The sequence below is a fragment of the Artemia franciscana genome, chromosome 12 (genome assembly GCF_032884065.1).
Source record: "Artemia franciscana chromosome 12, ASM3288406v1, whole genome shotgun sequence".
Taxonomy (NCBI): domain Eukaryota; kingdom Metazoa; phylum Arthropoda; class Branchiopoda; order Anostraca; family Artemiidae; genus Artemia; species Artemia franciscana.
This window is the reverse complement of record NC_088874.1, coordinates 5,893,893-6,038,071: the sequence shown is the minus strand read 5'-3', so window position 1 is coordinate 6,038,071 and position 144,179 is coordinate 5,893,893. Positions and strand designations below refer to the sequence as shown.

At 35.4% G+C, this 144,179-nt stretch overlaps 1 protein-coding gene and 1 long non-coding RNA gene across 2 annotated transcripts; both read left to right on the top strand.

The window, feature by feature from the left end:
• The first annotated feature begins 34,140 nt into the window (after positions 1–34,140).
• Positions 34,141–65,862, top strand: LOC136033611 (uncharacterized). The gene is made up of 3 exons (XR_010618972.1): positions 34,141–34,213; positions 43,370–43,615; positions 65,657–65,862. It is a non-coding gene; the product is annotated as an uncharacterized LOC136033611 (long non-coding RNA).
• Positions 65,863–67,916: 2,054 nt separating this feature from the next.
• On the top strand, positions 67,917–97,662 carry LOC136033610 (transcription factor Sox-11-like). The gene is made up of 2 exons (XM_065714399.1): positions 67,917–68,076; positions 96,331–97,662. Exons 1-2 carry the CDS (start codon positions 67,987–67,989, stop codon positions 97,372–97,374), a joined length of 1,134 nt encoding a protein of 377 aa, XP_065570471.1. The 5' UTR covers positions 67,917–67,986; the 3' UTR covers positions 97,375–97,662.
• The last annotated feature ends 46,517 nt before the right edge of the window (positions 97,663–144,179 follow it).

Sequence of the window (144,179 nt, the reverse complement as noted above, 5' to 3'; positions counted from 1 at the left end):
TCAAATAAGTCTGCCAAGAAGAACAACAACACATATCTCAATTTAAACAATTTAGGATTCTTCTATACCATTTCACTTTTTTTCTTTACCAGTCATAACACAAACAATTCTTAAGAGGGTGGTAGACTAGTAAAAAACGTATATTTATCCCACTTTTAACTAATTAGAATTATAGCCCTGGGACACGGCTTCAGTATTCTTAGTATGTCAAAGCCTCAGGAACTTCCAAAGACGTAAATAAGACTTCAGAGGAACACTATCATCCCAATTTCAGCTGATTAGAATTCCGATTTCAGCTAATTAGTTTTTTTCATAGGATAGAGTCGAGTTTTCTAAAGAGGGGGCTAAAACTTGAAGAAAACACATATTTATCCCAGTTTAAACTAATTCATCCGTTCATTCATTTTATTTATAATCCATCACTCAAAAAGATTGGGCATGGTCAAAGAAGACGGAGCAAAAAAAAAAAAACAACAACAACAGAAAGAAAATTAGAACCCTGAAATTAGGAATTAAAACCCCTTATCGTCGTTACAGTTTTCCTTTGTAGGTCAAAATTCGAGAATCTTCCAGAGAGACAACTAATACTGCTAAGAAACACATATTGTTTCAAACTCAATTAATGAGAACCCTGGCTCTAATTTGGCCATTTTTTTTTTGTCAAGATGGTGTTATTCGGCATTTGAAACCAGCTGATAAGAAGAAATAATTACAAAGATAATAAATCTTTTCACGCAAAATCAAACTTTTTATATATCCTTGTGCTACATCACGGCATTAGGGGAAGGGGGGCACAAAGTAGAAGCAACTCTAATAATCAATAAATGCATACTCTAAATGTAATAAAGCAAGATTTTTGTTATCATAGTGTTTATATCAGAAGAGGGCATCAACAAGACATTACCACTGCCGAGGGGACGCTCATTTTCAGGAATTAGGTACACCAGGTGCCGCGTGCCAAGCATGGCGGAAACTGTGCCAAGCATGGTGGTACTGGTGACACACGTGGAGTTTTGACGAATAACACCGGGTGAGGGAAAGTGGGTGCCTACTCGACCGTTGCTTGATAGTTTTTCTTTGTTTACATTAGTGAGTCATAAAAAACAAATTTGGCCTAAAATCGTACACTTTCCTCCTGTAAGGTGTGCAAGCACTTAAATCACTAATTCGAATTCAGAAAACGGGAGTCAGGTTGGCCTCTTGAATTTTATATTAAGCGGAAATTTTAAAAGCACTTAAAAAAGTTTACGCCCTTTTTTAAGACTAAGAAATAGCACTAAATCTACCCGAAGCTGTTTTAAAATAATAGTAATCTTTCTTTAGTTACCAAAAGCTCAAATCGTAAAACCTGATTCACGACCAGTAACCCTCTCTAAAATTAAATATAGGATAAAAAACGAAACCATAGCATTAATATTCCATGTTGTAACAATAAAGCAACACTAATGCTATGCTAAAATACCCAGAAGAAAAACCTATATTATTATACAAGTCAGGATTGCCATTTTTTCAAACAGAGAGTCCTTTCAGCCCTAAATTAAACAGTTAAACTCTTCACAGCATTGCCAACGGCCAAAAAAGTCGCGAGCAAAACGAAAATTGGTCTGAAATATTGTTATCTGAAGCGCCTCTTCGTCATAAGTGTTAATCGGATTTTTAGCTTTCCAAATGCTTTCTGAAACCTAAATACATAAAGACCAGCTGTAGTGACATTGATGATTTTTTGCACTTGACAAAGCCATTGTACAGAGCCCCTTTAACAAACAAAAAGCCCAACTTTCTTCAAAAAGCCCAACTCAAGTCATTTGGATCTAACGGATAAAACTGAAATTAACCAAACAGTTCGTGGCAACAAAGTGTATTAAGGAGCGACCCGGCTCAATAGTAAACGAAACTAAAAAGTGGAATTTTGATACCAATAGTTACATTAAAAGAATCGCATTTTAATGCTGATTTGAAATATATAAGTTTCATAAACTTTGGAAAATAGGGGGAAACGCCCCCTAAAAGTCATGGAATCTTAACGAATCACACTATCAGATTCAGAGTATCAGAGAACCCTACTGTAGAAGTTTCAATCTCCTATCTACAAAAATGTGGAATTTTGTATTTTTTTGCCAGAAGACAGATCGAGGATGCAATTTTGTTTGTTTTTGTTTTTTTTCCCAAGGGTGCGACCCAGTGGTCCTAGAATGTCGCGAGAAGGCTCATTCTAAGGGAAATTAAAAGTTCTAGTGTCCTTTTCAAGTGACTTAAAATTTGAAGGGCACCTAGGCCCCCTCCCACGCTCATTCTTTTCCCAAAGTCACCGGATCAAAATTCTGAGATAGCTATTCTATTCAACATAGTCGAAAAACCTAATAACTATGTATTTGGGGACCACTTACTCCCCCACAATCCCTGTGGAAGGGGCTGCAAGTTACAAACTTTGATCTGTGTTTACATATATTCTTTTGATTGGGGGAAGAGGGGTTGAGGGGAGGGGGTTACGTGGGGGATCATGGAGGAATTTTTCATGGGGAAAGAGAATTTCCATGAAGGGGGCGCAGTATTTTCTAGCATTTAAAAAAAAAAAAAAATGACAAAATAAATATGAAAAAGTTTTTTCAACTGAAAGTAAGGAGCAGCATTAAAGCTTAAACAAACAGAAATTATTGTGCATATAGGGTTCACCTCCTTTTAATACTTCGCTCTTTACGCTAAAGTATTTTTAGTAATTTCAACTATTTATTCTACGGCCGTTGTGACTCAGGGGTCATTATTCAGGAATTGAGACAAAATTTAAGCTTTAGTGGAAAGAGCGAGGTATTGACAAGGGGGCTAACCCCCTCATATACGTAATAAAAACATACGAATAAAGAAGTTCGTTACGTTTGTTAATTAGTGAGTTATGTATATTTTTTACTAAAAAAAATGTTCTTAAAAAATCAAAAGTTCTAGCTGCCTTTTTAAGTAACCAAAAAATTGCAGGGCACCTAGGCCTCCTCCTCTGCTCCTTTTTTCTCAAAATCGTCCGATCTGTACTATGAGAAAGCCATTTAGCTAAAAAAAAAAATAATATGCAAATTTTGTTTTAATTGTTCATGTGCGGAGAGTCAAAATCAAAACATGCATTAATTCAAAAACGTTCAGAAATTAAAAAAAAGCTTTTTTTAACTGAAAGTAAGGAATGACATTAAAACTTAAAATGCACAGAAGTTACTCCGTATATGAAAGAGGCTGTTCCCTCCTCAACCCCCCGCTCTTTACGATAAAGTTTTTTTTACTGTTTTAAAAAGTGGAGTTGAGAGAAAGAGTCAAGCTTTAGCGTGAAGAGTGGGGCGTTGAGGAGGGAACAGCCCCTTTCATATACGGAGTAATTTCTGTTCGTTTTAAGTTTTAATATTGCATCTTTTGAACATAATTAATTTATGCAAAAAAAATTATTAGTGACAGAAAAGTTCTAATCAGAGGCACCAATTTATAAAATGTATGGAGGTAGAAGGATTTTTCATTTTCTATCTAATAGAAAAGCACAAAAGTATTGACAAAAATCTACGGGATGGGTAAAAATCAAGGTGGGTAAATCCCCTTCTTCCTGCTCTCTCCGAGAGGCATCATACTAAGATCAAGAGATCTCATATTCTAGTATTTAATTATGTTTTACAACATTGTGGCGCGTATTCGAACACTCACACATTTGACGCTCCCAATATGTAGCACCAAATCACGTAACAAAATCACCTTTATTAAACAAAAAACACCTTTATTATTCTAGGGTAGAAATTTAATAGAAATTCGGCTAGGCACATGAAAAAAAGAAAACAGCAAAAATTACCGAATCTCTTGAAAGCAAAAGTTACTAGGGGAAGAATTAATCATTATAATCAGTGATTATCGTTAGGTGTAACAACTTTATATTTGTTTATCCTAGAAACAAAAATGATTGTGCTTTTTAGGTATTTTAAATCTTCTGACAGCCCTCCAGATTGCCATTAGACCCAAAGATGCCAAAAATCACTAAATTTTCGTAAATGGCAACCCTGATATTAATGTGATCATGCACTTTAAGTTAGGATAATTTTAGTATCTAATGTGTTATAATGAGGCTTGTCCAATTCCTCTCTCGTACAAGCTACAACGCTCTACTGGTTTCAAATATAACTTAGCCTGACATCACTTTGGGAATATTAATGTTTTTAAAAGTATGATGTCATTTGGGATGTAATAAAATATCCCTCTATTTCCTCATGAGTAACTCTGAATGCTCTATTAAGTTGATTTGGACGAAAATTCCCCTATGAATGGTTCTTTTGTCTTGTGGTAAGTTTCTACTGTCCAATTTGTTGTTAAACATTGTCATAAACCATTTTCGGTGTTGTTTGGAAAGTAGAAACACAAATCTTGATTACAATATATTTGTTAGTGAAAATTCATTAACAGCAAATATAAAACTGAGCATATAAACAATGAGCCTGTACTTATTTTTACTTGTTGCACGTTCAAGGCGCATCCAAGTGCATCGTAGCGCCCAGCAAACTACGACATATCTCACCGGTGTCCCTTGGGGATAATTTAAACCACAGGGTCCCTCGTCTTGTGGTCACCCGAAGCGCGTTGGCCATCATCTTGCTCGGTGTAGAGCTTCGATATGTTTAGCCCACTTCACCGCTTTTAGGCAAGCTAACAGGATTCCTTTACTGCCCCATTATCTGAGCCCCATCATCTGGAGCCCCAATTATCAGCCCCATTATCTACTGGCCTAAGGACTGAGCCCCATTATCTGGAGCTTAGCCTGACCCAGTGCTACAACAATATCCTGAATTTCTGGGATTTTTGCCGAATTTCTTCTAAAGAAAATTGGATTTTCCAGATTTTAGCCAAAAATGACAGTGTAAAAAATAAACCATACATAGAAAACATAATCAAAGATAACATAACCACAAAACATAAAAAATAATTAAAATATAACCCGTATAATTACTTAGAAAAAAGTCTTTCTAGCCCAATTAGGCGGTGTATCGAAATTATACTTGACGTTTGTTCTTTATCTATTTTCTTATTTGGGCAGTGCAATATCAAATGAAAATATTGGCATAATTCATTTCAAATAAACAATTATTAAAAGAAATCTAAAGCCATTAAAGATGTGGAAGGCAATACTTAGTTATGCCAAGCACGCGATACCAATGATGTATTAACATTCAATTAAGAAAACACCACCGTGTTTCTATTCTGTCCTTATGTGCTTCTTGCCACCTGCCTTAGAATTGAATCTAGCCAACCATCTGCTTCAGTGTCTAACACCCGGCCTTCTGCAATTCGGGGTGATAAGATAAGGACCGGTTTTTGAGCTTTAACTTGAAAAACGATTTTTAGATAATTTCCGAAACTGACAAAATGCTTATTTGTTCGAAAAAGCTACGTAGTTTTCCTTGGAAGCAGTTTTATCTGTTTTGGTATGGATTTTAGTACAATTAATTACTATATTGTCAAATTTTAAATGATAAGTTGCAACTCATGGTAGTGTGGAAGGGGGGGGGGTCGGTCAAGGGCAAGCGGAAAGTCAAAATTTTCTAAATTTCCTGACAATTCTTATTCAAACTATCAAATAAAATTTATTTTTTATTATTGGGCCCCTGGAAGAATTTATTGTCCCCCCCCCAATAACATTCATGGGTGTTTTTATGGATACAACTACGTCCAGTTTTAGAAGTGAAATTATGATAGCAAAGTATCCAATTTACCTAATACAAATTTTCAGAATCGATTGCCACAAGTCTAAAGACAAAAGTAAATTATCTTAAATAGAAGTAAATATTATCGATGATATTAGGATGTTACATGTCAAAATAGCTACAAGTCTACAGACAAAAGTAAATTATTTTTAATAGAAGTAAATATTATCGATGATATTAGGATATTACAAGTCAAAATAGCTAATTTAATAGAATATAAATAACAGCTAATAAAAAAAAAAACTTATATAGAGATGAGTTCGTTCATCTGACTTTCTAAATTGAGCTCTTAAAAGCTATATTTGCTCATTTCTAAGAGCCATAGGCCTAGTTTTCTATATTCACAAATACAAAGAGAGCAGTATATAAAATAGAAAAATAGAAATGTAATATATAACAAATATAACAAAACCGACTACCACCCGAAATTATAACTATAAAAAATTGGTCAAAAATGACTGAAGATATTATGTCTCAGCATGTTAGATTTTTTCAGGAGCACGTCTTGAGTACAAGTAAGTAAGGGCTCTCGCTAGGGAGGCATAATCCATGGAGTCAAAGCCTTAAAGGGGATCATGATAATGTTTTTAGTGCCGAAATAAAAGCTATATTTGAAGTTTGGCATTTTTAGTTAACTTTAAGTGGAAATTCTGTTGCTTCATAATTCTTTATGAATTTTTATTTACACTAAAAATTTGAAAACCAAAAGGATCCGGTTTCAAAACGTGTTTTATTATAACGAGGGGACTCATCAATGCGAGTCACGTCTCAGGCTATACAGATCCATTCCCGTCCAAGGTGTCAAAAAGTTTTAGATGATTTACGTTACTGTATATACCTCAAAAACATCATCATAGTCAGCACAATGACATTGATCTAGTAAATAGCAGTATGTCTTCCTTATATTTCCTCCAAGGGCTAATTTTGCAGAACGAATGGTTGAAGCAAGTTGGGGAAGGGTTCATTTAATAGAAATTTCTGCTCGAGTGAACTCGTAACCGAAAATGATTTCAGATAGAAATTACAAAATACACACTTTACAAAGAATGGTTAAGAATTCCAAAAAGTCCTATCCAGTTATGTAATGACAGGTGCAGCCCTGAGGCGAGGGTTGTAAACATTGAAACTATCCCCTTCTTATAGATAAATCTATGACTCAAACGCAATTACACTGGCCCTCTAAGGTAACGATATTTTTTCTTTTTTTTTTCTCCAGCCTCCTCAAATAGAACGGATGAATGTAAAAAATTAGGAAAGAGCTCATTCGGTCACGAATTGAGAGCTTTAGTGTCCATTTTGGAGTCTAAAACTGACAAAGAGGGAACTGATGCCCCTTAATATCTCCTTGTACCTAAAAGCACCTTAACAGCCTTATACAGCATTTACCTAAAATTTCAAAATACAAATTTTCGCTTCAATGATGGAAGGATCCAAAATTATAGCTCTGGGTGGGGTGTTATAAGCGTAGTCAAGCCACACACTATTCAACTAGCCTATATAAAACATAGGCTTCATAAACTCATAGTAAACGGAGTGTGACATGTTTTTTTTGGAAAAAATACTTGTGACTATTTTATAGAAATATGTTTTTTTCACTTTTGAACAGTTAATATTTTTTTTCGATTTCTAACAATCATATTGGAATACTAGGCTTTTCGATCTATATGATTGAAAAACCACAAGTATAACCCCATTTTGTGTACTCCCTTTTAGACCCTCTTTGATTAATAATGCGTACGCTCAAACTCTAAGCCCCTTTGGTCGATGGTGCGCACAGTCATCTTCAAGCCTTATGTTGTCATCGGCCCATCTTCCACCACAATCGGTAGAAATTATGTTGGATCAATTGACCCAATTGATTTGACCCAGTTTGTTCAACAGTGCGTTTGCTCTGTAACTAACCGCCTTTGGTAATCAGTGCGTTACGAGCCAAGTTCATATTTTACAAATGTTAGTTGATTTGAGGCATAGATCTATAGAGTTGGGGGAGTGTGGATCTATCCCAAAAAAGAGAAGTCTGTAGCCTTACCTTACGAATGGTTTTAAATTGGTTGTTTCATATATGATTAACCAGGCCATAATGACGTTATTTGTCCAAAGAATAGTTAGGTACGTAAAAAATGTAAACTTTTCCTTTAAAGCACCATCTGCTTCTCCAAATAGCCTTGGCTCTAAATTTATCCCTATTAAATTTCCTTTTAATTTGATATTTCATATTTTTGTCATGTTGATTACAAATCTGAGACTAATATCGTAACTTAGACGGCCAATATAGAACGCATCAAGGATACATTTAATAAACGGTGAATGCTTGATGTTACATTGTTGAAGCCAATTTCTCGCAAATATTTTTGCTAAGCCTATGGGCTAGCCACAATTCCGCCAAACACCTATTTCTAGTTTTTTGTTATATTTTTGATTTAATTATAATATTCTATATTTTAATATTTTGATTTATTATAGTTAAATAATTTATTTAATTGATTTAATTAATTTAATAACTTAATTTAATTAATTTAATTATATTTATTAATTTATTTAATATTTTATATATATATATTTAATATTTTAATTTACATTAAATATTTTAATTTATTTTGTTATATTTTTGATTTGATTTAATTATATAATTTGATTATTTCAGCAAAGAGTTTTTTTTATCTTCACCGTCTGGATTTCTTAAGAGGCTCACTTTATAGATTATTCTACTAAAACTACACTTTATTGGAGATTTCAGTTGCTCACTTAAATTTCGTTTAAAATTTAAATTCTTATCCAATAGTTTTGGCTCGTAAGCAAACGAGCCATGAAACTAAGAACAAAATTTATGAATATTCCATGTGTCAACAAATACAGAAGTTATTATGATCCAAATGGAACAGAATTTAATCAAAAGAAAAAATATAATAGCCTAGAATATTTCAATAGAAAATATTGAATTAAAAAAAGAAAGGGATGACATTAAAACGTTAAGCAAACAGAAATACAGACATAATGAAATAAAACAAGCAGAGGCCAATAAATAAAGCCCTAAACGATCAGAAACTCCCTGTACAAAGTGCCATAAGTTTGCTATGTCAATTGCACTTTACTGAAAAAGATATATTTTTTGGACAGGGTCCTTTTCATAAGAAAACACAATCAAAATACAAGTCAAGTTACCATGAACAGGAAAGTGTTTTTAAAATAAACAGATTTATAACAATCAATTTAAGTTTTAATTTTTAAATGTACGCCTATTGTCAGTGTCATCTTTTTTTTTCTTCAATTTTACTCAGAAGCATAGAAAACTAAGATCAATTTTTTTTTCGTTTTTAAAGTTTGTCATTTTGTCAATTTAAATTATCATTTGACAGTCTTCAAAGAAATCTATCACGTTTTCAATGAAGTGCCAACGATTCTGTTAGCCTTGGAGGTGTTTCAAGAGAGTAGCCATCTCAGTCTCTTTCATTGTGACTTCTAATCATTCCAAGTAGAAATTTATTATCAACATTATGATACACTATTAGATGAGCAATTTAATGAGCTGAAATTAAAATGAACCATGAAGCTGAACTTAATACGAACATAGAGTACCATAAATACCGATTGTAATGTCGCTCTCAAATCCTCCATCCTTTCCAAGGATTCTTTTCCATCCTTTCTCTACTTCCTCATCTTTTCCAAGGCAAGAGCGGCATTTGCACTTAAGTGAAACAGTTCTTGATAACAAACCGTGAGTAAGGTGTGACTCGGCCCAATACTAAACGAAACTCTAAAAAAAAGAAAGTTTAATAATGTTAGATACTCAAAAAGAATAGGTTTTTCATGTTAATTCCAAATATATAAGAATAATTAAGCTTAATGGTACCCATTAAAATCTATCAGCCTGATAATGTTTACATTATTTTTGAGCCAGAAGAAAGATCACAAATAGGTGTGTATTTGTTTTTTTATTTATTTTTCCCCAGGATTTATCGTTCCGAGCCAACGGTCCTAGAAGATCGGGAGAGGGCTCAGTTAAAAGTGAATTATAAGTTCTAGAGCTGTTTTTTGAGTGACCAAAAAGATTGGAGGGCAACTAGCCCTCTTCCCATGCGTCTTTTTTCTTCAAAGTTGGCCAGAAATACTTTTTGGATTTTGTTCAGCATAGTTGAAAAGTTCAATAGGCGTGCCCTTGGGAATGACATAACCCTCCACACCCCCCAAGGAAAGTGCTGCAAATTATAAAATTTGACTGTTGTTTAGATATAGTATTTGTTATTGGGAAGTATACAGACATTTGTAGGGGTGATTTTTTAGCCGGGGGATTTTCTACGGGTATGCGTTTTCGTTTGGAGGGAAGTTTTTTGAAGTGAGCTTTCAAGGGGAAATTTTACACTGGAAATTAGCCAGAATTCCTAGTTTTTAATTTATTCAATTGTTGGCTGAGAAAAAAAACAATTTGTTTTCAAAATTTAATGGGGAGGAGGAGAGGAATGCTACACTCATTGCTCTATTCTCCAAGTTTCCAATACTGCGTTGCCAAATCAGTACGGGTGGGGTGCATAAAAACTTGCATCCTGGGTGCCTTATATCAACTCTCGACGACCCGTTGTACTGATTTCAAATAATGCCTTCAGCAGCAGTTATAATTTAAAGAGAAAGATACCATTTGTCACCAAGAGGAATTAACCAAAAGCGATGTCCTAACAATCAACTGAACGCGCAGAATCATAACTAGTTTATTATACCATTTATCAAGGAGGCACACTCGTGCCTCTTTAAAGAGGCGAACCACGACAATGTTAAGCGATCTTCGGTTCCAGTGGTTGCAGAGGGATGGGGAGGGATGTATTTCGTAGCCCTAGCTCCAACTAAAAAACCTGCCAAATTTCATCCCCCTCCGACTTATCCTTCATGGGGAAAATCTGACCGAAATTTTCGACCACCCAACCCCACCCCACCCCCCTTTAACGTTGTCCGATCGGGCTGAAATTCACAAGTTAAGATCCCCTGGGGCCCAGGAGCTTATCCGCGAAATTTCAGCTCGATCCGATAACTCCTTCCCTGTTTTCCAGAAACCACGCATAGCCACTTAATGTTCATATTCTCCTTTTGTTTTTTTTCTGCCACGCCTACAGGTCACAGCCGACATCGGATCTGGGTGTACGAAGACTCATTCGACGCGGAATTCTCCGAGTACTTTTCCTGAAAAGTTTCGTCGCAAAATCTTCGTTGAAAAGTTTCGTCGGAAATTTTTTTTATATTTATACACATGCAGGTATTTCGACTTCAAACATGCCCGGTTAGCTCAGTCGGTAGAGCGTGGGACTTTTAACCCTAAGGTCAAGGGTTCAAGTCCCTTATCGGGCGGTTTTTTGTCACAAAATATGAAAAAAACTTCGTTTTCTTAAAGAGTTAAAGAGGCTGCGTCCCAAAGTCGAACCTTAAAACGTACAGGAATTGGGAGAGGCAGTTGGGGGGCTGCCGCCCCCCAAACCCCCGCTTTTAAAGACTCTTTTGTACAGGTTTTTTGTTGTGGGGGGACTTCATCGTTACTAATTACTAGTTTCGGCGCAATGGTTCTCCTGTCCTCTTGTGTTTAACATGTTTTGTTGTGGGGGGACTTCATTGTTACTAATTACTAGTTTCGGCGCAATGGTTCTGCTGTCCTCTTGTGTTTAACATTTTTCGAAGTTATTCCATTATTCATTCATTTCAATTTTTTTTAATTAAAAGAGGGCCTTTCCGAAGCCAAGAGCGGGGGGTTAGGGGGGCGGCAGCCCTCTACAACAAAAAACCTGTACAAAAGAGTCTTTAAAAGCGGGGGGTTTGGGGGGCGGCAGCCCTCCAACTGCCTCTCCTAATTCCTGTACGTTTTAAGGTTCGACTTTGGGACGCAGCCTCTTTAACTCTTTAAGAAAACGAAGTTTTTTTTTCATATTATACAGCATTTAAGCAGACTTTGATGGCTTTGAAATATATTTGACATCTGTTGCAAGAAGGCTTACATATGATTCTCCTCTTTTATAGTCTAACAGAATGGAAGAAAAGATTTGGATCAAAAGGATCAAAACTAGGTCTATTTACCGACTTTGTGCTACTTAAAGGTTGAACTAGCGAGAACAAGGGCTGGGTCCAATGAAAATATTGTCTTGGAACGTATATTAGATTACTCTTTTTTTAAGATTGCTGCAGTTACTTACTGAAGACTGCTGCCGACTGCCTTAGTGTTCCTCCCTACTAAATTGATGAAATTTAAGTTGATAAACTGAGCAATATTAAAACTTAAAACGAACAAAAGCTATCCAGTATATGTGGGGGCTTGGCCCTTCTTCAATACCTCCTTCTCCACGCTTAAGTTTTTTAGTACCTTAAAAACGCTTTGTATACTAATTATATGTTCCTTGTCTTCTAAGAGTTGTTCTTAGAGAGCTGGCATATGAAGTCAAACTTTAGCGTAAGGAGTGAGGTATTGAGGAGGGCCCAGACCCTCTAATATAGGGAATAATTTATGTTCGTTTAAAGTTTTCATCCCTGGAAGAAAACAAGTAAACGCGCATCCGTGAATTTTCTTCTAGCAAAAAACACAAAATTCCCCATTTTGCAAATGAGAGCTTAGAACCTCTACAGCACGGTTCTCTTATATGCTGAATCTAAAGGTACTATTTTCATTAAGAATCCTTGACATTTTTGGGGTTTTTCCCTTATTTTCAAAAATCTGGAAATTTTCTCATGCTCGTAACTTTTGATAGGTAACATTAAGTTTTATGAATTTACATATTTGGAATCATTATAAACTTCAATTCTTGTCACTCTGTGGGATTCCACATTTGGGTGGCTCGTGTCCCTTCTTCATTCTAGTTTTTATCAAACAGTTCATGGTAGGGAACTGTAAGTAAGGAGCGACGGAGCTCAATAGTAACCAAAACTAAAAAAACGGAATTTTGATACCAATAGATACATCAAAAGAATTATATTTTTATGCTGATTTCAAATATATAAGTTTAATCAAGTTTAGCCTTACCCATCAAAAGTTAAGAGCCAGTGAAAATCTGAAACAAATATGAAAAAATGAGGGACATCCCCTAAAAGTTATAAAGTCTTTATAAAATCATACCACCAGATTCACCGTATCAGAAAACCCTATTGTAGAGGTTTCAAGCTCCTACCTGCAAAAATGTGGAATTTTGTATTTTTTGCCAGACGAAATATCACGAATTCGTTTTTATTTTTTTTTTCTTTTCCCAGGGATGATCGTTTGGACCCAGCAGTCCTAGAATATCGGGAGAGGGCTCATTCAAACGTAACTTAAAGTTTTAGTGCCTTTTCTAGGTGACCAAAAATTGGAGGGCAACTGGGCCCCCTCTCACACTCATTTTCTTCCCAAAGTCACCGGATCAAAGTTTTGAGATAACTATTTTGTTCAGCATAGTCGAAAAATTTAATAACTATGTATTTGAGGATGATTTAATCCCCCACGGTCCCCAGGGGAAGGACTGCAAGTTAGTACTGGTTTTGGGAAGTATACAAACGTTTACTGGGGGATTTTTTCTAGCGGGGGAGGGTCGGGGGAGGCAGTTACGCGGGAGGATCTTTCCCTGGAGGAACTTTTCATGGGAGGAGACAAATTTGTCGTGAAGGGGCCATACTTTCGGCCCCCTTATTTAAAATGGATCAAAAACTAAATTAAAAAAGTAAGGTTTTTTAACTGAAAGAAAGGAGCAACATTAAAACTTAAAACGAATAGAAATCATTGCGTATACAAGGGGGTTGGCCCCCTCCTCAACACCTCGCTCTTTGCGCTGAAGTTCTTAGTATTTTCAAAAGAGCTATTTATTGTAATTAAATGGCCTTTGTGATTGAGGCGTCATTCTTAAAGAATCGGAAAAAAGTTCAAACTTTAGCGTAAAGAGCGAGGTATTGACGTGGGAGCGAACCCCCTCGTATACATAATAATTTCTGTTCGTATTAAGTTTTAAAGTTGGTCCTTACTTTCAGTTGAAAAAAAACTTGTTTTCTTATTGAATAAAATAGAGAATGTATAAAGTGTTTATCTGAATATACTAGAATAAAGTACGTATCTAGGTCAGAGTCGGATTCAGGGGTTCCCAAAATTTGTTCTAGGCTTGCCAGTATCATTTTCTGTCTTTTATATTGGTGCCTTTAGTTTTATTTCTTTCTATTCATACAATAAGCCCGTTGAGCCCTTAGGTTTAAAGTCCACAAAACCATAACAAGTAGCACAGCAAAAGTATGTTTTACATTTCGTTTTTAGCCATGTGTGTTATGCATAACACGTTTTATGCAACACCTTTGGTCTTAATATCCAATTTTTGGTGTGATCATCTAGTGAAGTCTATATGTGCACCCAGATTGTCTAATTAAACATATTTACTACTGACTAGGCATCGATTTCTTATATGTTGTACTTTATTTTTAAATGTTTCCTTTACTTTCTTCAGAAAGCTGAAACCTTTTATTCTTCATTAAAAAAAAAAAAAAAAAAAAAAAAAAAAAAAAAAAAAAAATCAAGTTAGTGAATTCAAATACTTCATGCTGAAGAAATACTAATAATTAAAAGCTTGATGCTTTCGATATGCAGTTCACATCATACTGGAAGCGTACTATTCTGTGTTTTTTTTTCTGATATTGCAAACCTGCCACCCCTTTTTTCAAAATTTTTACATTCATCCAAGCACACCTTAAAGATAAGCCCTTTAGTAATTCCTTGTACATTGTCTATGATCACAGGAACGTCAATTTGAGGGGATAGCCTCTTTTAGATTTTTAAAATGCTTCTTTTGACATTTTTATTTTTTAAAAAGTATTTGAAAAACAAACCAAAATCCCCTCTGCTTACTTTTAAAAAACCGGTGCTTGTGTCTTAAAGCCACCACACTCGGAGGGTTTGCATTACGAACATACCCTTTTTCATCTTCATTAATAAACTTGAAACAGATCCTTTCCCCCACTGTATTTTTTTGTGAATTGGCTCCCCTTGATGGAAAGCTGGCTTTTTCTTTTGGATTAGGTCTACTATTCACAGGACGATAATTTTACAGTACCCAATTTATTTTATTATTTCATTTCTCTCATTTTCTCTTTTCTTTTTCTTTAGAGTTCGAGCTTTCAATATATCAAAAAGGGTCTAAGAAAAGATACATGGGCTAGGTCGTCATAAGTGACGTCATTAGTGATGTCACAATGTTTTAAGTTTTATTGATAAATTGTGAAGTAAACAATTTGTTAATTTTGCTTAAATTATACAAAATATTTACAAAAACCAATTTGTTGGTAGCTTCTAGGTGCAAGGAAGTTTTTCAATTAATAGATATAGGTAGTTTAATTAAGCTTCTTAAGATCTCAAGCCATCTAGAGTAAAAATGGGCCCATAGTGAAGCATGGGACATTTTTAAAGGTCCTGTGACGATCACAAAACTAAAAAGAAAATCCGTCATTTTAAGGCTCCTCGCAAAATTTTATTTAGTTGCACTTTAATTACGAAACACAATATATAAATCACTGCCGTGGTTTGATTTAAAATCCAGCGCTAAGTATAGTCCTATGCTGGAGGGAAATTTTGAGAAAAAGAGTCTATACTCTGAAGGTTAAAAATCTGGAACATACATCATGAAATAATTTATCCAAAAACAAGAAAAATGGTCAAAATGACACCTCTTTATAATAAACTGTGTTTTGTTTACTCCTCCCCCCCCAAAAAAAAATAATTACCAAGCCCATATACCGATGTCTCTCTACCGAGAGCTTATCATACGAAAGACCAAATGATTGAACGACCTACAAGTTTTCTATAAAAGCTTGTATCTGCAGAGTTAATGGTCCTATAAAGTGATTTTAATTATATATAAACCCTGTTGTAAAATAATAGTGCAGAGAAATGGGGAGCTTAGCATGAGAACTGAAGCTTCCATTAATTTCTATATTATGGGGCAACTAAGAGATAAAAACATTTACTCCTGAGACATTTAGTCTCCCATATTTCCTGCTTGGATGAAATGTAAACTTTCTTAAACTTGTCTTATTAGTCTATCGCGTGATCCAAAGCCGACACTACGGAGCCTTGAAAATAGCTGTTTTCTTTGTCATCTGCAAACATTGGAGAAATGTAACTCTTAGCCAGGGAACCAAATTTTACTATTTTCTTTTAAACATGACGTAAAACTAATACAATAAAATTTGGAATAAATTACCACTGCTCCATTAAATGAAATGGCCCTTGTATTGGTAATATTTTTGCGAAAAATTTGTCGGCTAAGTAAACGCACTAACGGCGGTAAACGCACAGTCTGGTGGAAACAGAATTCTCCAAAGAGTCAAAAATTCTCATAAAAATGAATCAACTTTATTTTTTGTAGGGGGAAGAAATTTTGGTACTTGTGCATTATAAACCGCTAACTGAAGTTTGCGGTGTGTAAAACTCAAGAAAAAACTGTTTTTTTTTTCCTTAGTTTCTTTCAGCTTAGCACTAGATAAGACAAAGACGAGTGACAGAATACATGGGAAATATATAATTTGGACTATACATTTGTTCATAAGGGGATGGGAGGAAGCCTTTTGGAAAATTTGGAAAGCCTCATTTCCTTGTTTTCGAGGGGGGGGGTATTTTCCACGGGGGCTATTTTCCAACTTGGTATCTTCCAAGGGGAATTTTTGGGTATGCATTTTCCAAGGGTGATATTCTGAAGAAGTATATTCTGTGTGGGGGTGGGGGGCATTTTCGAGGGGGTATTTTCTGTAGGGTGTTTCCCGGGGGAGGGGGGTTAATTTACACGGGGAGTATTATCTAGGGCTGGGAGTAAATTCCAGGGGGTAAAAGGCTAAAACCTTTCAGGGGGTATTTTCCGCGGGAGGTATTCCCGGGGTATTTTTAGGGTATTTCCAAGGGGGGAATCTTGAGGGGGGTTTCTGGGGCTAAACACAGGGGTGGTGGGTTCCGGCCATCGTATCAAATAACCCTACTGCAGAGGTTTCAAGGTCCAATCTGCAAAAATGTGGAATTTTTGCCAGAAGAAAGATCACGGTTGCGTGTTTATTGGTTTTTGTTGTTTTTTTTCTAGAAGTGATTGTATCGACCCATTGGTCCTAACATAACACGAGAGGGCATATTCAAAAAGAAATTAAGGTTCTAGTGCCCTTTTTAAGTGACCAAATAATCGGAGGGCAACTATGCACCCTCCCATGCTCATTTTTCCCTAAAGTCACCCGACACAAATTTTGAGATATTAATATTGTTCAACATGGTCGAAAAATCTAACAACTATGTCTTTGAGGATGACTCAATCACCCAGATTCCTCTAGGAAAAGGCTACAAGTTATGAACTTTGTCCATTGCTTAAATATAGTATTGGTTATTGGGAAGTATACAGACATTTTCAGGGGAGATTTTTTCTGGGGTCAGGGGGTTAAGGGAACGGGTTTTTTAAGAATTTTTCGGCGAGGAATGGAATTTTTCAGGAAGGGGGCACCTTATTCGCAGCATTATTTATAAATAAAAGTTCTTAAGCCGAACTGGCCAGACATGACAATAAACAATCAAGAGAGATAAAACTCTAAAAAATTAAACTTCAAACGAGACGACGGCCAGTAAAATTAAAAGACTAAAACAACGCGGATATTTCGCCTGTATAAAACAAGGCGTCTTCAGCACAAGATAGAAAATTAAAAGAAAACTAATCTAAAAACAAATAAAAACCACCACCAAATATAATAAATACAATTATCGCTACTTATCCACGTAGGGAAAAGCAGCTATGCGAGTTACTTCAATGAGAATTGTATTTATTATATTTGGTGGTGGTTTAAAGCTTAACTCCAGTTTTATTCTACTTTTTTAATTTTTGAATGGTTTGTACGATGATAGTAAGGATTTTAGACGGTAATACTGTTTTGAAGATTTTTGAGTCAGCTAAATGTAAAGGACGTGTTAAAGTATGAAAAGTCATAGGTATAATTAATACTACGGTATAACTAATCCCTTAAGATAGAAAATTACGCACTTTGCGCTTAAGAAATAGAATAAGTAAATGGTATAGTTGTTTTTAACAGTATATTAACTGGTTTAATTGGTTTTAAATATAATTTCGATGACAGGATATAAAGAATATTTCAACTGGGATCAAAAAACAGAAGCGAACCAAATTTTTTCGTATATGAACTCATACTCATACTCAGGGAAAGTGAAATCTAATCATCAAAATGAAATTTGACTCCTGTCAAAGCCCAGCTTGACCGAGGAAATTAAACTGACCAAACATCTTGACTGAATATCCTATTATTGGATGTTTAGCTTGCAACTGGTAATTGTCAAATCAAGAATTCTCTGCTTTTTAAGCAAGTCACCAGATGTCGTGTTATAAGTGGAGCTAGTATTTTGTTAACAAATATCCTCCCAAGCAAGTTCGTATCTAGAGAGGCTTAGGTGTTTTGAACCCCCTAAAATTTTTGTCCGACTCGTAAAAACGTAAAATTCATATAAACTATTTTTGATGCTTTTTTAATTTATTTTTTTGTCCGATCCCCCTCCAAAAATCCATTCTGAAAAAAAAATCCTGGCTATGGCCTTACTCCCAATCGAAGATCTAACTTTTATAGGTTTCCCATACTCTTTGAGTCATACATTGAAGGTAAAGAAACTTTTGGCCATTCGCAAGGACTGTTTGGAAAGGGTCAAAGTTTTATTATTTGACAGATCATATTCATGAATCACCTTAATCACCATATAGAACTAATAACCCTAATGAGTGGCAGTACATCTTCTTAATACTTTTAATGCCCCCTAGTTTACGTTTCAAATAGTACCTAAGGCAAAAGAAAAATAAATAAGCAACTATTTCCAGTCAGTGCAAGGTAATAATAAAGAATGCACAAAAAAGCCAAATACATAAACTACTGTGCAAATCAATCAAGATTATAATTAGACTTTGGAATTCATACTGAATCGGCAAATTATATCATTTATCGGTACTAAATGTTATGCATAGGACGACAAAGGTTGAAAAGTTACCTAAGACCTCAACTCAGCTGTACTCAGTGCAAAAGTTCAAAACATAAAATATAATAAAAAACGCAAAAATAGATAGATGACTCCCCCTCTCAAAACAAGATCCACCCAGTAACACCAAGAGCAAAAAGGTGAAGTTAAATTAACTCTGGAGGTAGAATGTATTTACCCATATGCCTAAAATTATGTATATTCCACATCCCTAAGAAGTACAATAAAAACGAGGGCCTAGAATGATTGTTTGGAAATTGTGTTCCTGTGTGACACACTTCTGAAAACGTGGCGGTCAATTGCTTAAAGATTTGTCAAAAACTAAATAAACGATATTTCTCAACTTTTTTAATATATATTGACGAATTACGAATCTTTTGTGGTTGTGCTTAGCCTATCATCATTTATATATAATACGGTTAAAAGAACAGACGGAAAAGAAAATTACAGAGTAAAAAAAAAATAAAAAATCCCAGTTCACTATTACTCGTAAATTATTGGCTATAATAATAAGAACATTTAAGTTCTTTAATAGCCCCCTATTTATAGTTTTTGAAGTCAGCTTAAAACTAGCCATAAAAGATGAAATGTGCTGTCTGTCGACTCAAATTTGGCGGCAACATAGCAATAGACTACATGCTATAATAAAAACTTTTGGCTCTTAAATATTTTGAAATCAGTAAAAACAAATTAGCCCCGTCTGTGTCTATCAATTGAACTCTAGCGAAGCCAGAATGTCACTGTGACGTCAAAAGTCAATGCACATTGATGTTTTCCCTATTCGAAGTTAGTCATGTCTACAGATTAAAATTTTTTATATTATAGAAAGTCTATTTGGGGTAAATAGAAATCGTATAGAAAGTAAATTAAGAAATTATCTCTTACCACACTCGATTGACACTCTGACTGGCAAATCAAAGCCCAGAGTTCGGTGTTAGCTCCCACAAAGTAAGATGACAGGAGTAGTAACCCCAAGGTGGTTTTAATAAGGGCCCTATCCCTGGATTTTGCAAGTGCCCTCTCCCGTCATTCTAAAAGTGCCCTATCGTGTCATTCCATGACAGCCAGCACGTGCATGTTACGTCATAGGTAATTTTTTTCTATAGTTGTTATACCTGAAAAACCTAAGGGTGTGGAGAAACCTTCTGGACCCCCGCCAAATCAGGATTTCTAGGATTGGTACGTCATAGAGAGTGTCAGAATCCGTTAGTCAAGCGGGGGAGTCCCGCTTTAAAAAAATTTATCATGGTCCGATATTAACAGGCGAGGGTGACGCAATCTTGCGTGATTTTGCTTCAGTATTGAAAAAGAATTCTGCGTGTCTACATCGAGGATATTATTCTTGGAAATGGATATTATACTCTATTGGATATTGAAGCCACTACCAATAGCGAAATGAAATCTAGAGTGCCTAATGTTGCAGCGGAAATTACAACGGGTTGCCAGTTAACGCTAGAATGGGACGAGATGTTTTCGCGATATATAATATCATTAAGCAAATCCAAGTCGGAAGAAGAGTCATGCTTTGCAGCAAAAGTAAATATAATGCATACACAAAGATTAAAAGATGGATTAAATGCATTAGTCAAATATATTGAAGACAACAATCTAAATCTATCAATAAAAAAGGAGTGGGTTTGTTACTAGTGAGATCCATTGATTGTCTGTAAACAGGAGTGAGAGTGTCAGGATTAAAAATGATTGGATTTGAAAACCAAAATTATATGAAATCTAGTGAAAAATGTTTGATTCTAGAGGATTATTTTCTAGAGTTATCTCTTCAAAGGAAAATAAAAATATTTTCTCAAAGAATGCTTAACAATATAATGAGATATGATTCACTGCCTTTCGACTATTTCATGGAACTTTTACGTCGTGGTTCTTGCACATTCTAAAGACATATAAATTGAAACAAAACTCATATTAAAAAAAACACTAAAAAAGAGGCTACTACAAAAAAAAGAAAAAACTAAATACTAAAAAAGAAAAAAACTAAAAAAAGTAAAACCAAGAAAAAAACTAAAAACTAAAGAAAAAAAAATAAAAGAGGAAAAAAATAAAAAAATTTAAAAGGTAAAAAACAAAAAAAAACGAAAAAGAAAAAAAGGATAAAAACTAAGAAAACTAAAAAAATGAAAAAATCAAAAAAAGAAGAAAAAACTAAAAAAGAATACAAAAAAATAAAAAATAAAAACTAAAATAACAGAAAAACTGAAAAATATTAAAAATCTAAAAAAAATAAAAAACAAAAAAGAAAAAAACTAAAAAAGAAAAACTAAAAAAAACTAAAAAATCAAAAAACTTAAAAAAGAAAAAAAACAAAAAAGAAAAAAAATTAAAAATAAAAAAAGAATAAAAAAATAAAAAAGACAAAAACTAAAGAAAAGAAAAAAAAACCAATAACAAGAAAAATTAAAAAAGAAAAAACTAAAAAAATGAAAAAACTAAAAAAGAAAAAACTAAAAAAAGAAAAACTAAAAAAAGAAAAAAACTGAGAAAAGGAAAAAATAAAAGGAAAAAAACTAAGCACAATGCCAATCATTAAAAAAACACTAAAAAAAGAGGTTTCAGTTCTTTCTCACTTTCTCTACCACTCTATCTTAATCAAGTATTCAATAATACTGTTTTTGAATAATAAGTATTCAAAGAATTGAGGCTCTTCCAATTTCATTAAATTGTTTAAAATGAAAAAAACTGGTAATTGCACAAATTTTTCAATATATTTTGACAATGGATTAAAGTAATTCGTAAACCTTAAAACAGAAACCCAAAAGTTTGAGGTTTATTAGAAATTGTTGAGCTTTAGAATGAATTTACGTCAACGAAGGCGTGTCGAGGAACCACGAGAGCAACGCGAAAGTATGCCAAGGAATCACAAGAACAACGTGAAAACAGGATTGAGGCTCAAAGAGAAATTGCCGAAAAAATCATGCCGAGGAATCACAAGAACAACGTGAAAACAGGCTTGCGGCTCAAAGAAATAATGCCAAAAGAAAGTGTGCCGAGGAATCACAAGAGCAACGTCAAAATTAATGCCTGGCATTCAGGTATAGCCCAGTCGATGATTATAGCTTGAGTAGATGTGTTCAAATCCGGACTATGTCTAAAATTTGTCCCTATTGCAAGGCCTTGAAATTTAATGGAGAAACAATGGGAAGGTGTTGCGCCTCAGGAAAAGTTAAACTGCCTAAACTAGCTGCACCACCAGAGCCATTGAAGACTTTATGACGTTACAGACTGGGACACCGGGACACAAATGATGACCGGGACACAGAGACACAACTACAACAGGGACGCCGGAAGGGCAAAGAGGGGGGTATATAAATGACGGTGGGGACACAGGGAACATTTGATTAGCAATCACCATCAACAAAGCTCAAGGGCAATCATTAGAAAAATGCGGTTTAGATCTGAATACGGATCGTTTTCCCATGGACAATTATATGTTGCATGTTCAAGAGTCGGTAAACCTGACAATCTATTTATATGCACAGACAATGGGACAGCAAAGAATGTTGTATATTCGCAAGTTTTACGTAGTTAAAAATGTATATATATCTATCTATATTCACAGGTGGAACACAGTGACACAACTAGAATGGCGTGTAACGAATTACGCGCGTGGGGGGGCTTGGGAGCGCGAAGCGCCCCCACCAACTAGGTGTTAGTGTGGCGCGAACAGCTAGTATATATATATAAAAATAAGTTGTATGCATGTTTGTTTTTTTGTATTTTTTGTAAAAAGAGGGTTTGCATATGACGTCATTATAAGTATATAAGGGTTTGTATATGACTTCATTATAAGATGACGTTACAGCCCGGGACACCGGGACAAATATGACGACCAGGACACCGAGACACTCAAAAAGAATGAGAATGAGATGAGGGGAAGAGATTTTCCACGGGGAGCATTTTCCGTGGAGAGGAAAGTTTTTTAGAATTGCCCTGCGGAACTTTTCGGCTAGGAGGAAAGTGTCTAGGGTGATTTTTCTGTGGGAAGGGGATTTTCTGCCTAAGAAAATTCTCGTAGGCGAAATTTTTGTCGGGGGAATTTTCCATCTGCGCTTTTTCTAAAGCATGACTTTTTCCCAATTGTTTATAAACACCTCCTGAAACACAAGTTCCGTTAGTTGTAATAACAATTTTTTCAAAATACAAAATAACTTTAGCATACCGATTGAGGGGGAGGAGGGGGAATCCCCCTCTTATATGGAATTATTTCCATGCGTTTTAAGTCTAGTGCTACTCCTTGCCTTTAGTCTAAAAAACTGTTTGTTTGTTTATTTTTCTTTAATCTTTGTGTAAAGCTTGCCCACGACGACTGAAAATCTTTATCATCCTTTGGGTTGATTTGGTCTGCATTGACTATGTCTTGTCTATAAAACCGTTGGGTGAAAGTTCTTAAGCCGAACTGGCCAGACATGACAATAAACAATCAAGAGCGATAAAACTCTACAAAAAGAAAACTTAAAACGAGACGACGGCCAGTAGAATTAAAAGACTAAAACAACGCGGATATTTCGCCTGTATAAAACAAGGCGTCTTCAGCACAAGATAGAAAATTAAAAGAAAACTAGTCTAAAAACAAATAAAAACCACCACCAAATATAATAAATACAATTGTCGCTACTTATCCACGTAGGGAAAAGCAGCTATGCGAGTTACTTCAATGAGAATCAAAGAGCAACTGAGGAAAAATTTATGAAAATTGAAACTTAGTTAATTATTCTGTTGCGGAATAATCCTCTTGTAAGCTAACATTGAACTCTTTTTGGTCTAGTGGGTAATCTTGTCCCCTGGTGATTGTGTAAAATTTTAATTCCCCTATCGACTATTGGTTCATTTTTTAAAAGAATATCATAAATTGGGTCAATATTTAAATTCCCTGTGTCTCTATTTATTGAAATTAAATTAAAAAAAACTAGTTTTTTTAACTGAAAGTAAGGAGCGACATTAAAACTTAAAACGAACAGAAATTACTCCGTATATGAAATGGGTTGTCCCCTCCGCGTCCCACGCTCTTTACGCTAAAGTTTGACCCTTTGCAACAATTCTACTTTTTAAAACAATTAAAAACTTTAGCGTAAAGAGCGTGGGACGCGGAGGGGACAACCCATTTCATATACGGAGTAATTTCTGTTCGTTTTAAGTTTTAATGTCGCTCCTTACTTTCAGTTAAAAAAACTAGTTTTTTTTATTTAATTTCTGAACGTTTTTGAATTAATGCATGTTTGATTTTGGCTCTCCGCACATAAATTATTGAAATGAAATTAGTATATTAATTTTTTTTTTTTGGCTAAATGGCTTTCTCTTAGTTTTGATCAGACGATTTTGAGAAATAAGGGGTGGGGAAGGAGGCCTAGCTGCCCTCCAATTTTTTGGTTACTTAAAAAGGCTACTAGAACTTTTAATATTCAACGAACGTTTTTATTAGTAAAAAATATACGTAACTTAAGAATTAACTTACGTAACCAACTTTTATATTCTTATATTTTTATTATGTGTACGAGGGGGTTTGTACCCTCGTTAATACCTCGCTCTTTACACTAAATCGTAAGTTTTGTCCCAACTCTTTAAGAATGACCCCTGAATCAAAAAGGCCGTAGAATAAATAGTTGAAATCACTAAAAATATTTTAGCATAAAGAGCGAGGTATTTATCTCCTCCTAAATACCTCGCTCTTTATGCTAAAGTATTTTTAGAACCCCTCATATGCGTAATAATCTCTGTTCGTTTTAAATTTCAATGCTATTCCTTACTTTCATTTGAAAAAACGTTTTCATGTTTATTTTTTCATTGTTTTTTTATAGTAATGCTAGAAAATCCTGCGCCCTTTTCATTGAATTTTTCTTCCCCCATGACATATTCCTCAAAGGAAAGATCCTCCCACAAAGCCCTCTCCCATCAACCCCACCCCCCAAACCAAAAAATCCCCATGAAAACGTCTGTACACTTCCCGATAACCATTACTATATGTAAACATTGGTCAAAGTTTGTAACTTACAGCCCCTCCCTCAGGGATTGTGGGGGAGTAAGTCATTCCCAAAGACATAGTTATTATGGTTTTCGACTATGCTGAACAAATTGGCTATCTTAAAATTTTAATCTGTTGACTTTTGGAAAAAAATGAGCATTGGAGGGGGCCTATTTGCCCTCCAAGTTTTTTGGTCACTTAAAAAGGACACTAGAACTTTTCATTTCCGTTAGAATGAGCCCTCTCGCGACATTCTAGGACCACTTGGTCGATAAGATGACCCCTGGGAAAAAAAACAAAAAAAAAAACAAATAAACACGCACCCGTGATTTGTCTTCTGGCAAGAAATACAAAATTCCACATTTTTTAGATAGGAGCTTGAAATTTTTGCAATAGAGTTCTCTGATATACCGAATGCGATAGTGTGATTTTCGTTAAGATTCTATGACTTTTAGGGGATGTTTCCCCCTTTTTTCCAAAATAGGACAAATTTTCTCAGGCTCGTAACTTTTGATGACAAAGACTAAATTAATTGAAACTTATATATTTAGAATCAGCGTAAAAATTCGATTCTTTTGATGTATCTTTTAGCATCAAAATTCCGTTATTTAGAATTTCGTTTACTATTGAGCCGGGTCGCCCCTTACTACAGTTCCTTACCACGAACTGTTTGAAAAGAAAATAATTCGGTATTTCGGGGCTTCTGACATTATTACTCCTTTGCGGAAGTTAGGTTCAAAATTGAAAAAGGATTATATTTTTTCTCTGGGCCCCTTCCACCTCTTAGTTCGTTTATTTTCCCGTTAGTTTTCACCTGTTTTCGCTTGATAGTTGTGTTATCTCTTAGCAGTTCTTTCGTTAGTTGAGTTATGGTTGTGGTATATATGTTTTATCGCTCGTATAGTTGTGTTATTTTCAAATTATACTCCATCATAGAGAGGCTCCGAACACCCAGCATTGTATGTTAAGCTCTTAATTTGACGTTTTTTTCTAACGTGACCACATTCGTCCTGCGCCCTTTTCATTGAATTTTTTCCCCCATGGCATATTTCTCCAAGGAAAGATCTTCCCATATAGCCCCCTCCCTCAACCCTGAAACCCTGAAAAAAAATCCCCCTGAAAACGTCTGTACACTTCCCAATAACCATTATTATATGTAAACACTGGTTGAAGTTTGTAACTTGCAACCCCTCCCCCAGGGACTGTGGGGGAGTAAGTCATCCCCAAAAACATAGTTATTATGATTTTCGACTATGCTAAACAAAATGGCTATCTCAAAATTTTGATCCGTTGACTTTGGGAAAAAAATGAGCGTGGGAGGGGGCCTAGATGCCCTCCAATTTTTTTGGTCACTTAAAAAGGGCACTAGAACTTTTCATTTCCGTTAGAATGAGCCCTCTTGCGACATTCTAGGACCACTTGGTCGATACGATGACCCCTGGGAAAAAAAAAAAAAAAAAAAAAAAAAAAACAAATAAACACGCACCCGTGATTTGTCTTCTGGCAAAAAATGCAAAATTCCACATTTTTGTAGATAGGAGCTTGAAACTTCTACAGTAGGGTTCTCTGATACGCTGAATCTGATGGTGTCATTTTCGTTAAGATCCTACGACGTTTAGGGGGTGTTTCCCCCTATTTTCCTAAATAAGGCAAATTTTCTCAGGCTCGTAACTTTTGATGGCTAAGACTAAACTTGATGAAACTTATATATTTAAAATCAGCATTAAAATGCGATTCTTTTGATGTAGCTATTGATATCAAAATTCAATTTTGTAGAGTTTTGGTTCCTATTGAGCCGGATCGCTCCTTACTACAGTTCGTTACCACGAACTGTTTGATATTAGCAAATATAAAACTCACGAGCTATGGCTAGAAGTTTGATGATATGCAACAGTTTAACAGCGACAGGCGATAAGGGAACGCTTACATAAATATACGAATGAATAATGCAAGTTTCATGGAGCTAAATACCAGTAATGATAACCACATTACCAGTATCATGTTAAGAAATTTGGTTCCATAATAAAGCAAATTCAATTTTCTTAAAAATATCCCGTAATTTGTGTAATTGCAAAACGAAAAATTAATACGGTTTCAGAGGAGAGTGACGAAATTCCTCAAAGGCGTAGCTGGAAGACATCTACGCTAGGATACAGCGGCTTCGAAAACCTTTAAACGTGGCTATTAGGCCCTTTCAATTATTAAATAAAGAAAAAACTTCATTTATTTAAAATAATATCCTATTTTTGTTTTCCAGTTTGTCCAGCCTGATTCAAATAAGTTTTTAATGTTTGTGCGAGGGCTGTTTTTTGAATCCTTTTCGTCCAACATCTTTTTGGTTTAAAAGAGATAGAAGTCTGTTTTTGTGCATATATGAAAAAAAGAGAAGAGTCTAGCCGGTTTTTCCTATATTTCAAGCTATCGGAGATCCAAAATATTCACCCCTACCAGGGCTATATCCAGGATTTGTTGGGGGAGGAGAGGGGTTACAAAAAGTTTATTGTTACAAAAAAAACGCAAAAAAAAGTCTGATATCCATTTTTGTTAGCTTTTACGAGTAAGACAAACATTTCGCGCGGGAGAGGGTCCAAATCTCCTTACCCCCTGGATAAAGTCTTGCCCTCTTCTACATAAAATAAAAGACTGCTACAAGATTGCACGAGTTTTCTCTTAAATTATACTGAAAATAAATCAAATTTAAAGGATTGCTTAAGTTGAGCAGAGAAATGTTACAGAAAGTCTGCAGTGTAATTTATTCACCTAACTTCAGGTTTTCGAAGCTTACAAGAAATAAGCTAATTATAAAGAATAGTTATTAACTACTATATACGAACGGGTTATGAGGCTACCCTCTAAATACTGCAACAGGGGCCAAAGAATATAGATTTTAAAACTTGTTTTGAAACAGGAATGCAAACCAGCGGAAATCCTATGCTGGTTCAATTACGCTCCTTCCTGATGCGGTTGAAAACTGAGCACTTTTTTGATAAGCGGTTTCCGCTGAAGCCTTACTAATTTTTTCTTGGGTTTAAGAATATAGAAAAAAATTTGGGGGCCATGGGCTGTGATATTGTATATCAAGCTTTGGGTTATACCCACAAGTTTATTTTCAGGATTTTAATTTGCGAAGTTAGTTAAAATCTATAGCAAATGTACAAGACCAATGTTCTTTTCATCCTTAAAAATTTCAAACTGTTATAGTCGGACCAGTGTACACAGAATTGGGATAAGAAAAGCTGTGAAGATGGGTGTACAAGTTACAATAAAGTAGTATGGTAATTTTCTTAGAGATTGAGCCCCTAACCCCTTGAAAGCTTATATTCCCCTTAAAATATTTGGTTGTTTCGTCTTTTGGCGGCAATAAACAACAATATAAGGTCTCAGAATGGACATGGAATCAATTTCTTGTCAATTGAATATGTCCTTTCCTTTAATGCTACCAGCCATACTTTCTAACTCTCAATTGGTTAATTTACAATATATTTAATATACACCACTGCGTCTTGTGTACCCGTCTTAACTCCCATTGGAACATAATCTGTTGCATAACATGTTGCTTAAGGTGTTTTTTTTTTCTATGAGGGGAACATAATCTACAATCTTTTATACCACAAATCTGTTCCAGGGGCGGGGGAGGGGTGAAATACCCCATCAAATTTTTCAATGGTAGTTACTGGTTTGATTGTATATGCATAGGCGTTGAAACTTATTATGCAGGAGGGAGGGTAAGAAGGAGGGGACTCCCCAGAAAACTACATGACTATCGGAGGAAGGAGATCCATTGAAATGGTCGTCAGGGATATGCAAACAGGGAGGAAGGGCCACCGGGCCCAATCTGACCCAAATCTGAAATTGCTTGGTACTTCCTAACTTATCAAATATTTTATTATTCCCGTACCCCCCCCCCCCCCCGCTCCTGAACGAATTTTATCCATCTGTATGTGGCCTAACCAGCCGTATTGGGCTAGTCAGGAGAATAAAATTATACTATAAAATTTTCAGGTAATATTCTGGCCAATACATCCACTTACCACTTCATGAAGAGTAACTCCCACCGGATGTAAACGAAGAAATTTACTTCTTCTGGGCCCCAAAATTTCAGAGACAAAGCAACATTTCAGAAAACTACGAAATATAGACACATTATAAGTACACCAACACATCCACAGGAATTTTTTTCGTGTGTGGAACATTGAGGAGGAGAAACTTTGAAAAGCTTCCAAGAATAGATGAATTACATGAAGAATTTATAAAATTGATTAAAAATAAGAAACTTAAGATTTTGGGCAGCACAGTCTTGGGCCCTTCTTCAACTTATTTGTGTAGGTGTTGGTATAGAAAGTTTAAAAGACAGTGAGGAATGGTGGAACGGTTGTAAAAATTATTACTTGATTTTCTTAAAAATAAGTTAGTTTAAATTGGGCTTATGGAAATATCGCCAGTACCTCTATTTAGAGTAAGATATCTATTTATGTATTTTTTTTTTAATTTCAATTGATTCTCTAAAAGACTGCGGTAAATCGTTTATAGTGGAAAAAAATTGCCTCGTCAAAAAAAAAAAAAAAAAAATGTTCTGGATGTTCAAAAACATGGAGGGCTAAGGCAAAATCAGTCATCATTTTTATTTCCGCATCTTAGAAATTTATCTATTGTAAGCTGTTGTTCATGTAGATATATTTATGTTTAATTTACTTTTTATGCTGATTTCAGAAATAAAAAATCATTCAGTTTAATGTTGCCCATCAAAAGCCGCGATCCTAAGAAAATTTGTCTGAGTACTGATAAAGGAGGAAAACCCCCTAAAAGTCAAGGGACCTTAATGGAAATTGCATCGTCAGATCCAATATATCAGAGAATTGTGCTGTAGAGGTTTCAAGATCCTATTTGCAAAATGTAGGTTTTTGTGAATTTTATCAAGAAAGATCACGGATACGGGTTTATTTAATTTTTTTCAGGGTGATTGTATCAAAACGAAGGCCATAGAAGATCAAGGGAGACCTCATTTGAGTTTAAATAAGAAGTTCTAGTGCCCTTTCTAAGAGAGTGAAAAGATTGGAGGGCAACTAGCCCCCCACCTCCCTACGCCATTTTTCTCTAAAGACCTCCGGTCATAACTTTGAGATAGTCATTTGATTCAGCATAGTTGAAAGGTCAAATAACTATGCCTCTAAAGGTGACAAGACCCCCCACAGCCACTGGGGAAATGGGCGTAAGTTTGCAATCTACTCATCTTTCACATATAGTATTTTTTGGGGGGATTTTTCTGTGGGTGGTTTTCCAGGGGAGAATTTTCTACGAGAAGGAAAATTTCTTAGGACAATTTTCGGTGAAAACAAACATAAATAAAATACATAAAAGTTTCCTCAGCTGCAAATAAGGAGCAACGTTAAAAAATAAAACAAACAGAAATTATTCTGTGCAAGAAGGGGCTGTCCCTTCCTCAATATCCGCCCTCTGTGCATACGTTTGACTTTTGGTCACAAATTCTTTAAGAAAGACTGGTCAAACGCAAGGGCCGTTAAACTTGAATGAAAAGTATTTTCAATGAGCTCTAAGACTTTAGCGTAAATTTTGAGAGTTAACAAAGGAGGCATTTCCCTTTTATACGTAACTATTTCCGTTTGTTTTAATGTTGCTTCTTACTTCTAGATTTTTTTAATATTATTAAAGATTACACCAAAAATCACTTCAATATTCATAAGCATGCATTTATGCAGGGAAGGGGAAAACCTGCACAAATTTATACAGGGGAGACTGGGAAAGTCGGTGTTTTGCCAAAAAAGCTTTTTTTTTGGGAATTTGAGCAAAGTCCGCCATTCTAAAACAATTTTTGTCTTTTAAAAAGGGAAATTGAATGGTGTGACCCCCCTCCCACCAACGATAAGCTGTGTACAATAATCGAACGTAAAGACTAAGCTGTCTGTTTTAACAATGGAAGACAGATATATATATATATATATATATATACTAGCTGTTGGGGTGGCGCTTCGCGCCACCCCAACACCTAGTTGGTGGGGGCGCTTCGCGCCCCCCCCAAGCCCCCCCGCGCGCGTAAGTCGTTACGCGCCATAATAGTTACGCGCCATTGTAGTTGTGTCCCTATGTCCCACCTGTGAATATAGATAGATATATATATATATGGTTTTAACTACGTAAAACTTGCGAATATACAACATTCTTTGCTGTCCCATTGTCTTTGCATATAAATAGATTGTCAGGTTTACCGACTCTTGAACATGCAACATATAATGGTCCATGGGAAAACAATCTGTATTCAGATCTATACCTCATGATTCTAATGATTGCCCTTGAGCTTTGTTGATGGTGATTGCTAATCGACCATTCCCTGTCCCGGTGTCCCGGTCGTCATTTACATCCCCCTGTTTCCTCCGGTGTCCCCGTTGTAGTTGTGTCCCTGTGTCCCGGTCGTCATTTATATTCCCTGTGTCCCGGTCGTCATTTGTATCCCGGTGTCCCGGTCTGTATATACATTCGTTTTTTAGTTTTGTTTTTCTCCTTTATTTTTTTCCTTTTTTTTTCTTTTTTAGCTTATTTAGATTTTTAGATTTTTTAGTTTTTTTATTAGTTTTTAGTTTTTTTTTCTTTTTAGTTTTTTTGTCCCGGTCGTCATTTATATCCCCCTGTTTCCCCCGGTGTCCCCGTTGTAGTTGTGTCCCTGTGTCCCGGTCGTCATTTATATTCCCTGTGTCCCGGTCGTCATTTGTATCCCGGTGTACCGGTCTGTATATACATTCGTTTTTTAGTTTTGTTTTTCTCCTTTATTTTTTTCCTTTTTTTTTCTTTTTTAGTTTATTTAGATTTTTAGATTTTTTAGTTTTTTTATTAGTTTTTAGTTTTTTTTCTTTTTAGTTTTTTTGTAGTTTTTACCTTCTTTTTAGTTTTGTTAATTTTTTTTTTACTTATGTCCTGGTCGTCATTTATACTCCCTATGTCCCGGTGCTTTGTTGATTGCTAATCGAACATTCCTTTTGTCCTGGTCGCTTTCTCTTTGAGTGTCGTCATTTATTTTTTTCTTTTTTAGTTCTTTTAGTTTTTACCTTTTTTAGTTTTTTTTAGTTTTTTAGATGAAAATTTTTTTTAGTTTTTTCCTTTTTTTCTTTTTAGTTTTTATTGGTTTTTACCTTTATGTTAGCTTATTTTTCAGTTTTTTCCTTTTTTTTTAGTTTTTTTTTATTTTTTATTTTTTTTAGTTTTTTACCTTTTTTTAGTTTTTTTAGTTTTTTTAGTTTTTTTAGTTTTTTAGCTTTTTTACTTTTTTTATTAGTTTTTAGTTTTTTTGTAGTTTTTGCCTTTTTTTAGTTTTTTCAGTTTTTTTTTAGTTTTTTATTGGTTTTTACCTTTATTTTAGCTTATTTTTCAGTTTTTTCCTTTTTTTTAGTTTTTTTTTGTTTTTAGTTTTTTTAGTTTTTTACCTTTTTTTACTTTTTTTAGTTTTTTTAGATTTTTAGCTTTTTTATTTTTTTATTAGTTTTTAGTTTTTTTTGTAGTTTTTGCCTTTTTTTTAGTTTTTTTAGTTTTTTAGCTTTTTTATTAGTTTTTAGTTTTTTTGTAGTTTTTGCCTTTTTTTAGTTTGACAACTTATTTTTATATATATAGATAGTTTTTTTTTTACTTATGTCCTGGTCGTCATTTATACTCCCTGTGTCCCGGTGCTTTGTTGATTGCTAATCGAACATTCCTTTTGTCCTGGTCGCTTTCTCTTTGAGTGTCGTCATTTATTAGTTTTTTCCTTTTTTTCTTTTTAGTTTTTTATTGGTTTTTACCTTTATTTTAGCTTATTTTTCAGTTTTTTCCTTTTTTTTAGTTTTTTTTTATTTTTTATTTTTTTTAGTTTTTTACCTTTTTTTAGTTTTTTTAGTTTTTTTAGTTTTTTAGCTTTTTTACTTTTTTTATTAGTTTTTAGTTTTTTTTTGTAGTTTTTGCCTTTTTTTAGTTTTTTCAGTTTTTTTTTTAGTTTTTTATTGGTTTTTACCTTTATAGTTTTTTTAGTTTTTTAGCTTTTTTATTTTTTTTATTAGTTTTTAGTTTTTTTTGTAGTTTTTGCCTTTTTTTAGTTTTTTCAGTTTTGACGTCACCTGATCCAGTTTTTTCAGGTGACGTCCCCTGACCCATCCACACATCCACAGACAGACAACTTATTTTTATATATATAGAAGATATATATATATATATATATATATATATATATATATATATATATATATATATATATATATATATATATATATGTACTAGCTATTGACATTAAAATGATGATTGAAATTTGTGACTAAATTTAAATTAAACATTTATTTGGCCTCGAGATATTCTCTATATTCATTAATATGCTATGTATTGAGTAAATTAACCATTTTAGTTTCAACTTCAGCCACAAGCTGTTGAGCAGACATAATTATAGAAAATTAGAACCTTTTATGAAACTTTTTTTTCACTTACTTAACTTAAACACTGAGCCAAAAAAATTATAAAATTACCAGTCTATTAAAAAAAAACAATCAAATTTAATTAAATGGGAAAATGTGATAACAACGGAAAACACGGAAACCAGTTCGAGTCTGTAAGAACAATAAATCTGAGACCCCATTTCCCACTTTAGGAAATACTCAGTCTAATAAAGCCAATAATTTATCTCTTATGTCGCAGTCCCGCAGTCCTTAGCCAGCCTGTCAATTCAAGGACCATTTAAAATATCGGGTTTCTTCTGTCTGACACCGCAAGGAGCCCCTGAGTCAAGAAACAAGTCCCCAGTGGCTTGCTCTTTCATCTTCCCCCTTTTCTGAAGAAGAGGTACACCCCACTGTGAACCCTGAAAGATAATAGGAGCCCAAGAAGAAAGATCATTCTTTTGAATAGCTATAGAGGCCTTTAAATTTTTAATGCGGGTTTCGAATCTTATTCAAATCCTATTGTATAGGGGTTTCAAACTCTACCCTAGACATATAGTTCAGAGAGATTGACATTAGTTGCCACCCAAACGAGACAAATTATAAATTATAAAGATTGCCATGTTTATTTTCAAAAGAATAATTTTGAAATTTTCCAATTTACTTTCCAGCTTCCATAGAGGTTAAATTAATATGTTTTTTCCTTCTTTTTGATTTTAAAACAATTTTGTCCTTTGTTAGCAATCTGTAATGTGGTTTATTATTAAGGTATTTTTCGGTATTTCATGTTACAACTATTTGGTGCCTGTTGCTATTTTTTAGATGGAAAGAAATCCTATCTGAAATACTATTTTTCATTTCAGGCCCCTTCCCTCTTTTTCTGTAGTATGTAGCTAAATCATTGGTACAGTTATGAGCTATACATATGTTCAATTCTGTACCATTTAAAGAGCTATGCTTTAATGACTAAAACAAAAAGATGTATCCGATTCTTCCCAAACTGGCTATTTCACTTTTTTAATTTTTCTTTTTAGGTCGATGCAAAATTAAGAAATTCAAGCAAGAAAGCATGATCATAATACTGCAGATACTTCATTAAAATCATCTCTTGGAAATCCGTCTGTATGCCTGGAGACCCTTGGTAAATGTAATCTGGATCAATATTTTAGCAACGCTGAACAATAATCCATGCCTAAAAGAATATATGTTGATTATTCGGAGTTCGGGCCCCTGCGCAATTTAGCCTTTTACCCCTCTCGGTGGTAGGCCCTGATACCAACAACTAGTTTTTAAGGGCCAAAACCACCATTAGAGTGGCTGAAGCCCTAACTCTTCTTGAAAGCTTTTCATTTTGTTCATAATTTTATTATTACGAAATTGAAATCGAATCAAACTCAAAAAGACGACTCAAGGCCTTTAAGCAGCCCATCAAAGGAAAAGGAAGCTTTGACTCTCTTGCTAAGAGTTATTTGAAACACTTTTTAGGGAGCGTAAAATTTTGTAAATACAGAATACTAACGCTGGATTTATCTTTAGGCACCGCATCTGTCTTGGCTTTACTCAAATTAGCCACGGCTCTCAAGTTTTTCATCACTTGCATCAAGTTAACTTTAGTTCAAAATCAAATGACTTGGTCTTGAACAGTCCTACACCTGATAAATACTGCTTCGCATTGATAAGGGGAGTCGAGATCGAAGGATCAAAAAGCGACGTCGCTATGAACACTTGGCCGCCATAAGCCAGTAAATTCCTGTGGTAACTTTTCTGACACCTCTTGCTTAAAACTTTTAAAGCCAGAAGGAGGTAGTGTTTTCGTAGTCTGTACTCGTACTGACTGCTAAAAAAAAGAAGTACGAATCGCACTAAAAAATGTTCTTGATTTGTATCTACCAGAATGAATCGCCTCGTTTTCTATTATTTTATCTTCAGTTCTGGTTAAACTTTGCTGGCTGAGTTTTGAGCCTCTTGCAAAAGTTGTTTGAAACACTTGTTAGAAAGCTTAAAAATTCGTGTTTGTAATATCATCGCCCTGTAATGATCTTTAAATATCCCATCATCAACAATCATCTCTAATAAATATGCAATATGCATAAGACATAAGTAATTTTTGGCAGGTAATTAGAAACCCTACACACGTGCGCAAGAATGTTTTTTCGGTAGGACCAACAATAAAAAAATTGGTGGAGGGGCCACCACCCTCCACCAAACATTTAAATGTTTAGTGCCACTGACATATTGACATCCTATAATAAGTTGGATGCAAAGTTACAAGAAGTAGCTTGGCATAACAATCTTGTGCGATTATTTTGATGTGCGTTTTTTTATATTTAATATTGTTTTGTATATGTTTCGTTTGTATGTGCTTTCTCTTTATGTTTTTTTCTTTTTTTTTTACACCACTATAGTAAAACGTTAGTCGGTGAAAAATAAACTACTATTATCATATTAAAAAATGATCATAGCAACAAAAATATTTGATGATTGGAATAAGAAACACCCGAGTATCAAATGTAATTAGGATTTTGGGGAAGTCGGTCCCCAGGGCCTCCCCCTTGCGTATCTCTCGGAAAGGCACCTATAACCTCTTGAAATTAAACTAAGAAAGGAAGAGCAGCTTTCTAATCTTAGGTGGCAGGTGACTGAGGCCACCTGCCAATCTCTTGATTCTTACCTTATCCTTATCTCCCTTAGTCTGACAAGTTTCATTATTTCGAACCCCCCTTCCCTTATTAAAACCCTATTAAGAAAGTTTGTCCCAGAGTCGTATCCATGATTTTTTTTTTGGGGGGGGGGCTGGGGATGGTATGAAAGGAATTTTTTTTGGGGGGGGTGGTATTAAAAGAAAGCTCTAAAAACACATCAAAAACTTTTTTTATATTCATTTTGTCACGTTTTTACGAGTCGAATAAAAATTTTGATGAGGTCCAAACCCCCTAGCCCCCCCTCCCTGGATACGACCATGTTATGTTCACGTGCCTAGTTATAGGCGAGATTCGCGTAAAAGCACAGCCATCCTTCGAGCCGAACCATGAAAATGGGAAATAATTAAAATCTGACATAAGTGTGGGACTACAAAAAATTTAAGATGTGGATAAAACAGCTGAACCAAATATCGGGTATAAATTCTGCATTTGCAAAACCAGTTTTACTGATAGATTAAATAAAACCCTTCTAGAAAAAGGAAAACAACGAAACCAGTTTACATGCAAGATATTAATGCTATATGTAGACGCAAAACAGGAATGATGAAATTGCAGAATATAAGAAAAGAAACTACAATGAATAATAAAAATAACTGATAAACAATCTCAAGGATTTGAAGAGTCATTTTTTATTTTTAGAGAGTCAAAATTTCACTTCAAAAATAACTGTTCTCCTAGTCATTTCTTCAACTATTTTTGAGTATCTATTTTGTTTTTTTTTTAACCGGGAACCCGTTAAAACATTACCAACAGGTTATATTTTATTTATCATAAACCAAAGTTAAAACCAAACAGAGGAAAAAAAAACGATAAAACCATATTAGCCTGGCTGCATCAAGCGAACGATTGAAGATAAACGGTAAAGAATAGACGAACTAGAAAAAGAATGAGAGAAAAGAAAACAAAACAAATAGCCTAGCCTAGGACAAGCTATGTTACGAAATTCATCAAAACCATGTAAGAATCTTTCACGTAAAAAAAAAATAATAGGTAGGCCTAAAGATTTTAGACAAGCACCATTTGTGATCTAAAATCCAACTGAGCAATTGCAGTTGCACTGAGCAGTTGAAGTTGGAGCAGTTGCAGTAGCAGTTGCTAGACTTTATTATGTGAAATAGTTACAAGTTATTCATCAAAAGTCTTGTTTGCACATGGAACTTAAAATGAACAGAAATAGCACTTGGTATTAGGAAATTCCCTCCCCCCCCCTCCCCTCAAAAAATCTTGGTCCATTTTTTGGGTTTGTGGATTTTATTTCTAAATTCTTCTTCAAGGACAGGTGTTCTCAATTAAACTACTTGTTGTTTTAGTACGAGGGAAAACTTAAGGGTGGTTAGTTAAAACGCTTCGAAAGACTTTGAGCGAGTAAAAATACAGCACTTTTAATTTTTAAAAAACATTTGGCATAATTACAATTCAGCCATATTCAGTCTCATAATTTTAAACAAAGTAGATGATAAATCCTTTTTATGGCACTTGGTATTAACCAAGTGACATATAGCAGTCGCCAATTCTGTCGGTCTGTCTGTCTGTCTGTCGGTCTGTCGGTCTGTCCCGGTTTTGCTACTTTAGGCACTTCCAGGTAAGCTAGGACGATGAAATTTGGCAAGCGTATCAGGGACCGCACCAGATTAAATTAGAAATAGTCGTTTTCCCGATTTGACCATCTGGGGGGGAGTGGGGGCCCGGTTAATTCGCAAAAAATAGAAAAAATGAAGTATTTTTAACTTATCAGCGGGTATTTGGATCTTAATGAAATTTCATGTTTGGAATGATATTGTGTCTTAGAGCTCTTATTTTAAATCCCGACCGGATCTGATGACATTGGGGGGAGTCGGAGGGGGAAAACCTAAAGTCCCGGTTTTGCTACTTTAGGCACTTCCAGGTAAGCTAGGACGATGAAATTTGGCAAGCGTATCAGGGACCGGACCAGATTAAATTAGAAATAGTCGTTTTCCCGATTTGACCATCTGGGGGGGGGAGTAGGGGCCGGTTAATTCGGAAAAATAGAAAAAATGAAGTATTTTTAACTTATGAGCGGGTGATTGGATCTTAATGAAATTTGATGTTTGGAATGATATTGTGTCTCAGAGCTCTTATTTTAAATCCCGACTGGGTCTGATGACATTGGGGGGAGTTGGAGGGGGGAAACCTAAAATCTTGGAAAACACTTAGAGTAGAGGGATCGGGATGAAACTTGATGGGAAAAATAAGCGCAAGTCCTAGATACATGATTGACATAATCGGAACTTATTTGTTCTCTTTGGGGTAGTTGGGGGGGGGGGGAGTAAGTCTTAAAAATTAGAAAAATGAGGTATTTTCAACTTGCGAACGGGTGATCGGATCTCAATGAAATTTGATGTTTAGAAGGATATCGTGTCTTAGAGCTCTTATTTTAAATCCCGACCAGATCTTGTGATGGGGGCGGGGAGTTGGGAGGGGGAACCTAAAACTTGGAAAACACTTAGAGTGGAGGGATCGGGATGAAACATGGTGGGAAAAATAAACACAAGTCCTAGATAGATGATTGACATAAACGGAACGGATCCGCTCTCTTTTGGGTAGTTGGGGGGGGGGGGGGTTAATTCTGAAAAATTAGAAAAAATGAGGTATTTTTAACTTACGAACGGGTGATTGGATCTCCATGAAATTTGATTTTTAGAAGGATATCGTGGCTCAAAGCTCTTATTTTAAATCCTGACCGGATCTGGTGACATTGGGGGAAGTTTGGGGTGGGGAGACCTAAAATGATGGGAAACGCTTAGATTGGAGGGATTGGGATGAAACTTGGTTGGAAAAATAAGCAAAAGTCTTGCATACGTAATTTACATAATTGGAACGGATCCGCTCAATTGCGGGGGGGGGGGGGGGGTAATTCTGAAAAATAAGAAAAATAACGTATTTTTAACTTACGAAGGAGTTATCGGATCTTCATGAAACTTCATATTTAGAAGGACCTCGTAACTCTGATATCTTATTTTAAATCTCAACCGGATCAAACGTAATTGGGGGGGGGCAGTTGGGGGGACCGGAAATCTTAGAAAATACTTAAAGCGGTGAGATCAGGATGAAACTGGATGGGAAGAATAGAAACCTGTCTAAGATACGTGACTGACATAACTGGACCGGATCTGCTCTCTTTGGTGGAATTGGGAGGGGGGAGGTAATTTTGAAAATTGAGGTATTTGTAACTTACGAAAGGGTGACCAGATCTTAATGAAATTTGATATTTAGAAGGATCTTGTGCTATAAAGTTTAACTTTAGGTTCTGACCTTCTCACAAGTGCCAAATGAGCTCTTGGCTCTTGGCTCTTCCGATCTCGTACCATATGAGCTCTCGGCTCTTCCGACCTCGTCCAAATGAGCTCTTGGCTCTTCCGACCTCGTACCATATGAGCTCTCGGCTGTTCCGACCTCGTCACAAGTGCCATATGAGCTCTTAGCTCTTGTTTAATCCTAGTTTCTGTTCTATTATGGATGTGGCCCCTCCTCACAGGCAGAGTTTTGATTGAGTACGGATAGCAGAAAGCTTAACTGTTAACCAGGTTTTCCAGTTAATTTTGTCTGCCGTCTAAACAATAATGAGGCTGGTATGAAAGATTTTGATATCCCTGCACATCCCTTTTCACAGATATCAAATAGGACGTTTAATCAGATCCGGTTGGATTAGAGTCTAGATGGGATCCGTCGTACCCGTCCAGTAGATTTGTTAGTTCCAAGGATTGAGGTCAAAACGATCTTGAACTCTCGAACGTTAAAACCATGAAGTTATTTCTTATTCTCTACTGTGTTTGATGGATATCTAACAACCCCTTCTGGAAGATTTCTTGAAGAAAAGAAATATTGGTCGTCCTTGGTCTTCCCCGAAATGACTTCTAATCTCAAAAATGAAGAAAACTGGTCCTAAGGCAATTCCTCCTGACAATTACCCTGTGGAATATTCTAACTGGACACTTCCCACACGGACAAATCCCCTCGAGAAATTCCCCCACATGTAAAAATCAGAGCCAAAGGCAATTAAGATAAATAAAAGAAATGAAGAAAAGCAGGGGTTCTGGAATATTCTGCCTACCTATATTCCAAAATACAGGTAGAATATATGATGTACAAAATCCTGTAGCATTCAGTTGTATATTTTATTTCTTTTTTTAGTGGGGGATGAATTATCATAGCAGGATAAGTTGATAATAGAAGAGCACAAATATACTAGATTAAGAAGTATGAGTAATTACTTTCTGCGACATTGATCTGGCACCTCTTTAATACAAGATGCCGATCCCCCCTCCCGATCGAGAACGCATCCACTAGAAGTATATCGGGACGTTTTACCAGCTGAAGCACCTCTAAAGGGCGTTTTTTTTAGTTTAATTTGAATAAAATAGAATCAAAATCCAAATCACAACCAAATAAACTTAAAATTAACATAAGTCCTTAATCCCAAATAATAAAAAGAAGTTATTTGCTTATTACAAAACACGAAAGACAAGAATTAATGTTGTAACATATTCTACACCCTGTATTCTATTAAATAAAAAAAAACTAGTTTTTTTTAACTGAAAGTAAGGAGCGACATTACAACTTAAAACGAACAGAAATTACTTCGTATATGAAAGGAACTCCTTCCTCATCAACGCCTCGCTCTTTACGCTAAAGTTTGACTCTTTCTCTCAACTCTACTTTTTTAAACAGTAAACTGAAAAGTAAGCTTCCCCAGCAAAAAAAAAACCCTGATAACGTCTTTACATTTCCCAACAACCATTACTATGTGTAAACACTGGTCAAAGTTTGTAACTAGCAGCCCCTTTCACGGGGACTTAGGGGGAGTAAGTCGTCCCCAAAGACATAGTTATTAGGTGTTTCGACTATGCTGAATAAACGGCTCTCAAAAGTCACCGGATTTTGATTCGGTGACTTTTGGAAACAATGAGCGTGGGAGGGGGCCTAGGCGCCTTCCATTTTTTGGTCACTGAAAAGGACACTAGAACTTTTAATTTCCGTCGGAATGAGCCCTTTTCGGGGTTCTAGGAATACTGGGTCGAAACGATCAGCCTTTGGAAAAAAAAAACAAAACAAAAAACAAATAAACACGCATCCGTGACTTGTCTTGTGGCAAAAAATACAAAATTCCACATTTTTGTTGATAGGAGCTTGAAACTTCTACAGTAGAGTTCTGTGATACCCTGGATCTGATGGTGTGATTCTATCACTTTTGAGGGGTGTTTCCCCTCTTAGGATCGTAACTCATAATGGGTAAAACTAAACTTGATGACACTTATATATTTAAAATCAGCAATAAAATACGATTCTTTTGTTGTAACTATTGGTATCAAAATTCCGTTTTTTAGAGTTTCGGTTACTATTGAGCTGGGTCGCTCCTTATTACAGTTCGTTACCACGAACTGTCTGTATTTTTGGAATATCTTTTGTTTTATCATGCTTTCCCTTTGGCTGCTCAATTTCAAATGGGGGGGGGACCTTTTAAGAGCGTAATTGTCTACAGAGGGATGCCCGCAAGGCTTTTTTCAAGGGGAATCACCTAAGGGTATTTGTTCACGAGGGTGGAATTTTGAGGAGAGATTCTCCGGGGGACATAGTCAGACAAAAAAAAAACACATGAAATTTTTTCTCACTGAATTTGATTGATGTATGAGAAGCCTTACTGTCTATTGTTATGGTATATGTATTTAGTGATCCATCCCTTCCTTCCCCCACTGGGTCCAGATCTGGTTTGCTTCTTGAAAGGATTTGGGAAACCAAATCTTACTTCTGACCTAGTTTTGTTAAGATCTGACAACCCTTTCTGGTGAATATCCTGTTGGCAGTGATACAAAAAAACCCCTCATTCCACTTACATTCGATGAGGTTACGAAATCTCAAAACATAGAACCTCCTTCTAAATGGCTATATGACAAGGAATTAGTGATCCATTTCTTTGCCTCCTCCATAACAGTCGTATCAGAATTGGATCCACACACTGCATGGTACTTATCTGTTAGCCAGTACACACTCGAGAATTTCGATCAATAAAATCAGACAATAACCGGGTTTATTGCTGTTTGCATACGGAGACAATTAGCTTTGGCTTAGTGGAAAACTACAAAAAAACTATTATATAGCCGATGCCCCTTGACTATCCGGATTTGAACCCTTCTTGCCCCTCCAAAGAAATGCTGGAGCTACTCTCCTGAACATCACATTGTCGCTATCATATCTGATATAAACCTTCATAGACTACAACTAAGACGCTTACTCTTACTTTCAACAATGTGAAATTGAAACCCAAAAGCCTCTTCAATTAAAAGGGGGTTTTGATCTCCTAAAGGCATATAAGACGCTTTTTCTTGCTTCCTACCAAGTTTGCTTAAGATCTAGATATTCCTTCTGATAGATGTCCTGATGAAAAAAAGTTTTAATTCTTTGTTTTGCAATTCCTATAATTCTGAGCGAGCCACTCACCAATATCTACGGTTAGCGAGATCGTAATCTCAAAGGCCGACTAACGCTTTTTGTTTTCACTCTGTTTCTGTAATTCCTCAGGTCATCGATAATTGACACCGATTAAATTGTAACTATATTGCTAATATTATTAAACAGCTAATATTAACATAACCTAAACTATTCGTGGACAATTGGAATAAATAAGACAAAGAAAAGTTTTATTCAGATGAAATTTAACCCTTGAAATTATAAAGTGGTATCAAAATTCAAAACAAGGAGAAATTATCGTATATATGAGGATATGCCGACCCAACCCATTTTAATTCCCAAAGGTAAATAAATGAGCCCTTCAATTCCAAGCAAATATTTTACTTAAATATCATATTATTCTTTTGTCAGAGTATCTAATACTGAAGCATTGGTAAGATAACTAAAGTCACAAAAGTAAGGTTAATTGACTTAGTTTATGCTCACACAATGACGAGTGACAAAACGACAATGTCATTGATTGAAATTGACATTGACAATGTGATTCTAATTTAAAAAGAGACGTGTGGCTTTTCTCTAATCTAAGTGTAATTATGCCTCTGTGTTTATGACAACTAAGGTGTACAAAATTGCATTTAGAGTTATTATACTTTAGCACGCTAAGTTAATTTGCTCCTATCATAACCGTGCAATAACCTATTATTACATTTTACAGACCCATAAGGGGACTTTCCTACCATTAATTACTAGGAAAGTGAAGAGACCTATGAAAGTATATCCTTACAGACGCCATCAAATTTAGGTTCTGGCTTTAAATTTGTTCATAACCCTTAATTTGCAGTGGGTTAAGAAGCAAGTTGAATGGTAAACTTTCTTCCATGGGGTATATGGTATTTTAACCATGGGTAACATAATCATGGTTCGAAAGAATGTGAAAAATTATAGCTATAAATAGTCAATTAGCGATACCTTTTTTAGGATTCATATCACGATGCTATAAATCGTCGGAAATATGTGAATTAAATGGATCGGGTAAATAAGATTAAAACAGCATTCTATATTTCAAGCATGCTCTTTAGTTAAACCTCTAATCTTTAGGCCCTTCATTAGAAGACCTAAAGGAACCCGGTCCTTTAAAAAACTTAGTGTTTTTTGTATCTTTGCTCTAGCTTATAGTACCTACTGCTGCGTCAATCCCGACACGATTTTCTTCTGGTGGAACAGACGTACGACAGAATCGGATGGAGGTTTAGAAAGAAACGCAGACTTTTGTGTCGCTGCGACAAACTCTAGAAGAATTCAAATCAGGTTCTCAAGCTCGTGATACTTCGTAATCACATCGTGATCCTTGGAATATGTTATGGGCTGGCACCTAACAGCCAAAATTAGCTTTTCAATCAGCTCCATGACATTGGGTATGATTTTTTTTTTTTTATTTTTTTTTTTTTTTAATTAGAACAACGCATTCAATTTGTCGTACGAGTTGAAATTGTTCAACGCATCCGACATTGCTGCAACATGGATGGTTTTACGTCGTTTGTCGCACGATTTGTGTCGTTTGTCTCAGAATTTGTGTTCGTTCGAATCAGGGGTAAATATGTGTAAATGTTGGCCAGTGTGTGTTTATTTGACATTTATACTCGCGGGAAAAGACAGGTAGGGATACATCGAGCCTATCCTTCCAAAATAGCGGACGTTTTCTGAATTTTTCTACTGCTTCTATGATTTGACAGTTTTGGATTCCTTTTAAATTTACCCTTCTCCCTTACAAACCGTAATGTGACGCCCTAGCTCGATTCACATAGAAGTACCTACTCACATGCTGGCCTTATTGGGTGCATGCTTGCATTTCTGTGTCTGTGTGTTGTGTATATATGTTTGTTTGTGTGTTCGTTTGCGTATTGGTGTAATTTAGTCAAAATTTTGAGAGGAAGGGGGGGGGGTGGTCCGAGGCAATTTTCCCAAACCAAGTTAAAAACTTAAAAATGAGCGTTATAGTACCATAAAAGTAAAGATGTGTGTTTGTGTATGTGCGTTCGTGTGTGTGTATATATATGTTTGGGCATTCGTATATGTGAACACCAATTAGTGCCCTAGTCGAGTGGTTAGTGCTCGAGACTTAAGATCTCGATGTTAGGGGTTTGAGTCCTGGTGTCGCTGGTTATTTGGTTTGGAACTTGGTCAATGGTATAATTCTGTAGCCTAAGCCTGAATCGACCCAGCACTAAATGGGCACCTGGAGAGATCTGAGGGAAAACACTGAAAGCGTCGGATGATTTACCCCCAATCACGCATTGCTTTCCCGGCCGAAGACATTTAATTAGGGGATTGGTACCTGGGTAACGAGGACCATTGGGTGGAATACGAAATAGCTTGTGTTTCTCATCTTTTGTCTCTCTACATTGTACACGTTCGTATATAGTATGTAATCTTTATATATATAGGCTATGCCTCTCTATACATAGTGTTGGGCACCTTCAATGAAACCAAATTATGTTATAGTTTTTCTTAAATGGAGACATTGCAGTTTGTCAACCCTGTTATTTGGGAAATAATAAAAGCCATCTGCCGATATAAAATGTGATTTTCCAAATTTCTCCGCCATGCAAACTACACAGCAATATATGAACCTGTACTGTTTTATTTGTCACGGCCAAAGGTATTATGTTTTATTAGTATGCCAGCTGCAGGAGATATAATGCGTAATAATTTATGGTGAATTATTACTTATACTTCCAGTATCCCCCACACCTATCTGTCCCAAAAAGTGTAAATAGGCTATAGGGTGTCCAAAAGTAAAGACAACGTGAAATTTTGGAAATCTTTATACCAGGTGCGAACGCAGGAAATTATTGCAGAAGGGAGGAGGAGGGGATAATTTATCCCCTCCTTTTATTAAATATAACTATATTACTATATATAACTAATATAATTATAACTAAATACAACTTATTAAATAACTTATTAAATGTAAAATAGCAATCCAAAAACATTAAATTATTTATAAGGCTACTTGTAAGAATCGTGTAATTTCAGGGATGGGGACAGAGATCCCCCTTGAGCATTATGTAGTGATCAGTAATTAATTGTGATTAGCACAACTGTTTAGCATTCAGGGATAGGGCAAAAGCCCCCGTGAGCAGGCAATATGCCTTAAGCACATAGAGGTGAGTAGTAGGTATAAGCACAAGTAGTTGGTATTAAATTATTTAGTGTTCAGTTAATTATTTAGTATTTAATTATTAGGCACAACTAGTGTGAGTAATTAAGTAATTACGTGGGTATAAGCAAAACTAGTTAATATTTAATTATTTAGTATTCAATTAATGATCTGGCATTTAATTAAACATAGGATAACAATTTGCTTTACAAAAATTGCTCAATAACTATGTGGGAATGCATTCAAAGAAAATATTCGAAAAAGAAAGAAAACGACAAAAGATCTTCCACAGTAAACATTATGATTCAATTACACACGCAGTGTCAAATCCATATGTAAAATAAACATTTAAGTTTACGGATGCCACCCTCACGGGACGGGATCTTTTTCAAATCCTTTCGGAAAAAAATTCGGAAGGGAGGGCTGGATGAGTTTGACAATAAACGGGAAATTATATAAAACACACAGAATAGTAAGGCAACAATTAATGGTTCAGAAAACCCCCCCTCCCCTTTATGAATATTCCCGTTAAGTTGTATTACCAACTGCCAAAGCCAAGCAAAATATAATATTATTAGTATATATCATAGATCCTAATTTAAAACACTTCCTAAAGAAAATAGTAAGTAATTTGTGAAAGTGCAAGACCTCTAAAAAAGAGACCCAAATGAGATAAGACTTAGGGCGGCAACGGCATCAAAATATAAAATAACACCTTACAGTTAGCAATTAAAATGAAGAGAATACACGATTAAAGCAGTTTGCAGTAAATTAAAATTACATTGTTCATTTTTTTTTCTATGCCTTAAGCTAAGCTTCCAAAAATAGCTGGAGCGAAACCATGGACTCTGATAAAGAAAAATATGGATAATGGAATGCAGCTTTTGAATCTACAAATAAATAGAAGGAACCATGACCAATAAGATTATATACACCATTGTTGGTTTGATTAATAAAGTGTAGTTAAGTTTTAGGTATTGTTAATTGTGCTAAAATCAAAATAGTATATCAAATCATTGTTTTGAACAGATTTAAAGCGTTCCTGGGATGTATTTTTGTTCAAAAGAATTAATATCTTTTATTTGTCGAAATAACTGTTGAAACTAAAGTAAACGAGTTCTCTGACATTAAATAAACTATGGACCTCAAACGCACTCTAGTGGAATAGAAACAACACATGGAACTAAATCATGGTTTTTATTTGTTTGACTTAATTTCTTCTTGGACTTAACCTTTGAAATTAAATATAAAAAAACAAGTTTTTTTTTAACTGCAAGTCAACTCTAAACCGTAATCTGCAAACATGTAGTGTTTGGCAAGGGACAGAAAAACTACTTAAAGAAACAAACTCAAGGGAATTAAGTGGCTCAATCCTCACAAATATTCCAACATTCTCTAGGCTTTCTCTAAAATCCTATAACATTGTTTTAATAATTTTCAAGTTTTAATAATCCTAAACTTGACACCCCGCCAATTGCTAATTTGAATTTCTAATTTGAATTTTTTAACAAGGGATTACAACAATTCAAAAACCTCAAAAGAAAATATTTTTGAACGCAATGTCAGTAGGAACGCCCAAAAAATGAAAATTTGCAGTTATTACAAATGATAATTTTCTAATTTGACAAGGGATTGCAACAATTCAAAACCCTTAAGAAAGAAAACCAAAATATTGAAGCTTAGTACATATCGTTTTTAGAAGTTGGACTAGCTTCAATAATCATATATCTTTGAACAAATTTTAGCATGAAAAGACGTAAGATTGTGAAAACAGCAAAAAACTGGTAATTGCAAAAAAATTTGTATATGTTTTAACAAGGGATCCAACCCCACATTGCACTTCCTGGCTGAAGGGCCATGAAATGGAGATCAGCACCGCTGGTTTGGACCTTAAGGGTTTAGTGCCGTCTTACTTACTTACTTACAACAATTCAAACACCTCAAAAAGAAAACCTTTTTGAACGCAACCAGTATAATGTCAGTAGGAAGGCCCCCAAAAATGAAAATTTGCAGTTATTACAAATGATTATTCTCGTTTTTGACAAGGGATTGCAACAATTCAAAAACCTTAAAAAAGAAAACCAAAAGTTTGAGCATTAAAGGAAGTCCTTACTAAGCTTCAAACTTTTGGTTTTATTTTATAAGATTTTTGAAGACCCTCGTTAAATTATTTACAAATAGTTTTGCAAATACCAGTTTTTGCTCTTTACGCAGTTTAATTTCTTTTCATACTGTATGTGTTCAAAGATATTGGATTTTTGAAGCTAGTCCCATTCCTAACAACGATTAAATAAAAAAAAACAAGTTTTTTTTAACTAAAAGTAAGGAGCGATATTAAAACTTAAAACGACCAGAAATTACTTCGTATATGAAAGAGGCTGCTTCCTCATCAACGCCTCACTCTTTACGCTAAAGTTTGACTCTTTCTCTCAATTCTTCTTTTTAAAACAGTAAAAAACTTTAGCGTAAAGAGCGGGGCGTTGATGAGGAAGCAGCCTCTTTCATATACGAAGTAATTTCTGGTCGTTTTAAGTTTTAATGTCGCTCCTTACTTTTAGTTAAAAAAACTTGTTTTTTTTATTTAATTTCTGGACGTTTTTGAATCAATGCATGTTTTGATTTTGGCTCTCCGCAGAGGAATAATTAAAACAAAATTTGCATTTTTTTTGGCTAAATGGCTTTCTCATAATTTTGATCGAATGATTTTGAGAAAAAAAGAGCGGGGGAGGAAGCCTAGTTGCCCTCCAATTTTTTGGTTAATTAAAAAGGCAACTAGAATTTTTAATTTTTTACGAATATTTTTATTAGTAAAAGATCTACGTAACTTATAAATTAGCTTACGTAAGGAACTTTTGTATTCTCATATTTTTATTACATATATGAGGGGGTTCGCCCCCTTGTCAGATCCTCGCTCTTTACACTAAAGCTTAAATTTTGTCCCAATTCATTAAGAATGACCCCAGAATCACAAAAGCCGTAGAATAAATAGTTGAAATTACTAGAAATACTTTAGCATAAAGAGCGAGGTATTAGGAGGAGGTGAGCCCCTCAAATGGGCAATAATTTCTGTTTGTTTTAAGTTTTAATGCTGCTCCTTACTTCCAGCTGAAAGAACTTTTTCATATTTATTTTTTCATTGTTTTTTTTTTAAATAATGCTAGAAAATCCTGCGCTCCCTTCATGGAGATTTTCTTCCCCCATGACAAACTATCGATGGAAAGTTCCCCCAGAATATCCCCCTCTTCTCAGCCCCTCCCCCAATCAAAAAAAAAATCCCCCTGAAAACGCCTGTACACTTCCCAATGACCATTACTATATGTAAGCACTGGTCAAAGTTTGTAACTTGTTGCCCCTCCCACGGGGACTGTGGGGGAGTAAGTCGTCCCCAAAGACATAGTTATAAGGTTTTTCGACTACGCTGAATAAAATGGCTATCTCAGAATTTTGATCCGTTGACTTTGGTAAAATAATTAGCGTGGGAGGGGGCCTAGGTGCCCTCCAATTTTTTTGGTCACTTAAAAAGGGCACTAGAACTTTTCATTTCCGTTAGAATGAGACCTCTTGCAACATTCTAGGACAACTGGGTCGATACGATCACCCCTGGGAAAAAAAACAACAAAAAAACAAAAAAACAAATAAACACGCATCCGTGATCTGCCTTCTGGCAAAAAATACAAAAATCCACATTTTTGTAGATAGGAGCTTGAAACTTCTAAAGTAGGGTTCTCTGATACGCTGAATCTGATGGTGTGATTTTCGTCAAGATTCTATGACTTCTAGGGGGCGTTTCCCCCTATTTTCTAAAATAACGCAAATTTTCTCAGGCTCGTAACTTTTGATGGGTAAGACTAAACTTGATGAAACTTATATATTTAAAATCAGCATTAAAATGCGATTCTTTTGATGTAGGTATTGATATCAAAATTCCATTTTTTAGAGTTTTGGTTACTATTGAGCCGGGTCGCTCCTTACTACAGTTCGTTACCACGAACTGTTTGATATGTACTATAGTTTCAAAGTTTTGGTTTTCTTTTTTAAGGTTTTTGAATTGTTGCAATCCCTTGTCAAAATAGAAAATCATCACTTGTAATATTTTCAAATGTTCCTTTTTTTGGCCTTCTTACTGACATTATATAAATGGTTGCGTTCAAAAAGGTCTTTTTAAGGTTTACGAATTGTTGTGATCCCTTTTTAGAATATATGCAAATATTTTTACGATTACCAGTTTTTAATTGTTGTAATATCTTGTTAAGATATACACAAATATTTTTGAAATTTAATGTCATTTCATACTGATGTCTTTTTGAAAAATATTTGAAAATTCAATTTTTGTTTAAGAATGCAATATTTTATCAATGTTGCTGATATGTATGCCACCCAAAAAATTTTTTGGTATGTAGTGTAATATTATATCAGTGTTCCAACCATCAATCATAAAAATAGAAAAGCGTAGCTTAATTATTTAAGCTGAGAAATTAGCATGTGCATTTAAGGTGGCCTTTTGCAGTTTTAAAAATATATTTAGCTCAGGGATAAAATCAACGAACTGCGTAATAGTCTATAAGCTAATTAATCCAGCTTGGAGTGAAATATTATGCTAAATGGAAAAACCAGAGATTCCATCAAGATGACTTTTGGAAATATTTTACCGTTTTTTACAAATAAAAATATTCTGGCTTGTAGTTTTTGATCGATCACATTAAATTTATGAATTTCAAATATTTGGAATCAACATAAAAAGCAACTTCTTTTGATGTATATATTGTTATCACATTCCCTTCTTTTTAGAATTTTTGGTTACGATTTGACCGAATCGCTCTTTATGTACAGTTCACTACCACAAACTGTTTAATAATAGTCATTAGATATATCAGTAAAAAAACCTCTTTGTCTCCTTTTTGTTACAAAGAAGTTTTGTTTTATTTCTTTTTTAAGACGCATGTAACAAAAGGAGTTGTTACTTTTGTCATTTGGAAACCACAGAAACAATAGATTTATCTTCAACTAAATTAAAGAAGGACTAGATATCTTTTGTATTAGTCAAAGTATAAACCCTAAAGATCGCTGTCAAAGTTTTTTAATATCAAGTTTTTATATATTTTTAGATATCATATATCGAGTAATATTTTCATATGTATTGAGAAATATTGATATTTTAAATTTAATTTTGAATACAAATAAAGATATATTTTATTACATAAAGAAAGAAAACGATCGAAAATGGGGTTATTAAAGGCCAAATGAAAATACTGAAGTTAACACAAAAAGCGAATATTTCGAGAGAAAAAACGCCTCTGTTCTTCAGCGCGAACAAAATAATAGGATCAATGAAAAAAACATACGCAGAAAGTGCAACAAAACCAATGAAAGAACCGCCAAAAAATTGTATAAAATTCGGTAAAAGACCGAAAATTAAAAGAAATCAAATACCTTACAACAATAAAGTGAAGTATTTGCCAATATCCGCAATTTTCACAAAATTCAAACAAATATGAACTGCCATCGACAGATACTAACGAACAACTGAGAAATATAATTTAAAAGACCACACTGCCTTTCCATGACGAAAGTAAAACAGTTCAAAATAGGGATGATACCTTTTTATTCCATATACTCGACGTTGATAACTTCGAAGACCACACTGTCTTCGAAAATGTGACCAAGGAGGTGTCTAAAGTAGCAAAACCGTTTTACTGCTGATGATGAACACTGTATATGTGTTCGAAATATCCAGTTAAATTATTTTGTATCTATTCACTGTCAATAAAAAGGTATCATCCCTATTTTGAACTGTTTTACTTTAGCAACTGAGAAATAAAAGAAAAAATTCATTCACTCAAACAAACGAAGCAGAAATTGAATAAATTGGAGAACTAGGTCACATGATTTCTGATTTTAACCATTGCATTTCTTGCAGATACCCTTTGAGACTTAAGGGGTTGATGATGTATTTGATTATGTGATTGGGGAAGTGGTTCAACGTTTATTTCAGGGATTAGCAAAGTGTCGGTCTCTCTTTTGAGAAAACCGAAATGCGACTCATTTATTCTTAGACCACCTGAATATCTGTTCAAAGTTAGGCCTAAATGTTGGTATTTATAAATTTCATCAGCTTCTCTGTAGTGCTGGACAGTACCTTTGCCATGCGAAATTAGGTTAGCTTGGTTAAACAAGAGCCAAGAGCTCATGTGGCACTTGTGACGAGTTCAGAACCTAAAACTAGACTCGGTACTAGAGTTATCAATTTTGCTGTTCTTTGTTTATTGGCAATTATTACAAAGATAAACTTGCAAATACAGTGTTCCTGTCGTCTCCTCTTGTTCGGTATTGTAACGTTTGTCCAATTAAGTTTCATCCCGATCTCTCCACTCTAAGTGTTTTCCAAGATTTCTGATTTCCCCCTCCAACTCCCCTAGTATCACCGGATCTGTTCGGAATTTAAAATAAGAGCTCTGAGACACGAGGTCCTTCTAAATATCAAGTTTCATTAAGATCCGGTAACCCGTTCATAAGTTAAAAATACCACATTTTTTCTAATTTCCGAATTAACCGTCCTTCCACCCCCCCCCCCCAGATGGTCGAATCGAGAAAGTGAATATTTCTGCTTTAATCTGGTCGGGTTCCTGATACGCCTTCCAACTTTCAGCGATCGCTATGTTGATCACGTATCTAGTTTTGGATCTTCTTCATGCAGCATTAGGGTGATCCGGGATTCAAACCTGAGACCTCTCGCACCCTAAGCAAGAATCATACCCCTAGACAAGCAAGCCACACTTAAGAAGATCAATAATTTGTTTTATCGGCAAATCAAATTCTTCTCAACTGTCTCGAATGAGGTAAGAATATATTTAATTGTTACGCTGATAATACGTCCTTCCAAAAAAAGGCAAAAATTAGAAGCACTTAATGTCCCGGCAGGACCCCACTTACACCGTTCCGCAGGGATATCCGTTCTTTTTCATTTCAACACTTTTACAATTGAAATATGTCTCTAGAAACAGAAGAAGTATTTTTAATAATCTTACAGAACAAATAATCAAGAAATAACAAGAAAAAGAGGATCCTTGGTAGACCCCAGCCGGGTAAACAATGTTAACGAGGTATGCTTGGCATATTAAGGGTTGAGACACTGGAATGCTGTAAAAAAGCCTTTAGTGACATCTTTATTTACAATGCCTGGAAGAATTGTTCCAATTCAAGATTACTATCACTTTCTCTCCTGTAACAAATATTGGAGCTAAAACTAAAAAGCGTGAAATTGGGAGAGAGTGCTTTAGGATTTTCTAAGGGAAAATCTCTTATTCTGAAATTTGTTATAAGAAAAGAAAGCGAAGAAACTCTTCCGATATTTTTGATGTGTTCGTTTGTTACTATTTCCCGAAAAAGGCGATATTTTATTCTAGAAATGACGCTTCAGTTGAAGTACTACTGAATGAAAAACGAGCCTCCAAGGTGCTATTTTCTAAAAGGACAAAGTGTCAGGGCCAAATATCATGTCTAACTAACAAAGATACTAATTCAGATATCTTGGAATATTAAAGAAAGTTTTAATATTTAAACCGTGAAATTTTTACAGAAATTTGGGAACTGGAGAGCATAAAACTAGGGTAATACAGAAGTAAATACTTAAAGTTATAAGGAATTTTTGAAAGTAGCTCATGTTAAGAAGTTTTTCTCAGGAGGAAAATGACAATGTTTTGATGTTCTCGAAGAGTTCATCCGTCACTGTTTCCCAAAAAAGGAAGAATTTAACTAAGAAATAATGTTCCAATTAGAAACCTAAATGAACCCATAACTTTAGAGAAAAGGATATAAACATTATCCCTACAATTTAAACCAGTTGCTAAATAAAGAATAGTAGGCACTGCAAAACATTATAAAATAGCTTTCAGAAACCAGGAAAATGTGTGAGTACTAACGATCATAGAGAAAAGTTTGTCACTGATTGCACCAAAAGTGTGGTTTTAGAAGACTCAGTAGTTTTGGAAAATTGTATATTGTAAGAAGAAACCGCAATTTTGACGTCAGATCTAAATAACATGTAAATGGAGTGGAGGACAATCATAGTCTCCCATCTTGAGTAACAAACAAACTTAGTTTTTAGTAAAGGAAATAGTGTTAAGTTTCCAAGGTGATCACACCAATCCAGTGGCCGTACAGTCTTGAGAGAGGGCTCTATTTCCAGCGATTCTTCTTTACATCTGCTTTACATGTAATATGCAGATCAATCTAGGATGAAAGACTTTTTGTTGACTTTTGATGCATGTAAAGGTGGGTTTGGCAGGAAGTCACAGTAGAAGGTCGAAAGGTGGGGAACTTTTTCGGAGGGGGATATTTTGTAGTAGAGTGATATGAGCAAGCACTAGAAAATTAGAGATACCAAAAGTATATCATAAATTTTTATAAAGATCCCTCACCAACACCGGAAAACTTGCTTTCGCAACACTGGGTAGTTGCGAAAGCATTTAAACATATTAAATACTTTACCTGAGACTAATGCTAATTTTATTTCAATTTCTTTTCGGATAGCAAATATTATTTTGTATTGTAACAATATGGAAACACAAATTCACTTTTAGTATACTAGTGTTAAATGTTTGTAAACCATGGAAATTTTTGTTGAAGATAATTCACGTAGAAATTTTAGCTTTTTGTATCTTCCTTAAAAATGTGCTAAAAGTATTATCAAGGTAAAGATGACTAGGGTGGGATTTCTTCCATTTCTTTAATAGTTCTCTTGCGTATATTTCCTATCTAAACTATTGTACATACACTGTACCTTTTCGTAAATAATGTAAACAACATCCTGTCCGTTTTCTGCATTGCAGTTTTTTGGTTTTGGTTTTTCAATCCTTGTTTTTATCACTGTTTTTATTTACTTTAGATTTGATCTGCACACTGACGTATATCCAAAAAATTATAAACAAACACAATAAATAAATCTTTTGTTTTTAGACGATACCAATATTTCAATGGCAATTTCAATATCCTACTAATTCATTGTTTTTTATTAGTAAGACCTGCATTAAAATTGCCAGTTACTAAAATTATGTCTTTACCAGCAGAATATAATTACCTGTGACATGGAATGTTTCAAAAATATGCGTAAACAACTGGTTCAGTCTCACTAGTACAAATCCTTGATAACATAGGATTAAAAAGTTTCATTATGTTCGGCAAAGCCGAGATAAAAAAAAAAAAAAAAAAAAATATAAGATTTTCAGAAAAAAAGTATTTCTTGCCCCTATGTCCATTTCAGGTTAACAGTGGTTTTTTTTTTTTTTTTTTTTTTTTTTTTTTTTTTTTTTTTTTTTTTTTTTTTTTTTTTTTTTTTTTTGTTATTTGACAAGTGAAAACTGCAACTTTAGGTGAAACAAGGATATTTATGCTTGAACCAAGGGAATTTGTCCCCAAGGTCTCTCTTAATAGCTTTTTGCCCCAGGTGAGACATAGAAACCTGAACCATCGTATACACTTTTCTCGTCCACAAATCTCAGAAATAATGTAAAAGAATGGACCAAGCTGTCGTGACTTAAGTCTTGATAAACCAAAAATAAATTCAAATATAATGACAGAGTGATAAATCGTCCTAGCTAAGTAAAGGTTGAAATAATACGTGATAAACATTCAGGTTGGAAAAAAGTTTTTGCTAAAACGCTTCTGTGATGATGTTCGATAGTATATTCATCTTCAATGAAAAGGATTTGATTATTTTTGAGTAATTAAGTTGAAGACATCCTAACTATCCATGTTGGTTCTTCTATTTCCATCTGTTACGCGTTTTCGATAAATTATTTTATGCCCAAGGTGGTATCCACGATTCTTGTTTGGGGTGGTCACAATTTTTTTAAACGCATCAAAAATCATATATTTTTGTATGGGGGGGGGATTCAAATTCCCTACACCCCATTTGGGTAAGGCCTTCTTTATGCCACTCTGTATTTTTGGAAATGAAAACTGCCTTTGTCAACTTCCAAATTTTTCAAGTTTTACCGGTGTATATTGAAATACTTAAAACATGCCTAATTTTAATGATGATTTTAGAAATTTCTAACTAGGCAAAACTACCACCGATAGTAAGGTAAATTGAGAGTCCGTAATGTTCCTGTAAGGAAAAAACCTAAGAAACTGATAAGGGTTGGGAGGGGTGTATTTGACTTGTGAAGAAACTCTATATGTAAAATTCCTAAGTAGCACTTCTTAGCGGAAGAAATGGGTGGAATAAGGTGGGTGCACAGTAAATAGTCTCTGGAAAGACCCCATATCAAAGGGAGGGGGGTAATAGCCTTCAAAAAAGGCAAAAATGGGATAAATATAAGAAAACTACTGGAAAAATGTCAATAATTTTGAGATTTGGGGTTGGGACACTGGCGTGAAGTTTCCTCTCCCCTCTCCTGATTAGGTGAAAAAATTGGATGAGGAGAGGGGCAAGGTCTGATAAAAAAGGTTTTTTCCCGAGAGTGTCCCAAAAAGTAGTACTTTTCTAATTTTGTTCTCTAGGGCAGGAAGGGTGGCTGAAGCCCCCTTCCGCCCCATCTGGATCACCCCTAAAGAAATTCTTCAAAATTATACTACCTTGTTCCAGCTTATAAAGCAATTAAATTATGTTTACATACGAATTGGACAAAACATATTCAATGATTTCTTGCTAGAAAATCCCTAAGGAGGGATTGGATCCCTGTTAACTTTCAATTTCTAAGTTCATGCTTAATTTAATGTCAAGAACGTCTGTTGTTGCAATAAATCCTTGTTTTAAACGGCATCATATCCAATTTCCCATGTTCTCGGGCTCATGAATATTCTGGAAATGCTTTAACCAGTTACGCCTGACCCAGACACTGACGGGAAAAGGGGAACTTGATAAATGAAGATCGTTATCCTGCGAGACTTACTTAAATAAATGTAAACACATTGCCTTAAAAAACTTGAATTTTACGATAGGATGTATATTACGAAAGACATCTGTCTGAAATGAAAGAATCTTTTGAGAAGGTGACAGATATATGGATACTTAAATTAACTTAATTTGGCCGTTCATTGTCCTGAAGTCAAAACAAAAGATTTGCAATCCAAAATTTACCAACTTATCAAACTACGATCAAAACATACTTTACATATAAACGAAGTTTCAGAAATTTCGTCGAGAAGTCATGGAGTTAAAATATAAAAGGCACAAACAGATATTTCATACCCCGTTATTATTCAGGCGAAAAACATAATAGTTTATCCAACGCCAAAAATTAATTTATTTTACCCTGCTTACATCAAACTCCGGAAAGTATTGCTGTATATAATACATTCTAATTTTAAGCAACCAAAATTAGAACGTATTATATCCCCAATTTTGGGGATTATTATAATGTAGTGCCTTATTATTCCGGTGAAACCATAAAAAACAGCAGTTTATCTAACGTCGCATCAGACTCGAGAAAGTAATGCTGTATATAGTACATTCTAATTTTGGGCAACCAAATTATTTTATTCAATTTTCAGCTATCTATAAATATGAACAGCGTTAAAGCTGCGTTAAAACAGCGTAATATGAACAGCCTTAAATTAAAGTGACAACGTTAAATAAAGTCAATAAAATTTTAATTCTGAATGTCTTACGTCAAATTGAAGCCAAAATTATCGGCTGGCTAAGCTCGAAATATATTTCTGGTATTATACTTTGTGCTTCTATTGTTACTTTACCTTCAAATACCCAGCACCTACAACGAATCCCCCCTCTTGAACTTGTTAAGTTACTTTTAAACTTTTTTTAAGAGTATTTTGAAGGACGATGTTTTGCGAATCTTAACATCTGTTTCCTAAGGTGCACCCACAAATCTTTCTCCATTTAAAACGCTCAAGCCAAACACCCTGAACTTTTTTAGAGTTCCAGGTTACTAAAATAACTTAGAATAGCGTCTCATATTCCCATAGATACTTGACCCTTCAATTTAAGGGCTTAATGTTAAACTTTTTCATTCTGATGATGCTCTACATCAAAATGGAGCCTAAACTGTCCGATATGCTGTTGCAAGTCTCTTTTTTCTTAGAACATTTATTACAGCGATTGGTCAGACCTGAACTTGGTGAAAAGTCATAAATTATGTCCTTGTTGTTTCTCTTAGCTATCAGGAATCAATTTGACCTTTTTAGGGAAGGGAAAGGGGTAGCACCTTAGATTCAAATTATAAGGATTTATAACGAAAGGGGTTATAAAATATCTGCGGGAGGAGGGAGGTATAAGATATCAAAGTGTCCCTCCTTAAGATTTTTACCAGATAGGCTGAAAGTACTCATTAAAAAATATACTCAACAGCTAGAGTCACGGTCTAAGGAGTCTGTGGTTGAACAGGAGTCTGTGAGTTAAGCGCTGGGTGCCACATAATGACTTTACAAGTCATTATTACTCTGCATACTTAGAATAGGCTTGGATAGGGCAGTTAGTCTCACTTCCGACTAAAGTCATTATGTAGCAGTCAGCGCTTAACTCACAGACTCCTGTTAAACCAGATAGGTAGTATTAATTAAAAGATATAGCTAAAAAGCATTAAAATATAAAGATATAAGTATTCATTAAAAGATATAGCTCGAGTCACTGTCTCAGGAGTCTATGGTTGATCAGGAATCTCTGAGTTAAGCGCTGTAGACTTGTCATTCGCACCAATAAGAGTTGAATCTCTGCTGAAGTTGGCAGGGATTAGCAGTTAAGACTTTGGTTTTTTCCTCAGAGGGCTCATGCACAACAGAATACATTGCCGGTTATGGTGATGTACAACCCTCACTTAGAAAACCCAGTTTCTATAAAACTTAATTAGCCTTGGCACTTGAGGCCAGTGGCGGCTCTGGCTTCTATTGCACCTGGGAAAAAAATCTTGCTTAGCCTCCCTCCATTTCCCACAAAATTTTCAGGCCAAACTAGTAAAATCATTTATTAGCAAAATATTATCTATTCGCTAATTAATTAATAAATTCTTCTTGATTCATTGCTTAAATGAATCAATTACTATTATTTCTTTTGTTTAGAATATTTTAACTGTTATTATTAAATTATTTTTTATTTATAATTTATTTTGTAAATTAATTAATAATTAATTGACTAATTTTGTTTTCTAAATGCATCCGTTACTTTATTTTAATGAAAGTTAAATTTCAAAAATCTGAAAACAGTTATAACCGTTAGATTACTTTTTTTTAATCTTTGAGCCCCTAAAATTACAGTGCCCAGGGTAAGTTTCTCCTCTGTCCCCCTAAAACTGCCTTTACTAGAGGCCTAGTGAACACGTTTCTCAAGTTTCTTAATGCCCTCTGGTGAACAAATGATGCAGCTCAAGTACAAGTACCAAAACTTCCAGAATAGTATGATGATTTTAGGATTTTGGCAAAATGGTTAGATCTACTGTTTTGTAAGTCATAGTGGTTTTCCGAATAATAAAGAATAAAATAAACAAAACAAGACAATTCGCGAAAAGTATTTTTGTTTTATTTGCTTTTAAGTGCCTCTGGATTAAGATGACCACTATTTTTAAGTGGGTCGTAGCCTTTGCCTGGTTCTTGAGACTGGTTCTTGAGATTTTAGGGCATGACGGTAATACTGACCCCTAAAATTCCATAATTATTTTGAAAGACAAGTAGACGGGGTCTCTAGGCGAAGTGTACATGGAAAATTGTCATTATGACGTCATTATGAACTAATAAACACTGACTGGGGGTGAGTAGTCCTCTTGATTTGTCTTCTTAGCTAAGTGTTTTCCATTAGCACAATTTTACAGCTTCTCCTACTTCACTTCTTGTAGAGCCCTTTTCGGTATTTTACATTACTTGATACAACTCGGACGTTCGCATTTAAGAGTTGTAACAAAAATTCCTATTTGGGAGGGGTTCAAACTCTTGGAGAGAAACAAGGCGTGATACAGCAAATGTGTAATTTGAAAGCGCATTGTTAAACATCTGAAACCGAGAAGTAAGTATGTAAAAATAAAATTGAGATATCCTAGAAGTAATTTTTAAGAACTTAGATTTATAGGTGGGAGGGGGGGGGTTAAAATTAAATTAATGCTTGCCAACACGCTCTAAACTAGTGTACTGATACATTTAGCAGAACACCAATTCATATAGCTGATGTAGGAAAAAAAATTCGGCTCCAGTTTAATCTAAATACAACGTTTCCAATGTTCAATTTTGGTCTTAGAGGCTATTATATACATTTTAGGATCCTCGATTTTCCGACAGATTTGTGAAGGAATTTAATTTTTAGATTTCGCAGTTAACTATTTTGCTATTTTATGTTTAAGTTAGCTAAGAAGTTTCCATTAAAAAAGATAGTTCCTCTATCTACCGCAAGTCAAGCTTGGGTGGTCTTCAACAGGTTTCCAAGTAGATAAAAAACCGTTTTCCGAATTTATGAGCAACTAAAATAATTAGATTGACGGTAATTGCTATAAAGAAGGTTAACAATATTTTTCGAAAAAATGTCTTCTCTTTCTTCTCATTTTGCCTTCTAAAAAAAGAAATAAATAAAATTCTTGAAAAAATTTAAGAACACTAGGATCGAGACCTGTTTCGAGGTAACGTACATACAACTTGGCTCAATGGTGACCAAAACTAGAGAATGGTGACCAAGAGCCCTTGAGAAAGGGCTGCAAGCTACGCAATTTGCCCATTGTTCACGTATGAAATCTGTTAATGGAAAATCTACGGATCTTTATTTTTTTTTTTGGGGGGGGGGCTTATTTTCCGCGGGTGATTTCCCACGAAGTGAATTATCAGTAAAGAGAAAGTTTTCAATGAATTTTCAAGGGTAAATTTTATACGGGAGGGAGAGAAGAGGGTATTCTGTCATGGTTTGGAAAAGGGTGAAAAATAAAATAAGAAAATGCAAGTTTTTCAACTGAAAGTAAGCAACAACATTAGAACTTAAAATTATCAGAAGTTATACCATATATTGAGGGGGGAAGGTTGCCCTTCCTCAACCCTCACTCTTTACGCTAAAGTTTGACTTTATTCCACAATTCTTTAAGAAAAATTTCTCACTAACAAGGGCCGTTGAATTATAATGATATGTATTTTCAAAGAACATAATTGCATGATATGTCAAAAGCACTCGCATACATACAAACGTTTCGGGAAAGGTGCTGACGCTGAAATGGGTAAATATTTTATAGAGGTGACTGGAAGGTTATTTCTTAGGCTTAGGTTTTGCGCGAGATTCTTAATTCTCTTATTTTTTCATGAAGCTTTTTCTTTTAGTTTTTTATTATTTTTTAAACAATAAGTTCTACTTTTATGCAAAAAATTTATGCAATGTAAAAACAGAGAGTCTCAAATTAGCCTCCTCCTTCTGAAAGAAACTGAATGGAAAGCATGATCAGTTCAAAAAGGTACATACATTGATATCGGAGCGGGAGAGGGACTAAAATTCAGATAAGGTAAATTATATGGAATGTGTAAAATGTCAGGGAAGATAGTGATAATCTGAAGAGTTTTAAGGACACATGGACCCAGGGGCCCTGTGTACTTACCAGATCCAAAGATTAACTATCTAATTTAAAATATTTTATAAATATTTTATAATCGTTATTTATAAAATAACGACAACAAAATGTTGTCGTTAGGCTCCAAAATTTTTGCGGTTAGGCCAAGCAGTAAACGCTAAAGAGATAAAACACGATTTGCGATAGGCCAAAGAAACCTATGACTCATAATGGAATAATGGCCAAGCAGCAAAATGGCCATAAATGGCCATAATGGCCAAACTAGCCATAATGACCAAGTAGCAAACGCTAAAGAGATATAACACGATTTGCGATAGGCCAAAGAAACCTATGATTCGTAATGGAATAAACTTTGTCTGGCTTTTCATTCTGAAGTATCTAAAATATAATTTAAAGATTGAAGGCATATTTTAGATAAAACAAATGAATGTTGATTGACAGTCAACATTATGCACAATAGTGCTGCCTAAGTAAAGAGCGAAGTGGACACAATGTATTATTTATTAAATTTTTTTCTAACCAAGGCACTTCGCATAGATAAATTTGTGGTAGAAACTTCAAAAGGGGCTCATTCGATTGGAATTTGAAAGTTCTAGCGCCCATTTAAAGAATCGAAAGTGATTGGAGGGTAAACAATCCCCCATCTTCATTATATTTCCAAACACATCCAATCCAAACTTGGAGTAAATATGTCAATGGGGATGATAACCCCCCACAGCCGCCAGGGCAAGGGCTATAAGTTTTACTAGTTGCCTATTATTAACATATGAGGTTTTAATGGAGCGTGTGTCCGTATAAACTTTGAAGGAGGCTCATTTGATTAGAAATCAAAAATTCTAGTGGCCTTTTTCAAAGTAAAAAGTGACCAGAGGAAAACTAGCCCACTTTGAAAACCAAGCACATTTTAAATGTTTTCCCTTTTAAACTTTAATAAAAAAATTCATCAAGACTGTAAGGAATAAATATCAGTACATGCATATTGAACTGACAATCCACGTTTATTGTTTTCAATAGAATTCAAATTATATTCTGGTCTCGAGAAGGCAAGGGGTTTGTCTGGCCTACTGATGGTAATTTCAGCTCGTTTGGAGTTTTGAGTTGGTTATTTTATTGTAATTTCTGTTCGTCTTGGATTTCTTTTATTTATTGATGGTGATTTGTGGTAGTTTTACGCTTGGAGCATTATTTGACTTTATATCTGCTCATTTTTGGTTTAGTGGAGCTCTTTACTTTTCTTTGAAAAACTTATTTTGTGGAAATAGGTTTTTAAGTTAATATACATTATAATGGCACCTTTAAAGTAGCGATGTAAAAAATCTACTATGAAATTTAAAGCAATATGTTTCCAGATTTCAGAGACAGCATTCAGACTAACTGCTTTCAATTTGATACCGTTTTTGAGGGGGTTTCAGAAACTTTTCGGAATAGGTAGACACTTCGCGTTCTGATTATAAAGCATGATGAGTTTGGATTCAAGTAAAAGTTACCATTTCTGAAGAATATTTACTAAGAAATTTTTCTCACTAAACACTTTTTCTTATAAACCTAAGCCTATAATTCATATAAATGACAGATTGCCAAAGATTGTCCTTTTCGGCCAACCGTCTAAGGCTAAACGGAAAGCAGGTCGTCCTCACCTGGGGTGGGAGGATGTCATAAGAAAAGATTTAAAGGAAATGGGAGCTTCCTGGGAGGGTGTAAGGAGGGAGGCTTCGGATAGATTGGGATTGAAGAGGAGCGTGCGTATCTGTGTTGGCCTCATGAGGCTTGGTGCTGCAGTGAGTTGTTAGTAGTAGTGTATTTGTCACAGGATATGCTTTAATGCATACTTTTAAACAGTGTTGCGTAGTTATCTATCAACTTTGGAAGAATTTAAGTAAAGCTTTTTGCAAGGAGTGATTGCCTAGAGTCTTAAAAAGCCTCTTACCAGGTTCTTCAGATTTTCATAATAGGTCACATCAAAATATAAGAGTTTTTCCTCCTGGACTTTCTTCATTTATAGAAAAAATTGGATGATAAGGTAATATTTATTTCAAAAGTCTGTCAAGAGCTTCAATGGAGCCACAGTTATTTCTTATGTCAATAATGAAAAAAAATTAATAAAACAAAAAAAAACATAAAAACAGATTGGACAAAAAAAACAGATTGGACAAAAAAAAGCAATGCTAAGGAGTGACAGCTTCCCTTTCATTACAGGAGCAATTAGGGTGTAAAATAAAAGATACCATGCATACAATTACCTGCACGGGTATAAAGGATTTCCCCAGGAGCAGGAATTGCCTGGACCCCTACCCCACTAAAAACTCAAAATAATGATTGAAAACTTAAAATGATATTTGGATTTCAGACCCAACAAAATGTTTTTAAAAATGCATATTTTTCGGAAATGATTATCATTTTGAAAGTATTGTTATGTAAAAGTTAATTTTGTTATATCTAACAAAGATTTGAGAGGCAGAAGCCTTCTACTATATTTCAGACAACACTTAGTAAAATATTAACAAGGACTGATATTAAATAACAAAAAAATATTTTCTTCAAATTTTTGGAATGGGCGATATTTAAATTTAGAAGAAATTATCATAATTATGATCGGGGTTACCACTCCTGTTAAGCCCACTCTTGCTCATTACACCACATTTTCAGCATATTATGGATACTGATTGTGTTCTCAATTAACGGTTCAACGGGGGCAGAAACGACACTTGGTGTCCCAAATTGCGTTTTTTTGCCCCTCCAAGTCTTTACTAGCGTGACTTCTGGACTTTAGCAGCGAGAGGGGGAGGGGTTGGAAGGTACCCTTGAAACCGGCCTCTGGATCTGCCCCTATGTATAATATAGACTTTAGGATAAGTAAAGGGTACAGGAGGGTGTTAGGTCTCCTCATATATGTAATAATTTATGTTAGCTTCTAATTTTAGTGTTACTCTTTACTTTCATACTAAATATTCATCGAAAATATATACCTCACGACCAGCAAGGCCCTTAACATCGAATTTATTACGGGCAGCTTTAAAGAAGGGGTGGAAGGGTTGGGAAGGGTTGTCCCCCATGCACAAACCTTATATTAATTCACGATATACTACTATAACTAATTTAATCTATTGATATTATTTATCAATTACAGCTATTGATAATATTTATTCATAACCGCGTGATTGTTCATCTTAATGTTCGTTTTAGGTTTCATTTATTCATTCACAGTAATATCTGTTGTTTTAACAAGCTTGACTTGATTATTCATTTTAATTTCTGTTTACGTTAGGTTTGATAGCAATCTTTCATAGCAATCTCGAGTTAGAATACTATTTTTTTGTATACTCTTCTTTTTTTTGTTTCATTTTTGTTTCCCCCCTGTTTTTTTCCTGGCCATAGATCCTTACGGAGGGGTCTATGTTGAAGTGTTTTTGTTGTAAATTTATTTGTTGAATAAATAGATTGATTGCTATATATATATATATATATATATATATATTATATATATATATATATATATATATATATATATATATATATATATATATATTTATATATATACATAAGCTTTTATCTATATATTTATTGTGTTTATGCTTTTATTACTTAAATTATTAAAACCAACAAGTAAATAATGAAAGCAACGGTTCTATGTCCAAAAGAAAGAAAAGAATGAAGGAAAACAACCAAGCGAATATGTCGCCTGTATGCAACAAGACATTCTTAGCGCTGATAAAAAGGAAATTATTTAAATCAAAGAAATTAAAAAAAAAAAAAATCTTAACTCAAAATTGGATAAAAAAAGATCAAGTAGCTATATATAACAAATAACTCCATTTAAAAACCAAAAAAGTTAAATAAAAAATGTTTAAAAAATCATAAAAAAATTAAATATCTCTATTTATGATCATTTTGACTTTGAATAATCCTCTCAAATCTTAAATTATGTATTTAACAGCAGCTACGCAGAAAAATTTTTACTGTATAGTAAACGAAGTTAGAGAAGTTCCTTTTAGTTATTCTGAAGCATTTACTGAAGATCATATAACAGCTTATTGAAGTGGGAGATGATCGAGCCTTAACAAACTTGTCCCAAAAGTAAATATTTCGCTACTATTTATTCCAATACTTTTTGCTTGGCAACCGTCTCGAATCAGACCCCTTTACAACAGCTCAGACAACATGTTGTCTTCATAGGCAGGTGTAAAAAGCATGGGAAACTGGCCCTGGTGCTTAAAGCACGAACGTTTATGGACTTTGTTTGCCTTAGAATTGCTATGTATTTGCCATGTCATGTAATTGAATATGTAGAGGTTGGTAAAGAACGCAGTTTTAATCTTCAGTATGCGTACCAGTTCAAATAAACTAGCCTAATTAGCCTTTTTTCCCAAGCTAACCTTGGCCTATTTTGTGCAAAAGCGATTTTGACTTTAAACAATTCTTTACAATGAAAATGTTTATTAGTAAACACTTAAACAGAAATTTTAGGTTTGATCCTATTGCTTTGTGACCATTTACATCCAGTATCGAATTTTTTTGAAAGTTCATAAATTGAAGTTGGAAAATCAACATCTTAGAAGTAGAAATTCAAATATCTTCCGTATCAAAGAGTATCGGATGCTTAAAAATGTTGCAACTGACATTATCGGCGAAAACAAAATTACGAGCGACATCTATCGCTTGGTTACTTCTTTTTACCCGAGAATACTACATACTTGTCTTTTCAGATGCTTCAAAAGTCAGGGGCTGCCAGACGCTACACTGTAAGTAGTGCTAGTGGTTTCCTTTACATTTACCTTTTCTTTGCCTTACTTCTACCTTCATCTTTACGTTTTCAGGTTAAATTGCCGAAGATCTAACTCTTGCAAGTTCAAATTTTCTTTGGGAAGGTAGGTTCTAACTTGTATTGGATTATGGCCCTGCATTTTCGTTACGGCAATCGGGATTAAAAACTGCCAGTTATTCCTGAGTAACAGAAGTTGCTCCTGTGTTACGAAATCAAATGAGCGAACTTCGCTCCTGTATGAACCTTTGTGTGAGCCTAAGGTAAGTCAGTAAAAGCCTTTTTTGACGACCGTCTCTTTTTTATTTATTTATATGCAGGCCTAATCTAATGGGACATAGGTAAGGAAGTAATTAGGAAGTAATTACACATAAACTGAGGTGGTTGTCACTCCTCGACTATCTTCAGATTTTCATGCGCATAGTACGAGTATTTCATATTTTTTGGGGGAAAGTTTACCCAAATACGGAAGGACATGGAGTCTGGGCCATTTTCAATAACTCTTTGTGGAGGTCTCACAGATTAGACAATGATACATATAATAAAAAAAAAGAGGGTTGACATTTTAATATTGGTTGTATTTGTCCATTTCGCCCTAAAATTTCATGAACTGATTAAATTTTTTGTTATATATCTTCTAGATTGCTCAAAAGCTTTGCTGTAGCACATTCTAGAACGACCCCCAGTTTGTCTAACTTTCTAAGAAAGTAAGGAGCAAACACGAAAGAATTTACTAAGCAATTATCAGCCCTCATGTTCTTCTCGTGCCTCTTATGGACTGGTGAATAGGTCAAAAGCTAAAGGAAACCTAATTTTCGGGAATATTCAACGCCCAACATATTAGAACTCATACTCATGCTCACTATATATATAGTAGAACATTTACTTCAAAGAATAATTAATATGAGGGACCTGTCGACCTGTTCCCCATCCCCATAAAATAGAATACATTTTGGGAAAGTGCATTTTGCTGACAAAATATGTAGTATTCTTTTTTGTATATTAGTTTATTTTACGACTAAAAAGACCATTTCTTGAAAATAAAACTTGAAAGCAATTATATGAAAATTTAAAAAAATTAAAATGGAATTGGTACGGCCAGTAGTCTGGAAGTCTGAAAAAAAAAAAAAAAAAAAAAAAAAAAAAAAAAAAAAAAAAAAAAAAAAAAAAAAAAAACAGTTTGCTCATATGGTCTTAGCACGGCTAAAAATATTAAATTTATATTTAAAAGTGGATTATTTTTAATAAAAATTATGAACAGGTGTCATATTCTTTGCCCAAAAAACTTTTGACTGTTGCCTTTACTCCAACTAAACATAATTAATACATAGAAAATTCCTTGAAAATTTTCAAGCTACTTATGACAAAACGCTGTATGCTGATAAGCTTGCAGCTGTGAAGCTTGCGTGTCTGTATTGGCCTCAAGCGGCTTGATGGTGCAGTTGGTTATTATATATATATATATATATATATATATATATATATATATATATATATATATATATATATATATATATATATATATATATATATATATATATATATATATATATATATATATATATATATATATATATAAAGTAAAATATAACATTTCGAAAGGATTTTTTAAAGGGGAAGGAAGGGGGAGCTGCATGATGGCTAAAGTTGTTTTCTTTTTAGTCATCAGTAAATTTTAGATTTGTTGTGTTTCTTTTGCATTTTGTCTGGGGATTCATTAAAAACTGGACAGAGGATACCCCATCCTCCTCTGAGGACGCAAACTAATTACAATGATTTTTCCATGGTTAATATAAGTTGGAATCTAGCTAAATGTAAACCTTTTGATTTTTTATGACAACCCTGTCCCTGTGTTTGGATTCTTAAATTGGCCGCATGTTTCATCTTTTTAAAAGATGGAACAAAACAGAAAAAGGGTTACAAGATTTATTGTTTTCCAGGCCAATAAATTTTGCCATGCAAATCTTCACGTATCCAAGTGTGACGCAAAACATTATACTGCTTATTTTCGGACTCAAGATCTATAAATTATAAAGATACGAGATCTCGAAGTCTGAGTAGTATTCTAATTATTAAAGTTTCAGATCGAGTAAGATATTGATAAAAACATTACTGATTAGATACATACATAGTCTTTCAAAAAAGTAAAAAAAAATTGTACGCCTAGCTACTTTTATATAAAAGTTCTCCGTGAAAGAAAAGAAAGTATTCAGACTTGGTGCACGAAATTTTCGTTAGTTCATACATCACAATATTCTATTGGTCAATCGCTTTGAGTGCGGAGTATAGTTCATCTATTCGTTTTATCCGTACACCCTTCAACTTCAGTTGATATTTAAAACGAAGTTAGACTGTATGATACAAAATAAATAGAATAATGTGGAAATGAGTATTGTTGGCAGAAGTAACTCAATAGTTTTTGGATCCTTGATTGTGGATACCAAATCAGCAACTCCTTATACAGATGCTACTCAGGTATTTTGTTTCCCTTAGTGCACAACTTTTAAAGGCTAAATTTTTATCCTAATCCAGTATGTGCTTTTTCATCAAATAGGTTAGGGATTCACGCAGTGGCCCTTTTAGGGCATACTTTGGGAAGGTCTTACCAAGCTACTCTGTTAACCCTTGGCTGATTTTGTGTCTTAGAAATTTGCCTACTTGACAGGTTCCTATTGGAATATTGACAAAACAACATTTGGTAAACGTTCATAGGCCTATTATGGACTAACCAATAAAGTGAACATACCACTCGGTTCCTTTTTTATGCTCTTTACGAATATTATAATCGCTTCTATCGCAAATTCAAATTTAAGCACTTTTTAACATAACCTTACGTAAATATAGATATTTTTGGCACTGAGAAAATGTAGCATTATTTTTTCGAAAACGACCGATAACTTCAATTGAAAATTTGATATTTTCAAGAGCTTAAAAAGTGCTTAAATTTGAATGTGCGATAGAAGCGATTATTATGTTCGTAAAGAGCATAAAAAAGGCATCGAACGGTATGTTCACTTTATTGGCAAGTCAATTATGTGAACTGTTAACGTTTACCCAATATTTTACATTAATTTTAAGTTTTCTGTTTCTTTTTCTCTGGTTTTGGTTTTGAAAAAGCAATTCATGTTATCTAGTAAAATTTTAAGCCAAATTATTGGGTCCTTAACAATCCTTCGCCACCTTACCAATCTCTGGCTCCACACTTGGTTTCGGTCACCTATTCAGTGGCAAACTCATACCTGTTCCCAGGGGTGTGTAAATTCAAATTGAGGGTGTTCGTCGAAAAAGTGGCATATCACATAGGTTGGTTTATCAACTGCGAAGTCCCAATTGACAGATTAAGTATATCCTTATTTCCCACCAGCTTTTACCCCTTTCTGATGGTGGAATCCTCAGTAGCCTACTGCAGGGTGTAATATGGTCTGTGTTTCCAACCGCATCTCCTCAAGTCCAGTTTTGCTTCCATGCCTCCGGGATAAAATTATAATTTTTCATACTATTTAGCTAGGATGAAAGCGGACACACGATATGGAAAAAGTCCCAAAGCTGCTAGTAACAGAATTCAACAGAATTCCAAAAGCTGTCGACACTCCAGCAGCACGACATGCGTTTTGAAAGCTTTCCTTTTAGCGAAAAGTATTTTTATACGTAGAAATGGTATTTTCAGACAAAATTTGCGAAAACGGCATCACAACAAAAAAAAGTACATTATTGAAATTACGATTGATGAACCCCAAACAGGAAATTTGCAGCCCCCATCTTAAACAACAACAAAAATTACATTTAGCATTTTTTCTGCTTCTTTTTATGTTGTTTTGTTGCTAGAATAGCAATGAAACATCATAGGGTAAAATTTTATTTTAGCCCTGGATTCATTGCTGAGAATTTCATTTTCCTAACCTAACCCCTCACCAAGATAGCAAAAAGTAGCTAAACTAGAATTTTACGCAGTTTAAGGACTCATTTAAAAGCTAATTTTTATAGGCTATATAATTAGTTCTTAATATATTCTTTAACTTCACATCATAGTTTAAAAGCTATAGGTAAGATAATAAGTCAGTTTTTGGAGCCCTATTAAGGGCTCAAAATAGAATTTTCCCCAGAAAAGATTATTGTATTTGGAAAGAGCTTAATAATATATTCAGTGATGAGTTTCCTAACTAAAATATACGAAGAAGTGTAAACTCACCCCCTTCAACTCTGCTTACCGTATACCTCTTGTCCTCTTGGTGGTCACTAAAGTGTCCTTTAAATTGACAAAATCCATTATTGTCCAGGTAACCAAGATTCCCTTTGGGGATGGAGTGTACAGCATACTCCAGGATGTCAAGGATATCTTGAGAGTCACCATGCTTAAATGACAAACTATGAACTCGTTACTTAGAAGAGCCTTCACTTTTTTATATCTAAGAAGTATGATTTTTTCAATTTCTAGAATTAGTATAAACAGAGAATCAGTCACAAATGCTGAAATTAGTTTCGATGGACGTTAATCAAAGCCCCCTTCATCATCAGGTTTATACTTAATCAAGATTACAACATAACCATTTTTTTGATGTCATGATTTATTGTGAATCATTCACAGGGCTACCAAGAAAATTCTATAGCCTAAAGTTTTCCAAATTTGGAAAGAGGGGGGTTTAATTTTTTTGTCGAGACGTAAAGTATGTATATAAATATTTCTGGATGTGGTCCTATATCTGGCAACGTTTCCGTGCCTCTAATCTTCCATACCCCCTTGGTAGGTTAAGTCGGACAAGTGCGTAAACTTCTTTTTCACTGGTGGTGGGGGGTCACATAATAAAAAAATCTGGCACTTATCCGTTAGCCAGTAGACGCCAGAGAATTTGTATCTATACGCATGGGGGGTTGAAACAATTGAGACGCTTGGGAGATAGAATAAATATAATTTGGGCTGTATATTTGCACATTAGGGGGGTTAGGGGTTAGGTATAGAAGGGCTGCATGCTAGTTTTCCACTGAGCCGAAGCTAATGGTCTCCGTATACAAACAATAATAAACTAGTTATTGTCTGATCTTATAGATCCAGATCCTCGAGTTTGTACTGGCTAACAGTTAAATACCAAAAATCATTTCAAAACTGGCTAAGAAGGGCCCAACATTAGGAAAACATGAGGAACCCCCTCCCTTTTTACTTCCCTGTACATAGTAGTCTGTTTCATAGGTTCGCTCTCAGAATAACACAAACCAAGGAGCTGACCAATTTTTAAAAATTGTTATATATAATCATCGGTGAGTTGAATATTGATGAATTTGCCGACTTTAAATTCGAATTTTACTCATATCGGATTTGCCAAAAGATGCTTCTAATAGCATAATCGGTTGTTTCATTTCGCAATCTCATCATTCATTACAAAGTTGCTAAGCGAGTTTATTTTGCCAATCTAAAAGGTTGAGTCTCCCACTTTAATAACACTTTTATGGCTGGTGAAGTTTTTCATATAATTCAATGCAACTCACGGGTTACTTAATGAATAAATGAGATCTTTCAAAAGGCTTTACGGAACATTAATCACTACGAAAGAAAGATTAGTTTATGTCATAATCCCTTCCATTCACAGTGCCAAGAATTCTATTAATTTTTTTCTCATGTTGAACCTTTGCTAATGACATGGAACCACTCTATGGTTAAATTTCGCGTTGAACTAAAGATTATGGATATAAACATTTTAGTTGTTATTATTTTATTGGTACTCCAGTATTACTCAGAACGCACTCGAGAAGTTTGCTGAATGTACGATCTATGAAAACCGGTTTCATAGCCACAAAAATGAACAACGGACGGCAGAATGGATTGGACTTGCAAAATTTGGGCTGTATATTTGCACAGTGGGGGGGGGGGGGTAAGTTAAGAGATTAGATTAAGTTAGGTTACTTTACTCTCACACCCCCTAATGTACAAATGTACAGCCCAAACTATTTTACTAAATAAACCAAAGCGCTGTATTTTTATAATATTTTGGTATATTTCGATAGGATTAATCCAACTTCACTTCTCGAGTGTGTTCTGGATAATACATGAGTACCATTTTGATATAATCCATGATATATACATATTTGATATCATCATACCATATTGATATACATACAATAATACATGAGTACCATTTGTTGATGAGGCTCATGTTCCTGGTACCGTTCCGTCAATCTTATGGTATCCCTCGTATGCGGCTCCCTCTACCCCCGTTTTTCAAGTAGACTAGTTCGGCCGTTTGGAAATTAAAAGAAGTCATAGTTACTTTTGTCTTATAGCCTATTCACTAGACCCTTCGCACTAGATTTATTTCTGGAATCAGTAAATGCGTTTGTTCTCCAAAAGATTCGCATGTTTCAAATTACTTATTGTTTGCTGAATCACAAAGTCTTTCAAATTGGTCTCCTGTGCGTCAATATTTTGTTTATTTAATAATTTGAATATGAACACAGATTTGGAAAAAAATTGAAAAAAAACTATTGTTTTGCTGAGTCACAAAGTCCTTCAAATTGTTGTTATGTGCGTCATTGTTTTATTGGTTGGCAATTTGAATATCAAAACAGATTTAGAAAAAATATATGGAAAAAGTCTTGCATGTATTCATCGTCAAACTGGTTTTTATCAGACTTGACTGTAATCATTTTCTTTTCTTCTTTGCCAGTCCTTGATCCTTTGGCTTGGATACATTTTTTTTTAACAAGGATTTCCAGAAATTCCCCAGAAACATCATTGTTCTTTTAATACACGGAAGAAGACTATTCTTCAAAGATACAATTTCCTGGGTTAATAAGATTTTTGGCCTATTTTGTATCGTAGTTATATAACATAAGATATGTATCTAAATAAACTGTATATGACAAGCCAAGATGGGCCGAATTCGCATTTTGACGAAAAAAAAGAAAGCTGGCCAATAAATTGAGGGAAAGGGGAAAACAATTTTGTGTCGGAAACACAAAAACAGCAAAAGCTCATATAAAATTGGCCAGAGAGTATGCCATTTTTTTCTGACTGTAAATAAACGGGAATAAAGTTCCCGCAAAGCTCCCCAAAGTAAACGGGAGTAAAGTTCCCGTTTTTCTGCTATTGTTCATGCCACAATGTAATTTTCTCAAAAATTCTCTTTGGGGTCCCTCACTCCCTATACTCTACCGACAAATAAATTTAGATTTGTTAGGTATTTTGAGAACTGGCTTGGATCTGCTGCTCGGTCCTCGTAGCTGGCAGCGAGTGAGCCTTGTTTGGACAAATAGCTATAAACGGTCTTTTACTTTACGCTACTCAATTAAGTCTAAACTCAACTTTGAAATTACTACCACCAATAGTAACTCACTGCAGCACGAAGCCGCCTGAGGCCAATACAGCTACGCACGCTCCTCATCCAATCAATGTATTCAAGGCCTTCCTCTTTACACCCTCCCAGAAAGTTCCCATTTCCTTTAAATCTTTGTTTATGACATCCTCCCACCCCAGACAGGGACGACCTGCTTTCTGTTTAGCCCCAGACGGTTGGCCAAAAAGGACAATCTTCGGCAATCTGTCATCCTTCATCCGCAACGTGGCCTAGCCATCTCAAACTTTTTTTTTCATCTTAGGCAGAAATCAAACATCATTTATGCTTATCTTGTTTTGGTTTGGAACTTTGTTTTACAATTATAACCTTGTAACCAACAATCTCAAAAACCTGTTGGTTAAAATTTCAGTGGAAATCGGATATTTTTTCGAGTAATGTTACTCGAACATTTCGAGTAAGGTTATTCTGCATTTTGTTCCAAGACGATCATACTCGAAATTTAGCCTCATAAACTTCAATCCCCCAAAATAAGATTTTATTATAAATTAACAATTATCTATAATTTAGACTAGTATGGAACTGTTGGGCCTGTAGTTGTGCAATTAGGAGTCGTTTTGAAGGGGGGTTGCGTCAATGAACTCTGTGCTCGTTGATCGTCCTTTTTTCTACCAGTTTTTAGGTTATCTTCCACTAAATTGTTTTCATTTATACAGAAGCGGATGCAGAATTAATGTTTGTGGGGGGGGGGCGTACAAATGAAACCAAGGCTTTCCATCGGTATTTTTTTGCCCCTGCGCTCATGTAATTAGCAGTAGCGCAAATTCATGCAAATTTAGGGATGGGAAAATGTATTTCCAAATTTAAGAGTGGGGGGATTGTCTTTTTTTCGATTTTTTCAACGGAAATGGCAAAAAAGGCATTTTAATTAAAATACCCCTCCCCCCAAATAGGGTGTAAAATATAGGGTGGGATAGAATACCCCTTCCTCAAAAAGTAATATATAGGATGTCCTCTTGGGTCTCCCCGATTGGCGCCACTGGTATTTTTTTTTACATTGTGGGGGGGGGGGAACTGCCCTTAAATTTGACACTTCTGGTTCCACGCTTATGTCATTACAACAATGACAGCAATTGTTTTGAAATTCAACTAATGTAGAAATTAAGGATAATCTTATGGTAGCCATTCAGAAGTTGGTAAAGACGAAGAAAAATGACAATTTAAGAAAGTCACAACCACATATAATTTCTTTAAAATTTAGCCCTTTCAGCAAAATCATGAATTCAGCTAATTCAAGTTTATGCATTTAAAAACTTGGTTATGTTAACGATTTTGTTCTTGGGAACGATTTCATTGCAAGATCGTTAAAATTTATTAAATTGCATGCCAAAATATAGTATTTGAGTGAAAAGACAAACTAACTCGTTTCAGGAAAAATGAACATTGAAAAGACAATAAACATCGAGTCATAAACTTTAGGTGTCAAATTTTACTGAACTGCAACCACAAACAATATTCGAACTTCCAAAAAGTAAATTACGTCTTTAAAATAACCATAAAATTACACCTGGTAACAAACATTATGTGCTTGAGTCGTATAGGTGAAAGCTATGCCGCCATCTCTGCACGTAAGCAGGTTTTGTGTTTTTGGGAAAGGGTAGATTATTGTTATCGTTATTTTTACGGACAGATTTACAAAACAGAGTTGATTCTCAGACCACAAAGGCCCATTGCCTCTACACCCATTTAGCTGCTGGGGTTTGGTGTCCCCCTGAGCTTGTTAATTTGAGAAAGGGCTTAAATTTCTTTTTTCCTTTTTTAGAAGTACCTCCCTTAGTAATGTCTAGGTGCTCATCATTATTTTCCCCTATTACGAGTCCCCATCTGCCAGCTTCAGACCAACTTGGTCAGGTAGCACAGGAATGGAGTCACCTAGTACTTGCCAACCATCTGCGGCGAGCGGTACATGATCCTCAGATCAGGTACTAACAATAAACATTCTTTCCGGGGTGAGTGATCTTTCGCGTATAGTTTTGGAAGTCATTACTGACTTCAATCCATCCAAATCTCGGTAGGGTAATCCGCAAAATACCCTCCCTCGTGGTCAGACGCTGGCCAGGATGGCCAGTTGCTGAAAGTTAACTTGAATTAGCACTTTCAGTGGCACCACGAGAAGGCTGTCTCGTGGTGCCACCCTATGAGTAGAAATTCTAGTTCAGAGCAGCAAAAACAAATGGTAGGCATGGTAAACGGGGGAGAAACCACAAGATTCACGAAATGGCATGGTCAGATAGGGAGGGGTTTATCCCTTGTGTGATTACTTGGATACAATAAAATGTGTCTTTACCGCTGTTTTGGGAAATCATAGCTCAGTTTATTTAAAAAAAAAGGAGAAATAGCTACAAAAATTTTTGAGCAAACTTTAGTCTACGATTTATTTTGAAATTATTTCGAATAATTAGTTTGTTTCTATTTTATACAAAATTAAAAATACAAGTTGTTTCAACTGAAAGTAAGGAGCAACATTAAAAATTGAAATGAACAGAAATCATTACGTATTTGAGGGGTTTCTCCCCATAAACAATGCCTCGCTCTTTTGGCTAAGTTTGGATTTTGTTTCAGTTCTTGAAGAATGACCCTTGAATCACAATGGCCGTTTAATTAGAATAAATAGATCTTTTCAAATTACGAAAAATACTTTAGCGTAAAGAACGTGGTATTGACGAGGTTGTGAACACCCTCATATACGTAATGATTTCTGTTCATTTTAAGTTTTAAATTTGCTCCTTACTTACAGTCGAAAAACTTGCTTTTTTTTATTTAATTTCTGACCTTTTTTAAATAATGCTGGGAAAACCGGAGCCCTCTTCATGAAAAATTCTCTTGCAGCATGGAAAATTCCTCCATGGATAGATTCTCCCACGTAACCCCCCACCTCACCAGAAAAAATCGCCTCTGAAATCGCCTGTATACTTCCTAATAACCAAACTATATGTAAACAATGGGCGAAGTTCATAACTTGCAGCCCTTCACCCGGGGACTGTTGGGATTAAGTCGTCCTCAGAGATGTAGCTTTTAGATTTTTCCAATATGCTGAACAAAATGGCTATCTTAAAATTTTGATCCGGTGACTTTAGGGAAAATGAGCGTGGGAGGGAACCCAGTTGCCCTCTATTCTTTGGTCACTTAATTAAAAAGAACACTAGAATTTTTAATACACATTCGAATGAGCCCTCTTGCGATAATCTATGACCACTGGGTCAATAAGATCACGCATAACGAAAAAAAAAGAAATCAAAACGCATCGTTTCTCACGCACGTTTCTTAATCGCACGTTTCTATAAATAAGGACTAATAAAAAAGAAAAATGCCAAAATTGTGGCCACTTACGCAGTATTTTATTTATTTTTGGAAGTAAATTTGAAATAAGCTGGTGAAGTATGTTGAAGCTGAAACTTTAAAACTGAATTGTGCTTAAACTTATTGTTATGCTGTTAAATATCAGCAAACATATCCCAATGCTCATGAAAACTGTGACACTACTGGCTTCTCGACTGAAGCTGATGTTTTGAAGTATTTTTTTTATAGCTTGTGACGACTGATGATGAACTAACAAGAATTTCTATTCAGAAATGAGACAATCAAATACATGACATATGCAGTCACCATGGGTGTCAACGAGAGGGTAGGGTTAATGCTCCTCCCCTGGGGAAAGGGTCAATAAAAATTTCACATTAAGACGTAAGCCCCCAATTTTATCTTTTCACTCCCTCTCATGTCTTCTGATTTACTTAACTGAAAGTAATTTTTCATTCTAAATAAAATATTAGAACTTCTTAGACACATAATTGTTCTAAATGATTACCGTTACATCAATTCCTTGGAAAATTGCCCATAATCCTGGAAAATTTCCTGGTGACCTCACAAAAGAACCTTGGCGTTTAAATCTACTTTACTGCCTCAATTTACCACACTATAAAACTCCAGGGCGTATTTTGTTTTTATTCGCATGTCTACTCTTCTTATGTATTTACTTCAGACTATAAGGTCTTGAAAACTAACTTCGTGAACTTGATTAGTGTACCTTGGTTTGCTGGTTAGTCTCTTTTTTGTGCAAAGATTTTTTACAACGTCGTTAATTAATATTTCCCAAGCTGTCCGAGTTTCGAACATATCATTTTTTAGCCTTGATGGGCAAAATATGATTTATTTAAAAAAATGGATATCACGAGCCCAGTTAGGCTGAATTCGGAAATCGAAGTAAAAAAATTAATAAAATAAAGTAAAAGAATAACATCCAAAAAGGTTTAAACAATCAATCAGATAAAACTGACAAACAATGTCTGTATCTTTTGAGGCAAGGACAGTGGTACATATACATGGAGCAAAGGGGCTTGGAAACCTTGTTAGGGGTGCATCAAATTGTCAATCTTCTAGTTTTTTCTGGTAATTTTTCTTATGCCTATAATTTATGGTTGTCTCCAAACTTGTATTTTTAATGATAAATAATGAGCTATGAATATATGGGAAAACATTATGTTGCTTGTCGGTTATTGAAAACACATACAAGAATTACGCTTAGGTATCTAGGTATTAGGTATATATTACGTATCAGAAAACCTCGTAAGTACAAAAACAAGTGATGGATGATACAATGCATTTGGCTTGTATAGTTTGAGCTATATATTTGCACATTAGGGGTGGGGTTTGTGTTAGGTTTGATTACGTTTAGGTTGGGTTAGGTTTGATTAGGTTTCTATAATCTTGTTTCTAAAGTATTATAATATCATCATGTTTTGTTATTTTTCACTAGGATTAACCTAACTTCACTTTTTGGATGTGTTTCCAAGGTACATGTATTATTAAATAAGAAAAAGGTTTTTTAAAACTGAAAGTAAGGAGTGACATTAAAACTTAAAACGATCGTAAATTATTCCGTTAAAGAAAGCGGCTGCCCCCTCCTCAATGCCTCCCTCCTTACGCTAAATTTTTTATTTTTTTAAAGTAGAGTTATGACAATGAGTCAAACTGTAGCATAAAAAGCCAGACTTTGAGGAGGAGACTGCTCTTTACGGAATAATTCCTGTTCGTTTTAAGTTTTATGTGTTGCTCCTTGCTTTCAGTTAAAAAACTTATTTTTTTTATTAAATTTCTTAAAGTTTTCAACTAATACAGGTTCAAACTTGGCTTAAAATTAAAACTTTAATTCATTTAATTGAAAAATTAAAACGGAATTTTTCATACTAGGTTTGGCAGATTTGTTCCTTATCTGAATGCTTGTCCCCTATATTATATATATATATATATATATATATATATATATATATATATATATATATATATATATATATATATATATATATATATATATATATATATATATATATATATATATGTATATATAGACTCATCTATCTAAATATAACTATCTAATTAAACTATCTAAATAAACTATCTAAATATAGACTTGCAGATATGTATTGTCATGGTAATTTTGGATTAGTTGTATGCAGCTTCTCTCTATGCAGCTTTGTTTTATAAAGCAGCTACATCCATACAGGCATGCATTGGGGACGACTTCCCCTATTGATATTAGTCCGAAGGGTGCCTTAATTTTGGATTGGTTGTATGCAGATTCTCTCTATGCAGCTTTGTTTTATAAAGCAGCTACATCCATACAAGCATGCATTGGGGACGACTTCTCCTATTGATATTAGTTCGAAGGGTGCCCACTCCTTCTCAGTGAAATTTTGGAGTTGCGACTTCAAACTTCTCTTTGACTTTAGACACCTCCACTCCTTTGAAGTCCTCTGGACCCCCTCCCTCTTTTGATATTGTTATATTTATATTCGCTTTTTTTGCTGATATAAACTGCTAATAAATTTCAAGGTAGTGGCAATAACCGTATAAACGAAATACATTTTCAATTGCCTCTTGCACTCCATTGCTAACCAGTTTTGCAGTGCGTGACTGCAAATTATACAAAACATCACTGTGGTCAAAGAACTTGTAGATTGGCAAAAACACGGTTAATCGCAAAAGCTTCCATTATGATTTTTTTTTTGCTTAGCTAAACAGTTGACGAAGAAGTGGTATTAGTGAGCATTATTTTCAAGCAAAAACTAGTCTAGAACACAATAATTTAAAATGTTGCAATAATTCAGGCTTAATGTCAGAATTAACGGTATTGAATCTTCGATTAATGGCGAATTTTCATTGCACAGTTTTGATGGGCTTCCATTCTTTTCTTCTGTAAGTTTATGCAAACTCAGATTGACAAGGTGGCAACCAACGGGGATTCATGACTTTGCCTTAATTCAGTAGAAATTATGAGGCCCATATATATATATATATATATATATATATATATATATATATATATATATATATATATATATATATATATATATATATATATATATATATATATATATATATATATATATATATATATATATATATATATATATATATATATATATATATATATATATATATATATATATATATATATATATATATATATATATATATATATATATATATATATATATATATAATCAATCAATCAATCAATTTATTGATACTAAAAGAAAAAACTATTACAAAAGTAAAGTGGTTATTAGGCCCAAGAAGCTTTGCTTGTAATCCGATATATATATATATATATATATATATATATATATATATATATATATATATATATATATATATATATATATATATATATATATATATATATATATATATATATATGTGTGTGTGTGTGTGTGTGTATGTGTGTGTGTGTGTGTGTGTGTGTGTGTGTGTGTGTGTGTGTGTGTGTGTGTGTGTGTGTGTGTGTGTGTGTGTGTGTGTGTGTGTGTGTGTGTGTGTGTGTGTGTGTGTGTGTGTGTGTGTGTGTGTGTGTGTGTGTGTGTGTGTGTGTGTGTGTGTGTGTGTGTGTGTGTGTTTATATGTTACCAAGAAGTTTAATTATAAGGGAATGTGTACTAGGTTTTAAGGATGGAAACAACTATCATGAATTATAGGTTTACGATATGGTTGCTCAAAGATCTTATGAATAATGTTTTTGTTAATTTATTTATTTTATCTCAAAGCCTTATTTAATTATCAGTAGGTCCTTTCTTTAAAATTTGATTTCAAGCGGAGTGACAAAAATTTTTGCGTGGGACTATATGTTTCAAGACACTAGATAAAAGGCTCACAATAAGGGCATTTTAAAGCAGGTAGTAGCAGTGGTGGTTCTACGCCTAGGCGGGGGGCAGCTGCCCCCTCCCTAGTTTTGCTGACATCTTAATTAAATTCCTTTTATTTATTTTTTGGCGCTCATATTGAGGTACTTTATTGCCTAAAAAAAAAAAAAATCACAATTGCAATTTTTGTATACCCTGATCCCCCACCCCTGATTATGAGGCCTAAAATTGTTACTGGGCAGTAGCCCTAAACCCGAGTATATATGGAGACAGCAAAAATACCAGATTATGTCTTCTTTTTATTTAAGCTGTTTATGTTATTCTCAACTATAGTCAGGGCGAACCCAGCAATAAATTTCGGAGGGGGATATATATTTTAGCTGAGGGATGATAGAACTGGTTAAAAAGGAAAAATATAGTTTTTAAAATAGAAGGTAAATTTTTTATCGATACAACACTGTAATTATGCAATTATAAAATGAAATCAAACCACCTTTTTGTTGTGGGCTACATCCTCCGAAACGTCTTCTGTATTGACTGGATCATCCCAGTGTTATTATAGTAACGGAAATCCAATAAGCTGTTCCTGACAAGATGCGCTCCTGGTATAAGATTTCACTCTTCTCAGTATAGTAAAAGAACACTAGCACGTAGCCGTAGTGATGCGAATTATTCCGCCAATCTTAAAAAATTGATGTAGGCTAGAATGGGGGAAATCAGTACATTCTTTTAATCACACCATGAAATATTTTTGGTGCCAAATTTCCCAACTGTATCCACATTCTCCTCCACAGAGCTAGCTCAACTTACAAGCTTTCCCTGTAGCTGTCTGCATCAAGATACCAAAAATAAATCAGAGTATCCGATAAATCCTTTATTTTTTCCTCGTCGAGGGAAAACAGTGCTAATGAATCAAGTATTGCAGTGATTCCACCAACTTTCTTTGACTAAGTAACCGCTGATACAGCTTCTGCTGAAAGTAGTCCATAAGTGGGATAAACAGAGAAAGTCGATAATACGTTTAAGGGTCATCTGACACTGTTGCGTTATTATTCCTATACGTTTGTTTGGAGCTCATAATAGGCAATTTTGTGCTAATTTTATAATTTTGACATAGTTCAGTCCCTTCAGTAAGAAGTGGATGAAACACAGCTTCACTCCTCTGTCACATGTCTCTGACTTTGCTCCTAAGATCGTCAGAATGTTTGAGAAAGTAAACAAGATCTATAGTTGCTGATTGCAAAGACGTCGAAAAATTGTGTGACAGACTAAAAATTAATGACAGTAACCATAGCTGCAACAAAATTGTATCTCTCAATAGCAGATAGCAAAGAATAAGCTTTACTTGAAGATTCACAATCTGAATCAAGATGTTCTTGAATTTCCTTTAAGCAGTGACTTGCCCAGTGAATATAGACTTCCCGGGAAAAAATTTTACGGGGCATAGAGGCCCATCCTTGAAACTGGCCACTCATTGATGAAGCTTCATCATAACCTTGCCTCCTTAAGTATTTCAATTCCTTCCAATTCCAACTAAGGTTTGTATCAACCAAGATCTCCTATCACTCAATTCTTTTTTAAAGTATATAATTTTTTTATTTCCGTTTTGAAATGATAGACGACTAATTAACAGACAGGGAATCAGACTCGTATGTAAACACTGAAAAAGCACACGCATGATTTAAATTGAATTCAACAATCTTAGGAGCTCCAGGTTTTAACAGTACGTGGCTTACTTGGCAACAGCCTGGTATTGTTCCCAACTGTATTTTCACGAAACAAAAATTTTCGTGGGAAGATCGTTACATATTACCTAGTTGCTGTGCCCACATTACTCTACCTCAATGGGAATGAAACCCATAATGAATTTGGTTAGCTTTTAAGACAGTTATGTTTGAAATTTTATTTCATATAATGAATAAATCATTCACTTTGTATCCTCATCACAATAAGATTTACAGCGTATATTATCCTTTTGATCTATAAGATCACTCAACATCTATAAGAACGTCGACCCCATAGGACAAATTTCCCAAATTTTGGTGGGGATGTATCTCCTTAATCCCCCCTGGGTTCACCCCTGACCATAGTTACCCATAATTCAATCCATGCAAAAATTCATCCGCAGAGTTTACCCCAAAAAACTTAACCCTCGCAAAATCCAACCCAGTAAAGTCAAAAGGATATAATTCTACTCATGCAAAATTTCAACCACAAAAAGTCGACCCATTCCAACTTCACTTTTGAGCGAATTCCATACAGAAAAACTCAGCCGAAGTGAAATTCAACATACAAAATTTTGCACAAATGAAGTAAATCCTACGAGACCAATCCACAAAAATTAAACCCACACAAGCTTCAGCCGGGAAAAACTCAACTCAAGCAAAAGCCATAAAGACAACGCGTCATGGCGACAACTCGTCATAAAACATGGATGAATTTAGCACCAGATATTTGTAGAAGGTAGTGGAAAAGCTTTGTGGAAATTCATCAGTTGTATGATGATAATGATGTCGATGACAATGACGATATCAATCTCGTTGAAGGCAGTGATGATAGTTCTATGGTCATGATGGACGCCGGAAACGATGACAAGTAATGTCGATGATAAGAAAAACAACGGTGGAGTCCGGGTCCGTACACCCCTTAAACTTGTTTATATATATTCGCCAATCGAATATTTTCATGAAATTTCCCTAGTTTTAGCTTTTTTTCCAACTCGTTCGCCCCCTCTTCATTGAAATTTAGGGTCACAGAAACAGTTTCTAGGGCATGTGTTTGCTGAAGTAATGTCATTTTGTAATTTTTCTTTTTATCTATAGAACTTATTCCTGCAGTTTTTCTTAACTTGAATCGAACTCTTTCATGGAAATTTATTTATCTTCTAGTAGGTTATAAGCAAAAAACTTAAATGCCATTTAACTTTAAGCAATTTTAACCTAAGGTGGTTTTTGGCAAAAAAATTGTAATTTAATCCTTTACGAGAGAGAAAGAGAGAGAGAGAGAGAAGTTTATTAATATTAAATAGAAGACAATACAAAATAAAATTCAAAATCGAATTACAATACACATAATTCCCCTCGAAAGGCTCCATGGCCAGGGATACAAGAGGGATAAGAAAAAAACAATTATTATACAAGCAATAAATTAAATGTAGGCAATCACATATAGCAGTTCACAGGCAATATACTTATGGGGGATATAATATAGGCAACAACTAGAAGGAAAAAAAAACATAGAGAACATACTTGAGGCCTGGGAGCAAAGTGCAGAGAGGAAAACCAAACACCACTAACAAAACACAGGGGCCATCAACTCTTCAGAGGAATAATCTATTCGATTCGTTATTAAATGATCCTTAAGAATCCTTTTAAAAGTCCCAAACGAGTGGCATTTCTGCACTTAAGAAGGTAGTGAATTCCAGGCCTGTTGACAAGCAATGTGGGGATTAAAATCTGATCGAATAGTAGGGGTAGGCGGAATGTAGATACTATTTGAAGAACGAAGGCTATATGGAGCTAAATCAGAAATAAACATAGGAGTTTTCCGAAGAGATTTTGGAAGATTGCCGTGAAGTTGATCAAAGACAAAATAAGCACAAGAAATAATGTAAATAGACAGTAGACTTAAGAGCGGTGTTGGTGAAGAATGGTTGGCATAACCAGACGCTGTGCTTTATTATACATGACGGAAAGTGACCGCAGCGTAGACGAAAAAGTCGACATCCATACAATGGGGCAATAAGAAACATGTGACTGGACAAGACAGAAAAAAAGAAGTTTCAGAATAGATCCAAGAAATGTGTATCTAAGTTTTCGAATGGTACCCAAACTCCGTGAGACCTTAACCCTAATCATGGATACATGGTTTCTGAATGAAAGGTTCTCATTAAGCAGGATACCAAGAAACCGGACCACCCGATTCTCTGGTCTACATAAGGAGCCTTGTGACACCTGAATTTGTTTAAGCTGAGGGAAAGCTATACCTTTCGAGAAAAGATAAGAAAATGTGATTTACCAACATTCAAGACCAAGTAATTGGCGTTAAACCATGACATAGCTCTCTCGAATAATGCCACAAGATTAGATTTGATATCACATTCCGTCTTCCCAAGGGTCCCACACTCCGGAAAAGCGGATCAATTGAAATAAGCCTACCAGAAAGATATGAATCAAACCAAGAATAAGCGTTTGATCTTATACCGATATGCCATAGTTTCTAAAGAAGAATCCGATGAGTCAAGGAATCAAAAGCTTTACGAACATCCAAAAATAAAGCTGCCGGGATATGACCAGAATCTATTGCCGAATGAATGAAATTCGAGAAAGCTGCGCAAGCATGCTCCGTAGAGTGACTCGCTCGGAATCCAAACTGGAAATCATGCAAAAAATCCTTTGCATCCAGAAAACTAAGAAGCCTGTATAGCATAGCCTTCACAAAATTTTTGCTGAAAACAGATAGGAGAGAAATTGGCCTATAATTAGCAGGATCACTCCGGGAACCACCTTTATAGAGTAGTATGACCTTAGCTCGCTTGAGAGATTCAGGAAAAATACCTTTCTCGAAAGACAGATTGACGAGCTTAGTCAGTGGTGACAGAATAGCAGGCAGAATTGCACGGATAACCCTTGTAGTAATTTTGTCTGGTCCTGAAGAGGATGATCCTTTAAGATCATTCACGATAAGAGCTACCTCAAATTCAGAAACAGAATTCAAGACCATCGACTTCAAACATGTGGGTCCAAGAAAGGCTCTGAAATCGCAACGAGAAGTTGCTGAGCTTGCAGAGGAAGCAGTTACCTTTCCTATATTAGCAAAATAACAGGTGAGCTCTAGCTGAACATCTACATCTCCTTGGACGGTTTTACCATCGATTATCCGCATTGATGGAACTGAAGGCAGAGGGGGAGTAGGTCTAAGAACTGAATTAATTAAATACCATGTCTTCCTAACATCCTTCCCACATTCAGATGATTTCCTATGATAATACTGAGACTTTGCCTTCCGACACAGAGAATTAAATATACTCCTACAGGCCTTGAATCGTTCGTGATGAGCTAAAGATAGTGAAGCCTTGTAAAACTTCCACAAATAATTTTTCCTTTTCCAGCTTTCATGGAGACCTGAAGTCATCCATGGATTCGGTGGTGCTATCCTTTTCGAAGTATGGGGCGCCGGACCCCGATTGCAAATTTCCAGGATTCCTTCTTTAACTAAATCATAAAAGGAATCAACTACTAGTATCTGGTGGGATTTCATCAAACAAAAACATTTCCACTGTCCCTTCCTTAAGGCGACGAATACATAGAGATGGTGGTATGGATCTCGCAATCTAAGTTTCAAAACCTGTTTTTTCAAGAATACTGGTTCGGATAGCTAAAAGTTTTTTTCGAACTTCTCGAACAGATGGGGGAGAACCATCGGATAAAAAAACATTCTGATTGCCCGTGATAGTTTTTCCACGAAGATTTCGAGCCTGTCTAGAACTGCCACTTTCAGCTCCCTGTTCTCCATGATAACCTTTATCAGCTTTTTTCAGGCTTAACATCAGCTATCGTGTATTTGGGTACCTCATTGATTCCAAGGCATGATGAAATTATACTGTCGAAAATCGCCTTAGCGTTTACAGTACCAATCGCTGTCACGTTCCTTACTAGAATATTTTTATCAGTTTCTTTACTTTCCAACTTCATCCTTGTATGCTTTAGGCTAGATAACTGCGATTTCAGCGAAGAATTTTCATCAACCAGCACCGAAATGTGGCTCTTCAAATCATTGGTTTCTACCTCAAGGTTGATCACTTAAGGCTTAATACCTTCCACCTCCAATTTCGATTCCAATACAGATTCTTCGATCTTAGAAATCCTTTGGTCTAATCCTTTAAAATTAACATTCAGCTCATTTAACGTAGTTGAATTTTCTTTAACAGTCTGTAAATCTAGACTCCAACTATCAGCTAGTGATTTCAATGAGATTCCTTCCATAGGACTGGATGCGAGACAAAACTCGTCAGATTTTTCCTTCTTCCTCTTTCCTCCCATTATACAAAATAATAATTGAACTCCAAGAAAAGATAGACTGTAGAAATATACTACCACATAAAACTCCTTTAATTACTCACTTTGCGTAATATTGGCATCTGAATCTATCAAAAAAATTTCGACAGCAAATTAACCTTGCTGAACACTAAATGAATGGTCCAACGCAGAGTAGGAGTATTTACCTCGAATGCATTCTTGTTTTATCAAAACTTTGTGAGAGTAAATCCGGTTTAAGATGCTCACTGAATGAATGTTATATGTGAACTGACCAATGGTCAAACATATCTTACCGTTTAAGCTATTATTATCTTTTCTTAATGTAAAGTGCATGAAAAGCAATAGATATTGAATTTAAACATATTTTTTGGGGCATGCTGGACCTCTTCAACAGTTATCAGTTGAATTTAGGCAAATTCAAAACAAAAGCTTATCAATTTATTAATTTGGTTGACTTTTACTGTCACATCCATCTGAGGAAATTTCTCTACTTATGTTAAAGTTTGCGAATGTGACTGAACAAACGTGTAGACATACAACCCGCTCTGTTTGCTATAAGTTGGAAACACCCACGAAACGTATTTTAGAAATAGCTTTGTCCCTCTCCATGAGAGTTCTTTTTTCCATCAAAGCTGTCCCTTAATTTCTTTCAGTGCAAAAATATGAAAAAAAAGTCAAGATATGGCAAGTTATCCTGCTAGTAATCCCTAGAAAATTAGCTGATTACCCCATCAAATGTAAAATTAAGAAAGATGAAGTCGAAATAAGAATAATTTGAAGTGATTTTAATCGGAATGATTTGCCAGCAACAAGAAGAATTCCCAGGGTCGTAGCCAAGAGAGCGGGACTATTTGGTTTACCCCCTCCCCCTAATAAAAGTTGTATGACTTGCATGTTAGTCCAAACAAAAATAGAAAAAAGCGAAGTGTTTTTATTCTACGGTAAAAAAACAAGATAAAAATCGGGTATGGTATTTACGTAATTAATTCTACAATCTTTTAGAAACTTTCAGATAAAGCACAGAAAAATCCTCCCTCCCCTGGTGAAAATTCTATATATTGCCCTGATAACTCAGTAAAAATTATCTGCGAAAAATCTGATGTATGGATATTAATGTAAGTTATTAGTAGCCACAGAGTGGCATTAGAATGAAATTTGAGAAGAAGAGTCTGTATCAACGGGACTCTGAATTCCTTTATTTGACTACCTGCTTCCCTAATAGGCCATTACCACCCAATGATATAACGCCTGTCTAGTATGCAGGAGGTCGTGGGTTCGAGTCTCGCTGATAACTGGTTTTATTTGTTGTAAATTTGCATTGCTGGGACTAAGAAATTTTTTTGTTTGTCGTACTTGACGTTATTAAAAAAAGATGTTCTGTATATCATAGGTCTGTATATCACCTGTCAAAATGTAACGTTTAGCAGTGATACTTTGATTACCTGTCAGTAACGTGTTCCTTTTTAAGAATTAAGTATGCAATTATTCTGTTTTAATGTAAAGTCAAACCTGTTTACATGGTGGCTAGCGTGGCTTCAAACCTTGAAAATGTTTCTCATTTCAAAATCAGATACTTTGAAATTACTAGTGGTTTCTCATTGACAAAATTAATGGATTTTCAAGAGACTTGAATCGAAATAAGCACCTAACCTGCCAGAACTTTCCAGATAAATGAACGAAAAGCTCGTAAGACCGTGTCGAGAAAATTTGGTGCTATTTCTAATGACAAATCGAGGTCGAACTAGGCCCCTGTACTAATAGACATTCATTTGAACCTGTAACGGATGTGGATGCGGATATAGAGTTGATAAGTAGGCTCAAAACGAAATTGAATAGGGAGGAAATCTCTGTCCGACCTTTTGTTGACAAGCAGGGTTTGGAGATTAAACCGAATACCACCCATTCTCTGAAAAACAGGAGGGAATGAGACAACCGTCGACAAGCAGATTAACCCTGATATTCTAGCTGAATATAGAAGCAGTTTTATTGAAAGATTGCCTTGATTAACCTGTATGAAACTGAAAGGGGCTTTTTTGTTACAAAACTGTGATCCAATAAACTGCATTTCAATAAAAACATTGTGGCATTTATACCATAAAATAATGTTGGAGGAGGGGGTATAGAATATAGGACTTAGTTAAGTGCCTGTATACGAGTGACCATATTTTTCAAATATATGGTCTGGGTGCCCTTGATGGCGGAGTGTCGTCAATTCTAAGATGTCTATCATTGTAAATTTCAGTGAGGGTTACTCACTTTCTACCATCTGGTGTGCATATCGGGGTGTCATGTGGGCCGCACAGTTCTACCGCGCTTAGTACAGTTCTGCCACGCTTGACACAGTACCTGCAACGCCTAGCACAGTTCTGTTACCCTTTGCACACTTCAACCACACTTGACAGGCGTCACCCTATGTACGTCATTTCTGAAAGTCGGCAACCCTTCGGATTTTATTTGTACTTTATGAAATTTCCCTATTTTGGTTATACTGCCTATATAGTTGTCAAGATTTGAGCTTGTTTCTGGATATGTACTTGTATGATATAGCCCCTATCTAATATTCTTCTAGTATATTTCTCTTACACTCAATCCTAATGAAATATACCTAAGGATGATAAAAATATAATACTTTAGAAAGGAATTTGTGCTATATCTTTGCGCATTGGGGGGGTCGGGTGGGGGTAAAGTGTACTGGGTCTAATATATTCTCTGAGGCCAGCCTGACTCTTATACATAATAATGATAGATGGTAATAAGCTTACTTAAGCTATGGATGTCAGGTGATTGATTTTTGACAAACGATAATTTTGACAGGACCTGTGCCTGTCATTATCAGGTTCAAATTCAAATGTCTTGCCAGAAAATAAAATCACTAAATAAATAAAACTAAAAACACTGAACAACACTAATAATGAGCCGAACCTGGAACTATTGTTGTGACTTGGCCCGAATTTTGGTAGAGGCATTGATGGCTGCTATCCTAGTAGATCTTATAGAGGTTGGGCCTGTAGGAAAGGTGGCCATCATGGCCATCGAAATTATTGTTTGAAAAATTCAATCACCTGACATCCATAGCTTAGATAAGCTTATTACCATCTGTCGTTATTACATATAGCGGGTGTGCATCCCTCTTGTGTTGCGTAAAATACATATTATGAAGTAAGAACTGTTTTCTAACTCTACACTGTCCAAACACTTTACTCCCACCCCTCTAATGTGCAAATATATAGCCCAAATTATATATTTTCCAACTATTCTGTCACTTCTCTCTGCCCCGTCTCAATCTAAGCTGAGAGACACTAACGAAAAAAACCCGGTCCTACAATGCGTCAATGAATGAACAACTTAATCGGTAGGGGCTATATCATACAAGTACCCTGGATGTTCGGCTTTAGAGTTGGCTGTCCAGTTAAAAAAAAGTTAAATAGCGACTAAGAAAGATATTCACTGCTCTTCATCCCAAGGGGTAGCCTACTTATAAAAATTGGATGCATCCAGGGGCGCACAAAACGCGTGGTGGAATTTTGCCATGTGTGGCACAAAGAGGCATGGCATGGAATGAGACAAATAGCGCTGTTAGATGTTTACCAGGTAGCAGAGAGTGTATAACCCCTTACTTCATTCCAAATAAGGATGTCAGTTAAAATTGTCAAACATATGCTCAATAAAAAAAAAAAAATCAAAGAAAGAATAAAAGAATAAAAATCAAAGAAAAATAAAGAATATAAAAAAAAATCAATAAGAAAAAATCAAAAAATCAAATATGCTCAATTAAAAAAAAAAAAAAAAAATAGACAAAAATACATCAGATCATCTTAACTGAATCTGGAACATAGACGTTAACAGAAATTATTTTATTGTTGGCAAAATTATTGGCAAGGATATTGACTATACAAGGGTCACTTTGTAATTCTCCTGCCAAACGTAATTACCAAAATATTTATTGTGTCAATAATCAGGGGCACGCGTGTCAGAGTTTTGGGGTGTATTTTGTAATATTGTAGGTTTGTGTTGGAGGAGGGGGATTGAACACGCAAAAGAAGTACATTTTTATGCTAAATTTTTCGATTGTTTCCAAGGATGTAATATGGCTAGTCTTGGAGGGATTTAACCCCTGTTTCCTCCTTAGGCAGCTAGTGCACAGTAGATATACAAGGTATAAAAAAACTAATTCGAATTAAAACCTGTTTTTATAAATTTTTAGCCCCGATTTTGACGTCATATGTGCTCGCTGTTTTACTTGTTTATTTGTTTGTAAGTGATGAGGGATGCATTTGGTTGTTAGTGTTAGTTATGCATTTGGTTGTTAGGGATGCATTTGGTTGTTAGGGATGCATTTGGTTGTTAGTCTCAGTTAAGCGATGAGGGATGCATCCCAAATGTTCTACATTTGGAGCACTGTCTCTTTTTTTTTCCAAAATAATGGCTTAAAATTTAAACAGTTAAAAATTTTCATTGAAACTTTATGAAACAGCACTTCAATTGCAAATTTTCGTTCTTGAGTACTCAAAAACATAAAGGGTCTCAAAGTATAAATCAATAAACAATCAAAACCAATTATTGGTAAGCGGCCGTAACACCTAGCCAATCATTTTTCTGGAAACAATCAGGTGATGTTATATTATCGTAACTGAAGTGCTTCTCCAAAATACTTCTATAATTAAAGCCAGTAGATTTTGAGATCTATAATGAAGACTATACGTTTCATTTCATCTTTTTATGTGCCTGAAGCATGAAGGCAATCTAGTATTTCTCATTTTAGAGACTGCATTCAGTCAGTAGATTTATTAATTAAATTAAAGTATAAATATATATGTACCCTGGTGTCAGGTATGCTTGCTGAATATGCAGCGTTGGTTGTCAATTTCTATCAAGGCCGTGATTAAGTAAACCGATAGAACTCGAAAATCCCATGTTAAAATGGAAAATTTTTATTTAAAAAGTACTCAAGTATTCATTGGCGGAAGATACCGCTTTTAATATCAGGCTGTAGCTCCTTGAAGATGCTACAAAATATTTGCTAGGATTTTGCTCTATCTCCTCTAATTGCTTAGAAATCTTAGAAAATGTCTCACGCTTTTTCACAACTGTACTCTATGAAGGATATTGCTTATAGAACAAAATCGGTACTATCATGAGCAGAAGACAATAACCTGTAAGATGATTGCAACCATTTTTCGATGTATTTTCCTGTTTTCGAACAGTCCCATAGAATATTTTCAGCTACCTGAAATTTTTACAACTTTTTTGCCAGAAAAATCGTTTCAGATCGCCGATAACACCCCTAGAGACCAGATTGACAAGCTGTTATAATTAACCTGCTATTTCCGCCACTGAATGAGTGCTATTTGAAGGGTTTTTAACAGTCGACGGTCTCTAGAGAACTGAGAGACAGAAGGCTACCCTAACTTTGATTTTGAACCTCGATGTTTTCAAGTTCACTTAATCACGGCATTAGTTTCGTTACCGTATATAAAGTTTCGTGTATTTACCTATAATTTCAAGTTATTTGATTTGTTCTGTAAGTAAATACCAATCACCTTATGCTTCGCCAAAGTAATAACTAGTATTCTTACAAAGCAATTTTTGGATAACATTTTGGGTGGCATTATAGCGGAGTGTTCAAGCACGGAGAAACTTTGGAAAAGGTTTGGACCCAAAAAAATTCGTTCTTTTTACTTGATTAAAATTTCACGAAAACGAAACAATTACGGTTTGTCTTTTTTTTTGGCATAGCAACAAAAGGTAATTAAAAGCATGTGTACTAAAAGGTGGTGGTATTCATCGAATAATGACTTAGATGTTTAGGACAATAGTCTTTCTTTTTCTGTCTGGTTCAAGGGAATGGACATCACAAGGAATGTAAAATACGTGAGGTAGAATTGTCTTAATACGGGTTCGCCAGACTTGAAAATGGCCAGTCATGACAGTGGTTCCGTCACAGTACTGCACACCAGAGCTTGACCAGCAGAGCCCTCTTTTTCATGCTTCATAGTCAATATACCTAAAGACATCTCAAGCATTGTTTCTTCATATGGAATCAGTCAAGACTTTTTATTGCCATTGTTAGAGGAATAGTGATAACCATGACAATGTTCATTGTTTTATTATGTGGCTGAATTGCTCAGTAAGGCAATAGTGTTCCCTCTTGGTCTGCAAGAACGAGGTTTCGTCGCCCCCTCCCCCAAAAAAATCTCCGGATAAACTGTACTAAGTATATTGTGAGAAAAGAGTTTTGATCCCGTTCTAGTTACTACGCAGTTTAAATATTGATAGTATAGCCTATATAGCCTGTCGAATTTGTTTTATGACAAATAAAAACATAGGTCCGCGAATTTCTTAGACTTTGCCAGTCAATTAACTGGTACAGGACCAGCGGTGACGTAGGGGTTTTGGCCTAAACCCAAGGAAAAATGTACCTTTTGTTTTGTTTTGGGCTATCCTTCTGACAAAGTAATCAGAGATAAATGCAGATACGGACGCAATACCCCTTTTTAAGGAGACCCTTGAACTTCGAAAAGGCACGAAAAATAGCTGAAATAAATCGAAGAACAAGAAAACTGTAACAAGAATAACGAAATCTTCAGACCTGGGGAATAGTGGTCTGGGTATCTTCCGCAAGTTTTTAATTAATATTGCCAATATAGAAAAACTGTTAAGTGACGATAATTCACATGGTTATTTTAGAGAATTGCAGGGTTTTTAACTGTTTCTGTGTTTTGTTGCATACTCGAATAATATTCTGTGGTACAACTACTACTACTAACAACTCACTGTAACTGCCTATGACCTACACAGCTGCGCACTTTCTTCCACCCCAACCGATCCAAAATTTTACTCTTGAAACCCATGAAGTTTCAGGTTTATAAATTTTTTTGTTATATCCCATTTGGAGACGACTTTCTTTTTGGTTTGCCCGAAATAAATGGGCCAAAAATTATTCATCCTTCATTTGTAAAACTGGACCTAGCCATCAATCCCTTTCTTTCATTGTACCCTAGAAAGACATATAGAACCATATTTTTGTAGAGCCTTGTGCTCAATATAGCCTACGGTCAGTCAAGCGAGTACCTAAAACCATGCTTAGACAATTACTCTGGAAAATATTTAAAATGTCTTCACCCTTTAAAAGCGCCTATGCTTCAGAGCCACGCGTGACCACTATTATAGTTCACAGACCTTTCTTCTTATTTTTCCAAATTTAAATATTCTATGGACATTAATTATTGTTACTAATCTGTACTGTTTCTTGATTTGAAGGATAAATTAAATCATTTTATAATTTATATACAATGTGTATTTGGCTCGTGAGAATATTGTGTTTATTTAAAAGGCAGATATTTTTTTTCTTTTTTCTTTTTTCTTTGACTAAAATGGATAAATCCAGCTTGAGGTTTCAAGGTTTCTAAGGTCTTTCAAGACTAAATTCAATTTTCTAGATAGAAGTGTTCATTTTATTTTATCTTATTTGTTCAATGGGTTGAAGCCACTGAATGAAAGTTCGTATCAGAGCCAATGATAAGAATAACTGAAAATTATTTGCTGAATACAACTATGCCCCTTACATAAATTAAATAAAAAAACAATTTTTTTAAAAACTGAAAGTAAGAAGTGACATTAAAACTTAAAGGAACAGAAATTACTCTGTATATGAAAGGGGCTTTTCCTCCTCAACGCCCCGCTCTTTACGTTAAAGTTGGACTCATTTTCTTAACTCTACTTTTTAAAGCAGTAAGAAACTTTAGCGTAAAGAGCGGGGGGTTACGGAGGAAAATCCCTTGTTTTTTGAAAAACAAGGGCTTTCCACAACAAGGAAACTTGTTGTGGAAAAACTTGTTTTTTTATTTAATTTCTGAACGTTTTGGAATTAATGCAAGTTTTGATTTTGGCTCTTCGCACATAAATAATGAAAATGAAAATTGCATATTATGTTTTTGGCTAAATGGCTTTCTCATAGTTTTAATCGGAAGATTTTGAGAAAAAAGGAGGGGGGAGGAGGCCTAGTTGCCCTCCAATTTTTGATTACTTAAAAAAGCAGCTAGAACTTTTAATTTTTCACGAACGTTTTCATTAGTAAAAAATATACGTAATTTACGATTTAACTTACTTAACGAACTTTTATTCTCGTATGTTTATATTACGTAAATGGGGGGGGGGGTCACCCCCTAGTCAATACCTCGCTTTTTACACTAAAACTTGAATTTTGTCCCAATTCCTTAAGAATGACCCCTGAATCACAAAGGCCGTAGAATAAATAGTTGAAATTACTAAAAATACTTTAGCGTAAGGAGCGAGGTATTACGAGAAGGTGAACCCCTCATATGCATAATAATTTCTGTTCGTTTAAGTTTTAAAGCTGCTCCTTACTTTCATTTGAAAAAAAAACTTTTCATAATTATTTTTTCATTGGTTTTTTAAATAATACTAGAAATGTCTTCCCCATGACAAATTCCTCCATGGAAAGATACTCCCACGAAACCCTCCTCAACTTCTCCCCCCCAAACCAAAAAAATCCCCCTGAAAACGTCTGCACCCTTCCCAATAGCCATTAATATATGTAAACAACGGTCAAAGTTTGTAACTTGCTGCCCCTCCCAAGGGGACTGTGGGGGAGTAAGTCGTCCCCAAAGACATAGTTATTAGGTTTTTCGACTATGGTGAACAAAATGGCTCTCTCTGAGTTTCGATCCGGTGACTTTGGGGAAAAAATGAGCGTGGGAGGGGGGCTAGGTGCCTTCCAATATTTTTGGTAACTTAAAAAGGGCCCAAGAACTTTTAATTTCCGTTAGAAACATTCTAGGAACACTGAGTCGATACGATCACCCCTGGGAAAAAAAAATAAACACGCATCCGTGATCTGTCTTCTGGCAAAAAATACGAAATTCCACATTTTTGTAGATAGGAGCTTGAAACTTCTACAGTAGAGTTCTCTGGTACGCTGAATGTGATGGTATGATTTTTGTTAAGATTCTATTACTTTAAGGGGGTGTTTTCCCCCTATTTTCTAAAATAAGGCAAATTTTCTCAGGCTTGTAACTTTTGATGGGTAATACTAAACTTGATTAAACTTATATAATATCAAAATCAGCATTAAAATGTGATTTTTTTTATGTAAATATTGGTATCAAAATTCCGTTTTTTAGAGTTTTCGGTTACTATTGAGCCGTGTCGCTCCTTACTACAGTTCGTTACCACGAACTGTTTGATATGCACGCATTTTCGGTAACCATTGAGGCCTCCCATGCCAATTTTTGGTACCACGAAAGAAGGAAAATTATGCAAAATTTGCTCAAATAGGTAATAATTACTGGAGAGGAACTTAAACGGTTGCCAATGAGCGTCAAAGCAAAATTGAGTTTACAAGAATGAAAAAAGACGTATTTTCTGACACTGAAAAGATGCTAACTGAGAAACATATCAATGTCTAAAAGCCTTATTATTGACGAAAAAAAACAAGTAAATAAATCTTGTTACCATCCGAAAATGGCTATAGATTTATTATTTTCTCTCAAAAAGATTAAAAAGTAAAAAAAAAACTATGAATTTTGAATACACTTTTTTCAAGCAAAGAGGGAGCTTGCGAGCAAATTAACTTTCGTGTCTATTATCCAAGCCAAGTCTTCTAAGTTCACTGTTTTTTCTTGCGATTTTCAATTTATGACATTGAATAGTATATAATAGTAATTTATTTATTAACCACTTTACAAAACAGAGATTAAGTGGAGTAAATACAAAATAAAAACAGGAAAAGAAAAACAAGAAACAAAATTAATCACATACAAAAAACGGATAAGGCGATGAAAACATCCTAGCCAATAAGGCGCTTCAATAGCTAGCTTGGCACATAATTTTTCGAAAACACCAGTAATATCTGTCACACAATACTTTTTAACCAGTTTAGTATTCTGTCAAGAACGAGGTAGGTATAAAAGAAATTTGCAGTACCGGTAATAATTTATACGAATACGTTTTAGATCAGCGGGCAACAGAAGTGGCCGAATACCAGTACAGAAGAGTACAGAATGATCACAAAAATTTGAGTAAATCCGAGTTAGTGCTCTTCTCCTATAGTGTCCACGATTTGCCACAATCTTAGAGTAACCGAGCCTCAGCTTATCACTAATATCTTTGACAGCACGAGACCATAATATGTTCAATCTTTGATAGAAAGACTGCATTTTATTCAGATCCTAATTCTATGTCTCTTTTTAGACGAAAAAACATCCACCCGGACATATCAAGCGTCCAATGAATGCGTTCATGGTCTGGTCACAAATAGAACGTCGTAAGATTTGTGAGACTCAACCAGATGTGCATAATGCTCAAATCTCAAAGCAACTTGGAGTACGTTGGAAAATGTTAAGTGATAAACAACGCCAGCCTTTTATAGAAGAAGCTGAACGTCTCAGAATTTTGCACTTAAAAGAATATCCTGACTACAAATATAAGCCACGAAAAAAGACAAAATCAATATCTTCGGATGAACTGAGCATAATAAAAGAGAGAAAAATTGTAAAAAATACGAAAGTGCACTCAGGGAAAACCCTTGTTGTTGGCAGCGGGCCATGTGCCACCCTGAATAATAACCGCAGTAATAGTCAACAGACTCTAAATAGCGCACTGAAATTTTTCGGCGGACAATCAACATTTAATTTAGTAAATTGTGATCATTTGAGGGTAAAATTTACAATCGACAAGAAGTTCAAAGAAGGTTTAAAGGACACAAAAGCTCTTACAGCTGTCAATCAGTTTACCCCCGAAAAGTCCCCTCCCAGTCCTCAAGACATACCTGAGTCACCGGAAAGTATGCTAAGCCTTGATGAAATACCACCAATTTCACCGGTTCGTTTACCAACGTTTGATTCTCTTTTATCAAAGGAATTTTCTATTGACCCACCCTTTGATGATTCATTAGAAAATTCGCTCCTTACCCCTTCTCCAGAACCAAGCGAAACTGTTTATCCTACCTCTGACCTAATATTTCGACTACAAACGGACATCATTAAACAAGAGCCAGTATTAACTCGGAGTGTAATACAAAACCCTGTTCTTGGTGATCTGGATTCGCTGTCCACAAATGACTTATTTTATTTAGAAGACGTTTGTTCTCTTACCTCAGTTGACCTAGATTCGTTGAGCACAGCGTCAAATTTATCAGCGTCACATTTTGAGTTTTCAACGTCTGATGTAAATGATGTGCTTATGGATATTGGTGTTAGTGGGGGATGGGATGACAATTATGTGAACATAAACTAGTCTACATATCTTACCAAAAAGGGGACGCTAATATTGCCGTTTTATTGGTTTGTTTGTATTGAGTATTCAATCTGTATACGGTTTTTCTCCTGTAGTTTAGAGACTAAGTGGCTACTCATATGCCCTTTCTCACTGGTCTTTCGATTAAGAACTTTTTACGGAAAGCTTTATGAATAAAGAAAAACAGCACTTTGAAGTTGTGTTCTACCTCTTAAACAATGTTTTTAGAAGTTATTATGAAAGCAAGTGATTTGGGTTTTAAATAAATGATCAGGCGATGTTTAATAATGTGAGTTGAACTATTGTAAAAACAGTTAGACTTTTTTGTACGAAGAGGTACCACTGGGCAGCAAAGAGAATAACCTTAGTCTTTTTTTTATTATATATAAAAAAACAGAAATAGTACGAGAGCTTGTTGCTGCACAGTGTAACAACAACAAGAAACATACATAATAGATGGAAAGAACACAAGATTCATCACAATAAGTAGTGTATAGGGTTAAGCATAATAGCACTATTTTAGAATTGTGCATCATGCCACATTGTGCATGTGGCATTGTGCACAGAATTGTGCATTGTGCATAATGCCACATGTAGCATTAACCATCCAAGTTGGGTTATTCAAGCTCTGGAACGATGATGTCTCTACAATATTACTTGGCAGCTGTTTACTGTTTTTTCTAGCCTTTTCGGAAAATAGGCGTGCAATTTTGGATTCGGTACTTCTAAAAAGCTACTCCTAGGCTTATCATAGTGCAAGGAATAAAATATGAGTAGTAAAATATGTCTTGAAGACCGAAAGACTGTATTTCTAATAACTGATCTTAAGTGAAAACATATATTTTTTTTAATGTGCTCAAGAAAGCTAGACGTGCAGGTAGGGAACCGGGAACATTTGGGTTCCTTCCCTCTCATAATGTCATAGTTTGTACTGAATATTTTCAAAACGTGTCATTAAATTTTCGATTACTGTGGGCTATATATATGTTACTTCTCTGCTTAGATTCAATAAGCTTTTTGAGTCAGCTTTTTCAGTATGATGGAAGCTATGACCGTTAAAGTTAGGTTAAGTTAAGTTAAATTATGTTAGTTTAGGTTAAGTCAAGTTATATTAGTGTAGGTTAGGTTAAATTTGGTTCTAAGTATGAGAACTGGGTTCAAAACCTAACCTAAGCTAGCCTAACATAGCTTAACCTTACCTAACCGATCTATGAGACCTGAGACCTTCAGCCATGTTTCTCCCATCTTAGACCATTTCTCCAGAAACCATCCCTGACTTCATTCCTGACTGTGTTCTCTGATCTTTTATCAGGTGACCTTCTCATGTCCTGCTGGTTTTCGTTTTCAGGAGAAGGCTGGTTTGTTATCAAGGACGTCTCGACGCAACGTGCCTAAACCAAACGTTATATATATATATATATATATATATATATATATATATATATATATATATATATATTTTGGAATGAGTTTTTACTAAATCAACTACGTGTAGCGAAGATCAATTTGTCCTTCATGGAATGCAATGGCATCAGTGTCATAGCTCTATCCACCAGTGAATTTGTACCTCTTTTATCCTGGATCGGACGAATAAACATTGAATTGGAGGATTTCTATTGTAAAAGCTTTTTCATACACTGTTACATTTAAACATTCGTCTTAGATCCCAATGGAACTTAGATTAAATGGAACTTAGATCCTATATTTTAGATCCTAAAACGAAATTTTGAAAAGTAAAATTTGTAGCGGAAATTTGAATTCATTGCCGTGGGTAGCCTAATAATAATGCTATGGTGTTGCTTTCTTTACGTTTTATTTTTGGCCTGAATCAGATGATAGAATGTCCTTCCGGGCACCAAAAGACCTAGGCGACGCAAACTTTCTGAAATAACGCACACGCAGCGTTACGAGATGTACACCAGGTGGTAGAAAGTGGGTGATCCCTCATAAAAAAAAATCTTAGAATGGAAGAGCACTTCAATCTATCTGCTGTAGCTTCCCCAGGGATCTTGAGGCATGTTTCTCCCATCTTCGGCTTTTTATCCAAAACCCTCCCTGACTTCATTCCTGACTTTATTCTCTGACTTTTGTCAAACGGCCTTCTTTTATCCTCCTGGTTTTCGTCTTCAGGAGAATGCTGATGCAAAGTACGGCCAAGAAGTATCAGGTGACGTCTTTTGACGATAAATAAACGTCATTTTTTTTCGTCCACATCAAATGTGTTGGCGCTGTGTTGCCATGAGGCAAAACTATTGTGGTAAGTTTTATTGAAATGACGCGATATCCTTGCTATAAATATCTAACTCAGTCATAAAAGAGAGGTTGCTATGTACAGGTCTCTTCCGATTTCAACGAAAAACATCTATTTAGGACTGTCGTTCATTTTGAAACTTGACAAGCAGTGAAGATTTGTACTTCTGCGAATAGTAGGGACGCAATAATACGTTTAAGTACAGCCGTAGGGGGGTATACTATTGGAACAAATAATCGCTCAAGAAGTGATTATGTACACCTGGGTATTGTGCAATACTGTAGTGCACTTGTTTGTATTGTAATGGTATTGTAAACCTGATTGTTACATAATAGCAGAATGTATTTTTACTTATGCAAATATTTTCTTCAAGATTTCTTTGGCTATTATGTTTAAAAACCCGCGAGGGCCAGGAAAAACCTTCAGGGCCCCGCCAAATCAAGATTTCTTCAGTTGCTACGTGACTTGCTAGTGGTCAGGGCCTGCCAATCAAGTGGCAAATCCCTAGTTGTAACTGAGGACGTCACACACCGTGGGTGTGACGTAATGACGGGACACAAGGTGTTATTTTCATCGAGGTGTTTTTTTTTTTATTCAGAGGGTTTTTCTTTGGGATTTCATTTTCTATCAAGGCGTTTGTTCTTTTTAAGTTTATTCCCCAGGGAACCTTTATAATCCTAAGATTTTGTCCGCTTTAGGAATCGAAAGAGATTCCCTCTCTCCAATGGAACTGTGCGCCAGCCAGCTGGACCTAGAAAGCTATCCTAATATTATGATTAGGGTATTACTATCGAATGGAGACGTTTCGAAAAATCTGGATTGCATGTTTCCTAACCATTGTTTCCGAGCCACGTAACTAACCAGCAAAGCTATTGATTTTTGGTCCATTGGATACACCTGCATGCTACTTGTATTATTGTTTTAGCGTGACCTACCCAGGCTAAGTTAGGTATTGAGTCAGTGAGATGTTACATAGCATTGCTTTTAGATATTTCAGTGTGTAAATGATTATGTATTGAAGATTCATCCTGGAACAAGAAATCTACAAGACACAGACTTTTTTGTACATAAAAGTTTTATTAATAAAAAAACATAAAATCACGAAATCACAGAAATAAAGCAGTTAAAACTCAACAAACGGAAAAACGAAACACGAAAATGCTGATACAGGGTAAAGTATAAGCAAAAAAGCGAGAATTAAAGAAAAGTGGGAACCCTAGAAACCAGTTACAGGGGGGTGGGAGGGTTTGTTATTAGAGGTAAATCAAAGCCATATTGAGAGATATTTCTGAGAGGTTTTATTGAAAATGCCACGCTTTAGTTAGCCTAGACTGTGCATTCTTGATTGCCAGTCATTAAAAGCATTATAAAATCACGAAATCACAGAAAAAGCAGTTGAAACTCAACAATCGGAAAAACAAAACTTTAATTTTACGTGAAACGTGAAACAAACGCGAAACGTGAATTATACTGTATAAACAAACAAGCGTGTATTAAAGAAAGGCGGGAACCCTAGCAATTCATTCCAGGGGGAGGGGGGTTGTTATTAGATGTAAATTTAACCCATATTAAGAAATAATTCTTACAGGTTTTAATGAAAATGCAACTTAATTTGAGTCAAGACTATGCATATTCACGCCACTGAGACAATATTTGGCTGGTCTGTGACATGCCTGTGATACATATTGTTATTCCATAAGCATTTTTCAAGTATTTGCATAATACAGATCATGCTTTAATTCCATCAGTTCTTTTTTTCTTGAGCCACCCTCTCGTGGTATACCATGTTAATTCTCGCCACCGTGGTACATCATTGCTGGACCATGGTGTCCCTCTGACACTCAATTCCTGGCATACGGCACCCTCTGGTGTGTTTTCATTTTCATGCATGTGCCATCCTCAGCTACAACCTGGGATTCCCACTTGGCTGATGGGTCCTGACCTCTGACAAGTGCTAGCCTATTAGGTAACAACCAAAGAACTTTTGATTTAGTGGAGTCCCTGAAGGATTTAACTGACCATCGCTGGTTTTTAATCATAACAACCATATAAATATTTAAGAAAACGTTTGCATAGGTAAACATACATTCCCTATTACAGAAAAATCAGGTTAACTATACCATACATAACAAGCAAACACAACATAGTATTGAGGAATACGAAAATGTGCATTATGACGTTTTGAGGGGTTAGTAGCACTAATAGTATACCCCTATGGCGGTGCTAGGAGCAACCACTAGGAGTTATTGATTGAATAGCTGTTGGGGTGCCCCCCAAGCCCCCCTCCCCCCCCTCCGCGCGTAAGTCGTTACGTGCCATATTAGCTACGCGCCATTGTAGTTGTGTCCCTGTGTCCCACCTGTGAATATATATATATATATATATATATATATATATATATATATATATATATATATATATATATATATATATATATATATATATATATATATATATATATATATATATATATATATATATATATATATATATATATATATATATATATATATATATATATATATATATATATATATATGTTTTAACTACGTAAAATAAAATTTGCGAATATACAACATTCATCGCTGTCCCATTGTCTGTGCATATAAATAGATTGTCATGTTTACCGACTCTTGAACATGCAACATATAATTGTCCATGGGAAAAACAATCCGTATTCAGATCTATACCTCATTATTCTAATGATTTCCCTTGAGCTTTGTTGATGGTGATTGCTAATTGAACATTCCGTGTGTCCCCGTCGTCATTTATATATCCCCCCTGTGCCCCCTGGCGTCCCCGTTGTATTTATGTCCCTGTGTCCCGGCAGTCATTTATATTCCCTGTGTCCCGGTAGTCATTTATATTCCCTGTGTCCTGGTCGTTATTTATATATCCCTCCTTTGCCCCACGGCGTCCCCGTTGTAGTTGTGTCCCTGTGTCCCGGTCGTCATTTATATTCCCCGTGTCCCGGTCGTTATTTGTGTCTCGGTGTCCCAGTCTGTAATTTCTCGTTGAGTGTCCCGATCGTCATTTATATTCCCTGTGTTCCGGTGTCCCGGTTCTCATTTGTGTCCCGGTGTCCCGGTCTGTAATTTCATCAGTCAACAAACATGACGTCAGGCGACGAACAACTTCATGACGGCATAATGCTCAATCCTTAAAATGACGTCAGTCGACAAACATGACGTCAGTCGACAGTCGACAAACATCACGTCAGTCGACAGTCGACAAACATGACGTCAGTACACAAACAACTTATTTTTATATATATAGATTACACGCACTTGTTTGTTGCGAAATTGGGAGTGATATTGCTTACCTATGTTGAAGATGACTTAATATCACTTGATTTTTAGAGCTCAGGGTCCGCTGGTCAACTGGAGGAACCCCCCGTCTCTAATTGAGGACGGCACATACGTGCGTGTTACTAAATACTTTAGATGTTTTTTCTTCAACATGTTTTTTGTTTCAATGTGTTTTTTTACTCGAGGTGTTTTTTCATCAAGATGTTTTTTCTTCCATTTATTTTTCCTTCAAGACATTCTCTTCAAGATGTTCTTTTCTTCAAGATTTTTTACTCAGGGAACCTTTATAATTCGATGACAACAAAGTTTGTCAACAAAGGTTTATGTCCGCTGTAGGAATCGAAAGTAAGACCAGGGATTTGCCCAATGAAACGATGTGTTAACCACCTGGACCAGGAAATTATTCCTAATCTCATATTACGAGAAATAAATTCTACTTGATAAGCCATTTTCCCGCTCGGAGAATTATCTGCACAGTTTCTACATCGATAAAGTTATGGACTGTGTGTTTCCTATATCCGGAAGTATCTTACATGGAAGGGAGAAAATCAATAAGCGGAAATAGGCTTATGGGATGTTATTGTTACACATGTAACACATACACATGAATGTTACATCATAGTTATGTAAATGCTCGGATCAATAACCTCACTTTTATTTTCCTTGTTACCAGGGCTACGCAACAAATACAAGTAGATTATTACCTAGACATTTTAACAAAGGCATTGCTGAGGATCAATGAACTTTGAGAAAACTCGGACAAGGCAATTTTACACTTATTGGGATATGTTCCTGGAATTTTTGAGGGTGCGGGGGATGTACTTCGGCTTGATACAGTAAGTTCTACTGATACTAGCAATAATAAGGAAATACTGAAATTTAAACAGGAAAACACAACATAATAAATGAAAGGAACAAGCAAAAGTGCAGGAATGAAAGATAAGATGATACACCCCCCATATCAAAGATTCGATTATGTGTTAGGTCCCAATTGGCCAATTTTTACATCTACCATTTTTATGAACTACTTTACCACTTATTTAAAACAAACATTATTTTAAACCCAATATTTCTCCAAGAGTATTAAATAAAAACAGTTTTCTTTTAGCTCAAAGTAAGGAGCGATATTAAAACTTAAAATGAACAGAAATTTTTCTGTATATGAAAGGGGCTGTTCCCCCCTCAACACCTCGCTCTTTACACTAAAGTTTGACTCTTTATCACAGCTCCACTTTTTAAAACAAAATAAAATTATCGTCAAGAGCGAGGCCCTGGGGAGGGGACAGCCTCTTTCATATACGGAATGCTTTTTGTTCGTTTTAAGTTTTTACTTTGACTCTTTACTTTATCACTCCTTGCTTTGAGTTAATTTTTTTTTATTTCATTTCCTAACGATTTTCAACTTACTGAAGTACGAATATGGCTCACCGTACATGCAAAAAAAAAAAATTTCATACATTAATTTTAGCATATTTTTTTCGTATATGAAGGGTTGTCCCCTCCTCAATCCCTTTTTCTTTATGTTAATGCTGTTAGCACTTTAAAAAAGCTTTCTATCCTAATTAAACGACCCCCGTGTTCCATTAGACGCTCTTAAAAAATGGATACGCTCCTAAAAAAGTTTATTCAGGAAGGTATTGAGAGAGGACAACCCTTTTTACATTGAATAATTTCTGTTTGTGTTTCAAATGTAGCCGGTAAATCTGGCCCACTCTTTATGAAATACACCCCTCCTCCTACCGCAAAACTTCTACGTGGAAACTTCATCGAACGTAAAGTGCACCCCCTTCAAATTCCCTCCAGACAGTTTCATTCTCGCTGAGAATCTCCCTCCCTGTAAAATTGCTTGCGGACGATTCAGCCTGAAAAATTCTCCTTAGTATTCTTTCATTTGAATAAAACGTTAATCCCTAATCGGTTTCTTGGTCGCACCAGAAATTCCCCCTTCCGTGGAAAATATCTTCCAGAAATCAAAACACGCGGGAAAATACCCTAGATAATTCAAAGAAACATCTCTACATGAACAATTTGACAAAGAGAATGTAAGACAATTAAACAGAATTTCGTATAGTAATTCTGTCAAATCCCCCCGTGTAACATTATCCTCGGAGTTCACCCCCCCCCCCCTGCAATTTCTCTCTCCAAGGAAGATTCTCCCAATAGAAATCCATCCAAAGCACACCCCCTCCCTTAAAAAATGAGTGTGTACGTCCCAATTACAAATGAATGCGTAAGTAATGGGTGAATTTTATAACTTACAGGCCTCTCTCTACGGACTCTGGGGGTCATTTTACACCTAATGACACAATTACTTGATCCTTTATTTATACTGAACAAAATGACTATCTCAAAATCGTAATAAGAAAACTTTTGGGAAGAATGGGCCTTGAAGGGGGACCAGTTACCCTCCAATCTCTTTTGTCACTTAAAAAGGGTGCTAAAGATTTCAATATCCATCTTAATGCACCCTCTCCCAATCTTGTAGAACCATTATTTGATATAATCAACCCTGGAAAAAAAAAGAGGAAAAAAAAAAAAACAACAACGAATAAACACGCATCCGTGATTAATCGTCTGGCAAAAATAGCGAAATTCCACATTTTTGTAGATAGGAGCTTGAAATGTCTGCAACAGAGTTCTCTGGAACTCTGAATCTGATGGTGTGATTTTCATTAAGATTTCACTAATTTTAGAAGGTGTTTCCCCCCTATTTCAAAAATCGGGCAAATTTTCTCAGACTCCTAACTTTTGATGGGTAACACTAAGCTTGATGAATCTTATATGTTTTGAATCAGCATAATAAACTGATTCTTCTGATGTATCTACTGATAGTAAAATTACAGTTTTTTTAGTTTCGGTTACTATTGATCCGAGTCACTTACAGTTTGTTACTACGCACTGTTTGATTGCTTTATAAGCTATACGACTTTCAAAGACTCCTAGAATGTTAAATAGAGTCAGTTTATAAATGATTATCAATAGAAGCACAAGCGCCTATTTGATGGAGAACATGAGAAGGCCAGAGTCACCCCTCCAGTTTCTTCTTTGGTAGCTGTGTTCTGGAAGAAGCCTCGAGAGAGTTCTCTGAAGTCTAAAATTCTACAAACTCAATATTAACAGCAGAAATTTCTTCCATTCTACTCTACGTTAATTAATGTGTTTTTTATGACCAAGACCGTATTAAGGAGATTTAGCGGCTTTGAACCCATCCCCTACTGAAATGTTTGTCTGACTAGTAAAAATGTAACAGAAATGAATATAAACAAATTTCAAGTTTTGTTTTCTACCTTCCCTCCCCCCGAAAAAATTGAGGTACGGCCCTGGCTATGGCTACCTCTCATGAAATCCTTTAATATAGCTACTTACTTGTCTTTTATTTCTGAAATGGCACGATTTGCCAAGAGACGCAATTTGAATTACTCATTTAATTTGCGGAGAATTCACAAAAATACTTTGAAAATCGCAAGTATGACACGGAAAAATCGCCACGCATTTACAGAAGACGAGTTTCAATTCAGTTGCTCCTATTGAGCTTCTATTATTGCTAAGAAATAATCAGCAAAATTTCATGAAATGTTGCGAAATCTCACGGGAAGGAAAATCAGTTTTTCAATGCAGTTCATTTTTCAACAGTTAGTGATTCACACAAGTGATTCCTTAAGGCGTTTTCTCGCAAAAAGCTGGATACATTTACTTAATTGATTAATGGTTGCGTTTAGTTACATTTGGTAATTAATTAATAATTTTTTTCAGGTTATTATCTAATTATTTAACTGTTGTTAATTATTGTAATTTAATTATTTTAATTATTGTTTTCATTATTTTTAATTTATTGTTATTTTATTAATTAATTCATAGTTTATTAATCATTTTAATTTGTTAATTGCATCCTCTGTTTGATTTGAATAAAAATAAATTTTAAACCTAGAAAATGATTACAGCCATTAGATTGTTTATATGAAATTTTGTGCCCCTGATTTTTCTGTGCCCGGGGCAAGTGCCCCCTCTGCAATTTACTTTTTAACTAATTTGGGCACTAATGGTACATTTTATTTACAAAATGTGCCTGAAGTTTGCCGAATGACTAATTTGAATTTGTTAGAGCCTTCTTCCTACAAAGAAACTAAAACTTCACACCTGCAAATAGATACACATTTCGTTGCAAATGAAGCGCTTCACCGATTTTGAAAGAATTGCCAGCGAGAAATTAAGAGTTTAGAGTGTAAGCGAATAAAGCATTTAGTAATAAACCCATCAATTTACAGTATAGTAAATTAAGCATATAATACATCAGCTTACATACACTAAAAGCAGGCTCAAACATAACGAAAGGTAGCAAATTAAAATTACCATAGACTATGGCCGTGCCTAGTTCCATAGTAAAAATAGAAATAGTGTGCCAAAAGTAGTTTTTACACAAATAATTTTGATATTTAATTATTATTAAACAACTATTACAGATACAAAATCAGAGGCAGCGCAATAGCACTGCCTATGTAAAGAGTGATGGGGGCAAATTGTATTATTTATTTATTTTTTCCCCAGGCACTTAGTATAGAAGAAGTTGATGTAGAAACCGTGAAAAGATCCTATGCGATCGGAGATTGAATATTCTAGTGCCCTTTTTAAGTTTAAAAAGGGACTGGAGTCCAACCAGCCTCACAGACCTATCATTTTTCCAAACACATCTAATCAAAATTTTAAGAAAGCCATTTTGTTCAGCATAGTTGAATGACCCAGTAATTATGTCTTCAGGGATATCAACCCCCCTCCAGCCATCAGGGCAAGGGCTATAAATTATGATAGTTTCCCATTATACACATATAAGGTTCTTATGGAAGGGGTAAGGGTTTAAACCTTGGAGGGGCTCATTTAATTAGAAATCGGGAGTTCTAATGCCCTTTTGAGAGTTAAAAGTGATCAGTGGGCTACTATCACCCCCTGGCCCTCTTTTCCCCAAATAAGTCCGGTCGAAATTTAGAGATAGCAATTTTTTTTCAAAATAGTCAAGGCTAAGATCATATAGTAATGCTTCCAGGATTGACACAAACCCCCAGAGTCTAGGGGCAAGGGTTTTAATTAATATCCTATGGCACATAAGGTTCTTATGGAAGAGGTGGTTACATAGACTTTGGAGGAGGCTAAATTTGATTATAAATTGAAAGTCTTATGTTTGTTTAAGTATTATTAAGTGATCGCAGGGCAATTAGCCCCCTACCACCTCTATTTTTCAAAATAAACCAGATCGAAATTTTGACACGGCCATTTGTTCAAGATAGTCCAATGATCATATAACAATGCCTCTGGGGTTGACACACGCCCCCATTATCTTGGGAAAATGGTTTTAAGTTATCCCCTGGGGCATATAAGATTTTTGTGGAAGGGGTGGTTGCACTAAACTACGAACGCTGTAGCTAATGACACTAATGATATTAAGGTGAAACCTTTAGGGTATGTTTAGGGGGAGTTTCTATCAAACGAAAATATATGCATGCAGGTTTTCAAAAGGGCATATAAAGAATATCATAGGCAGCGTAGCGCTATCATATTCATAATTTTGAGATAGCCGTTTTGTTCAGCATAGTTGAACAGTCAAGTATCTGTGTATCTAGGGATATTGAATTTTTCAACCCCTCACAGTTATACAACTTGCCCATTATGTTTTAAAACTAAATGTTGCTTTAAACTAGATGAAAAGGCATTGTGTGTATGCTGCTTCCCAATAAGACATCTCAGCAATATCCCAAAAACAACTGAGGACATTAAGTTGAAAGTTTCAGGAATACTACTATTATTACTTCTACTCTTACAATTGAACTACATCAAAAGTGTGTAAGTGTGTCCAGGTTGTCAAAGAGCATAGATACAATTTTTTGAGAATGGTATTCAGTTTCATTATTCAGGTCAACTTGAGGAGGCATAAAACTAAATTAAACGATACTATTTGTGTCCAGATTTTTAAAATGTTGTATTTTGTTAAGAATTGTTGAAAAATTATCTCAAACATACAAATAGCAAGTCAAACTATGAATTCTTATAGAAAAAAAAACAAAACGAATTAAAACATTTTTTTCCATGAATAAGATTATATCGATAAAAACGAAGAGAAATTAATTATAATAATTATTTCCACACAAAAAAGTTTTCAAAGAAAATTAAAGAGCTCCATTAAACCATAAAAAAGCAGAAATAAAGTCAAATAATCTTCCAAACTGCCATATATCAGGTGGATTTCGTATTCGTTAGTAGTGCAACATTTTTAGGGCATTTGGGTTATTTTCTAAGAACTGGTGAAGCTGAACTTCACATGAAGCTCAACAGCTGGCCTAGGGGGGTGGACTTAGCCCCCTTCTTAAATTTGTCCATATTTTTGTATGCAGCTAGTAAAGCTCTTAAATATGTCCCCTTCTTAATAGGTCCCGAAGAAATTGTGGGCAAATCGGTATAGTCTCTTATATTTTGGAGGGGAGAGAGGAGGGAATTAATTAAAGAGCCCTACTTTTGTTTCTTTGCACCTGGTCGTGTTGTTTTTTTATCTATATTGCTCTTCTTTTTTTAAGGCCAAAGAGACAAAATTTCCAAAACTCTCGTGTTAAGTGTACAATTTGTTGTATCATACAAAAAAAGCTGCTGTGATATCTTCCCAGTGTTGAGTGGGGGAAATGTTGGCCTCTTTCAGGTCCCGATCATACTGCCACTGCAGTGTGTGCTTTGGTCGGCCTCGTCTTTATCTTCCTTCAGGCTGCCACTTATACACTCTCGAGGGCAGTCTATCTTCGGGCATGCGCATAACATGACCCAAATAGGTCCATCTTCGGTTCTTCATAACTTCGGTCATTATGGCTGGTTCGTTTTCATCCGGATTTCCCCATTAGTAACTTTCTGATGTCAACCGATTTTGAGGATCCTTCAAAGGCAATTTTTTTCGAACCCAAGGATACGTTTCTCAAGTAGTTGATTGAGTTGTCCGAGATTCACTGGTGTACATCAGTATAGACAGCACATTGCGGTTGAACAGGCGCAATTTTAAACGAAGTGAGTACTTGTTACTTCTTCAAATTGGTGTCAGTATGTTGAAGGCACCTGATGCTTGTCCAATGCTTCTCTTGATTTCAAATGTTACATCTTCAGTATTCTCTATCCAGCTTCCTAAATATTTAAATACTTGGAATGTTCAACAGTTTTATCGGAGCATTGAAGAGCTAGGGGGGATCTAGATGTGGACATACCTTTTGATTTGTCGACGTTGATCGACAATCCAACCTCTTGGGCTTTTTCTGCTGTAACCGATCTCTGACGTCTTCTAGCAGTACTATATCATCTGCAAAGTCAATACTGTTGTGAATAAAAGTGGGGATAATACACAAACTTGTTTGACACCAGTCATGATTTTGAAGTAACTTGTAACTCCATTTTCTGCTTGTACACATCATTCTGTTTCTATGTTCAGGGTGATAATCAGTTCTACTATCTTGGGGGTATTCCATATTATTTGAAGGTTTTGCATAAGATTTCTCGGTCAACCAAATCAAAGGCCTTTTCTAGGTCAACAAAAAGAAGATACAGCTTTTTATTCCATTCCTTTGAATCTTCAACAAGCATTCTCGGTCTGCACATGATCTTCCAGGCTGGAAGCCGTGTTGTTCCTCACGAAGATGTTGGTCCAGTTTCTGCTGTAGGCGCTGTAGTATAATGATTGATATAAGTTTGCTAGGTATCGACATTCTGTTAATGCCTCTCCAGTTGCCACAAACAAGCGCGTGGCCTTTTTTGAAGAGCTTGATAATCGTTCTTTTCGTCCAGTCACCGGGCACTTTCTGGTTGCTCCATATCTAAGTTAGCAGCTCAAGCTAAACTGTCATGCAGTCGCAGACTGAAGTTGTCAGCATCTCATGTAATGCCATCTATTCTTAGCATTTTTCAGTTCTTCAGCTGTCTGACGGCGGCTATAGTTTCTTCTGGAGACAGTGGCTCTTCATTTACTTCAAGAATCATCAATGGGGTATAAGGAATTATATCTCGGCCATTTATTCTTGGTCTGTTTAGTAAGTTCTCGAAGTGGGTTGTCCACCTCTCGTTAATCTTCAAAGGGTACAGGGTACTTACGTACTTACTTGTACTTGGGTCAAGTTAGAACCTTGTTTTAACTTGCATCGTGGCATCCAGAATTTGCCGACAAGCGTCCCTCCATCGTTCTCTTTCCAGTGCGACTGTTTTCGACTCTCCCTTCTTTGCTGCTTCTTCCGCAAAAGCTGCATTGTGCTCAATAAATTGCCTCTTGTCGACCCGAGCACTCTTCTTTACTTGTTTGTCTATCTCTCTATATGAGTCTTGCAGAAGAATCAATTAAGATGCGTCTGAGGCCAACAGAATGGAAAGTTTGGCTGATTTTCTTGCATCAATTAGTTTCATGGTTCGTTCGGAGATCCATCTTTCTTTCTTTTTCTTCTTATAGCCTAATTTCTCCTCTCTAACTTCTCTGTATCTGCTTCTTAATTTCTCCCACATAACTTCGACTTCAGTATTTGGTCCTGCTTCCGATTGCAGGTTTTCAAATCTATTTGAAAGTTTGTAACTGGAACGTTCGTGTTGTTCCCTTGTCGTTCAGTTTCTCAACGTTGAAGGGTTTGTGTGTTATCGGTTTATTGCTTTTTTGTGTCGCTTTTAACCTTAGATGGATCTTGGGAACCATGAGGCTATCATCTGATTGTATATCAGCGCCTTTATAGCTTCTCACGTCGAGTAGACTCTTCTGGCACTTGCGTGAGCAGAAGAGGCGATCAATCTGGTTGTGCATGCGGCCATCTGGTGAAGTTCGTGTATATTTGTGGATGGTCTTGTGTTGAAACAATGCACCTCCTATGACAAGGTCATTTTTCAAGGCGAAGTCGATAAGTAGCGCTCGATTTTTGGTCATATCACCCATTCCGTGCTGTCCCATGACTTCAGGACAGTAAGTTTGACAAGATCCTATTTTCGCATTAAGACCACCTACGACACATGTGATATCGTGTCTAGTAGTTGTCTTTCTCTATTTCATTCCGCTTCGTTGGTGCGTATCAAGCAACGATTGAGAGCTTTCCATGGGCTGACCAGAATCGTGCGTAAACAATTCTTTCGTTTGCAGGTGTCCATTTTAGCATTACTCGCCTAGCTGTGGGTGACATATACCTGCTTATACCTGCTTAGACACCTATACACCTATACCTGCTTAGCGTCTACTTGGTCCGCTGGTGGAGTGAAAATTCACATCAAACAATTGCCTATAACAACTCAACGCGTAAAATTGAGACGGAAAAGAGAAAGTAAGACACACAAAACGAATTTTGCATAGGAATTCTGGCAAATTCCCCAAGTGTACAATTTCCCCCGACAAATTCACCCCCTGGAAACTTCTCTCCTCATAGAAAATTTTCCCGTAGAGAAACTGTCAGCAGATAATTCCTTCCCATCCGAAAATGTATGCATACTTCCCAATAACAAATATTATGCGTGAACAAAGGGCATATTTTATAACTCAAAGACCTCGTCCCTCGGGCTGTGAGGAAGGGGGTATCATTTTATATCCAAAGGTAAAGCTATTGGGCCTTTCAACTATGATAAACAAAACTGCTATCATAAATTTTATTGGACGATTTTGGGAAAAAGGGGAGGGTAGGGGGCAAAGCTGCCCTCCAATCTTTTTGTTCACTTAACAAGGCCACTATAACTTTTAATTTCCATTCGAATGAGCCCTCTAATGATATTCTAGGACCAATGGGTCTACATGATCACCCCTGGTAAAAACAAACGAACAAACAAAAAATAAACAAACACGCATCCATGATCTTTCTTTTGTACAAAAAATACACAATTTTGCATTTTTTGTAGATAGGAGCTTGAAAACTCTAAAGTACAGAGTTTTCTGATACTCTGAATCTGATCGTGTGACTTATTTAGGTCCTATGACTCATAGGGGGTGTTTCCCTCTTTTTTGAAAATCAGGCAAATTTTCTCAAGCATGTAGCCTTTGATTGGCAAAATTAAAATTAATGAAATCTATATATTTGAAATTAGCATAATAATCCAATTCTTTTGATGCATCTATGGGTATTAAATATTTTAGAGTTTCGGTTACTATTGAGACAGTTTGCTCCTTATTTGGAGTTCGTTACCAGGAACTGTTTTATATATTATATTTAAGTTTTGATTTTTCTTCTGCTTGAGCCGAGAAAACTGTTTTTAATAATAAGTTAATGTTCATCATGGGATTAAAGAGTTTGGGGCAAGTCCTTTCTCTGAAAACTAGTATATTGTGCAATAAAAAGAAAACAAAAAAAGATAAAGAACTATATAAGAAATATTTAAAACTTAAAATATCAATGTTAAACAAAGGTGGCAGAAGCATAGAAGCTAGATTATACATAAGCTAATTTTTTCTTCTTTTACTATTAATTTAAAAGGAATTCTACAAAAGAAGTTTTTAAACGAAAGGGTGAAGAGTATTAACCCAAAGATAAGCAAAACTAAAGTCAAGTAATATTTACAGCGTAAACTATCATAAATCATCATTAATTGACAAATCTTATAAATAGAAACGAACACAAATGACGGTAAATAACCAACTCAAACACAAAACAAGCAGAAACTACCCTAAAGAAGAGCAGGGCTAACGCCCCTCGCGCCTGGTAAAAACCAGAACTTTGCCCTGTACTGAAAACAGTCCTAATTTCAAGCTATGTGTTTTTATTTCTCATAACAGTAAAAAGGAAAAAAACACCATCATAATCAAGGTTGCTGAAAAAAAAAAAAACGATTGCGGATTGAAAGTTTAATGTAATATAACGACATTCATTCCTGAGACTCTTAAACATTTGGGATTCATTTAAGTTCAGGAAGACAAAACCTTTAAACTGTCTTTTGTTTTCAGTAAAGTGTAAATCATGTTCTGGTCTTTAGGTGGCAAAGCGATTAGCAAAGGTTAGAAGAACTCTTCTCTAAGGTATCTTCTGCTTGTTTGAGTTTGATTTATTTACCGGTGGTGAGTTATGGCAGCTTTACGCTAAAAATAGTATTTGACTTTATTTCTGCCCGTCTTTGGGATAATGTAGCTCTTTACCTTGATTACATAAAAAAACTGAAAGTAAGGAGCGACATTAAAACTTAAAACGAACAGAAATTACTCCGAATAAGAAAGGGACTGTTCCCTCCTTAACGCCCCGCTCCATGCGCTAAAGTTCGACTCATTCTCTCAACTCTACTTTTTAAAACAGTAAAAAAATTAGCGTAAAGAGCGGGGTGTTGAGGAGGGAACAGCCCCTTTCATATACGGAGTAATTTCTGTTTTTTAATTTAATTAAATTTCTGTTTTTTTAATTTAATTCCTGAGCGTCTTTGAATTAATGCATGTTTTGATTTTCGCTCTCCGCACATGAATAATTAAAACGATATTTGCATATTAATTTATTCTTATGCTAAATGGCTTTCTCATAGTTTTGATCGGACGATTTAGAGAAAAAAAAGGAGCGGGGAGAAGGCCTAGTTACCGTACGATTTTTTGGTTACTTAAAAAGGCAACTAGAACTTTTAATTTTACGAACATTTTCATTAGTAAAAATATACGTAACTTACAATTTAACTTACCTAACGAATTTCGAATTTCGTATGTTTTTATTACGTATGTGAGGGGCTTTGTCCCCTCGTCAATACCTGGCTCTTTACATTCACGCTTGTCCCAATTCCTTAAGAATGACCCATGAATCACAAAGGCCGTTGAATAAATAGTTGAAATTAATAAAATTACTTTAGCGTAAACAGCGCTTCAACCCCTCAACCCCTTTCCCCCAACCAAAAAATCCCCCTGAAAGTGTCTGTACATTTCCCAATAACCATTACTATGCTTAAACACTGGTCAAAGTTTCTAACTTGCAGCCCATCCCACAGGAGCTGTGGGGGAGTACTTTGTCCCCAAATACATAGTTTTTAGGTTTTTGACTATGGTGAATAAAATGACTATCTCAGGATTTTAACCCGGTGACTTTGGGAACAAATGAGCGTGGGAGGGGGCCTATGTGCCCTCCAGTTTTTTCGATCACTTAAAAAGCGCACTAGAATTTTAATCTACGTTAGAATGAGCCCTTCTACTTCTCGCGACATTCTAGGACCACTGGGTCAATATGATCACCCCTGGAAAAAAAAGACAAAAAAAACAAAACAAAAAACAAACAAATAAACAGACATCCGTGATCTGTGTTGTGGCAAAAAATACAAAACTCCACATTTTTGTAGATAGGAGCTCGAAACCTCTATTGCAGGGTTCTCATATATGCTGAATCTAGTGGTGTAATTTTCGTTAATATTCTATGACATTTAAGGGGTGTTCTCCCTATTTTCTAAAATAAGGCAATTTTTTCAGGCTCGTAACTTTTGATGGGTAAAACTAAACTTGATCAAACTTATATATATTTAAAATTAGCATTAAAATGCAATTCTTTTGATGTAACTATTGGTATCAAAATTCCGTTTTTTAGCGTTTAGGTTGCCATTGAGCCGGGTGGCTCCTTACTACAGTTCGTTACCACGAACTGTTCGATCTAAAAAACTCATTTTGTAAAAAAAGTATTTTTTAATTAATTCTTGTTCTCTATTAATCGATATAGTCTTTTTCACTGTTAATAAGAAAATATTTAAAAAAAATCTGAATCAATTTTTAATTCTAGTTGTATAAAAATGCATTGGATAGATGGATACGAGAAAAACATTCAAATGCGTGGGTTCAAAATCTGTATAATCTTTGGGACTCTGTAGGGCTGACTGAATTCTAAGCCCCGTTACATCAAAGCCTCAAATATGGGCAAACTTAGTTCCCGAAGCCTTTCCTGAGACATTGCAGATATGCCTTTTTGACAATCCTGGATGCAAATAGCGAATTTAGATATGATTCAGTTTCCTAGTCAACATTTCCTGACAGTTTTAACCTAGTATTCTTAGTATTGAGGCCTCTATCTATTTAAAAGGTGCCATAGCAACTACTCTTTTCTTCCTTAATGATTCTAAATCACGAAGAAGTTTAACGGCGATCCCCTCAAGAAGTAAGTGTTGTTATTTTTTTCAAGACGCAGGTGCGTGTTACCTAATAGGTTTTGTTTACTTATACAATTGCTTTCTTTGGTTGTTACGTAATAGTTTGTTTACTTCAAGATGTAGGTGCTTATTACAAGATAGGGTTTGTTTACTTTTGGTTGTTATATAATAGGACTTGTTAGAGCCCGCTATTCAAGTGGAGAAGCCTACGGAGGGTATATTTACTTATGTTGAGGGTGATGCAATCTTGCGTGACCTGGTAGATTTATTGGGAAAGACCTAATCTTTCATAACATGTTAGATTTTAAGATCCACAGGGAGACGACGTAATATAGAATTTTTACTATGCCGAGAATGATGTGATCTTGCGTGACTTGGATTTTAGTTTTAAAGTAATAGTTCTAAAAAATTTTTAGTTTTAAGGTTTTTGTTGTAAAGTCTCAACTTTAATGTTTTATTCTGACGTTTTAGTTTTTTAATTCTAATTTTAAAGGTTTCAGTTTTAAAAGTATTGGTTTCAAGGTTTAAGTAAAAAAAGCTTTTGGATTCAAATTATCAGTTTAAAGTTTAGGTCTTATTTTTTTACACAACTTTTTGCTTTGAAATTTTTTCAAAAGCTTCATTATTAAAAATTTAGTTTTAAAAGTTTTAAATATTTTAAAATTATTAATGTTAAAGTTTTACTTTAAAGCTTTAAATTTTAAACTTGTAATGCTGAAACTTTTGGAAAAACTTTCAAAGCTAAAAGTTAAAAAAAATGTTAAGACTTAAACTTTAAAACTGATAATTTGAACCCGAAAAATTTGTGACTAAAACCTTAAAACCAATACTTTTAAAACTAGAAAGAGGAAGGGTGCGCGAATCAGGAAAGATATGCGTGCAAAAGTAGAGGATGACTGACCTACAGCCCCCATTGCACTTCCTGGCTGAAGGGCCACGAAACGGATATAAGAACCGCCAGTTTAGACCTTAAGGGTCTAGTGCCGTCATACTTACTTACTTTACTGCTTTAATATTAGAACTTTGAAACTAAAATTGTATAACTAAACTTTAATAAAACTAAAACCTCAAATTAAAATTTAAAACAGATACTTAAGAAATAAAAAAGAAAAATATTAAAAGCTATAACTTTAAAACGAAAACCTTAAACCCCAAAACTTTTTAAAACTATTATTTTAAAACTAAAAACTCTTAAAACTATAAACTTTAAAATAATATCTTTTAAAATTAAACATATTAAAATATAGAAAAATAAGATATAAACTTTAAATCTGATAGCTTGAAACCAAAAACTTTACGTCTATAGCCATAAAACTAAAACTTTTAGAACAGACCTTTAAAACTAAAACTTTAAAGCATAGGCGGTGTTAGGCCAAGGAGGACTGAAATCTAACACTCTGTCAAAGAAACGGGGTATTTTCATTAAAAGCTCTAAAAAATATCTCTTGATGTCGCTTAAATCCACCTCTAACGAGATTATGCGAAATACGGAGAAGAATATTATTCAAATGTGTAATTGTCAACCAGGAATGCATAGCCTTGGCTCATAGAAACGAGGCATTTTCATTAAGACTCCGAGAAACATATCTTAATATGGCTAAAATATACCTCTTATAACAACTCTCCCACAAAATTGGTTGCCAGGATCCCTACCTTTCTTTAATTCATGCTTGTTTTTGCTTGTATTTTATCTTCAATCAGCTTTTTCATGTGGTGTTTTTCCGTTTGTTGAGTTTTAATTGCTTTTTCTGTGATTTCATTATTTTGTAACGTTTCTGTTATTAATAAGACTTGTATGTAAAATAAAAAGTTTGTTTCTTATAGATTTCTCTCTCCAGGCTGAATCATCGATACGTAATCATTTACGCAATGAAATATCTAAACCCAATGCTATGTTAAATCTCAGTGATTTAATTCCTAACTTAACATGTCTAGCTCAAATTGAAGAATTAATAACACTGTAACAAGCAGGTGCACATCAAATGTAGCCAATTTCCAGTAGTCAATTTTCTTCCCGCATGCCAATTATTACACACATATGAAACACGCGATCCATAGATTTTTCAAAAAATTCCCATTATCATGTATTCCCCATATCGAAATATTAGGGAAGCCAAGCTGTCTAGAGCTCCTATTCCGTTGAGGAGAAATCTCTTTCAATTTCAAAGGGGGCATTTGGAATATAAAGGTTCCCTGAGAAAAAAGAGAAACACATTGAAAGTAAATGTATTATCGAAGAAAAAACACCTAAAAAAGCGCCTTGAAAGAAAATGAAACCTCTTCCGTTATTACGTATCAAACCACGTGTGCTCCATCACTTCCCAAAATCCCACACGTGTACAGTCATTACGAAATTTCTCACGTGTGCACCACCATTACTTAACATCCCGCTTGTATTCCCTCCTCAGTTACAAGTGAGGATACCCCACGGGGCTCTGAAGAAACAAGGCATACGAGATTTTGTCATTCCAAATAGATCTACCAAGTCATGCAAGATTGAATCATCCTCCACATAAGTAAACATTTCGCATTAGGTTGGCTCCCCCGCTTGAGATCTCACATTTCTTGCAAGACTGGGTGATTCCCAATAAATCTACCAACTCATGCAAGATTGCATCACCCTCAGCATAAGTAAAAATTCCTTATTACGTAGGCTCCTGGCTTGAATAGAGGACTCTAACAAGTCCTATCAACAACAAAAATTAAGCAAACCCTATCGCGTAACAAACACCTACACCTTGAAGTAAACAATCCTTATTACGTCAACACCGAAGAAAGCATTTGTATAGGTAAACGAAACCCATTACGTAACAAGCACCTGCGTCTTGAAAAAAATTAATATCACCTGCGCTTTGTGGGGATCGCTGTGAAACTTCTTTCTGATGTTAAAGTGATTTGATTAAGGAAGAAAAGAGTAGTTTCTATGGCACCGCTTAAATAGATAGCGGTGTCACTACTATCCTTAGCTGTTCCTGAGATATCGCAGTTCCTGAGATACCCTTTGGACACGCTTCGTGTCTCTTCATTTAGTTTAACACACAAACACACACCCCTCGAAAAAAACCTGAAGGTCCAACGTAATACCCTATTTTTTACCCACACATCATTTTAGCAACCTGGATATGCTTAGTTAATTTTCATTTTGTTTTACCTATCTCTCAAGTATCTTATTTAATTCCTGAGACATTACATCTGTGCCTTTTTGACAACCTAGATGAGCTTTAATTCTTTTGATTTAGTTTAAAGATAATAGTACTAGTAGTAGTAGTAGTAGTAGTAGTAGTAACAGCAGGAGCAGTTGTAGTAGCAGTATTAATAGTAATAGTATAAGTAGAAGCTATAGTAGCGGTAGTAGTAGTATTAGTAGTAGTAGAAGTTGTTACAGCAGCAGTGGTATTAGTATCAGCAGTAGTAGTAGTTGTTTCAGTATTTTTAGTAGTATTGGTGGTAGTAGTAGTAGTAGCAGTAGTATTAGTAGCAGTAGCAGTAATAATATTAGTTTTAGAAATAGTAGCATAATAGTTGTTTTTATTGTAGTAGAGAGAAAAGTAGTAACAGAAGTTGCATTAGCCCTCAAAGGTTCAATTCAATACCCTCAGCCGTTCCCGAGATATTGCTGATACGCCCTTCTTGACAACCTCTAAGAATATAATGCATTTCGATTTGTTTATGGTACACCCCAGTGTCTCCTAAAAGTTTCATTTTAAATCCGTTAGTAATTCCAAATATATTGCTGGTGCGCCCTTTTAACATTCATGTTTAAGTAAAGATCCCCCTTAATATTCCTTGAAAATTTCAACTTATTACCTTTATCCGTTCCTAAGATATTCAAAACATACTTCTATGACAAACTTGGATGGACATTTTGTCTTTTGATTCAGTCCAATATTTCCAATAATAGGTTCTGAAACTTCCAACATAACATCCCTAGCTCTTACTGGGACATTGCAAATGCACCTTTTTGGCAGTATGGATTCACATAAAACCTTTTTGTTTTGCTTTACACCTCCTCAACTTTCTCTTACAATAAAATTGAATTCCATGTTCTGTTCCTAAGACATGGTATCTAAGTTATTTCGACAACCTGGATTCATTTAAACCTTTCTTATTTAATCTAATAGTAGTAGTACCAGTATCAACTATATTAACCCTTAAAGTTTCAATTTAATACCCTCAGCCCTTCTTAAAATATTGCTAATACATTCAATGGACAACCATCATGAGCATAGAGCCTTTTGATTTGGATTCTTAACAAGATTTAACGGCGACTACCCTCAGGGCGACACACAGGTGGATGTTAAGTAATAGAAAATGTTCTCTTCAAGATACAGGTGTTAATTACGTAATAGGGAGGGTTTACTTTGGTTGTTATGTAATAGGTTTGGTTGTAACTTCATAGTTTTTTGATTGTTTAGAAATCTTAATTTGATTGTTAGATATTTTATAATGTTATTGTTAAGCTTGAGGACATAGTAAGGGAAGGAGAAGTCCAACGGCGGCCAAGATATATGGTAAGGCGGAGGCCGAACGCATCATTGCCCCTCCCCCCTCAAATTATAAATAGAGCTTGGCTTTTGGGGTGTAGAGTCAACGGGCCTTGAAGGCCTGAGCATCGACCCGCTGAATGTGGTTCTACCCCTCCCACTGATAGTGGGATAATATATAATAATAATACTCTGTATTTTTACTTAATGCTTCAATGCATTCCTAAGGTAAATACCCTATGACAATACACCCTATTATTGCAAACACACCCTTTTGACACTATGGATGCTCATAAAACCTTTTTTTTTAGTTTTACATCCCCTCAACTCTCTCTGAGAATAAAATCTAATGCCCTGTTCTGCTCCTAAAAGATTCTATCTATGCTATTTTGACAACCTGGTTCCAAACCTTTCTTATTTAAGTTAATAGTAGGAGCACAAGTAGTAATGGTATTACCCCTGGAAGTTTCAATTTAATATCATCTGCCCTTCTTAAAACATTACTGATACGTTCTTTTGGCAATCAGCATGAGCTTAGTGTCTTTTGATTTAGTTTCATATCGATGTGAATATAGTACATGCACTTAGTGTCTTTGGGCTAGTTAAACATTGTGCTTAACATTTTCCTGACCTTTTTAACTCAATACTCTAAGCCCTTTCTGAGATACCACTCATATGTTCTATAGACAATCTACATTCAAATAGTTTGTTTAGATCTAATTCAACATTCCCTTAAACATTCTCTGAAAGCTTTACCTCAATAGCGCTAGTCTCAGTAGTTGTAGCTGTCGTGGTAGCAGTAGCAGTATAAGTTACAGCAATATAAGTAGTAGTAGTATAACGCATGTAGTACCTTTATGTTAGTTCAACTTCCCCCTGAACTTATCCTGATTGTTTCAACTTAACATTCTTAGCCATTCCTGGTATATTACACATACGTCTTTTTGGCATTCGGCGTAACAAGGTGTGTTTGACTTTGTTCAAAATTCTCGTAAATATTGCCTGACAATTCATCCTTAATGTTCTTAGCCTCAGTTATAGTTGTTGTCGTAGCAGTAATAATAGTAGCTATAGTGTTAGCATTAACATAGTACGTTTTGGTTAGTTCAACATCCTCCTTAACATGTCCTGAAAGTTTCAACTCGGTACTTTAAGCTATTCGTAAGATATCACTTATATGCCCTTTTAACAACCTCCACGCATATAGCGTGTTTTGATTTAATTCACCATCCTCCGCATCATTGTCTCAAACTTTCACCTTAATATCATTATCCTCAGTAGTGGCAATAATCATAAGAGCAGCATTAATAGTATTTTGCAGGTAGTGTCCTTTTGTTAGTTTTACATCTTTTTTAACATACCATGAAAGTTTCAGCTTATTGCTCTAAGCCGTTACTGAAACATTTCTGATATATCCTTTTCAGAACTTACATGCCTATTGTGTGTTTTGATTTAGTTCAACGCTCCTCCAAACATTCCCTGAGAGCTGCACCTTTATACCCTCAGCTTCAGGAGTAGTAATAGTCGTAATAGGAGTAGTAGCTTTAGTAGCAGTATGTTGTAGTAGCAGCTGTAAAATCACAATTAGTAGTAGACTGCAAATATTGCCTTTTGGTTAGTTTAACATCCCCATAACATTCCTGGTAGGTCTCAACTTAATACTTCAACCTATTTCTAAGAAATTGCTGATACACCCTCTTAAATTCTCTTCAATATTCTCTATACTTTTCCCCTTCCAACCCTTAGTCTTAGTGGAAGTAGTCATTGTAGTAGTAATAGTAGTTGAAGCAGTAGCTATAGCAGTAATATTATGCACATGTTGCCTTTTGGTCAGTTGAACATCCTCCACATAATGCCCTGAAGTTTTCAACCTATTTCTCTAAGCTGTTCCTAAGATATTGCTGATATATCGCTTTGAGAGCCGGTTTGCACACAGTGTATGTTTTGATTTAGTTTAACTTCCCTCTCAACGTTCCCTGAACATTTCACTTTAATACCCCTAGCCTTAGTAGCAGTCTTAATAGAATTAGTAGATGTAGCATTAGTAGTAGTAGTAGCGCGCATTTATTGCATTTTAGCCAATTACATCATCCCCATCATCATTCCCTAGTATTTCCAAATTAATACCCTAGGACATTCCTTGGATAAGCCCTTTAGACAGCATGTATAAAAATAGCTTGTTGAATGCTCTCCTTGACATTCCCTGAAAGCTTTACCTGATCACCTTCGGTCTTTTTGTAGACCAAAGGTCAAATATATCCCCATTTCCTGATAACAAGTACTTATGCAAACAATGGATGAGTTGCATAGCTTACAGCTCTTGGATGGGGCATCAGCAGAAGCGTAGATATTGGATATCTAAGGTATCTAAAAAATTGTTTTTCATTGATTGAATAATTGGTAGAGGGTTAAAGGGTCGAAGCCGTCTGTTATTATCAGATGCATTATGCCTTCCTTGGGTGATTGTTGTGTTTAATGTTGACTGTGTGAGTTCAATCAAAATGGCTATCTTAAAATTGATCTAATGAACTTGGGGAAAAGGTACGTTGGAGGGAGGGGGGCTGGTTGCCTTCCAATCACTTTTGACTCTTAAAAAGAGTTTTAGGACTTTGGAATTTTCGATGAAATAAAGTCAAGTTCTCCATGAAGACGCAGTAAAAGGTTCTTAGGTGTTTAGTTTCCAAGACCTGACCTAAGTTTTAGTAGGAGCTATGGAAGTAATGTAGTAATATGTGGAGCTATAGGAAGGCTGGTGTTATGTCATAAAGAAAATAGTTTCCATCGAACAGAAAAAACTGGCGTTGACCTATCAGATGCTTTCCATGGTGCAAGGAAAATGAAGGTTAGAGGCTTTTAACGTTTCGGTATCGTGAGACCGCAAATGGGTCTTGAGACCCGAATGAGCAATTGGCTCAGTGCTCCTTCCAGTTGACTGTTGAAATGAACATCACTGTTACTTAAATTGTTTGCCAGTATAACATTCAAATACGTACCCTGGATAGCGAGCTAGTAAGAGTTTGAGTCTCACAGCCCGTGCATCTGCCCTACCAGACTCTTGTGCAAGGTGATGGAGAGTAGGATTTGTGCGCAGGCCTTCAAAAAACAGTCATACTCATAATCAGATTTTCAATATTCTTTGTAAATTTACCTGATGGGGGCTCTAAAAGCTTGTTACCTACAAAAGTTGAGACCTCTCCCTCCAAAAAGGGGGAAATTCTATTGGACATTTCCTTTTGGGAGGAGACAAATTAAAAATTCAATATTTAAAAGCGTCTCAGTTGTCACCAATCAACTCGACATAGGCCAATAGCCATGACTCTAACCGTGGAAAAAGTAAACAATGTATTTGGATATTGGACGCTCTCTAAATCATTGACAGATTTACATCCCATTTCACAGAATCCGTTTCACAAGTTTTCGATTTTGTTTCAACCATCTATAAGAAAACATAATATATGCACTTGTAATTATATTGTTGTTAAATTACTTTGATTAATTCTGTGTGCTTATGTTAAAAAACAAAACAAATGAGTTCTATCGCACAATTTTCCTGGAAAAGTAGGAATGAGAAGCATCCAAATTTTATCCAAAACGCATTTATTAGAGAGAGAATTTACGAGATTTGCTCTGTCAATTTTGCAGGCGCAAACAACCAGGTTATCACAGTGAGTCACAGGCAACATGACTCACGCGCACATAAATTAAACTTCAGATATTCTTGGGCATATTGCCAGACAAAACCAAATCATATTAAACACCTTCCATGGTTTCAATTTGGATGCATAGTATTGCAGTTGACCTTACTAACAGGGACGTCAATCCGCGAAAATGACAGGAGGGGGGATGTATTTCTCAAATTCTAGAAGGATAATTTTTTGTTTTGTCGATTTTTTTAATTGAACTGCCGAAAAGGGTTATTTTTCAATAAAATACTAAAAAAACTAATTTTCAAAATCAAGGGCGGGAGGCAGAATTAATTGCTTCCGTTTATTAATGGGTTTTAATCAAACTTAGATACACATAGAAATAACTTCGAAAAATTAAAAGTTATTGCAATGATTAATAACTAAGGAGAAAATAATTTTCTATTGATTGAACAAATAATTAATCCTATAGTTTCATTTATGAAACGGGATTTTGAGGGTTTTCATCATTCATTAGCAATTTGACGGGGGGGGGGAATTTTGTGGCAATAAATAAGGTAAAAAACAAAGCTTAAGCCACAGTAACATGAGAAACTTAAGATCTTTTACATAGCGCGTTTAAGTTAATCAAAATTTCGATTACTACATATAAATTAAAATTGAGCTAAGATTAGATTGACGTAAATATTAAAAGATGAACTGATCTCTTTAAAGATTAATTTATTAAATTAATCTTTAAATTAAATTAATAATTAAATAATTAATTAAATTAAATTAATCAGGTGGTCTTTAAAGATTGAAGACCACCTGCATCATGAAAAAGTGAGGTGTTGCCAGAATATGAAAATTTCCAGATCAGTTACTGAAGAAAAAATGAGTTAATAATCCCTCCTTCTAGATTCGCTGGCCCATTCTAGATTTCGAAAATACTTTTTTTGGGTATTTTCACTAAAAAAATCAAAAATAACAAGATTGCGCTCCTCCCTCTACCTGTAGATCTTAAACAACATCCCCCTCCTTTCCCTAAAATTTTGGTGAATGGACGTCAATCAAATAATATAGAATTTGCTGCTTCCAGATGCTTTAAATCACTACAATGCATTTGATTAGTATGCATTAATATCACTACAATGCATTTGATGAGTAGTAGGGAATCTAGAATGTGTTTTTATTGAAATAAATTAGTCGCTTCTAAGATTTAGAACGTTATTAAATGAAAAAAAACTACCTTTTTTTTCTGCTAGTAAGGAGCAACATTAAAACTCAAAACGAACAAAAATTATTCCTTATATAAAGGCTTGCCCCCTCCTCAATACCTTCCTCTTTACGCTAAAGTTGTAGTAACTTTTAAGAAAGCTTCCTATTCAGATTTAACGGCCCCTGTTTTTCAGTAGCCGTTCTTAAAAAATTGGACAAACAGTCAAAATTTAGCGTAAAGAGTAAGGTATTGCAAAGAGTAAGGCAATCCTTCATATACGACATAATTTCAGTTTGTTTTTAGTTTTAATGTTGCTGCTTACTTTCAGTTAAAAAACATATGCTTTTTAATTAATTTCTGTTCGTTTTTTTCAAATAAGGCAGACAAATCTTTTACACCCTCCATGTAATACACCCCCCCCCCTCCTCAAGGGAAACTCCTCGGTGGAAATTTAATCCAACCTAAAGTACAACCCCCCGTCAAGTTCTCTCCAGACAGTTCCATCACGCTGAAAATCTCCCTCAGGATAAAATCAATAAAATCAATTTTAGCAATGATTTAGGCATAAAGCAAGTAGTTCGAGAAGCAATTGAAATCAGACTTAAGATTAATAATAATATCCTTAAATAGGGATTTAGGAGAATATTCACTGACTGCTCTATACACAAATTTAATTAAAAATGACCTTACGAAATATTATAAAAACCAATAGATATTAACACAGAACCTGTCACAAATAGACCTATGAGATCAGCAGCGAAAAAAAGCTAGGCTGGCATTAAAAACGTGTTCTGAAATCATTTTCTTTCATTTCAATGAATTACCTCGTTTCATCACAATTTATTTATCAGTCCTGGTTGAACTTCGCTGAGGTAAGGATGCTGGGACTGTTTTGAAAAACTGTTCATTTTAGTTTTATTGATTTTATCCTCTTGTTAGTTGTTTTTTCTTATTTGTATTGCTGAGGACGGCCCTTGGACATAGGGCCGAAATATTCATTCTAATTTGTTTCCCACTGTCTTGAGAAATTTCCTTTTGTTCCTCTTGTTTTTGGTGTTTGTGATGGAAAGGCAGTGTGGTCTTCGTCGTTAATTTTCTTGAGTTGGCATCTTGTTATAGGAAATGTAGGGCTTTTTCAAGTTTTTGGTCAGGGGGACCGAGTCCTCTTCGTGGGGCTGCCCACAATCCCTCAAAGTCTATGTGACAGCGAAGATGAAAAGTGGGAATTTTCTAGCCTTTTGAAGAAAAAGTAACTTCTGGAGCTTTTATTATCCACTCAAGCAACAAGGCAATGTAAGCAATAAATATTTAGGTGTTACATCTCAAATTGTAAGATTATACAACTTTTGTTTTTGGACAGCCGTGTGAACTTACCATTTATTTATCGTAATCTTGAAAGGGTTAAAATTTCCTTTCGTAATAATGTTATAATTTTTGTGCGTCAAAACTTTAATCACTGTGTAAATAAGCAGAAAGCGTCATATTTCTCTTTGAAAAATTGTGAGAAAAGCCCGGTGGATTGCAGATTTATTTGTGACATTAATGATGGTTTCATTATAACTTCTTTTGGCTATAATTTAATAGGTCGAAGCAACTTTAAGGTCACGAAACTTTGAGGTACTCCTTTGAAATTTAAGAGTAACTTACTGCATTTTTGCGTTCTATGCACCATAGAAACTTTGATGCAATTACAGGACCAGAGAGGTAAGTACGTGGCAAAAGAAAGCAAGGCTAGTCACACAAGGTGAAGAGGTGGATTAAGATCGAAAAAGTCATACATATTACAGCTGCAACAGATAGTGAATAACCCCTTGGATTATGACAGGTAATGACAATCTTCTTGTCATTCGTGCGTGTCATCTTTGTGTTCCCAGACAACTCAGGCAAGAAATATTGATAAGTTTATATAATGAGGTAAGAGGCTTCTATTATAATAAGTAAAAGACGATTTTTAGGTTTGAATTTTTGATAAGAGAAAACACAGTATCTACATTATTAATAAAAGAGTCGAATCTTTTGTTTTGTTTAGATTGGTCAAATATGCGAATAAACGATCATATGCAGAAAAACAACCAGAACTTCACTTCAAAAGGACCAATCAGATTTTGAGGGGTCAAAGCAACTATTAAAAAAGGTACTTGACTAAGAACTTTTTCTCCTCAAGCCTTCCTTGAAAAATTGTATAGCCTTCCCAATATCCTCCTTCGGTCTGACCAAACGACTAAATGTATTCTATCTTTAAGGAAACGTCTGGCACGTACGCAGGGGGGCCTTCGCCCCCCCCCCGAAATTTTGTGAAATGTGTAATTTCCCTATGGTTTCTTGGATATTCTGGGAAAAGCAGGACATTTATTAAGAATCTAGATACAGGTGTGAACCTTTTTTGGGATTTTACAGCATGCAATTATCCGGTCAAGTCACTGCCCAATTATTAACCCACTTTCTGTTTAACTTTTTATCCTCTTTGAAGTAATTAGTGATTGTACTGTTATTTTGTAATTTTTTTGCAAAGAGAGTCTGCTTTCCACATCAAAACAGAATTATCCTTAATATTAGGGCGTCTATCCCCCATTTTCAGGATAAAGTACAGCTTTTAATGGATTAATTTTGGAAACTATCATTTTTCATTAAAATCGATGTTTTCGCAATAGAAGAACTACCCCACACAGCACCCATATTGCAGTATTAATCCTAGAATTTCCCTTTCAGTGGGATATAATAGATTAATCACTGGTTCTAAATCGCTAAGAACATAACCTGAGCCTAAAACGTACTTTTGAGGCTTCAGTATTCTTCCCCTTATCCGCTACAATATCACAGATTAATAATAATCTGTATTTTCCGATATACGTACTTTTTGCATTTATATAGTTACTAAATAAAAAAAGTGCTACTTTATATCTGCTGTTTCGAAGGTTTTGTCCCCCCCCCCCGAAAAAAATTCCTGCGTACGTGCCTGGGAAACGTAATCCAAATTTAAAAAAGAAACGTTTTTTGAGAACTGTATTTTAGGGATAAATGTCTCACTCGATAATTTTTTGTTTCGTTTTAGAAATGATAACTATTATCCTGATCAAGATATAGTAAATATCTTATTTATTTATTCGGCCGTTTCAAAAAAACATATATTGTATATCTTTGTGGCGTTATTGCTGCTTGCACACTCACTGGTCAGTGTGGCATCCAAAATGACAGTGTCGTGGCATCCACGACAGTGTGGCATCGAAAATGATTGCGAATATTAATAATGTTGCTTCTGTCACCCACCCCCTAGTCTGCATTTTCCAACCTGATACTGGTTAAATTGTTTTGTTTTTGTTTTTAGTAATGATACTGTTGTGAGTTTGTTGTTGTTGTTGTTGTGTTATATATGCTGGTTATCATATTGTTGTGTTAGTTTTTCTTTCATAATTTTCACTACTTTGCAGTGTCTCATTCAATGTTTGTTTGTGGTTTATCAATAAATAAATTTTTTGTAGTATGGAGAATAATTTCTCATGGCAGGTTGCTTACAGCTCCCGATCTGTAAATTCAAAGGAAGTTTCATTTTACGCTGACAGAACAAATATCTCTTCGGCCAGGTACATGCACAAGAATATTTTGGGGGAAACGGTAAACATAAATAAGCCTTAGGGTGGGGGGATAACAAAAAAAATTATTCGGAGGCTATTGAACACCTTACTTTTTTAAATTAGATGAAAATAACCCTTAATTTCTCGAATTTTTATGGTTTTTGTCCTGTGTATTTTTCCTAGTCCGCTGATTTCAGCATATTGCTAAAAAGTGGTAAGTATATTATTTGTTTTTAAAATACACTTATCTATCTATTTATCTTCCAATCTATAACCTCCTCAGCTTTCATGAAAGTGTGAACCCCAGGCTGGTTTGATTAATATGACATTAAACAAGATTTTTTTTTAAACATTAAACAAGATGAAAACATAACTTTAAAGCTCTGAGTAAATTAATTTCTGCTTTTGTAATAATTATGTTTTATATCTTTCCCCTTTTTATCCATTTTTGAAAAAATAAAGTTTTTTCTTCTATTTGGATTTAGTATTTCCTTTTTTGCAAATTTTTGCTTTTTCTTCGGACTTGGTACCTTAATAGAAAGATATTACATAAAATTGGAATAAATTATATTATTGAAAATATGATTGTAGAGAGCAGAATGCTCTCAAATATTAATAATATTGTATCTCCACCTTTCCATGATCCTGAATTTGTGGGTTATTTTTTAAGATTTTTGTTCAATTTTTGTAATTTACTTTTTTCATTATTGTATTAATGAGTAAGATATTAGTTATTATTGTTACTTTATAATTATCATTTTGGAAAGTGACGTGTAATTCTTGCCTGGGGCCAAAGAGGATGGTTTGGTCTGTACTTAAACTAGAGCCAACAAAATGCTAGTCGAAGGAATTCCAAACTTTTTCAACAGCAGATGCATCCAAAGAATTTAATTTTTTTGCTGATTCAAAAAATATAAAGTTCACTAATTTTAATTTCATCCATCAAAAGTTGCGAGTCCTAGAAAATTTGCCCGGTTTTCGTAAACGGATAAAACACTCCCAAATAGTCAAGTGATTTTAATGAAAATTGCACAATGAGATTCCGTAGATCAGAAATTTCTACTGTACAGGTCTCAAGCTCCTTTATACAAAAATATGGAATTTTGCAAATTATCTTGCCAGAAGAATTGGATGTGTGTTTATTATTATTATTTTTTTTTTTCATCAGGGATGATAGTGTCGAATTAGTGATCCCGGAAGATCGGAAGATGGCTCATTTGATCGGAAACCCAACGTATTAGTGACATTTTCAAGTGAAGATAAAGAATGGAGGGCAAGTAACCCCCTACTACGTCATTTCCTTCGCCAAGGGAATTTGATCAAAATTTGAGATAACCCTTTGATTCAACATAGTTGAAAGGTCTAGTGACAATGCCTTTTTGCATGGCATGACCCCCATAGTCCCTGGGGAAAGGGTTGTAAGTTACTAAATTTGCCTGTTGTTAACACAGAGTGTGTGTTATTCAAAAATTAACAGAGAAATTCCCGTTGGGAGAAGAGTCTTCAAGGACAATGTTCCAGAGGAAATTGTACAGGAGGGAAGGGGAGGCAAGAGGATTTTCTGGAATTATTTTAAAAACACTCAGAAATTATATAAAAATATTTTTTTTTCAACTGAAATAAGGGACAGCCCCATCCTCTCATATCTGTGTTGATTTCTTTTGTTTTTAGGTTTCAATGTTGCTCCTTACTAACAGTTGCAAAAACTGGTTTCGTTTTGTTAATTATAGACTACGTCGGAGAGCACTATCTGAAGCATGATTCACAAGTAAGAGCATATTCGTCTTTGTTGTAAGGTAGGAATGAACCTGGAATGTGCAAAGAGGCTTTGAGGATTCCTGTAGGCACTATCGTACTCGTTGGCATCTCTACCCCTTAAGTTTAATGCAATAAAGTGTTTGTTTACTATGCCTTGGGTTTTGATAATGTACGTGTGTTTTGTGATTTATGTCTTATTCTCCTCCTCTCTCAAAGTAGGCTCCGGTGTAACTGCCTGATCTAAATATATCTGACATAGTGAATTTTTCCATCAAATTCGTCCAGCGAATTAAATTGGATAAGATTGAACGAGAATAAAGAAATTTGTACATTCTGCATACGAATTAAATATATTTGGAATCGTAATGATACCGATGAAACATCTTGGTAAAGTCCTTAGGATCTTCTTTGTGCCAAAGAGGGAGCTCAGAGGCCAGGAGTAGCAGGAATCGTTGCAGTTGGACTAACATTGCTTTCTCCTCGGGAACTTCGTGTCCCTAATCCATACGAATGCTACACCAGCCATGGATATATTTGACTTCTGGTTGTTTTATTTCTTAAAAGGGAGAGAATCCCTAAAAACACATTAAACATAGGAAATGAATTTTTCAAATGGTATTCTGGTAATCAAGTACAACCATAGATTTTCTATAGCTTTGCTCCATTGCTTTTCAAGCCTATAAATGTTTATGAAGGAAATAATAAATATGAATTGCTCTATAAGTTAGTGCATTCGCGCTCAGGATTACGAAACTTCAGTTTTTGAATTACGAAACTTTGGAAAGTCAAAAATTTCGTAATTTCAACAACTCGAAAATCAAACTATATACACTTGAAATTTGATATGTTGGTCGTAGAATGACGTTTTAAAGCTAAGCCACACCTAATTCATTCTGTGGTGCAAGATAAAAAGCAGATTTCCCTAGATGCAGACACTTAGATATCCTTAACAGCTTATATTTTCCGAAAGTGAACAAGAAGTTCTAAGAAGAACAAGAAGTGAGGGGCTACCTACTCTCCGTGACCTGTTGTGCAACTTGCTCTGCCACGCTTGGGATACTTCAATCGTACCAAGCTATTATACTTTGTGCCACGCATGAAAACTTTTGCGTTGTGCGGCAAGCTAAATCGTGCACATTTTTTTGAAGGGGGCAGCCCCTGAACAAGATACAAACATGGAATTGTTTTGTTTCTGGTATATTAAACTTTCCGATAGCTTATTAGTCAAATAAAAAGGTTCAGCAAAGATTGAGGTCTCCTATTCTTTATTTTTTTTTTTAATTCTTTTTCTTTGAAACGAAATAATGGTTGTAGTAATAGCCTACTACTGGGAGCCAACTTCTAGCTGGCCCCCACAAGTAATAGAACAGAGTCGAGGCACATGACAGTGGACAACCAAAAGCCACTTAAAAATAGTCTTGTGCACAAATTCCCCCCAGTAGCACTTGTTTAGAAGAACCTAAAGTAAATTGAAAATATTTTATATTCGGGAAATGAAGTTTCTAACATTTAAAAAAGACCTTTGAAGAGGCTGTAGGACTAAAAGAAAATTACACCTTTAGAATTTTTGTGATGAAAACATGATAAGGACATGGAGTGCCAAATTTCCAGACTGAGGTGTCTCATTTCTGTTTTTTGTTTTTCTTACTTTGTGTCTTTACTTTGTGGCTCTCTGGATGGCTCTCTGGATGGCTCTTTGGATGGCTCTTTGGATGCTTGTAGGATGATGGGTAGCAGCAGCGATAGATCATAAAAATGTAAAAGGAACAAAATATATTTTTTTAAATACATTTTTGTTTAAATTCTCTGTGAAAATACCATGCAAAAATATATTTTTCAGCAAAAATGCCAAAATATGTACTTTTCAAAATTTATGGGGGATCTACAAAACGACAAATACATCCACCCCTACCTCGTCACCCATATTCGTCCCACTCATGGTAAGGAAATATTTAAGTGATCATGTCATTACATACATCCATTTTATAAATATATGCGCGAGACTCAAATTTAGTTCAATAACGCCTCCATAATAAGGTAAACGGGGATGCTGCTGGGAAGACTACCATCCTATGCCTCAGTGTTAAAAAATGTTTGAATTCATATTTTTTTTCTGTGTATTTTCGTAAGCCAATTTTAGGTTTTACAAAATTAGTCACAAAGGGATGCAAGATAATCCCGTCTGTTTTACCCGTTTTTTTCCCTATCCATTATTGCCGTATCAAAGTTTGAGCCAGTACAAAGAAGCGAAAACTGGATTAGCTTTTTTGGTCGATACCTTAAGTCAAGAAAAAAACTGTGCCGCGCAATGGTACAAAATACCACTTTGCTGTGGCCCTATCTTTTTTCTATTTAAGAAAGCCAGACGAACTTTCAGTTGTATCTCTTATTGGATTCCTTTCGATATTCTATGAAAATCGGGCTGATACGAAGGCCCCAGTGGGAAAAGGCAAAAAAGGGAAACATTTAAATACGCATCTGTGAACGCCCTTTCTAGAAATTAAATATAAAAAAAAGTTTTTTTAACTGAAAGTAACAAGCGACACTAAAAATTAAAACGATTAGAAATTATTCCGTATATGAAAGAGGCCATCCCCTCCTCAGCGCCCCGCTCTTTACGTTAAATTCTCACAACTTTACGTTTTAAAACAATAACAAACTTTAGCGTAAAGAGTGGGACGTTGAAAAGGGGACAGCCCCTTTCATATAAGGAATAATTTCTTTTCGTTTTAAATTTTAATGTCGCTCCCTACTTATAGTTAAAAAATTGTTTTTTTCAGTTTCTGAACGACTTTGAATTAATGCATGTTTTTGATTTTGGCTCGCCGTACATGAATGATTAAAATGAAAGTTGTATATTAAATATACTTTTTTGGCTAAATACCTTTCTTAAAGTTTTGATTGGACGATTTTGAGTAAAAAGGAGTAGGGAAGGGGACCTAGCTGCCCTTCAATTGTTTTGGTTAATTAAAAAGGCCATTAGAGCTTTTTATTTTATTTACGAACGTTTATGTTAGAAATAAATATACATATCTTACAAATTAACTGACGTAACGAACTTCTATATTCTTATATTTTTATTACGTATGTGAGGGGGTTCGCCCCCTGGTCAATACCTCGCTGTTTACACTAAAGTTCGAATTTTGTTCGAATTTTTTAAGAATGACCCCTGAATCACAAAGGCAGTTTAATTAGAATAAAGAGCTCTTTTGAAATCAATAAAAATATTTTTGATTAAAGAGCGATGTATTGAGGAGGGGACGAACCCCTTCATATACGTAATAATTTCTGTTCGTTTTAAGTTTTAGTGTTGCTTCTTACTTTCACTTGAAAAAAAACTTGTTCTTATTTAATTTGTGAACACTTTTGAATTAATGCAGGCTTTGATTTTGTTTCACCGTGTATGAATAATTAAAACGAGATTCACATATTAATTTTACTATCTTCAGATAGATGGCTTTCTCAAAGTTTTGACCGGACGGTTTTGAAAAAAAAGGGACGGAAGAGAGGGTCTAGTTGCCCTCCAATTTTGTTGTTACTTAGAGTGGTCACTAGAACTTTAATTTTTTCCGGGTCATGGATGCGTACTGGGCCATAGTTTTTTCCCCGCGGGTAATTGTCTTGAACCAATGGTCCTAGAAAATCAAGGGAAGGATCATTAGGACAGTCATTCAAAATTCCAGTGCTATTTTTCAGTAGCGTGAAAGATTCGGCTATAACAAAGTGGCGTTCTTTGCCATCTCGTGGAACAAAGAACAATTTAGCCCGAATGAGGAAGCAAAAGTAGCTATCCAATTGACTAAGACTATTTCGAAGCTACATAATGAGCTTCCAATTCCGTGGGGTAGGGCATTCGTTCCTAAAGATGCGAGATGTCCATACAAAATAAACAGCTAGTGCAAACATTTTAAAACTTCATTTAATAAGTTGACTCCTTTGAGGCTGGATGGAGCAATGTACAGTTATGATACTTATACAGCAGCCATTAGGAAGGAGGGCCGGTCGATCTTCGTGTAGATGAGGGGGAGGGGAGGGGTGAAAATATGTTTGAAGTCTCAGAAATCATATTTTTATGCCCAAATTTCCAACTAACTGTGAGACAAGAACAAGGTTTAGTTATTTATTCTCTAATATTCCTTTATTCCTAGGAATAGGACAGAGCTTGTAATATTGGCGCTGCAGGGTGAATGCTCGCTCCTTACTGCATAAAAATATTTTCTTTGTATTATGAAAGATTGCAATCATATTTATTGATACAAAAGAGGGAGGATTCGAGGAGTCAGAAAGCGAAGGAGAAATTTCCCAAAAGAGAAGACTATATGTTACTAGGAGCTTTCTTTTCGCCAAACGTTTCTATTTTCCTGTTTAGATGCATGCTTTTGTTTTATCTTATTTCATGGGAGCATTTACCCCTGGTCTCTCTGCCCGTGTCCATGAGAAATACCTGTAAAAAAGAGCTGTTTAAAGAAATTGCCTCGAAACCGTGGATACGATGGCCTTATAATTCATTTTAGATATTTCATACCCATCCATAGTAACCAACTATAAGTTAAGGCCGACCCTTGTGAACAAAAACTGAAACTTTAAAAAGAACCTATTTTATGTGAAGATATATGGATGAATAGATCTATTATTTATCCTGATTTTAAACAAGACGAAAAACTTTCAAATCTGCTCGTCAAACGTGAAAATTTTAAAATAGGAATTAAACTCCCCCAAGAAGGTGTTGGTTTTTGATGGAACTATTCAAAGAAATACAAAATTACGAGAACCCTAAGATAACTATGGAAATAGCATAAATTTCTTAGTTTTCCAGGGAGGGATGGTCACGCATATGACCGTCATGGTCGGTAGTTCTTAAATTATTAAAGGAGGGTTCATTCAAACAAGCATTTGAAGATCTAGCGCTGTTTTTCAGAAATTGCCATATTTCAACATTCAATTCGTAAAATAGCGATTTTGGCCCAAAAACGGCCAAAGCATTATTGAACAAATATTCTACAAACTATTGAGAGGGTTTTTCCACACTCTCAGAAGTCATACTAGCATGCAGTTTTCATTCGTCTCATTTTAAGGGATGTTTTAGTAACAAAAGAGACCGCAACAAAGGAAATTGCTATATTCCTTCACGTGATTAGTAAAATAGCAATTTTGGTTTAAAAAGGGCCAAGATGTTATCGCGCACAATTTCCGAAAAACTACAGGTCCTTACACTGTCTCTTAATCTCAGAGGATATACTGGCTTGCAGTATGTCATTCGGCCCTCGAATTCATAAAATTAACCGTTACTAAAGACCTTTTAAAGTCCTTTAATGTCCGATTTAAAGTCCTTTTCATTTTGGAGACTATATTCGTTTTGTATAATTATAATTTATCTCGAAAACCAAATAAACTATATTATAGAAGCATTTTATTGCAGAAGTAAAACTATGATGTACAGAGTTGGGGTTTAGAGGGTAGTAGGTCTACTCATTTTTAGGGTAATCCAGGGTATGTTATTAAAAATAAACTAAACAAGAGCCAAGAGCTCATATGGCACTTGTGACTAAGTCGGAACAGCCAAGAGCTCTTCAATTTCACTCTTTACTTTATTAGAAAACATTGTTTTTGTAAAATAAATCAATAGGGTTAAAACATGAATTTATAATGAAGGTGTTCATTAGCCACGTCACCAGAAATATTTTCTGGAGGGCTGGAGCAAGAATAAAAACATTTTAGGGGAAGGAGGTCAATTCTAAAAGAAAAATATTATTTGTTAATTTTAATAAGCCCTCTCCACGAAACTAAGGCTTGCTCTTTTTATTGGTATAAATTTGGGTTGGAAAAGGGCCGATTTTTCTATTGTATGATATCTCCTATTTTATTCTTCAAATCTCTAGAAGAGACATGAACACAACTGATAAAACTTTTTTCTGATTTTCACAGGGCCTGCTTTTTCGTCCAGGTCAATTGACAAAACATGACCCTTAGTAGGGGAAAGATACGAAAAAAAATGGTCGAACCAGGAAAAAATTGGTACAGAAATTATTTTTGCACCACTGTGTTCAGAAAAGAGAGCTGTACAACATATCAAAAATCTAAATCTCCATCCCGTTGCGAAATTCCCTTTTTTTCACGTTTTTTGCGCCTATTTTTTAGATATTTCCAGAATCCGAGAATGAGGAACCGTGAAAAGAAAAGTAGTTTATTGATGGTTTCCCTTTTAAGAAACGATTGTTTTTGTGCTCTTTTATTAGACAGAAACATCACGTTTAATCATTTAATTCTTTTTTATGTTTTGTTTTTTTTGTATGAAGTAAAAAAAAAAAAAATCAAGTGACACACGATCACGGGGTATTTTTCGAAGAGGAGCACGAATTTTTCGGTTCAGAATGAGGGTTTTCGTTGTAACATTCACCGACAGCTCACTTATTCCCAGTTCTCTTTTTTAGATGGCTGAGACCGCAGTTTTATGTCTCCTTTGTGAACGTTCTATAGACACCTCAGAATCGTCGGTACTGGCAGAAAAAGGAGCTACGGCGATCAATGAAGCTAGCAAAACGAGAGGTACCAGCATCTCTGTCGAGGCAGGGAACCAAGTCCATGTTGCTTGCAGAAAGACTTTCACAAAGAAAATATACCTGTCGAAAATTGAGAATGAGAGACGACAAACCTTGCAAGAAAAGACGGAAGCAGAAACAGTGGTACTCCGATCACGGACTCTAAGTTTCAACTTCCAAGAATGTTGCTTTTTCTGCACTACAAGGATAAATCTCCACACTACCCACAGAAAAGGACACGAGTGGTACAAGGTTCGGACTAAAGACTTTGAAGAGAGTATAAAGGCAGTGTGCAAAAGCCGTGATGATGATTGGTCAAATAACGTTTTCCACCGAATATGTGCAGTGTCAGACCTGCACGCAGTTGACGCCATTTATCACGCAGCCTGTTCTTCTATGTTTCGATTAAATAAGAGCATTCCAGCCAGATTTGCGACGCAAGAACTTTTTGGAATACTCGGAGATACTGAGCCAGATAAAAAACGTCCAAAAAGGGGGAGGCCAGGTCACGATGAAAGATATCAGGCGTTTTTGAAGCTGGCTACTTTTTTCGAAGAAAAGGACGAAGAACAGTATACAGTCAGTGAACTTGTTGTTAAAATGGGAGAGCTTTTGAATGGGACAGACCTTGAACCGTACTGTAACAAGTACTTGAAGAGCAAGCTTCTGGAATATTTCAGTGACCAGCTAGTATTTGCAACTCTTGACGGTAAGGCTGACGTGGTGACATTCAAAGAAAAAGCATCAGCGATACTCCAGAATGTTTATTACTTGGACAAAACCGATAACGAAGAGAGTGAGAAAATCAAGCTTATTAGAGCAGCAGCAAAGATTATCAAAAGTAATATCAAAGGACTGCCAGCACAGAAGGAATCATATATGACCGCAAAGCAGATTTCTTCTGGAGAACAGCTGGAAGGCTCTCTACCTGATAGCCTAATGGTGTTCTTAGATGAAATATTCGTTGGAACCGATATTTCCTTCAAAGTGCATGCCATTGGCAATTCCATTGTTCAAGCAGCTCGCCCGCGTGCCCTCATTTGTCCACTGCAACTAGGCTTAGCAGTGCAACTGGATCACCATTTCAAGTCCAGATTTCTTATTGACAATTTCCACATCCATGGATTCTGCTCCTCCTATGCTGAAGTCCAGAAATTTAAACGCTGTGCATCAGTCCATGATGAATCTAGCCTTGCAGGAGTTACCTCCGCACATGCTGTGCAGCATGTAGCTGATAATGCAGATCGCGATGTTTGCACGATGGATGGAAGAAACACTTTCCATGGGATGGCTCTGCTAGCAACAGTCACGCCTCCTCTCATTAACAGCCGATCGCCCATTTCGAGAGTTGAAGTTTCATTAGATGAAGTAGCCCAAAAAGGAAAAATTCCCATCTACCCTTACCGCTTAAGTGAGACAGTGCTTTCAAAAGTGCAATATGAGAAGATCCCTGGAAAAAATGTCAACGACCCGTATGCCTCACTCGATCAGCTCTGGTTAGCTACCGGGTTCCTGAATGTCCCAAGGCCGAGCTGGAATGGATTCATGCAGTCAGTTTTCTCTAACCAAATACATCATGAAACGGGAAACCTTCGCAGCAAGGCAAGCGTCTTGTTTTTGCCCATGATTGACCTCCCGTCTAGCAACAAATCCTGCCTTTACTCAACCTTGCGCTTTGTAGCTTCGCAAGGCAGAACCTACGGATTCACACCCGTTCTCACATTTGACCAGCCACTCTGGTGGAAGTCTATGAAGATCCTCAAGTCCAACACGACGAATGAGCTGAGTAGTATTGTTCTCAAGTTAGGCGGTTTTCATTTGATGATGAGTTTCGTCGGATGCATAGGACACGTCATGGAAGATTCTGGTCTGAAAGAGGTTCTGGAATTGGTATACGCGACTGGTGCAGTGCTGCACATTCTTTCTGGAAAAGCGATTTCTAGAGCTGTTCGAGCTCACATTCTCGTGAGCTCGGCCATATATGCTCATCTCCTCGAAGAAGAGCAAGCGACGTTGACGTCTCTAGACATGTCTACTGTCTTCGCTAACGTACTGGATGGATACCTCCCACCCGAAGATCTCAGTCATGATCCCCAGCTCAAGCAACTTGAAAACTTTCTCAAGCAGAGACGCCAAGACCTGCTGACTCAGAGAACTGCGAAGCTCTGGTTTCAGTATCTTGACATGGTTGGGATACTTCTTAAGTTCATACGTGCAGAGAGACTAGGCCTGTGGGATTTTCACCTACAATCTGCAGTAGAGATGCTTCCGTTTCTAGAAGCATCTGGACATAACCTCTATGTCAAGTCGGTCTGGATTTACCAGCAAGAGATGGATAAGCTTCAAACTAGTCACCCACCAATCTTCGAAGCATTTGAACAGGGAGGTCACACCATTAGAAGATCAGAGTGACGCTGGGCTGGGCTCTCGGCAGATCTTGTCATCGAACAGGAGTATATGAGAAGTCTGAAAACATCGGGCGGTCTTACAACTGGAGGTGGGATGACAGAACAGCAGAGAGCCATTTGGGTTCTGTCAAGGCCAGCATGGCTGGAGATCAACCTCTTGATGCAAAATTTGACAAAAATTGGTTACTCGACAAGTGAGCAGCACCGCGACATGAGTTCCAGTAGAAAGGAGCGTGACTTCGACGATACCCAGAAGCTCGTCGGATACTTCGGAGAATCTTCTCCGTTCAGAGGTGACAATCAGCTTAGAAACATTGCCAACGGCATAACTTCTTCCCAAGATGTTAATGTTGACGAGGCCGATGTGGCTGGAAAGTTGATTCTAAGTAAGATGACGGGAAAAACCTTGAAGGAGCAAGTCTTCAAGAAAAAAGACCAAGTGACCCTAATGAATGCCAAAAAGGCGGGGTCCTCTGTGGTAGCGCACATAGATCCAGCGCTCCTTTTCCAGCGGTTTATAATAGTAGCCCAACGAACTGACCTCCGAGAAGAATACTTCAAGTACGAACTTTGTACGATTCCTCCTTCTCTTTTCGAAAGCGATGGCCTTATGAGAAAAGCAAATAAGCCAGAGCTTGCAAAAGCGATCTTTCTGGCTTGCGGGATTGAGACTCAGTCACCCTCAAGACCTGCTTCTGCGTGTAACATCGTCTTGGATGGTGGTTCTCTTCTACATCGAGTTCCATGGAAGGTAGGGTCAACCTTCAAGGTCGTCTTTGCTTCATACGTCCATTACGTACAAGCAAGGTACCCTAGTGCGATCGCTGTGTTTGACGGATATGAAGGTGGTCCAGCAATCAAAGATGCTACCCATTTACGTCGAGCAAGGATGGTTGGCCACCAAGTCTTTTTCACCGAAGAGATGACCCTCTGCATGAAGAAAGAAGAGTTTCTTTCATGTAAGACAAACAAAGGACGTTTCGTGAAGCTGCTCAGCAACCATTTGGAAGCCGTTGGTTTCCGAATTTTCCACTCAGAAGGAGACGCCGACGTTCTGATTGTAGAAAAAGCCGTAGAAGCTGCTAGTCTTACAGACACAATCGTGGTTGCTGATGATACTGACATCTTGGTTCTTCTGATCAGTCGATCAGATTCGCGTTCCGGGCGTTTATATTTCTCACCTGAAGCTAAGTTTGGCGGTACTAGTTCAGCTTGGGATATTAGTGAGATGAAGCAGAAGCTAGGAAAAGATGTCAGCAATCTGATACCGTTCTGTCATGCCGTGCTGGGTTGTGACACAACCTCTCACCTTTGCGGAATAGGAAAGGGCAAAGCCGTTCAGCTGCTACTTTCCAACAAGAGTTTCAGGGACAGCGCTGCTATATTTGGCGACAAGCTCGCATCGCTTGACGATATTGTGGCAGCAGGAGAGAGAGCATTGTTGATACTGTACGGTTGCCCTGATGTTTCGAACCTGGACACTGCCAGAAAGCTAATCTTTCACAGAAAAGCGAGCACTGCCACCACTTTCGTGCATCCACAAGAACTGCCACCGACTCAGGCAGCAGCGAAGTACCACTTGCTACGTGTCTACTGCTAATTTCAAATCTGGCTCGGGAACCCAGTAGACCCTTTACGCCTGGGATGGAAACTGCAGGATAACGAAGTTTTTGCGCCAATAAAAACAGATCTTCCTGCCGCTCCGTCTCAGCTGCTGAAAATTATCAAATGCTCGTGTCGTATTGACGGCTGTGATAGTGAAAAGTGTACCTGTGAAAAAAACGGACTTGAGTGTACTATAGCCTGCCGTACCTGTCATGGAAGCTCGTGCAACAATTCGAAGTTTCAAGAAGAAGAATTTAGTGAAGAAGAATAACAGTTAACTGTGATGATGAAAAATGTAGTTCCTATATTTTGATGATGTGCAATTTTTATATATTTGAAAAATAAGATAAAAGCTTTTCTCTGAACACATTAAGTTAGAACCTATCTTGTCTCATGGTGTTTGGCGCTGAGGTGTTTCGTCATTCCTGTTTATTGTTGTTTGGTTTTTTTTTCTAAGCCTTTCGTTTACGTAGCCAAATAGACTATAACGCTGGTAAGAGTTTTTTTCCCCAAAGACACAGTTTTTTCCCCATTTTTTTTTTTTTTTGCTGATAAATATTTTTCTTTTGGTCAGGTAACGAAATGAGTATCAGAAATGAATTCAGAGCCAAAAGCTGATCTAAAAAGATGTGTAAAACATTATAGTTTACATTTTTAATTTTTTTCCCGGTTTTTGAGAAAATAAATAAAAAAAACATTAAAAAAAACAATTTCGCATCGAGCTAGAGATTTAGATTTTTGATATGTTGTTAAGCATTTTTTTCCGGTCCGGATGGTGAAGAAACCATTTCTATACCAATTTTTTCCTGGTCAAAACTTATTTTTCTCCTACTACCTTTGCATTTTCAACTTCTGTTCCGTTTCAACGGAGATGGAGCTATCAACTGCAGCAGAACAAATAATTTCCTCAGCTCAAATTTAATGTTGGTTACTGACGCGAAACTCGGCAATGTTTGAAAGGCATGCAATCAGAGACTACTTTACCATAAGACAACCGGAAGCGTTAAAATACCGCTTTGATCGTTCTGACAGGAACAACAGCGCTAGCTTGGTCATCTCCCTTATTCAAAGGCTTTAGAATGATATGACAAAAGTTGCCATAAATCTTTCTTTTTCATGGAAAATATTCAAATTTCTCCGAGTTTACAATATCCATTTTGTGGTAGGAAAAACATGACCTTGTGATGGAATTCTAGTGATTTGTCCCCTTTTCGCGTCTTGTCTTTTTGTTTTGTAAGATTAAATATATTTGGAAAAGGACTTTTTCCATTCTCTGGATTCGGATCAGCTTTTGAAAGAATTCTTCATAATCTGGAAATAATCGGATTTTCTCTTCCGCAACGTCGCTCTTAATTCAATTTTGCTCTAAATGAGAAGAAAAATTTTGAAACACTATAGAATTCTTGTAATTATGGTTCTAGCTGCTTAATCTAGAAATAATTCTAGATTAAAGCAACTGTTATTTTCTATCTTCTTTTAATTTGTGATACAGATATTACGGGGAGCCTTAACTTTACTCATTTGTCTTCCCCCTCATACTTTATACTATATACTATCATACTTTTAGTTTTAATTCAACAAAGAGAAGAAAATGTTGCAAGAATGTGTGCTGCCTATTGCAGAGGCGCCATTTGGGGGGGGGGGTCAGGGGTGGACAAATGCCCACCAAAGATTTTCCAGGGGGCCCAAGCTTCCACCACAAAGGGCCCTTTGCCGGCCATAATAATTCATTATCTCCAACATAATCCATTTTGTTCAATTGATTTGAAATTACTGCACGCCTATTAACCAAAGAGCGTAATTACTTGACAACCCTTGGGGTAATTACGCTATTTGCTATTAATCATTGTAAACTTTGAAAGTAGGTTAGATACATAATAAAATTCTCAAGTTCTGTCAAATGCCCATTTCCTAGATGATTTCGCGACACGAAGTGATTCGGGGGGGGGGGGGGGCAAGATGGAGTTCATGCCCACCTCAAGATTTGGTCCAAATGGCGTCTCTGGCCTATTGGGCATTTCGCAATACGAAATTTCCCTTGAACTATCCCCTCCAGGAATCTCCCAAATTTTATCCATGAATTCCAGTAAAACTAGCCTGTTTTTTCGCTGTTCAAGTGAACCTGTTTCTTTCCCAAAAGCGATTCATGTGCGTATATTCAGCTGCAGTGGAAGATGGGGCTTACATCTGTAACGGCAATCAAGTGCAAGAAACAAATTAATATACATAAACCAACGGTTGCGATGAGCGAAGAGAATGTATTTCACTATTTAAGAAAGTAATATTTATGCAATAATAATGAAAAATATATTTTGGACTCCCATAGATGTACAAGCAATACAAGCTGGTTGTCATGTATTAAAATAATTGCAATATTTGTTTTTAGCAAGAAATTGCTGGGCTTAGTACTCCTGTTGTACTATTTAGTCCTGTCTTAATCCCTTACTCAGGAACCAAACAGAACAAAACCTATGCAGGGCTGTGTATCGCTTTCTGGACAGGTAAAAATATAGATCTTTAATATCAGAGAATATTTCATTAACATAAAATGTCACCACAAATGCTTCCATCATGAAATTGTTCAATAAAACAACATTCATGTCTTAATTTTTTTAATTATCCAAACCAGACGTAACCAATTGGCTTCCTAACTAGTCTCTCCTTTGATAGTATAAATAAAAGCGATTTCATATTCTTTACAAGTAAAATTTTTACTAATACTGGGATTCAGCTAGCGCTAATTTGAGCCAATCAGATGTTTCACAGGATTTTCTGATTAGCCGAAAAATTATAATTGTTCCAAATGAACGCCAGCTAAAACTCTATTTTAGTTAATTCTCACTGCTAATGGGGCTTAAAGAAATATTCAGAGATTGTCCTAAGACGAACACAAATGCATCTGGCATGAAAGAATTAGATTACTGCCTACTGCCTAGCAGTATTACGTTAAGAAAATGCTCCTAATTGGAAGTGCAT

What these genes read in the sequence shown, in the direction of transcription:
- LOC136033610 (XM_065714399.1), top strand. Translation starts at nt 67,987, where the DNA reads ATGAGTATTGTTGGCAGAAGTAACTCAATAGTTTTTGGATCCTTGATT. An exon ending in CTTATACAGATGCTACTCAG is followed by an intron (nt 68,077 to 96,330) that starts GTATTTTGTTTC and finishes GTCTCTTTTTAG; the next exon opens with ACGAAAAAACATCCACCCGG.